Raw genomic sequence first — 114,784 nt, 5'->3', positions numbered from 1 at the left:
TTTTTTTTTTACTAGGCAAGCCAGTTAAGAACATATTCTTATTTTCAATGATGGCCTAGGAACAGTGGGCTAACTGCCTTGTTCAGGGGCAGGATGACAGATTTTTACCTTTACCTTCTTAGCTCATTGACTTTCATTGAAGCAAAAAAATGAACAACAAAAAACAGCAAGCGCAGTGTTTTGCGTCCTCTTCTGTCTCTGATAAAAATACCTGGGTATATGCCTGGTTCGTGTGCTAGTCGGAACAAAGGAAACTCTGACATTTCCGATTTGCTTACAGGTTGTAGTTAAACAAGTGCTCGCCTTGGGTGCTGCTATGGTGACCAGTGAGGTGAGATGAGGCGGGGCGGGGCATTACCTAGCAAAGACTTAGATGACCTGAAGACAGTGGGTTTGGAAACGAATATGAAGCGAGCCATTGAGAGCTGGCCCTCGCTTTGGTGACAAAACGGATGGCACTGTGAAAGACCGTATCCAATTTGCTGAATAGAGTTGGAGGCTATTTTGTAAATGACGTCGCTGAGGTCAAGGATTGGTAGGATTGTCAGTTTTATGAGGGTATGTTTGGCAGCATGAGTGAAGGATGCTTTGTTGCGAAATAGGAAGCCGATTCTAGATTTAATTTTGGATTGGAGAAGGTTAATGTGAGTCTGGAAGGAGAGTTTATAGTCTAACCAGACACCTAGGTATTTGTAATTGTCCACATATTCTAAGTCAGAACCGTCCAGAGTAGTGATGATGGACAGGCGGGCAGCGATCGGTTGAAGAGCATGCATTTAGTTATATTTGCATTTAAGACCAGTTGGAGGCCACGGAAGGAGAGTTGTATGGCATTGAAGCTCGTCTGGAGGTTAGTTAACATAGTGTCCAAAGAAGGGCCAGAGGTATACAGAACGGTGTTGTCTGCATAGAGGCGGATCAGAGAATCACCAGCAGCAAGACCAAAGTTTACATACACTTAGGTTGGAGTCATTAAAACTAATTTTTCAACCACTCCACAAATTCCTTGTTAACAAACTATAGTTTTTGCAAGTTGGTTAGGACATCTACTTTGTGCATGACACAAGTAATTTTTCCAACAATTGTTTACAGACAGATTATTTCACTGTATCACAATTCCAGTGGGTCAAAAGTTTACATACACTGAGCTGACTGTGGATTTAAACAGCTTGGAAAATTCCAGAAAATTATGTCATGGCTTTAGAAGCTTCTGATAGGCTAACTGACATCATTTGAGTCAATTGGAGGTGTACCTGTGGATGTATTTCAAGGCCTACCTTCAAACTCAGTGCCTATTTGCTTGACATCATGGGAAAATCCAAATAAATCAGCCAAGACCTTAGAAACACATTGTATACCTTCACAAGTCTGTTTCATCCATGGAAGCAATTTCCAAAAGCCTGAAGGTACCATGTTCAACTGTACAAACAATAGCACGCAAGTATAAACACCATGGGACCACGTAGCCGTCATACCGCTCAGGAAGGAGATGCGTTCTGTCTCCTAGAGATGAACATACTTTGGTGAGAAAAATGCAAATCAATCCCAGAACAACAGCACCAGTCCTTGTGAAGATGCTGGAGAAAACAGGTACAAAATTATCTATATCCACAGTAAAACGAGTCCAATATCGACATAACCTGAAAGTCCGCTCAGCAAGGAAGAAGCCACTGCTCCAAAAACACCATAAAAAAGCCAGACTACGGTTTGCAACGGCACATGGGGACAAAGATCGTACTTTTTGGAGAAATGTCCTCTGGTCTGATGAAACAAAAGTAGAACTGTTTGGCCATAATGACCCTTGTTATGTTTGGAGGAAAAAGGGGGAGGCTTGCAAGCCACAGAACATCATCCCAATCGTGAAGCACGGGGGTGGAAGCATCATGTTGTGGGGGTACTTTGCTGCAGGAGGGACTGGTGCACTTCACAAAATAGATGGCATCATGAGGCAGGACAATTATGTGGATATATTGAAGCAACATCTCAAGACATCCGTCAGGAAGTTAAAGCTTGGTTGCAATGGGTCTTCCAAATGGACAATGACCCCAAGCATACTTCCAAATTTGTGGCAAAATGGCTTAAGGACAACAAAGTCAAGGTATTGGAGTGGCCATCACAAAGCCCTGACCTCAGTTCTATAGAAGATTTGTGGGCAGAACTGAAAAAGCGTGTGCGAGCAAGGAGGCCTAGAAACTTGACTCAGTTACACCAGCTCTGTCAAGAGGAATGGGACAAAATTCACCCAACTTATTGTGGGAAGCTTGTGGAAGGCTACCCAAAATGTTTAACCCGATTTAAACAATTTAAAGGCAATGCTTCTGACCCACTGGGAATGTGATGAAAGAAATAAAAGCTGAAATAAATCACTCTACTATTATTCTGACATTTCACATTCTTAAAATAAAGTGGTGATCTAACTGACCTAAGACAGAGAGTTTTTACAAATATTAAATGTCAGGAATTGTGGAAAACTGAGTTTAAATGTATTTGGCTAAGGTGTATGTAAACTTCCGACTTCAACTGTATATACTATACAATATGTGCTCCCTATTGGCGCAGCGGTCTAAGGCACTGCATCGCAGTGCTAGAGGCATCACTACAGACCCTAGTTCAATTCTGAGGCTGTATCACAACCGGATGTGATCGGGAGTCCCATGGGGCGGCGCACAATTGCCCCAGCGTCAAATTTAACGTCTCTTTTCTTGATTTTGATCATTAGCAGGTAACGGCCTAATTCTGCTCTGCATGCATTATTTGGTGTTTTACTTCGTACACAGGGGATATTTTTGCAGAATTCGGCATGCAGAGTCTGAATTTGGCGTTTGTCCCATTTTGTGAATTGTTGGTTGGTGAGTGGACCCCAGACCTCACAACCATAAAGGGCAATGTGTTATATAACTGATTCAAGTATTGTTAGCCAGAACCTAATTGGTATGTCAAATGTTCTGTTCCTTTTGATGGCATAGAAGGCCTTTCTTGTCTTGTGTCTCAGCTTTATGGAAGTTGCCTGTGGTGCTTATGTTTAGGCTGAGGTATGTATAGTTTGTTTTGTGCTCTAGGGTAATGGTGTCTAGATGGAATTTGTATTTGTGGTCCTGGCCCTGTTTACTGTCTCTCTCTCTCTCTCCCTCCCTCCCTCCGCTGAGACTAATACCGTGTTCAAAACAACTGGGAACTCTTTCCTTAGCCATTGTATATTGACCATATACCACACCCCATCGGCCCAGAATATCATTGTGTTTGTCTGGTGTGGGCGCATGGTTAGTCAGCAGTTCCAGGATTGCCAGTTCGAATCTTAAGTCAGTGAGTGAACTGTCAACTGGAGGGTTGTTGCCAACATCTAGTATCAGTTGCAACCAATGACATACATTGTGTGTACAAAATATTGTATTTTCAGCTGTTTGAAGCTGGTGTACAAAACTGAAAGTAAAAGGTGCAAAAAACGAAACTGAAGAACAGGAAGCAAATAAATCACACATAGAACAAATCTATGCTTCTTAGACTTAATTTCAATGAGAATGAGAGATTTATAGCTCACATGTCTATGTGAATTTGATCAGGTCCCCCAAAGATTTAACAACTTCTTAGGGATAGCCCCCTTTTTTTCAATTTTTGCCTAAAATGACATATCCAAATCTAACTGCCTGTAGCAAGAATATGTATATTCTTGGTACCATTTGAAAGGAAACACTTTGAAGACTTTTGAACACTTTTTTTGTGGAAATGTGAATTGAATGTAGGAGAATATAACACAATAGATCTGGTAGAAGAAAATACAAAGAAAAACAACATTTCACCCGCCCCCTTTTTTCTACCACCATCTTTGAAATGCAACAGGAAAGTCCCAATTCTAGCTATCACTCTAATTCCGATGGTGTCCACAAGATGGCAGCATTGTATGTGCAAAGTTTCAGACGGAAAACTTGAAGTATGAGCGAACTACATGACATTTAATGTGAAGTCACCCAGGTACATTTGGGCAAATCGTGAAGGAGACATTTGCATTCATATTAAATTTTTCTGCAAGAATATCGCCAAATCTGTAAAATTGGACTTTGATTTAGCTTTTCCAATAGTAATAGCCATATTATAAGTTCAACATTTGCAAAACAACCAGTTTTCATAACTGTCGCACAGGGTTAGCAGCTACATTTTGCGACAGATACAGGGTTTCTGTATCTGATATTCCCGTAAAGCCCAGCTCATTGGCTATCTAGCTATCTTTGTTTGACCCCGATTGGTGCTTATTTGACAAAGTTAGAGTCGATCAAGTGAAGACAGCCCGCGTCATCGGCGTGCCATGAAGGTGTCGCTCTCTGACCAAATTTGGTGTCCTATAGGATATACGACACCCCTAATGATATAGTCAAGTCTGGTTATGTTCCTGGATCTCTGAGGAATACATACGGACATGATTTGACTGGTTGAAACAATGTTTAGCGTTAGATTTTCACAGATTCCTTCTTTGCAAATTGAACAAGTGGAAATACAAAATCAATGCATGCTATATGGACCTTTTTAGGATATGAAAAACGATTTTATCTAACAAAACAACACTTCATGTTATCTCTGGGATCCTTTGGATGATAAATCAGAGCAAGATTTCAGAATGCAAGTACGCATTTCACCTTCAGAGGTGAATTTATCAAACCTATCGTGGTGAAAAAAGTGTTGTGTTGTTAGGAGCTCTCCTCAAGCAATAGCATGGCATTATTTTGCAGTAATAGCTACTGTAAATTGGACAGTGCAGTTATATTAACAATAATTTAAGCTTTCAGCAGATATAAGACACTTATATGTACCGACATTTGTTGTTTCTCTAAAAATCTGTGATCGTGACACAAGGCGCTGCATGATTTACAACTGTCCATGGACGGGACGCAGATCCCTAAGATCTTGTACACTGCCAATGATGAAGTCTGTAAAAAGACTTAGATAAGTGCATGTGACATATGAAAAACATTAACGTTTCTCTGGTAAAATATATACACACACTAACTGTAAAAAAACATTAGGAACACCTGCTCTTTCCATGACATAGACTGACCAGGTGAATGCTATGATCCCTTATTGATGTATCCTGTTAAATCCACTCCAATCAGTGTAGATGAAGGGGAAGAGTCAGATTAAATAATGATTCACCTCGTCAGATTGAGTTTGTTTGCCATTCAGAGGGTGAATGGGCAAGACAAAATATGTAAGTGCCTTTGAAAGGGGTATGGTAGTAGGTGCCAGGCACACCGGTTTGAGTGTGTCAAGAATTGCAACACTGCTGTGTTTTTCACGCTCAGCAGTTTCCCATGTGTATCAAGAATGGTCCATCACCCAAAGGACATCCAGCCAACAGCATGGCCAGTAGTTGAAAATGGGTCATTGATGAAAGAGGACAAAGGAGGCTGACACGAATTGTGCAGAGCAAGTGACGGGCTACAGTTAGTCAACTGACAGTCCATGAAAACATTGGTGCCCAAAGACCAATAGAAGAATGCACAACTTGCCATACTTTTACACGAATTGGGTATGTCAACCGACGACCTTAAAGTGTTCCACTTCTTTCAGCAAAAAACAAGAAACTGAGGTTGCAAACTAAGGAACGAAAACACAGAATACTGGAGAATTGGAAACACATTGCCTGGTCTGATGAATCGCAGTTCCTGCTGTTTCATGCTGATGTGAGGACTAGGGTATGGAGAAAACCACGAGTACATGCATCAATCATGCCAACATTGCAGGGTAGTGGTGTTGGTGTGGGGTGAGTTTGCATAGCACACATTAGGCCCCTTGATAAAAGTGGAGCTACATTTGAATGCCACAGGATAGCTAAACATCATTACCAATTAGGTGCATCCCTTCATGGCAGCAGTGTATACATCTGTGAATAAAATTTTTCCCAGCAGGATAATGCCCCATGCCACAAGGCTAGGATTGTCCAGGAATGGTTCTCACGAACATGACAGTGAATTCAACTTACTGCAGTGGCCTGTCCAATCACCAGATCTCAATCCAATTGATTTGGAGTGGAGATCCACTACCAGCCAACTTGACACAACTGTGGGAAGCAATGGAGTCAACTAGGGCCAGCATCCCTGTGGAACGCTTTCGACACCTTGTAGAGTCCATGCCCTGACGAATTGAGACTGTTCTGAGGGCAAAATGGGGTGCAACTCAATATTAGGAAGGTGTTCCTGATCTGGGGTATGCGGATGTCTGGAGAACTTTTCATCCCTCCAACAGAGTTCACTTTTTTTCTCTGCACCTCATGGATGTCGTTCTGGTCCCTTTGCAGAAAAACAGCCCCAAAGCATGATGTTTCCACCCTCATGCTTCACAGTAGGTATGGTGTTCTTTGGATGAAACTCAGCATTCTTTGTCTTCCAAACACGACAAGTTGAGTTTTTACCAAAAAGTTATATTTTGGTTTCATCTGACCATATGACATTCTCCCAATCTTCTTCTGGATCATCCAAATGCTCTCTAGCAGACTTCAGACGGGCCTGGACATGTACTTGCTTAAGCAGGGGGACACGTCTGGCACTGCAGGATTTGAGTCCCTGGCGGTTACTGATGGTAGGCTTTGTTACTTTGGTCCCAGCTCTCTGCAGGTCATTCACTAGCCCCCCCCCCCCGTGTTGGTCTGGGATTTTTGCTCACCGTTCTTGTGATCATTTTTACGCCACGGGGTGAGATCTTCCGTAGAGCCCCAGATCGAGGGAGATTATCAGTGGTCTTGTATGTCTTCTATTTCCTAATAATTGCTCCCACAGTTGATTTCTTCAAACCAAGCTACTTACCTATTGCAGATTCAGTCTTCCCAGCCTGGTGCAGGTCTACAATTTTGTTTCTGGTGTCCTTTGACAGCTCTTTGGTCTTGGCCATAGTGGAGTTTGGAGTGTGACTGTTTGAGGTTGTGTACAGGTGTCTTTTATACTGATAACAAGTTCAAACAGGTGCCATTAATACAGGTAACGAGTGGAGGACAGAGGAGCCTCTTAAAGAAGAAGTTACAGGTCTGTGAGAGCCAGAAATCTTGCTTGTTTGTAGGTCACCAAATACTTATTTTCCACCATAATTTGCAAATAAATTCATAAAAAATCCTACAATGTGATTTTCTGGATTTTTTTTTCTCATTTTGTCTGTCATAGTTGAAGTGTACCTATGATGACAATTACAGGCCTCTCTCATCTTGGTGGCTGACTAAATACTTTTTTGCCCCACTGTATGTGCATTGCATTCTAAAACAGACCAGTTCTACAAAGTATGGGAACCTTATCTAAATTACCTAGAACCTGAGGTATCCACTATTATGCTGCAAGGATTCTCTTAGAATGGTGGGGATCTATGTATTTCAGAACTACACTGTACGTTCCATGTGTGGAACCTAACTTCTTGGTTTAAACTGAGCTTTTTTGTTTAATTTCTGTTTGTAAGTTTGTTTAAAATGTATGTATTGAGAAACGCAATGATGGGGATGGGGTGAGAGAAGCACCGAGCGGGAAGAGGAAAATGGTGTACGTATGTATGGGTATGTATGTATGTATATATATATATATATATATATATATATATATATATATATATATATATATATATACGCAGGTATGTGTAAGTGAATGCTGTTTTTTTATTTTATTTTTGCTTCGTCTCTGTTGTTGTATCTCTTAATATGGGTGAAAATCGCAAAATTCCAATTAAAACACTGTTACAAAAACCATCATATGTCTGCGCAGTTGAGAAATTCACATGTATGGAGTCCAAGGCGCATAAAGCACCTACAAAGAATACATGAATCTTTGTAAACTAAAGAACAAGTTTAAAGTTCCACATCAAGTTTAAAGTTCCACATCACGGCGTGCAAGTTGCATTGTACTGGCTTCCAATGGGAGGTCCATTCTACCTACTTAATTTCTATGCTTGTAAAAGGTCTACCTCAACACAGCACAGTCGTGTTGTTCCTTTCTGTCCGTGTGCCCGTAGGGTTAGCTTAGTGTCCACTCGAAGGGAAAGCAACCGAGGAAGATGCCATCAAAGATTATTTTTGAAACAGAAAACATCGGGATGGAAGGAGAACTGGACATTAGTGCGGGCAGTACGAAACCCAAAGTAAGTAAAATAGAACACAAATAGCTGGTTGTTTGCTAAAACAGCCGAAACTGCGTTAGCACCGCCTGCTAGCAGCTACCGTAGCTTGCTAGTTACATTCTACAGCCGCATGGTAACTAATTTAACGTTGTCATATTGCTAATATTATTGCCATTACGCTAGCTAGAGGTAAGGAAAATACAAGTAGTTCGAGATTGAAATAACTAGAAAGTAGCTAGCGCCGCACATGACATGTTCATTGCTACCAGTGTACGCAGCCTCGTGCCCATGACACGTGTTTAGCTCATCTTTATAACAGACGGATCAACGTGCCTCGGCATTCTCTGGTACAGTCACATCCTATCAATTTATGCTACGTCAATGTGTGCCACTTGATGACGTTGCTGGACATGTTGCATTCTAATGCCACGTTCAAGACAACTGGGAGCTCGGTAATCTCCAAATTCAGTGCGTTCAGACAACAGGAAACTTGGGCACAAAAACGGTCTCTGACTGGGAAATATCGATTTGAACGGTCATCCAATTCGGTATTCCAACTTGGGAACTCGGCCCTCTTTCTAGACCTCCGATCTGAAGATCACTGACGTCGTGATTTGACTTCGTGTTTTGAGTACTCAATTGTTTTGAACGCTGCATAATTCCACGTTCTCATGCTAGTCAGAACTAGGAAACTCTGACATGTCCGACGTTCTAAATGGTTGTAGTTAGACACACGTGCCGCGTTCATTCAGGTAGCAAGAGTCCCAGTTCCAACTATCACTTGAACGCAGCATACCTAGCTAGTCAGCATTGAACTTGCAACTATGTATACAATACAGTACGTCAATAGTGATCCATCTGTCATTCTACTAGGTTCAAGTTCACTAGCGCTGTGATGTGGTAAGAAATGTAGCTATACATTGATATAGCTTGCTACTATTCCTTCCCCTTAAACTAATGCATGGCACACTGTTTGGTTTGTAGAAAGTAAAGGAGAAGAAGACCATGGAGGGGAAGAAAATCAAGAAACATAAAACAGTTGTTGAAGAGGAACCTGACTGTGAACCTCCTGTTCCGAAGAAGAAGAAGAAAGAAAAGGTGGACAAAGCAAATGGGGATGTGAACAAATCCATTGATGTTAATGGTAATATTGAATCACATTTGAAGAACAACACATCTTATTCCAATGAGGAGTCTGCAGACAATGACAAAGCAACTGAGGTAACTTGTAGTGTTTTGTTAAAACATTCCTTCACTTAGTATTGCGTTACAACGGATGGGTATTGATTTATTTTGATATTTACATTTTATTCATTTAGCAGACACTCTTATCCAGAGCGACTCACTCAGTAGTGAGTGCATATATTTTCATACTGGTCCTCCATGGTAATCGAAACCCACAACCTTGGCGTTGCAAGTGTCATGCTCTACCAACTGAGCTACACGGGATATCTCTTATCAAATACATTATTTCTGCTTATCTTAAGATAGGAATTAATATAATAATTTTATAATCAAATGTTAATTAGTAATCACCATGGCAAGCATCTTTTTAACATGTTCCATTTTGTCATTACCAACAGAAAAAGAAGACGTCAGAAGAAGTAGTTGTCAACAGAGTGTTGCCTAAGACTCTCACGCTGATCGTACAAACTAATGGACATTCCACGACGACAACTCCAGCACATTCAAGCGAAGACTCCGGCAGTGACGGTGAAAAAGAAATTGTGAGTCTTTCCCAGTGACGTTCTCATTCATCAGTGAAGATGTAGCATGGTGGTTTGTGGAAAAACAATTTAAATGAGTTTAAGAACATTGTATTAGTGTGTTTTTCTTTTTCATGCCTTTAGGAGACACCAGAACAAAAAGAGGGAGCCTTTTCAAACTTCAGAATCTCCCCCAACACCATCAAACTACTTCAAGGTATTTTTCCTTGTTTGTCAATAAAAAAAAATGTAATCTATTATTTAATCAAATGTTAATGGTCTCGTACGTATGTTTAGCAGATGTTAATGCGAGTGTAGTGAAATGCTTGTGCTTCTAGTTCCAACAGGGCAGTAATAACTAACCATTTCCAACAACTACCTAATGCACACAAATCTAAAGGGGTGAATATGTACATATACAGTTGAAGTCAGAAGTTTACATGCACATTAGCCAAATGCATTTAAACACAGTTTTTCATAATAACTGACATTTAATCAGAGTAAAAATTCCCTGTCTTAGGTCAGTTAGGATCACCACTTTATTTTAAGAATGTGAAAATGTCTAATAATAGTAAAGAGTGATTTATCTCTGCTTTTATTTATTTCATCACATTCCCAGTGGGTCAGAAGTTTACACACACTCAATTAGTATTTGGTAGCATTGCCTTTAAATAGTTTAACTTTGGGTCAAACATTTCGGGTAGCCTTCCACAAGCTTCCCACAATAAGTTGGGTGAATTTTGGCCCATTCCTCCTGACAGAGCTGGTGTAACTGAGTCAGGTTTCTTGGCCTCCTTGCTTGCACAAGCTTTTTCAGTTCTGCCCACACATTTTCTATAGGATTGAGGTCAGGGCTTTGTGATGGCCACTCCAATACCTCGACTTTGTTGTCCTTAAGCCATTTTGCCACAACTTTGGAAGTATGTTTGGGGTCATTGTCCATTTGGAAGACCCATTTGCAGCCAAGCTTTACCTTCCTGACTGATGTCTTGAGATGTTGCTTCAATATATTCCCATCATTTTCCTGCCTCATGCTACCATCTATTTTGTGAAGTGCACCAGTCCCTCCTGCAGCAAAGCACCCCCACAACATGATGCTGCCACTCCTTCACGGTTCGGTTGGTGTTCTTTGGCTTTCAAGCATCCCCCTTTTTCCTCCAAACATAACGATGGTCACTAGACCAGAGGACATTTTTCCAGAAAGTATGATCTTTGTCCTAATGTGCAGTTGCAAACCGTAGTCTGGATTTTTTTATGGCTGTTTTGGAGCAATGGCTTCTTCCTTGCTGAGCGGCCTTTCAGGTTATGTCGATATTGGACTCGTTTTACTGTGGATATAGATACTTTTGTACCTGTTTCCTCCAGCATCTTCACAAGGTCCTTTGCTGTTGTTCTGGGATTGATTTGCAGTTTTTGCACCAAAGTACGTTAATCTCTAGGAGACAGAACGTGTCTCCTTCCTGAGTGGTATGATGGCTGCGTGGTCCCATTGTGTTTATACTTGCGTACTATTGTTTGTACAGATGAACGTGGTACCTTCAGGCATTTGGTAGTTGCACCCAATGATGAACCGGACTTGTGGAGGGCCACAATTTTTTTTCTGAGGTCTTGGCTGATTTCTTCGAATTATTTTTTTTCTCCCATGATGTCAAGCAAAGAGGCACAGAGTTTGAAGGTGGGCCTTGAAATACATCCACAGGTACACCTCCAATTGACTCATATTATGTCAAGTAGCATATCAGAAGCTTCTAAAGCCATTACATACTTTTCAGGAATTTTCCAGGCTGTTTAAAGGCACAGTCAGCTCAGTGTATGTAAACTTCTGACCCACTAGAATTGTGATACAGTGAAATAATCTGTCTGTAAACAATTGTTGGAAAAATTACTTGTGTCATGCACAAAGTAGATGTCCTAACCAACTTGCCAAAACTATAGTTTGTTAACAAGGAATTTGTGGAGTGGCTGAAAAAGGAGTTTTAATGACTCCAACCTAAGTGTATGTAAATGTCTGACTTCAACTGTAAATATATATATATATATTTTTTAACCTTTTATTTAACTAGGCAAGTCAGTTAAGAACAAATTCTTATTTGCAATGACGGCCTAGGAACAGTGGGTTAACTTCCTGTTCAGGGGCAGAACGACAGATTTGTACCGTGTCAGCTCGGGGATATGAACTTGCAACCTTTCAGTTACTAGTCCAACGCTCTAACCGCTAGGCTACCCTGACGATGAGCGATGGCCGAGCAGCATAGGCAAGGTGCATTAGATGGTATAAAATACAGTATAGACATGTGATATGAGTGGTGTAAGATATGTAAACCTTGTTTAAAGTGACTTGACACATTTATTAAGTGTCCAGTGATTGGGTCTCAATACAGTATGTGATATGAGTAATGTAAGTTATGTAGGCATTATTTAGAGTGACATTGTTTAAGGTGACTAGTTATCAATTTACTTAAAGGGATATTTCTGGATTTTCCAGTGAAGCCCATTTATCTACTTCCAATCAGACTCATGGATACAATTTTTTTTTCTCTTCATTCAGTATGAAGTAAGTTGAGGTAGTTTAGCACAATGACTGGAAGTATATTCTATATTTAGCGAATTTGTGCTAATGCTATTTAGCAACTTCCTTCAAACTGCACGCAGAGACACAAAAATCCATCGGACTCTGGGGATGTAGATAAAGTGATTAATTGCCAAAATCCTGAAATATCCCTTTAATTTCTGGTAAAACAACTTTAATCCACTAACCTACATTTTAACTTTATTTTCCCCCTAGCACGAGGCATATCTTTCCTCTTTGACATCCAAACCCAAACCTTCAATTCAGTGTATGAGGGAAAGGATGTAATTGGTCAGGCAAGAACAGGCACTGGCAAAACATTAGCTTTTGCTATTCCGCTGATCGAGAAAATCCAAAATGACCCGGATGACAAGAGGCGGGGCAGAGCCCCAAAGGTAGGTCTGCTGCAGTTTCTGCCATAAAATATTCTGCGTTTTCTGTTCGTGCGACGATGTTGTCAATTACATATTATCACTGAGTAGTTTGGGTCCTGGATGCTGATGGGCTGAAACAGCATGCCAGCAGTGTGTACAGTGCCTTACAAGTATTCACTCCCCTTGACTTTTTCCACATTTTGTTGTGTTACAGCCTGAATTTAAAATTGATTACATTAGGATTTTTCTTCTCACTGGCCTACACATAATACCCCATAATGTCAAAGTGGAATAACGTTTTAAATATTTTTTGACAAAATAATTAAATGAAAGGCCGAAATGTCTTGTCAATAAGTATTAAACTCTTTTGTTATGGCAAACCCAAAGTTAAGGAGTAAAAATGTGCTCAACAAGTTACATAAATTGTGCAATAATGGTGTTTGACATGAATTCTGTAACCCACACATACAATTATCTGTAAGGTCCCCTAGGCGATCAATGAATTTCAAACACAGATTCAACCACAATGACCAGGGAGGTTTTGAAATGCCTCCTACAAAAAGGCACCAGTTGAAAGATTTCTATCTCAGCAAAAAAAAAGAACCGTCCCTCTATCAGGACCCGGTCTTTCAAAGATAATTTGTAAAAATCCAGAACTTCAGATCTTCATTGTAAAGGGTTTAAACACTGTTTCCCATGCATGTCCTGTCTAGGACACATGTTCCGCTAGCGGAACCCCCCCCCACCCCCAACATTCCGCTGAGAAGGCAGCGCGGGATATTCAAAAATATTTTGGGGAAATATTTAACTTTTATACATTAATGCAACCAGTGTCAGATTTTCTTTTAAAACTTTACGGAAAAAGTATACCATGCAATAATCTGAGACGGCGCTCAGAGGTACACAACATTTCTCCGCCATGTTGGAGTCAACAGAAATTGGATCTTTCATCAGAATGCAGTGCCAGGAATCCTAGTTCCACTATAAATCGTTGTTTTCTTCGAAAATGTCCATTACTAGTGTTCAATTAGCTACTTTTGCTAGCGCGTTTGGTTCACGTCCAAACGCTGGCGCCAGTCCAGGCGAACTCGGACGAAAACTTCAAAAAGTGACCCAAATTAAGTAGAGAATCAATCTTCAGGATGTTGTTATCATGTATATCCAATAACGTTCCAACCGGAGCATTCGTTTTTGCCTACAGTGTAATGGAAAGCATGGCGATATCATGAGAAATGCGCCTGACCAGGAACTGGCATTCTGCCAGACCACTGACTCAAATAGCTGCCATCCGGTCCCACATCACACTAGAGGCTTCATTCTACTGACTGTTGACATCTAGTGGAAGGCGTATGAAGTGCGAACAGATCCATATCTTACTGGGATGTGAATAGGCGATGAGTTGAAAATCAGCCAGCCCCAGAATTTCCACTTCCTGTTTGGAAGTTTGCCTGCCATATGAGTTCACAGAGATGATTAATATGCATATATTAGCATCTGGGACAGAGTAGGAGGCAGTTCACTATGGGCAATCAATTCATCCAAAGTTAAAATGCTGCCCACAATCCCTAAAAAGTTAATGAACCATAAACATGCACCTGGCAATGGTCGTTAAGACACTAACAGCTTATAGACGGTAGGCAATTAAGGTCACAGTTATGAAAACTTAGGACACTAAAGAGGCCTTTCTACTTACTCTGAAAAACACCAGAAGAAAGATGCCCAGGGTCCCTGCTCATCTGTGTGAACGTGCCTTAGGATGAGGGCATGAGGACTGCAATGTGGCCAGGGCAATCAATTGCAATGTCCGTACTGTGAGACGCCTAAGACCGCGTTACAGGGAGACAGGATAGACAGCTGATTGTCCTCGCAGTGGCAGACCACGTCTAACAACACCTGCACAGGATCGGTGCATCCGAACATCACACCTGCGGGACAGGTTACAGGATGGCAGCAACAACTGCTCGAGTTACACCAGGAACGCACAATCCCGCCATCAGTGCTCAAGACTGTCCTGCAAGACAGGAGTGTCAGTGTTCTGCCATGGCCAGCGAATATCCCGGATCTCAATCCCATTGTGCACATCTGGGACCTGTTGGATCGGAGAGTGAGGGCTAGGGCCATTCCCCCCCAGATATGTCCGGGAACTTGCAGGTGCCTTGGTGGAAGAGTGAATTAACATCGCACAGCAATAACTGGCAAATCTGATGCAGTCCATGAGGAGAAGTAGCACTGCAGTACTTAATGCAGCTGGTGGCCACACCAGATACTGACTTATTTAAGATTTTGACCCCCCCCCCCCTTGTTCAGGGACACATTATTCCATTTCTGTTAGTCACACGTCTGTGGAACTTGTTCAGGTTGTTTCAGCCCCGTCACGGACCCGGATGTCTTGCTCCCAGGCAGACTAAATAACTTCTTTGCCCGCTTTGAGGACAATACAGTGTCACTGACACGGCCCGCAACCAAAACATGCGGCCTCTCCTTCACTGCAGCCGAGGTGAGTAAATCATTTAAACGTGTTAACCCTCGCAAGTCTGCATGCCTAGACGGCATCCCCAGCCGCGCCCTCCTAGCATGCGCAGACCAGCTGGCTGGTGTGTTTACGGACATATTCAATCAATCCCTATCCCAGTCTGCTGTTCCCACATGCTTCAAGAGGGCCACCATTGTTCCTGTTCCCAAGAAAGCTAAGGTAACTGAGCTAAACGACTACCCCGTAGCACTCACTTCCGTCATCATGAAGTGCTTTGAGAGACTAGTCAAGGACCATATCACCTCCACCCTACCTGACACCCTAGACCCACTCCAATTTGCTTACCACCCAAATAGGTCCACAGACGATGCAATCTCAACCACACTGCACACTGCCCTAACCCACCTGGACAAGAGGAATACCTATGTGAGAATGCTGTTCATCGACTACGGCTCGGCATTTAACACCATAGTACCTTCCAAGCTCGTCATCAAGCTCGAGACCCTGGGTCTCGACCCCGCCCTGTGCAGCTGGGTACTGGACTTCCTGACGGGCCGCCCCCAGGTGGTGAGGGTAGGCAACAACATCTCCACCCCGCTGATCCTCAACACTGGTGCCCCACAAGGGTGCGTTCTGAGCCCTCTCCTGTACTCCCTGTTCACCCAGACTGCGTGGCCACGCACGCCTCCAACTCAATCATCAAGTTTGCGGACGACACAACAGTGGTAGACTTGATTACCAACAACGACACAGGGAGGAGGTGAGGGCCCTCGGAGTGTGGTGTCAGGAAAATAACCTCACACTCAACAAAACTAAGGAGATGATTGTGGACTTCAGGAAACAGCAGAGGGAACACCCCCCCCCCCCCCCCCCCCTATCCACATCGATGGAACAGTAGTGGAGAGGGTAACAAGTTTTAAGTTCCTCGGCATACACATCACAGACCAACTGAATTGGTCCACCCAGACGGACAGCATCGTGAAGAAGGCGCAGCAGCGCCTCTTCAACCTCAGGAGGCTGAAGAAATTTGGCTTGTCACCAAAAGCACTCACAAACTTCTACAGATGCACAATCGAGAGCATCCTGGCAGGCTGTATCACTGCCTTGTACGGCAACTGCTCCGCCCACAACCATAAGGCTCTCCAGAGGGTAGTGAGGTCTGCACAACGCCTCACCGGGGGCAAACTACCTGCCCTCCAGGACACCTACATCACCCGATGTTACATGAAGGCCATAAAGATCATCAAGGACAACAACCACCCGAGCCACTGCCTGTTCACCCCGCTATCATCCAGAAGGCGAGGTCAGTACAGGTGCATCAAAGCTGGGACCGAGAGAAGCTGTTTTTCAGTCTATCTCAAGGCCATCAGACTGTTAAACAGCCACCACTAGCATTGAGTGGCTGCTGCCAACACACTGACTCAACTCCAGCCACTTTAATAATGGGAATTGATGGGAAATTATGTAAAATATATCACTAGCCACTTTAAACAATGCTACCTAATATAATGTTTACATCCCCTACATTATTCATCTCATATGTATATACTGTACTCTATCATCTACTGCATCTTTATGTAATACATGTATCACTAGCCACTTTAACTATGCCACTTTGTTTACATTCTCATATTTATATACTGTACTCGATACCATCTACTGTATCTTGCCTATGCCGCTCTGTACCATCACTCATTCATATATCTTTATGTACATATTCTTTATCCCCTTACACTTGTGTGTATAAGACAGTAGTTTTGGAATTGTTAGTTAGATTACTTGTTGGTTATTACTGCATTGTCGGAACTAGAAGCACAAGCATTTCGCTACACTCGCATTAACATCTGCTAACCATGTGCATGTGACAAATCAAATTTGATTTGAGTTGTTGAATCTTGTTATGTTCATGCAAATATTTACACATGTTAAGTTTGCTGAAAATAAACGCAGTTGACAGTGAGAGTACATTTCTTTTTTTGCAGAGTTAGATATTTTTTTTAATGTGTTTTAAAGCAGACATTGAATATCTCTTTGAGCATGGTGAAGTTATTAATTTGATGGTGTATCAATACACCCAGTCCCTACAAAGATGCAGGAAACCGCCCAGGGATTTCACCATGAGGCCAATGGTGACTTTAAAACGGTTACAGAGTATACATGGCTGTGATCGGAGAGAAAACTGAGGGTGGGTCAATGACATTGTAGTTACTGTACAATATTATCCTACTTTGATGGAGTGAAAAGGAAGCCTGTAGAGAGGAAAAATATTCAAAAACATGCATCCTGTTTGAACAAGCCATTAAGGTAATACTGGGAAAAATGAGGCAAAGTAAGCAAAAAAAAAATTCCTAAATATGAAGTGTTATGTTTGGGGCATTTCCAATACAACACATTTCTGAGTTCCACTCTCCATATTTTCAAGCATAGTAGTGGCTGCATGTCATGTTATGGGTATGCTTTTCATTGATAAGGACTGGGGAGTTTTGCGGGAAAGAAATAAACTGTATAGAGCTAAGCACAGAAAAAATCCTAGAGAAGAACCTGGTTCTGTCTGCTTTCCACCAGTCACTGGGAGAAGCAGGACAATGACCTGAAACGCAAGGCCAAATCTACACTGGAGTTGCTTACCAACATGACATTGAATGTTGCAGAGTTACTCTTTTGACTTATATCTGCTTGAAAATCTATTGCAAGACTAGCAATGATAAACAGCCAATTTGCCAGAGCTTGAAGAATTGTGTAAAGAATAATCCAGGTACGCAAAGCTCTTATACTTTCTCAGAAAGCCTCAGCTGTAATCTTTCCAACAACTGTTTACACACAGATTATTTCACTTATAATTCACTGTATCACAATTACAGGGGTCAGAAGTTTACATACACTCATTTGACTGTGCCTTTACAGCTTGGAAAATTCCAGAAAATGATGTCATGGCTCTAGAAGCTTCTGACAGGCTAATTGACATAATTTGAGTCAATTGGAGGTGTACCTGTGGATGTATTTCAAGGCCTACAAAGTGCCTCTTTGATTGACATCATGGGAAAATCAAAATAAATCAGCCAAGACCTGAAATAAATCAGCCAAGATTTTTTTGTATACCTCCACAAGGCTGGTTCATCCTTGGGAGCAACTTCCAAACACCTGAAGGTACCATGATCATCTGTACAAACAATAGTACTCCAGTATAAACACCATGGGACCACGCAGCCGTCATACCACTCAGGAAGGAGACGCGTTCTGTCTCCTAGAGATTAACATACTTTGGGACAAAAAGTGCAAATCAATCCGAGAACAACAGCAAAGGACCTTGTGAAGATGCTGGAGGAAACGGGTACAAAAGTATCTATATCCACAGTAAAACGAGTCCTATGTCGACATAACCTGAAAGGCCGCTCAGCAAGGAAGAAGTCACTGCTCCAAAACCGCATAATAAAGCCAGACTATGGTTTGCAACTGCACATGGGGACAAAGATCGTACTTTTTGGAGAAATGTTCTCTGGTCTGATGAATCAAAAAGATAACTGTTTGGCCATAGTGACTATCGTTATGTTTGGAGGAAAAAGGGGGACGCTTGCAAGCCGAAGAACACCATCCCAACCGTGAAGCACGGGTCTGGCCGCATCGTGTTGTAGGGGTGCTTTGCTGCAGGAGGGAGTGGTGGACATCACAGTATAGATGGCATCATGAGGGAGGAAAATTATGTGGATATGTTGAAGCAACATCTCAAGACATCGGTCAGAAAGTTAAAGCTTTGTTGCAAATGGGTCTTCCAAATGGACAATGACCCCAAACATACTTCCAAAGTTGTGGCAAAATGGCTTAATGACAACAAAGTCGAAGTATTGGAGTGGCCATCACAAAGCCCTGACCTCAATCCTATAGAAAATTTGTGGGCATAACTGACAAAGCGTGTGCGAGCAAGGAGGCCTACGTTCCTGACTCAGTTACACCAGCTCTGACAGGAGGAATGGGCCAAAATTCACCCAACTTATTGTGGGAAGGTTGTGGAAGGCTACCCAAAACATTTGACCCAAGTTAAACAATTTAAAGGCAATGCTACCTAATACTAATTGAGTGTGTGTAAATTTCTGACCCACTGGGAATGTGATGAAAGAAATAAAAGCTGAAAGAAATAATTCTCTCTACTATTATTCTGACATTTCACATTCTTAACATAAAGTGGTGATCCTAACTGACATAAGACAGGGAATTTTTACTAGGATTAAATGTCAGGAATTGTGAAAAACGGAGTTTAAATGTATTTGGTTACGGTGTATGTAAACTTCCAACTTCAACTGTATGTAAATTGTATTTATTTTTCAATAAAGTGAAAAAAATCAATTTAATCTATTTTGAATTTGGGCTGTAACACAACAAAATGTGGAATGTCAAGGAGAATTAATACTTTCTGAAGGCACTGTGTATCAGACAATATCCCATAGGTATGAAGCAAATCTACTTGTTTGCTGTTATATTCATGTTCGTAACCGATTTATAATTGCAGTAAGGCCGGTATCTGTTTTACATTTTTGGGGGTATATGGCCAATATACCTCACCCCCCCGTGCCTTATTTCTTAAGAATAGTTTTGTCGAGCGTATATAATATTTTGACCAGAAGGCTTCTGGAACGCTTTATGTTTATCATTAACCGTTTCTCTTTTTTTTCTTCTTAAAAAAAAAATATATATATATATAAGGTTTTGTGCCTTGCTCCAACGAGAGAATTGGCTATTCAAGTAGCCAAGGATTTCAAGGACATGACAAAGAAACTGTCTGTTACCTGTTTCTATGGTGGGAGTTCCTATAACCCTCAACGTGAGTAGTATTCCTGCAATTGATCTGGTACAAAAATTTGGCTTCATTGCAAAGTGCCTATTCTTTACGAGTGGCTGCGGATCCGACCTTTCAGAACATTTCTTCCCAACAGTTAAAGGTTCCGAAGTCCGCATGTGCCGGACCCTCACTCCACACACACTCGTAGAGATAACGCTACTCTGGCAGATATTTATTCTTTATTCAAGTTAGATCAAAGCTTAATAAAGATCACATAAGTATTCTAAATAATAGAACAGGATATAATACCACAGTATAATTTCTTATGAAATTTTAAGATGACTGTGTGAATGGTCGCATTTTTCTCATGTGGCCACAACAGTGAGTGAGGCAAAATATGTGCTTTGATTGAAACTTAACATTGGTAGGCTATGCTACAGTTTGTTAACACCATCAAAATCACTTCCTTCACATAATTAAAAACACCATTGTAGGCTACTTCGAATTTGTAGCTTATAGCTAAAGTAGATCTAAGTGCATATCCCCATGAAACTGCTTGAGATCAAATTATTGATATACAGATGCTGCGTGGATGTTTTACCGGTGAAATTTGAAGAATTATCATCCACGATTGACAATGAGAAACATGAAGTGAGGTTCTCTACGGGTAGAGCAAAGGTAGAGAATCCCACACATGCACATAAGCCACACGACCCCAGCTGCCGGGAAGCGGGGTCCAGAAAAGTCAGATCCTCAGCTTTATTTTTTGGGTGAAAAGTAATACTGTAAATTGCATATGGTGAAGTTGATCATATTTGTGTAAAATTGTTTTGTTTTTCCCTCAGTTGATGCAATCCGCAGTGGCATCGATGTCCTAGTGGGAACTCCAGGTCGTATCAAGGACCATCTACAGAATAACAAACTGGACCTGTCACAATTGAAGCACGTTGTATTAGATGAAGTGGACCAAATGCTTGATATGGGCTTTGCAGAACAGGTGGAGGAGATACTTTCTGCATCTTACCAAAAAGGTAATGAGACGTTTTCATATGGGATTGTTTGATTTAGGCCATATACTGTAGGTTTACCTTAGGTTGGATGGGAGGCCTTGATAGTATACCTCATCAGTAGTACTGAGTCAGACGATAGTAAATGCACACATCTGATCCAATGTTTTCTGTGTGCAGACTCTGAGAGCAATCCCCAGACCCTGCTCTTCTCTGCCACATGCCCACCATGGGTGTATGTTGTGGCAAAGAAGTACATGAGGCCAACTTATGAGCATGTGGACCTCATTGGCAAAAAGACCCAGAAAGCTGCCACCACAGTAGAGGTAACAAAGAAAAAATATGTTATGCTTTCAACAATTTATGTTTTATTTTGATTGACAAAGGTTTCCACTTTGGTTTAAACATTGGTCAGACTTCAGATTAATTCAGATGAAAATGTTGACCTTTGAAATTTACATTTTTGAAAACAAATGTATAATTTATGCCTTTTTCTATTGAGTAACGTGAAGCCACCAGGCTGCTATTAATACTTTTTTTCCTGGTCATGGAAATTTTGTTAATTTCTTAAGCATGATTCTTAAGAAATGTACAGCAAGTTTCTTAAATATCCTACTTGCTGAACCAGTTTCCTCTGGCTAAAGCTATGTGAGCCTTAAAGCTATGTGAGCCACATTTTTGCCACTTCTGACACTCACACGCAAACCAGTTTCCATATAGCAGAGATATTTAACCTGCCTACATGCCATCTACCTTATTCTGTGGTTCATGTCAATCTGGTAAAATACCACACAATACTGACTTGGCAGTCATTTAAAAATGTTTTTCATTTGTTATGTTTGGTTGTTATGTTTGGTTCAGTTTTGTCGTTATCAGCGCATTATTAAAAGTTCTCGGTCTCTTGCTCCCCACCCAGCACCTTGCCATTGCGTGTCACTGGTCTCAGAGGGCTGCAGTCATTGGGGATGTGGTCCAGGTGTACAGTGGCAGCCACGGCCGCACCATCGTCTTCTGTGAGACCAAGAAGGATGCCAACGAGCTGTCAATGAACACCTCCATAAAACAGGTACCAGAAACCTGCATAGCGTTTTTCTTTTATTTTGTTACACAGTGCATACAGAACATTTGTGAGGTATGACATTGATACCAGGATCAGAGCCAATCCTGACCTCCCAGGGGCCCTAAGCAAAATTCTGCTAAGGGGCCCTCCTGCCTGACCTGTGAGCCATGTAAGCCATGTAAACCATTTGCCATTGTCACACACATTGTCACCCCAGTGCTCCCACTACAATCCTCCCTCCTTTAAAACAGTTTGCTCCATCTGTCGGTCTAAGAATAAGTAGACCTATACAGAATGAGGAATAAACAAACAATATTTATTGAATATAATATTTCCTATAGAATCTTAAGATAAGTGAATATTAACATTAACATAAATAAGAAATTGTAGAAAATATAAAATGGAGAAAATAATCAAATATAACACTGAGCTTTGGCTCTGCTGCCTGGTAATTAGTCCAGTCCTCACAATATTATACAATTAGCTTTGTCTATACAATGTGAACATAAGCCTATAGACCATGGCTGCAGCTATAAGTATCAAAATAGTAAAATAAAAAATATACAGCTGTGTGATTAACTTTGGTTCCATCTACAGCCTGGGCATTTTCAGCATGGACACCAGTCTATCTGGACTGTCTGGAAGAAGTTAAGAAAGTATGTCACATAGTTAGTTAAGCAGTCGTTTACACAAATGCACTTCTGCCATACAATCTTAAATGTTACTAAGTGTGTAAACATTTGAATGTTTGAATTAAAATCTTACCATAAAAATAATCCTCTTCTGCACTTTATTGAGGCAAAATCATCAATGATGTCATCATCATGATGGCCAAATGACTCAAACGTTCCTGTGACATGGAAGACCTAGGGTAGCTTTTTGATGAGCTTTAATTTTGAAAAGATCAGGTGTGCTAGATCCATTCCACTGACGTCACAGTCATCTCTGAAGGTTATAGTGTTTTCAACTTCCATGCAGTGAGCCCTTAAAGATCAACGGGACATCTGAGAGGCAGTGCTGAAGTTCAGCAGCACTCCATATTTGGTTTTCACTTGGTTGAGTGTTTCAAATCTCAGCAGAGTCGTCCACAATGTTGAAGTAGTTGACTTCAAGGTTTTTCAGTGCATTAGTCACTGGTTCATCAGGAGCCTCATAGCTGAAATGCCCCTACCTGTTTCTCAGTCTACTCTCTTTCAGAATAGCCGCCATATTCATTTCTTCATAAATGCTTTTGGCTGTTGTCTGGGCCTCAGCGAATCCAGTTTCCCGGTATGTAGTGAGTGGGGCCTTTATTTTGAGATTAAATTCACTGCGAAATCCAACTGCATAGAGGCGGATTGGAGGAGCTTGTTCACCTTGTTTGTCATTCTCATTATCTCACCATACAAAACAGTAATTCAAGAAGCGGTAGGACCTAACTTACTCTGCAAGTGCTTCTGCCTCCACTTTGGCCACGGGATTGTTGATCGTCTGTCTGGCTTCCAGTAATGCCTCCCGAACCTCAGAAGCCTGATACCTGATTGCATGAACACTTTGGAGCCTACTCTCTCATCATGTCACTCCGTGACTTCACGGTTATGTTCACATGTTTCTTCAAAACACTCCCATCTTTGTGTGCCAGCTGAAAAGAACATGAAGAGCTTTTGCACGTGCCCAAAAAATCCAACACCATTTTTTAAAGATTTGGCAGCATCTGCAATGACAAGGTTTAGAGTATGTGCTCCACATGGGACGAACACGGCCCAGGTATATTTTTTGAGCAGTCTGGCTGGTACTCCTTGGTGCTTGCCCTTCATGTTGGCCCCATTATCATAAGCTTGCCCCCTGTAATCTTCAAATGGAATCTTCAGCTCGTTCAGCTTATCTAAGATGACAGTGGACAGATTCAAGCCTGTTGTAACCTCAACATTCACAAAGCAGAGGAAGTGCTCCTTGATCTCTGGCTTTCCCTTTAAAGCCACGCTTCTCAGAATAATGGACATTTGCTCCTGGTGACTGTCAGGTGTACAGTCCAAGAAAATGGAGAAGTTCTTTGAGTCTAAATTACTTGAGTCACTATTGCTTCCAGAATCTTGTCACTCACAATCTGTACCAGCTCATTCTATGCGCACTTCCCAAGGTAATGAGCATGTGTTTCTCCATCTTTAATTTTGCTGAGATGATTTTCAAATGTTGCCAGTAATTCAACCTCTTTTAGGAAGTTTCCATTATCTGGTTGGAAGAGTTTGTCTGATGAACCCCTGAATGCTAGGTTTCTTTCAGCAAGAGACTGGGTGATACTTATTAAACGTGTAAGGACATCCGGCCATCTCTTTCTTTCAGCCTCAAATGGTCATTTGTATCTGGTCAAGAGTCTGTTCCCGACAGGCGCAGATCAAGTTCTCTCCACTTAATCATATTATCTGTGTGTTCAGGACTACTCTCATGGTGTTTCAGAATGGCGTTGATATTTGACCAGACATTCAGGCCTTCCTGTATTTTGTAGTCTTTTAGAAAAGAGCTTACAGCAAAAACAATACACAGTGTAGTTTTTGAGTATGAAAGCCAGCTCCTGGTAATCTTTTCTCCATTTGACAGCTGTCTCTGTAATAAGCCTGAATGGAAACCTCTTCTGGACTTGTCTTTAGGGTAAGAAAAATTCAGTCCTGGTTTGAATGGACCTCTGCACACTAAGTATGTTAAGACTGGGGGCCAACTCTGCTGTGTAATTTGGTGGAGCAGCAACTGTTCTATTAGGGTCTGAGCAGCTTGTATCTGATACTGGCTGCACACCTCTGCTTGTGCTAGTACTTTCTGAAGCTGCCAGTACTGGGTCTGTGTTAGTATTTGCTGAAGCTGCCAGTACTGGGTCTGTGTTAGTATTTGCTGAAGCTGCCAATACTGGGTCTGTGTTAGTATTTGCTGAAGCTGCCAGTACTGGGTCTGTGTTAGTATTTGCTGAAGCCGGCTGTACTGGGTCTGTGTTAGTACTGACTGAGGCTGGATGTGGATCAACAGGATGGATGGACTGAGTCTGTGCTTGAACTGGCTGATGATCCAGCATCTCCTCTACTGACAAACTTAAGCATAGTACCTGTAAATGTATAGGTAAAATTAATAATAGTATTGTTATCAGCTGCATCTGTCACGAACCCCGCTTCCTGAGTCTGTGTTTGCCTGTGTTTCTGTCCTGGAGTGTGTTTCCGGTGTCCTGGAACGCACCCTGTCTGGTTGCCGGGCAGATTAGCTTGTTGGGAGATCGATGTTCACCCGCACCTGTATCCCATCAGTAATCTGCACACCTGTCCTGATCATCACCTCTCCCCTTCAAAAGCTCTGACCTGACATCCATTCCCTGCCGGATCGTTAGCCATGAACAGTATGTTGTGCCATAGTATCAGCCTCAAGTTGGATAGAATTTGTTTTGTTGTTTTGTACGTCTTGCTTGCCTTCAACTTACCTCCGTTTGTTCTGTCTTCAGTTACTCACCCGGATCATTTACCCCATTCCCGCCTGGTCATCGGAGGATTCCGCTTCCCCATTGGATCCACCTATTTACTCTCATCAACTCACCACCGCTGCCCGCTACGCCACCTGGATGTATCTACCCACTCACATTCACTTGTAAATAAATACTCACCTTCTTCCTACTCTCCTTGTCCTGGTCTGCTTCTGGGTTCGATTTTGAAGAAGCGTGACAGAACGATCCGGCCAAGGATGAACCCAGCGGACCTGGATTCCGTTTGCCATGCCATTACCCAGCAGGGGAAGACACTGGGACAACACAAGACGACGCTACAGGAGATAGCGGGTGCAATCCAGAATTTATCTGCTAGCTTGACACAAATCCAGGATCAGCTCAGTTTGCCGACGATTCATTCACCACCTGTTTCACCCATCTCACCTGCCGTGTCTGATGCGGTTTCCTTCCGTGAACCCAAGGTACCGACGCCTGATAAATATGAAGGGGATTTGGGAAGATGCCGTTCGTTTCTTATGCAGTGTGGGTTAGTTTTTGATCTGCAGCCCCATTCTTACGCCACTGACAAGGCTAGGATAGCCTTTGTTATTGAACTGCTGCGTGGAAGAGTTCTGGAATGGGCTTCAGCCGTTTGGGAACGACAGGAGACCTGCATGGCTTCATACCAGGAATTCACGGGAGAGATGAGAAGGCTTTTTGACCATCCAGTCCGAGGTAAGGACGCAGCTAAACGTTTGTTCACTCTTCGCCAAGGAGCTTGCAGTGTGGCAGACTTTGTGATAGAATTCAGGACATTGGCTGTGGAGAGTGGTTGGAATGAGGAATCACTACAAGCGGTTTTTTACCAGGGGTTGTCGGAGCAACTCAAGGACGAGCTGATCTCCTATCCAGAGCCTAGTGACCTAGATAGTTTGGTTACCTTAGCTATTCGGGTAGATAATAGAGTCCGAGAGAGAAGGAGGGAGAAGCAGTGGTGTCCATCTAATCAATCTGAGACTCGGTTACCATTCGGGTCAGGAAGTGGTAGCTCGGGACATTACATCTCCGTTTGTCCTCAGCGCCCGTTAAACTGCTCGGCTCGTTAAGTTTGGGAGGTTTGTTAGCGAGCCAGTTTCAACCTCTCAAGAGCCCTGTCAGACCTCGTTTTCCTGCTACCCTCATAAATAAGAATCAGAGTTTAGCGATTAACGCTTTCATCGATTCAGGTGCCGATGACAGCTTCATTGATGCCGACTTAGTGGAACAGCTGGGGCTTTCCAAGGAGCAACTACCGGAAGCCATTGAAGCAACCACTCTGAACGGCAGTAGTCTGGCACGGATCACTATGAGGACCGAACCGGTTAAGATGTTGTCGGGGAATCATTCAGAGGTTATTTCTTTTTTCATTTTGCCTTCCCCCCATGTTCCTCTGGTTCTTGGATACCCCTGGCTAAGAGAACACAATCCTTCGTTCGATTGGGTGATTGGTAAGGTGACTAGTTGGAGCATTGAGTGCCATGCTAACTGCCTCAGGACTGCCTGTTCTCATGCTGTCCCCAGTCGGGTCAGTGAGTCTGCTCCTCCTGATTTGTCCCTGGTTCCTGAAACATATCATGAGTTGGGTGAGGTGTTCAGTAAGCAGAAAGCTCAGTCACTTCCTCCCCACCGACCTTATGATTGTACAATTAAGCTGTTCCCTGGAGCTGCCTTTCCCAAGGGACGGTTATACAGTATTTCTCGACCTGAGCGGGAAGCCATGGAGACCTACATAAAGGAGTCTCTTGCTGCAGGTCTCATTCGTCCCTCATCATCACCCCTGGGAGCTGGATTTTTTTTTGTGAGTAAGAAGGATGGCTCTCTTCGACCGTGTATTGATTATCGGGGGTTGAATGATATTACGGTCAAAAACAAGTACCCCTTGCCCTTGATGAGCTCCGCTTTCGATTCTTTACAGGGTGCTACTGTGTTTACGAAGCTTGATCTACGCAATGCGTATCATCTGGTTCGGATCAAAGAGGGGGACGAGTGGTTGACTGGATTCAATACACCTATGGGACATTTCGAGTACCAGGTGATGCCGTTTGGACTTTCCAACGCTCCAGCAGTGTTCCAAAGTTTGGTGAATGACGTGCTGAGGGATATGATCGGTCTGTTTGTGTTCGTTTACCTGGATGACATCCTGATTTTCTCCAAGGAGCTTTCCAGCCACATCCAGCATGTTAAACAGGTTCTGCAGCGGTTATTGGAGAACCGTCTGTTTGTGAAGGCAGAGAAGTGTGATTTTCACGCCCACACTACATCCTTCCTCGGGTACATCATCTCCAGGGGTGAGATCAAGATGGACCAAGAGAAGGTTCGGGCGGTTCGGGATTGGGCCCGGCCCGGTACGAGATTGCAGCTCCAGAGATTCCTGGGATTTGCGAACTTCTATCTGAGGTTTATCCGTGATTACAGCCGGGTGGCCGCCCCTTTAACTGCTCTGACGTCTTGCACCAGAATATTCTGTTGGACTCCTGAGGCAGGCCGAGCATTTCTGAACTTGAAGAGCCGATTCACCAACGCGCCGATTCTATCTCAACCTGACACTTCCCGTCAGTTTGTTGTTGAGGTGGACGCGTCTGATGTGGGGGTGGGCGCCATCCTGTCCCAGCGTAGCTCCACTGACGGTAAACTCCATCCCTGCGCCTTCTACTCTTGTCGTCTTTCACCAGCTGAGAGAAACTACGATGTGGGTAACCGGGAGCTTCTCGCTGTGAAGCTTGCCTTGGAGGAGTGGCGTCACTGGTTGGAGGGAGCGGAGCAACCGTTTGTGGTCTGGACTGACCACAAGAATCTGGCTTACGTGCAATCGGCTAAACGTCTCAACTCCCGTCAGGCCAGGTGGGCTTTGTTTTTTGGACGCTTCAATTTTTCCCTGACGTTCCGACCTGGGTCGAAGAACGGCAAAGCGGACGCCTTGTCCCGGATGTTCTCCAAGACGGATGAGAGTGGGGCCAAGACTGAGACGATTCTTCCCCAGAACCTTGTCGTGGGAGCCGTTACATGGAAGATTGAGGAGGATGTGATGGCGGCCCTTCGGACGCAGCCCGGCCCCGGTAACGTTCCACCCGGTCGGTTGTTCTTGCCTGAGTCGGTCCGTTCTGCTGTTCTTCAGTGGTCCCACGCCAGCAAGATAGCTTGTCACCCTGGCGTTGCTCGGACTATGGCGCAACTGCGCAGACGATTTTGGTGGCCTGCCATGGGAGAAGATACCCGGAGGTTTGTTGCCGCATGTCCTGTTTGTGCTCAGAACAAAAGTACCAATCGGCCCAGCTTCTTCACCCCCTACCTATTCCTCGGCGACCTTGGTCGCATCTGGCCCTGGATTTTGTCACGGGATTGCCCCCTTCTGTTGGGAACACGGTCATTCTGACCATTGTGGACAGATTCTGCCACGGAGACGTCCGAGATCCTTGTTAGGGAGGTTTTCAGGGTCCACGGATTGCCCAGTGACATTGTTTCTGACCGTGGTCCTCAATTTACCTCTGCTGTCTGGAAATCCTTCTGTTTGGCCATTGGAGCTACAGTCAGTCTCACTTCTGGATTTCACCCACAATCTAATGGTCAGGCGGAGAGAGCCAACCAGAAGATGGAGTCCACGCTGCGTTGTCTTGTCTCCTCTGATCCCACCTCTTGGTCATCTCAATTACCCTGGGTCGAGTATGCCCATAATACCCTTCCTTCATCTGCCACTGGGATGTCCCCCTTCCAATGCCTGTACGGATACCAACCTCCCTTGTTTCCTTCTCAGGAGAGGGATCTTTCGGTTCCTTCTGTCCAGGTCCACATTCGTCGTTGCCACCGGACCTGGCATCGGGCCAGGAAGGTTCTCCTTAGAGTTTCTGACCGGTATCAGATCCAGGCGAATCGTCGCCGTATTCCTGCTCCCGCTTACACCATCGGAGATAAGGTTTGGTTGGCTACACGGGATCTTCCTCTACGGACTGAGTCGAGGAAACTGTCACCGAAGTTCATTGGTCCGTTTGTGGTGGAGAGAATCATTAACCCTGTTGTGGTTTGACTCAAATTGCCGGCAACGCTTCGAGTACACCCCACTTTTCATGTCTCCTGCCTCAAGCCGGTTCTCATCAGTCCTCTGTTGCCCCCTCCTCCTCGTCCTCCTCCTCCTCGGATGATCGGAGGTGGTCCTGCCTACACGGTGCGCCGCATAATGGATTCCAGACGGCGGGGTCGAGGGTTCCAATATCTCGTGGATTGGGAAGGATATGGTCCAGACGAGAGGAGTTGGATCCCTCGGCGTCAGATCCTTGATGACGACCTGCTTCGTGACTTCTACCGCCTCCACCCTGGTGCTCTAGGTAGTCCGCACGGTGGCGTTCGTCGGAGGGGGGGTACTGTCACGAACCCCGCTTCCTGAGTCTGTGTTTGCCTGTGTTTCTGTCCTGGAGTGTGTTTCCGGTGTCCTGGAACGCACCCTGTCTGGTTGCCGGGCAGATTAGCTTGTTGGGAGATCGATGTTCACCCGCACCTGTATCCCATCAGTAATCTGCACACCTGTCCTGATCATCACCTCTCCCCTTCAAAAGCTCTGACCTGACATCCATTCCCTGCCGGATCGTTAGCCATGAACAGTATGTTGTGCCATAGTATCAGCCTCAAGTTGGATAGAATTTGTTTTGTTGTTTTGTACGTCTTGCTTGCCTTCAACTTACCTCCGTTTGTTCTGTCTTCAGTTACTCACCCGGATCATTTACCCCATTCCCGCCTGGTCATCGGAGGATTCCGCTTCCCCATTGGATCCACCTATTTACTCTCATCAACTCACCACCGCTGCCCGCTACGCCACCTGGATGTATCTACCCACTCACATTCACTTGTAAATAAATACTCACCTTCTTCCTACTCTCCTTGTCCTGGTCTGCTTCTGGGTTCGATTTTGAAGAAGCGTGACAGCATCAGGCCCATTCAAACTGGCTCCCCCAGATTTCCTTTTATATCATTTCAAATATAAAATACTGGCTGAATACTTGATGGTTATTATTTACTGAGTGATGTGCATCCATATTGCTCAGTATGCCCAGCTAATCAACATTTTAAATTCAATATATAAATCAATGTCAATCCATTGCTTTCCGTCTTGCATTAGTCCAGAGTTGTAACTAAACCTTGACTGAGATACTAGATAATCATTGTCTTGTTTTTAAATGATGTGCACCTATGAGGAGTGCCATCACGCCCATATATTGTCTGGATGGGCCCCACAGAGGTTGCTGCTGGAAAGCGCGAGTTTCATTTTGTGCACGTGAATGGTTATCTTTTCCAAGCTGAAGTTTATAAACACCATTGCCCGTTGGCGTTTATCAAACGTAATAAATAGTTGTATTTCACTGTCACTTTTGTCAGGCACAAAGTCACAGGACACAGCCCTGGAAGTGGCTGGCAAGCAAGCAAGACAAAGACAGACCAAGAGATGCACTGCCCAGCGAGGTTAGCAAGACAGACAGACTAGAGAGAGATGCACTGTAAGCTAGCACATCAACTTAACATTCATGTTATTTGCTGACATCAATATTGGAGAGGAGAGAACACAAGTTTACCTGATTGCTGTTCCCTCAATTCACTCATTGTTTTTTTCCTTCTTTTTTCGTGACCAGAAAGATAGTTCCGCTTCATCCTCTCATTGAAGTTGTAAACATTGACACCCACTTTGACACGAGGGGGAGGCGGGGCCCTTGCGTAATTTGCAGGGTCCTACGCAAATTGCGTAGTGAGCATATAGGGCCACCCGGCTCTGAGCAGGATAAACATGGAAGGTTAGACCTTGAGATGTAAATGACATTGAAAATGAAGTGAGGTAGTTGACTTTATTTCTAATGGGTTCATTGGCTGATTTATTATCTGACTGTTTGTGATACATGTTGAATGTTACAGAGTTCCCAGTCACTTCATGGGGACATTCCTCAGAAGCAGAGGGAGATCACATTGAAAGGCTTCAGAAGTGGCACCTTTGAGGTCTTGGTGGCCACCAACGTTGCTGCTCGTGGGTTGGACATCCCAGAGGTAGACCTGGTCGTGCAGTGCTCACCCCCAAAGGTAGACAAATACTGTGATAACTGTTAGTTTGCTCTTATACCTGTGTAGTAACACTTTAATCGATCTAGTAAGAACAATGTATTAAAACATGAACGTTGCTTTGACCCTCTACCAGGATGTGGAGTCATACATTCACCGGTCAGGTCGCACTGGTAGGGCTGGCAGGGCAGGCGTCTGCATCTGTTTCTACCAACGCAAAGAGGAAGACCAGCTCCGATACGTAGAGCAGAAAGCAGGCATCACATTTAAGAGAGTTGGAGTGCCCACTCCCAGTGACATCATCAAATCCTCCAGTAAAGACGCCGTAAGGTTTTTAGACTCTGTGCCTCCCCAAGCCATTGAGTACTTCCGTGTGGCTGCTACCAAGCTGATTGAGGAGCGTGGGGCCGTGGATTCCCTGGCTGCCGCCCTGGCACACATATCAGGTGCCACTGCCCTGGAGCAGAGGTCCCTCCTCAACTCTGACGCTGTGAGTGTTCAGGCTCTACTAACTCACACATTCAGTGACATTTATATGTAGCAATTTAATAATGAATGGCATGTAAATGCCCTGAATGGTTTAAAATTCATCTTGAATGGTTTGAACTTATATTTCATCTTCATGTTTGTTGTTCAAACCTTCCAGGGCTACACCACAATGACAATGAACTGCTCCCAGGAGCTGCACAACATTGGCTGTGCTTGGCGTGGTCTAAAGGAGCAGCTGGGAGAGGAGATTGACGATGTGATCCGGGGGATGACCTTCCTCAAGGGAAAAATGGTAGGCTTGTCATTTAATGTCCCTCAGGTCGGGAGGGGACAGGTGACGTCTCTGTTTTCACCTTTGAAATAAAACCACCCTCATTCAATGTTGGTACTATAATGACAATACTATTGAGACTGTAATTGACTTGCCTAATGTTAAGTGAAAATATTTATATTATGAGTGAATTTTGTTTTGCAGGGAGTCTGTTTTGATGTTCCAGCTGACAAAGTAAAGGAGTACCAAGTAAGTAGAAAGCAGAGATACCTTTCCTCTTAACTGTGAGCAATTGGACACATGTAAAAGGCTTGGTGTAAAGTGATTCAAAGCTAAGAGGAGCAATTATCCAAGCCCTTTTTTCAAACTGAATTTTCATTGTGTGCAGTTTGGAGTATTATTTCCCCAGCCGTACTGTCAAGCTTTGTATGAGTGATGCTACTCCTCAAATTTCACAACAAAAGCAATCCCTCCTTCACAAAACAAAAAACGTAGATAATGGGGTTAGTAACACAGAGACACTATTGTACTTGTGGTGACCACTCCAGTTTTATTTTCCTCAGGATGCATGGCAGGATGGTAGGCGTTGGCAGCTGTCAATCGCCACAGAGCTCCCTGAGCTGGAGGAGAAACAGCGCATGGGTGGTGACCGTGGATACGGACGCTCGTTCAGTGGACGTGGTGGTGGAGGACGAGGGGGTGGCCATGGCTTCAGAAACGGCGGCGGTGGTGGTGGCAACTGGAGAGGAGGTGGAGGCAGTCATAAACGCAGCTTCAGCAGTGCATTTGATTATTAACCACAGACTTCCCGTTCTCTGGACTGATGACATGGCTGTCTGTTTCCTGCACAGCAAGCTGGTGGTTTTTACTGGTGTTTGAGACTGGCCATCCCTGGCTAACCCTGTGCCCGAAAGTATATCCCCAAAATATGTATGAGCTGATTGCTTTGCAATTATATATTTCACTATCTCTACTTGATAAACTCATTCATTGGAATGAGATGTTTTTTCATTAAAGGTGGTCTGAGGAATTAAATGGTTGTTCTGCTTTTTTTTTGTACCTGCTCCTTTTTATCCTAAAGAAAGAAATTCCTCCATGGACATTGCTTCATGCATCTCAAAGGGCATTTCCTGAGATACTGTGCTAATACTCTCAATTTAAGTTTATAGAAGAGTTTGTAGTTATAATGAAAACAACTTTAAACATATAGGCCTTTTGTCAATTTAAGTTTAATAAAAGGCAAACATTTTAAGAGAAAAACATGTATTCTACAATGACAGTTCAGCTTAATGTGATTAACTCAGTTTTTAATGTACTGTATGTGCTCTCAACTGCTTGGTCAGAGTCTTACAGTTCATCTGAATACAGCATTATAGAATTGGGCTTGGCTTGGAAGAAAAATGTCTCCACCTTTTTCAGGGATTTTAGCATGGCAGTCTGTTAGATGCATGTTGCTCCCACTCGTCTTATATAAGTGGTCTTTGCTGTGCACTGTGTGTGTAGCAATCGGTCTGTACGGGATACCCCAAGTAATCCATATCCTCACCTGTAGAGTGGAGGATAAACATATTGAGAAGAATTTCCCACCCAAAAAAGTTAACCATATCTGAGGAAATTATTTGAAAAAGTTGTCCGTTTAGAGAGTAAAGAGAAAGTAGACAGTAGCCAAGTGTCTTACAGTAACAGTCCACCCAGCCGGTGGCTGCTGCCCTCCAGCTTCTGTTTTCATTAGACTGGCTCCAGTGCTCTATGGTTTTTAGGTGATCAACTATCTGCAGGAGCACATACCACTGGTTTAAAATTGTAGATGCATGGAATGGCATTTTAATTTGTGTACATATATTAGCCATATTAACGAACTTACAAATGACAATTCTGAAATCACAGAAACTTCAACTGCTAGTTTACCTTGAATACAGCCTCTGCTTGCTCATTGTCATCAGTGGTAGTATCAGATATTTCTGTGTACGTAAAAATAAGGCCATGCATAAAGTTATTTCTAGAAAGAAAAAAAGTAATGCGCTTGAACTACTTTTGTATGTACATACATTGGCACTTTAGCTATATACATAGCAGCTCTTACCATGCACTTCAGGTGTTAAGGATGACTGGTGAGAGTAGGACTGTTCTGGTGACTGTTCATCCTTTATGGTGTTGTAGGGAGGGTAATTGTCATTGCCATGAAATATACCAGGGCTGTGACTGGCCTGCCCACCTCTATACTTCAGGAAAACCTCTATGGAAACAGAGGTGACTGATGCTTAATGAAACATTGAATTTGACAGACGGCTTGATACCAAGAGAACCCAATCCATTGATCAACACGCCATAAGAGAATGCAGGACAGTGACTTTCTGCCAATACACTGTAGTTAGTTGTCCCTACCTGCAAATCTATCCAGTGGCGCACAAGAACCTGTGTGAGTTTCTGAGAGGGAGATCAGACTTTGTTTTATGGCAACATCTGACTCCTTTAGTCCTAGACAGCAACAAAGTAAATGGCAGCAAATAACACGACTGTCATTATTATCACTGGGCTATATTCCGTCATTGAGATGTTTACTCTTGATAGCTTTCTATAGCTACTCACCTTTTCTTTGTTTGGTCATTTTAATAACAGGCAGCATCATGTAAACCCTGAAAGCATTACTGCCCTTCTTGATGCTCTTGTCTTGTAGCTCTTTCACATCGGGTAAAGAGTTCAGGGCACATCGGAAGTTGGCTTTCCATGTCTTCGGATCAGGCTTGTCTATTCCAGGTTTGTATCTGCCTTGAACCAAAGGGATAAAATGAATTAATCTAAGGAAAACTGTGTCATTTTAAATACAAGCAAAGATGAGCAAGTATTGTTTTAGCCCAAAGGTTCTCACTACTGACTTGGAAAACATGCACAAATAGGTCAATTTGTTGCCCTTGTCAGTACAGATTTTTTTTTCAGCAATTGATAAAATCATCCATATTTACAACAATGGAAATGGATTTTCCCATCCATAGATCTGAATACATCATAAAAATGTAGTTTGACTTGTGTGACGTGTTTACAGGCAGATGGCTTTTCAGTGTTTCAGTTGCTATGGCCATTGAACATTGAAGATGAGAATAAGGCTCAAATCTTTGATAAGGTTTAATCCACAAGGGTGATGTAAAAATGCAGAACTCTGTTCTTTAGGTCCATGAAGTGGATATTTAGTGCTGACCTGGATGTATTATAATTTATAATATCAAGTATCAGTGACAAATATTGGAGCAAGCAAACTGATACATTTGCTGCTATTCTAACTTGCTTTAGAGATGTGATAAATGCACTTTACCAGCAACGGACCATGAGAAACTTGGGTATACATAATACCTTCATACCGTGGTGGAAGAGAGCTTTTCATGGTGCAATCAGAGATCTTTGTCCATTGGTGTCTGAACTTGCTTCTTACCTGTGTGTATCGCCCAGTTTCGGAACAAAGTGGCGTCCTTGTCTATATTCCAACCATGTCGAGCCGCATGTTTCCAAGGAATCTGAAAAACTTGAGCTGTCTAAAGTTCAAAGCAGAGTAGTCCAAATGGTAAACCTTTTATCTTTTCATATCTGGACTGTGACAAAAGCAGTATAATCCCAAAAGAAAGAAGTGAGACTTCTATTAGAAATGGGACTTAAATTATATTGGTTATAACCAGAAAGATATTTCACTTGAGATATGAGACCTGTTGGATATGGACTTAAGCATTTTCTGGTGTGAGTGAAGTCTTACATAAAAATCTTGCTTATGTTAGATATTTTGTATCAGACCTAAATGCATTTAAGTGTACAGTATAATCATACTACAAATGTACAAGAACAAAAGCAATGACAATCTGGATTATGACATTTTTGTTGTAAAATTATTTAAACATCTGAAACAATGTTTTACCTCATCACGCCAGGTGACCCCTGGGTATTTCCCTGACTGTATCTGCTCCTCAAGCCAGGGTCGCAGTCTTAGACGACCTTGATGCATCTTCTAATGAATTTAGGATTGCAGTCTGCCTTACTTCACACCTGACATTCAATAAAACACATTTTGTACCTAAATGTATTTGTATTATGTTCAACTATATCAATGTCTTGTCCAGGGGATTCAGCATTCAGAACTGTGCTTTATAAGTGAGTATGTGTATGTTCTGGTGATTATAAAATTAGGTGAGGAATGACCCTAAATAGTCAGGTGAATCTCTCAAAGATTATAACAAATATAAATAAATACTGCATGACAGCTTTTTTCTTCAACGATCCCACTCAACTAGTTATACAACTGACTCAATTCTGCAATCACCACACTGTTTAGAACATGCACGATTTTGTCCAACTAGACTGCTTTTCAGAAATGAACCAGACCATGCTTAATAATGACTGATGTCTATGTTTTGTGATCCTTATCCTTTCATATTTGACTATAATTGATCCCCCATTGATCCCCCCACTGTTTAGAATAATCCTGATAATAGCTACTTCACTAACCTGCGCATGGAATCCTCAAACCTCCTGTGTGCTCACACTGACGGGTTTCCTTAAACTACCGGTGCACACACTGACAGGTAGCTAGGTTTCCTGAGAAGTGCATTGTAATTTCAAGGAAACTATATTACACCCACACAGCACCCTTTAAGGCCCCTCCTCTATGTACAGTGGAAAGAAAAAGTATGTGAACCCTTTGGAATTACCTGAATTTCTGCATAAATTGGTCATAAAATTAGATCTGATCTTCGTCTAAGTCACAACAATAGACAAACACAATGTGCTTAAACTAATAACACACAAATGATTGTATTTCTTCTTGTCTATATTGAATACATCATTTAAACTTTCACAGTGTAGGTTGGAAAACGTGTGTGAACCCCTAGGCTAATGACTTCTTCAAAAGCTCAGTCAGAAGTCAGCTAACCATGAGTCCAATCAATGAGACGAGATTGGAGATGTTGGTTAGAGCTGCCCTGCACTATAAAAAGCACTCACAAAATATGAGTTTGCTATTCACAAGAAGCATTTGCCTGATGTGAACCATGCCTTGAAGAAAAGAGATCTCAAAATACCTAAGATTAAGATTTGTTGACTTGCATAAAGCTGGAAATTGTTACAAAAGTATCTATAAAAGCCTTGATGTTGATCAATTCACGGTAAGACAAATTGTCTATAAATGCAGAAAGTTCAGCACTGTTGAAACTGGCCGTCTTACAAAGATGACTGCAAGAACACAGCACATAATGCTCAATGAGGTTGAGCAGAATCCCAGTATCAGCTAAAGACTTAAATCTCTGGGACATGCTAACATCTCTGTTGACGAGTCTACGATACGTAAAACACTTAACAAGAATGGTGTTCATGGGAGGACGTCACAGAAGAAGGCACTGCAGTCCAAAAAACCCATTGCTGCACGTCTGAGGTTCGCAAAAGAGCACCTGGATGTTCCACAGCACTACTGGCAAAATATTATGTGTCCAGATGAAACTACAGTTGAGTTGTTTGGAAGGAACATACAACACTATGTGCGGAGAAAAAAAGGCACAGCACTCCAACATCGAAACCTCACCCCCACTGTAAAGTATGGTGGAGGGAGTATCGTGGTTAGGGCTGCTTTGCTGCCTCAGGGCCTGGACAGCTTGTGTCCTGTCTTGTGTCCCCCCCCCCCCCCCCCAACATTCCGCTGAGAAGGCAGCGCGGGATATTCAAAAATATTTTGGGGAAATATTTAACTTTCACACATTAACAAGTCCAATACAGCAAATGAAAGATAAACATCTTGTTAATCTACCCATCGTGTCTGATTTAAAAAATGTTTTATAGCAAAAACACAACATATATTTATGTTAGATCACCACCAAATCCAAAAAAACACAGCCATTTTTCCAACAACATCTCCACCCCGCTGATCCTCAACACTGGGGCCCCACAAGGGTGCGTTCTGAGCCCTCTCCTGTACTCCCTGTTCACCCACGACTGCGTGGCCACGCACGCCTCCAACTCAATCATCAAGTTTGCGGACGACACAACAGTGGTAGACTTGATTACCAACAACGACGAGACGGCCTACAGGGAGGAGGTGAGGGCCCTCGGAGTGTGGTGTCAGGAAAATAACCTCACACTCAACGTCAACAAAACTAAGGAGATGATTGTGGACTTCAGGAAACAGCAGAGGGAACACCCCCCTATCCACATCGATGGAACAGTAGTGGAGAGGGTAGCAAGTTTTAAGTTCCTCGGCATACACATCACAGACCAACTGAATTGGTCCACCCAGACGGACAGCATCGTGAAGAAGGCGCAGCAGCGCCTCTTCAACCTCAGGAGGCTGAAGAAATTCGGCTTGTCACCAAAAGCACACAAACTTCTACAGATGCACAATCGAGAGCATCCTGGCAGGCTGTATCACCGCCTTGTACGGCAACTGCTCCGCCCACAACCGTAAGGCTCTCCAGAGGGTAGTGAGGTCTGCACAACGCCTCACCGGGGGCAAACTACCTGCCCTCCAGGACACCTACACCACCCGATGTTACAGGAAGGCCATAAAGATCATCAAGGACAACAACCACCCGAGCCACTGCCTGTTCACCCCGCTATCATCCAGAAGGCGAGGTCAGTACAGGTGCATCAAAGCTGGGACCGAGAGACTGAAAAACAGCTTCTATCTCAAGGCCATCAGACTGTTAAACAGCCACCACTAACATTGAGTGGCTGCTGCCAACACACTGACTCAACTCCAGCCACTTTAATAATGGGAATTGATGGGAAATGATGTAAAATATATCACTAGCCACTTTAAACAATGCTACCTAATATAATGTTTACATCCCCTACATTATTCATCTCATATGTATATGTATATACTGTACTCTATATCATCTACTGCATCTTTATGTAATACATGTATCACTAGCCACTTTAACTATGCCACTTTGTTTACATTCTCATATGTATATACTGTACTCGATACCATCTACTGTATCTTGCCTATGCCGCTCTGTACCATCACTCATTCATATATCTTTATGTACATATTCTTTATCCCCTTACACTTGTGTGTATAAGACAGTAGTTTTGGAATTGTTAGTTAGATTACTTGTTGGTTATTACTGCATTATCGGAACTAGAAGCACAAGCATTTCGCTACACTCGCATTAACATCTGCTAACCATGTGCATGTGACAAATCAAATTTGATTTGAGTTGTTGAATCTTGTTATGTTCATGCAAATATTTACACATGTTAAGTTTGCTGAAAATAAACGCAGTTGACAGTGAGAGTACATTTCTTTTTTTGCAGAGTTAGATATATTTTTTTATGTGTTTTAAAGCAGACATTGAATATCTCTTTGAGCATGGTGAAGTTATTAATTTGATGGTGTATCAATACACCCAGTCCCTACAAAGATGCAGGAAACCGCCCAGGGATTTCACCATGAGGCCAATGGTGACTTTAAAACGGTTACAGAGTATACATGGCTGTGATCGGAGAAAACTGAGGGTGGGTCAATGACATTGTAGTTACTGTACAATATTATCCTACTTTGATGGAGTGAAAAGGAAGCCTGTAGAGAGGAAAAATATTCAAAAACATGCATCCTGTTTGAACAAGCCATTAAGGTAAAAAATGTCCTAAATATGAAGTGTTATGTTTGGGGCATTTCCAATACAACACATTTCTGAGTTCCACTCTCCATATTTTCAAGCATAGTAGTGGCTGCATGTCATGTTATGGGTATGCTTTTCATTGATAAGGACTGGGGAGTTTTGCGGGAAAGAAATAAACTGTATAGAGCTAAGCACAGAAAAAATCCTAGAGAAGAACCTGGTTCCGTCTGCTTTCCACCAGTCACTGGGAGAAGCAGGACAATGACCTGAAACGCAAGGCCAAATCTACACTGGAGTTGCTTACCAAGATGACATTGAATGTTGCAGAGTTACTCTTTTGACTTATATCTGCTTGAAAATCTATTGCAAGACTAGCAATGATAAACAACCAATTTGCCAGAGCTTGAAGAATTGTGTAAAGAATAATCCAGGTACGCAAAGCTCTTATACTTTCTCAGAAAGCCTCAGCTGTAATCTTTCCAACAATTGTTTACAGACAGATTATTTCACTTATAATTCACTGTATCACAATTACAGGGGTCAGAAGTTTACATACACTAATTTGACTGTGCCTTTACAGCTTGGAAAATTCCAGAAAATGATGTATTTGCTCTAGAAGCTTCTGACAGGCTAATTGACATAATTTGAGTCAATTGGAGGTGTACCTGTGAATGTATTTCAAGGCCTACAAAGTGCCTCTTTGATTGACATCATGGGAAAATCAAAATAAATCAGCCAAGACCTGAAATAAATCAGCCAAGATTTTTTTGTATACCTCCACAAGTCTGGTTCATCCTTGGGAGCAACTTCCAAACGCCTGAAGGTACCATGATCATCTGTACAAACAATAGTACTCCAGTATAAACACCATGGGACCACGCAGCCGTCATACCACTCAGGAAGGAGACGCGTTCTGTCTCCTAGAGATTAACGTACTTTGGGACAAAAAGTGCAAATCAATCCCAGAACAACAGCAAAGGACCTTGTGAAGATGCTGGAGGAAACGGGTACAAAAGTATCTATATCCACAGTAAAACAAGTCCTATGTCGACATAACCTGAAAGGCCGCTCAGCAAGGAAGAAGCCACTGGTCCAAAACCGCATAATAAAGCCAGACTACGGTTTGCAACTGCACATGGGGACAAAGATCGTACTTTTTGGAGAAATGTTCTCTGGTCTGATGAATCAAAAAGATAACTGTTTGGCCATAGTGACTATCGTTATGTTTGGAGGAAAAAGGGGGACGCTTGCAAGCCGAAGAACACCATCCCAACCGTGAAGCACGGGGCTGGCCGCATCATGTTGTAGGGGTGCTTTGCTGCAGGAGGGAGTGGTGGACATCACAGTATAGATGGCATCATGAGGGAGGAAAATTATGTGGATATGTTGAAGCAACATCTCAAGCCATCGGTCAGGAAGTTAAAGCTTTGTTGCAAATGGGTCTTCCAAATGGACAATGACCCCAAACATACTTCCAAAGTTGTGGCAAAATGGCTTAATGACAACAAAGTCGAAGCATTGGAGTGGCCATCACAAAGCCCTGACCTCAATCCTATAGAAAATGTGTGGGCATAACTGACAAAGCGTGTGCGAGCAAGGAGGCCTACGTTCCTGACTCAGTTACACCAGCTCTGACAGGAGGAATGGGCCAAAATTCACCCAACTTATTGTGGGAAGGTTGTGGAAGGCTACCCAAAATACTTGACCCAAGTTAAACAATTTAAAGGGAATGCTACCTAATACTAATTGAGTGTATGTAAACTTCTGACCCACTGGGAATGTGATGAAATAAATAAAAGCTGAAATAAATAATTGTCTCTACTATTATTCTGACATTTCACATTCTTAAAATAAAGTGGTGATCCTAACTGACCTAAGACAGGGAATCTTTACTCTGATTAAATGTCAGGAAAAGTGAAAAACTGAGTTTTAATGTATTTAGCTGAGGTGTATGTAAACTTCTGACTTCAACTGTATATATGCCTTGTTAGGGAGATTAAGTATCATACATAAAGGTGTTATGTTGTCAGAAAAGTGTGTTATTGCTGACAATACTGTGTTTACATGATGACACATCTTCACTATTTACTTTAAAGTGGCAAAATAAGGGCCATAAATATTCAAGTGTATGTCATCAAAAACATTCAACTACAATTCCAGTTAACTACATAATGATATTACATGTCCTTAGACTTGGTTAGGTGCACATCTAATGTACATAGGTGCACATCTAATGTACACATCTTTCTTACTGTATGCATTTTTTTACAATTGTGATTAAAAAAATGCGTATTGTCATGTTATGACTAGTATTTATTACCTCACCCATAAGCATTTGTGGGGCTGCAGAGTTTTAAACTCTAAATGATGGAGAAGGAAAGAGGACTTTTTGTCTGTAGACCTCACAACAGCAACCACCACCTTGCAATTGTTTCTTCGCCCACAGAGCTGTGACCTGCAATATGCAAATGAAACACATTTAGAAGAGTTATTGTCCTCTTTAACGTGAACTGAAAACAAAATATCACAATCCTTTAGCATTTGGGGAAAAATACATTGTCACTTTGTGCTTGCATGTCATCTCTCTAGTCCTCTAGAGTCTCTGCCTCACCTTCTGTCCCTCTGCCTCTGGAGTAATGATCTATTTGGTGTTGACTGAATTTCTGGCCATCATCAATATTTCCCTTTCCATTGTCATCTTTATTTGCCAGTTTCATGACACGCTCTGTTTCTAATGTGTTGTTAACTCTGGCATTTTGTTGTTGTAGTATGTTTTCTGCAATGACAATAACAAGTTAATTAATCACTATGTCGATACCTTTACGTCATTCAGAAATACAAAAAGCTATCAAAATGTAAGTTAATCACTGCACAGGAAAACTCTTGTTTCAACATGTAGTTGTGGTTGGAATGTTATACATTTTGGTGTTACACAAAATACATAGGAATTTATTTTTCCAGTTAGAGATAGTAGGCCATGCATTAAATAACTATTTTCATCCGAAAAGGGAACCCTCAAATGCACTATAGCATTTTGTAAGTTGTCTGCAGGTGGCTTGCACTCAAATATCAAGTCATTATCAAGTTATGTAAACTGCATGCTAACACAGTAGAAGGATTTGTGTTAATGTGCAGTATATGAAAGTGAAGCTATGAAAATGATTTCACGTTATCAAGCTCACTCTGACTGACAAATCCCTGCCTATTACTGTGATTAAAAAGGGCATATGAAACATTGTTTTTCATGAGGCCTACCTGTGCGCCTTCCTTTAAGCACCTCTGCTCGAACACTGATAAGGGAATTTATATGTTTAAGGTAATGACTAAAGAATTCCACCCTGAAACATAATTATTAGATTATGTAACACGTATAAGAGTAATTCGAATAAAGTAATTATTAGACTATGTCAAATGTATTAAGAATAATTAGACTAAAGTCCTATAAGGTTTGGTCGAGACAAGTAAGGGAGAGAAATGTGTGTGTGACTAAAGAAAACACAGAGGACAATTAAACTATACATAACCTGACCCCGTTGGAACTTTGAAAAACTTACGATAGTAAAGAGACACTGTCAAGGTCCCTCTAATCTCGGGAGGGAGGGAACGGTATGGAACTGCCAGTTTGGTAGTGATAAACAAGGAATATGAACTGTGGGGAAAGATACATCCCAAACTTCGGGGATTGGTCAGAGCTTAAATAATTGTTTAGTTATCTTCATTGGGATTGAAAATTCTCGTGACAGCTTGGTCCTTCGAGCCGGATCTCAATACCTGCTTCTGTCGTCCCATGGGGACAACGAAACTGTGCACGGGCGGATGAGATATCCGTACATTAAAGACCTGGCCCCAGTCTGAGGGTTCTTTACGGGCTGGTGGCGAACTGGTGCACAACAGAAACGGTGACGAGATCCAACCAACATTGAAACCTCAGCTGGAAAAAATAAGGTCAGTCCTATTTATTCACGGATTCAGGGATAATATCTGTATGATTGCATTAAATGATGTAAAGGATTTTAATGTACTCTGGGTGTTAGACTCTGAAATATACGACGGAGTTTATATCTGGTGACCTGTCTTTAGAATTTTGTGTGGAGAAAAAGGTTTTAAAGGTAACTAAGTATTCTGTGCAAATGGAAGATAGGAATTCAGTATAAATTCAACCAGGAGGAAGGGGGTCCGTAATGACTCCAGGTATCTATGGCCACTACCAATATAAACTAGCTAAATGGTGAGACCTAAAACGTAAAATTGGTTAAAAGACATTGGCCGGAGAATGTAAATTGGAAGGCGAAATATAATAATAGAATTATGAGAGAGGAGGTCAGAGACATGATAATATTAATATAGGTCGCCTGTCTAAATACGCTTGCAAGGGGATAGTCAGATCTTTCGGAGACGCACATCTAGGTCTGATTATCCAGTCAAGAAGGGAAACCTAATATAGCGGTGTGAGATACGAGATATTAACCGAGTCAAAAGTCACAAGGAACAACGGAAAAATGGGCTGTTATCTAGGATCTTGCAACCCCTGGAAAATGGCTTATAGTTATATACATGTGAGGCCTAATGTAACAGCATTCCTCCTCCTCTTCTGAGGAGGAGTAGCGAGAAGGATCGGAGGACCAATGTGCAGCGTGGTAAGTGTCCATAACGTTTATTATAAGATATAAACTGAACACTATGAAATATAAAACAATAAACATGAACGAAAACGGAAACAGTACCATGTGGCAACAAACACTCACACGGAAACAAACACCCAAACTCAAAAGTGAAACCCAGGCTACCTAAGTATGATTCTCAATCAGAGACAACTAACGACACCTGCCTCTTATTGAGAACCATACTGGGCTGAACTCAAAACCCCAACATAGAAAAACACACATAGACTGCCCACCCCAACTCACGCCCTGACCATACAAAATATAGACAAAACAAAGGAAATAAAGGTCAGAACATGACACCTAATGTCCGATCGAAAGACACCTCTATAGATAAAGTTTCAAGAAAGGAAAAGCACACACATAAATTGTAGAGATACATACAGAAATAATTGAATCAGATTTTAAAAAGCCCACACATAGAAAGTTTTAAACAAGGGTAAGAAGATAATTATTTCTGTGTGAGATAAATATATTGATCAGTCAAAAGTCATAAGGAACAACAAATAAAAGTAAGAACTTATTGTTGAATACGTGTAGGAACTAAATAATATATCAAAAGTCATATCAATAATTATTCTGAAGATCCTAGAAGAAATTAACGGGAGTTATTTATAATCATAGAAAGTATACACACGTAGATGAAGGATTATAACAGATTATAGAAACACACACATAGATTGTGCAGAATAGTTACAACAATAGTTATTGAATAAGAATGGGTGGTAAATCCTCTAAGGAGATTAACCGGAGATGAGAGATATATAGAAGGAACATTTATTTTGGCCAAAAATGGAGAAAGAAGTACGAAATTGATGGACGTTTAAATATAGAAAAACTAGAATTAATGATCAAACAGGTACTTAAGGGATGTGGGGACAGGACAGAGAAGCAACAGGCAAAAGGGCTTGACACCGCTAGGGTGGGGCTGGCTGAAGCGAGAAAGAGAGCTGACGGGGCAAAGAAAAAGGTAGCTACTAAGGAGGAAGAGACACAGAGAGGAGGACAGGATTTTAGAAACCTTATTGAGAAAGTGGATAGAGGTAAAGAAAGGGGGAATAAACGTTACAACTGTGGCAAGCCAGGTCATTTTGCTAGAGATTGGGAGGCGCCCTGTAAACACTGCAATAAAGTAGGCCATAATCACAGAGACTGTAAAAAGAGGACAGAAAAGACAGGAGAGAGGGGCAAAGGAAAGAACAGTGAGAAAGGGTCAGGCGCCCACAGCCAGACTCAGAGGAGGAATAGAAAAGAAAGAACAGAAAGGAGCAGAGCATCTAATAGTAACTATCGGGGTAATTGTAGATAAGCATAAAGGAGGCTTTAAGGGAAAAATGGACAGGATCAGACAATAGAAAGTGTTTCAATTGCGATAAGACAGGACATTTCACCCGGGATTGTAAGGCTCTCTGTAAACATTGTGACCGAGTAGGACACAACCACCGAAACTGCAAACATAAGGGGAAGGATAGGCGCGACAAAAAGAGAGAAAGAGAGTAATGAGAATCATAGCTGGAGGAATGCTTGGACCTTTAAATTAGGGCTATTTTCCGGGAATTGTCTCAGTAGTATGTGCCTGATTTTACAACTACAGACAATTTGAAATAGGGTTATTTGCGGGGAGTCTTCATCATTTCATTAGTTTTTGTGGTTCAGTGGTAGAATTCTCGCTTGCCACATGGGAGGCTCGGTTCGTTTCCCAGCCTATGGACCAATGGACTAAAATCTGGGTTTCTGATTGTAATTCAACTATTGTTATATTTTGCCTAGAAAGATACGGTCGTTAGTATTTGTTTAAGATATAAACTGAACATTTTAATAGCTTGTTTAGTTTAAATTGAAAGACTACTTCATTCAAAATAATAGCGAGGCTATTCAATGTAATACGTTGTCTGTTGCCTCAATGGGCTGCTGAAATAACATTGAGAATGAAGTTGTATTTAAATAATTGAATCAAAGAAGAGACAGTTACCTGAATCTAATGAATTATAATAATAAGCGGATAGGTAATTGCGATAGAGTTGTACCCACCGAAATGTGTTGTTTATTCTAAAAGGGTTGACTGATGTATTTTATAAATTTGGTGATTTACATGTTATTTTTAAAAGCCTGGACATTTAGAATCTTGTATACAAGACATGCGTCAGTGTATTGCAAGAGATTTTTTTCCAACGCATGGGCTCATGCTTTCTGAGAATGTATCAGTGATTATAGCTATTGGCCTTCCTATTAAGCACTTTGAGAGCCTGTTCGCAGACAGACTGAATGTGTTTTAATGTTGTAAAGCAAGCCTAGGCCAAACTAGTCAGGTAGTATGTTAAGTGGGGGAGTATCATAGATTTGAAGTACAGTTTGTTACCTCTGTAGTCAAACAATTTCATATGTTTTAGAAATTAGCTAGGTTGAATTGGTTATTTGGGTTACCTTTTTCATTTGCGTTTTAAAAGAGAGTTTGGAATCAAGTATGAGGCCGTGGTACTTAAAATTGGACACCACCTGGGGCTCTTCCCCTGATACATAGACATCTGTCTCAGGGGCATCAGTTGTTTTCTTTGTAGTGAGTTCTTGTGTAGCTTGTTGTTTACTATTTGCATGCATTTATCACTGTATCATCTGCATACATTGGAACTTCAGACCCTGTAGAGACAGAAGGAAGATCATTAATGTACGAGCTGTACAGTATGGACTTTTGGGGCATGCAAACATTGTAGCTAAAAATGTTTTTTTAAGTTAGTCTTGACTCTTACGCTGATGAGACAGCACCAACTTTTTAAAGGTTTGAGATTTGTTAAACAACAGGATTCTTTCTTCCCAGGATAATTGTATCTAAGGGTAGCACATGTTCAATTAAGTACATATAACCATTGAGGAAGTTTAAAACTAATGATTTGAGAGAGTACAATGGAATTAACTTTTGGGTTTCTGAATCGGGGTAGTATAATGAATGCTGACCAAGTGTTTGTGGGGTTTTTTCTCTGGGAAAATGAGTGTTTCATTGTCTCTCTTTGGAATGTTTCCTGAGGATATAATCTTGGGGAGTGTGAGTGAGATAGAGGGTTTGGTGAGATTTCCATTTGTCTTAGTGCCTCGATATCTTAAAAAAGATTTCCATTTTTCGTAGAAAGTATTTGACGGTTTTTCTTTAATTTGTCTAATATAGTAAGAAACACTTATTTGAGGGATTAGTACGACCTATGACCTTGTCACGCCCTGACCTTAGAGAGCCGTTTAATTTCTCTATTTGGTTGGGTCAGGGTGTGATTTGGGGTGGGCATTCTATGTTGTCTATTGCTTTGGTTTTGGCCGAGTATGGTTCCCAATCAGAGGCAGCTGCCTATCGTTGTCTCCGATTGGGGATCATACTTAGGCAGCCCTTTCCCCCACTTTCTGTTGTGGGATCTTGTCTTTTTGTGTTACATGTGTTTGCACTACTAGCTTTATGTTCATTGAGTTGTTTCTTGTTTTTTGATAGAACATTTAAAATGAAAGGAAAATGTACGCCTACAACGCTGCACCTTGGTCTCATTCTAACGACGAACGTTACAGAAGATCCCAGCACCAACGGACCAAGCAGCGTGTTCAGGAGGACTGGACCTGGGAGGAAATCCTGAAGGGAGCAGGACCCTGGACAAGGGCTGGGGAGTATCGCCGTCCAAAGGAGGAGATGGAGGCAGCGAAAGCGGAACGGCAACATTGAGGAGTTATACCAACAAAGCAAGCACAAGAGGTAGCCCCCCTCTTGGGGGGGGCACGGGGAGATTGGTGGTGTCAGGGTTTAGACCTGAGCCAACTCCCCGTGCTTACCTTGGGGAGCGTGTGACTGGTCAGGCACCGTGTTATGCATTCACAGGCCGGTGTGCTCTGTGCCAGCTCCCCGCATTTGCCGGGCGGAAGTGGGCATCCAGCCAGGACGGGTTGTGCCAGCTCTACACTCGAGACCTCCAGTGCGCCTCCACGGCCCAGTGTATCCGGTGCCTGTTCCACGCACCAGGCTTCCAGTGCATCTACCCAGTCCGGTGAGACCTGTTCTGGTTACACGTACCACGCCTCCATTATGTCTCCCAAGCCTGGTAAGCCCTGTGGCAGCTCCACGCACCTCAGTCTGGTGAGACCTGTTCCGGTTCCATGTACTAGGCCTCCAGTATGTCTCCCCAGCTTGGTAAGCCCTGTGGCAGTCTCCAGCGACGGTCCGCAGTCCAGAGCCAACAGCTACGGTCCACAGTCCAAAGCCTCCAGCGACGGCCCGCAGTCCAAAACCTCCAGCAACGGTCTACAGTCCAGAGCCTCCAGCGACGGTCTGCAGTCCAGAGCCCCCAGCGACGAGCTGCAGTCCGGAGCCTCCAGCGGTGGTTCCCAGTTCAGAGCCTCCGGCGATGATCCACAGTCCAGTTCCTCCGGCAACTATTCACGGTCCGGAGTCTCTGGCGACGATCCACGGTCCGGTTCCACAGAAGCGAAGGGATCCGTGTAGGGAGCGGAGGCTACGTCCCAAACCGGAGCCGCCACCGAGGGTAGATGCCTACCCGGACCCTCCCCTATAGGTTCAGGTTTGCGGCCGGGAGTCCGCACCTTTGGGGGGGGGGGAGGTACTGTCACACCCTGACCTTAGAGAGCCATTTAATTTCTCTATTTGGTTAGGTCAGGGTGTGATTTGGGGTGGGCATTCCATGTTGTCTATTGCTTTGTTTTTGGCCGAGTATGGTTCCCAATCAGAGGCAGCTGTCTATCGTTGTCTCTGATTGGGGATCATACTTAGGCAGCCCTTTTTCCCACTTTCTGTTGAGGGATCATGTCTTTTTGTGTTGCATGTGTTTGCACTACTAGCTTCACGTTCGTTGAGTTGTTTCTTGTTTTTTGGTGGGACATTTAAAATTAAAGGAAAATGTAGGCCTACAACACTGCACCTTGGTCTCATTCTAACGATTAACGTTACAGACCTCTATCATGACTTTCCATTGTGGTTTGATCAGCCTCATTGGGGAGCCATTTGGTTAATGAATTTAAGGTAATTTGTAATACTGATTTGAAGGTCATTTGTGTAATTTATAATTATGATGGAGTTTAAAGTTCTAAGACATATTTGTAATTTGAACCAATGAGAAGAAAGGGCATAGCCTTTGACTAAGGGTAGGCTTCCTTAAGTCTATCTTCCTATGACCAGAAGGGCACAATCATTTTTCCGAGTAGTGATTTGATCCGACTATGTTATTTGAAATCTTTTGATCTGTAGTAGTATTTTTATAAATTACCTAGATACGTTTTATTTTCCCTTATGTAGTTAGCTGTTGTTGTACATAGGTAATATCTTTGTGTGAAATTTAACGCAACATTATATTTTTGTGTTAAATTTAACACAAGAAGGCGGTAAAATTGATATGATAATATTATCGTATATATTTTTTATTGAATAAGGTCATAAAGTTAGTAAGAATAAGTTTTAATTATGGTAGACTTATAATAAGTATTTAGGACATATTTTAAGCCTGAAGGAGTAAGAATAAATGGGGAAAAGATTTTGGTCGTTCAGCTTCCGCACATTAGACAGTGGAAAGACTGTCTGCTCCATTGGTTATAAAACATAAGATGTCGGGAAGGCAGTCATGCATTCCAGTCCTTAACTCCAGGTTATGTCCAGTTAATCTGTTGAGAAGAGATAGTTGAATGTGGCCATCACCCCCACAGAAAGCCTGAGGCCATAAAAGAGATTACTCCCACCTTTGAGGACTTGGTAGAGGGGGTGTAATTAGAGAAAGAGATGCACAGTGCAATTCTCCAAGGTTTTGGCAAAGAAAGCAGACCCAGTTGAGAATTCTGCCACAGAGGTATGGTAAATACCTCTGGGAAACCTATTACACATGCTCAGTTGATTTTTAATCTATTAGATGCTGTACTTTTGGCAGAAAAGTGAGCTATTTGTAAGTGTGAGGCTCATAATAAAGGAACAGTATCAGCCTACCTAAGTCACTGTTTAGATATGCAGCAATATTGACACATGGGCAGAGCCATGTGTCAACAGGGAGGAAGGATGGTGGAGCAGGGGGTAGAGCAGGTTAGGAAACACTGCAGGTTAGGAAAGACTTTGTGGCCTATGGGATAACGAACTACTTAAAAAACATTTTTTTTATAATAGATAAATATAGCAAATGGGTAGAAGCGTTCCCAACTTACTTGGCGGACACGATTATGGTGGCTAAAATATTAGGTCCAGATATTATCCCTAGAGTTGGTTTACTAGGATCTATTTCTCTAAACAATTGATTACATTTAAGCTAATCAGGTAGACCATATAGAATACCAGAGTTAGAGAGACCAGAACAGGTAGACATAGAAATAGAAAGATATACTAGCAGAACACATGAGAAGACTGTTTGTTAACCAAACCTGTATGTCCAAGATTTTGTGACCAACAGGTGAATTACAGGAGAAAGTGATTCACTCAATCCAACCAGGAGACTGGGTGTGGATCCAGTCCCTGAGGAGAAAAGACTGGAAGCAGCCCCGTTGGGTAGGCCCTTACCAGGTTCTGTTAACCACAGCCTTTGCCATTAGAATAGCTGAGAGAGTCACTTGGGTCCACGTTACCCACTGCAAGAAGGTATGTACACATACTGTATAAGCACTGCTGATCACACACAGAGTTAGCAGAAGAACCGAGAACCAACAGGGTCCGGGGGTTACCTCCTTAACGAAGATTCCCTATCCCGACCGTTCATCACTGTGTGTGCTCCTAGAAGTGTGAGTATGGGGTGGTACCTAGCAGACCGACTAAGGGCAGGAGAGGGTTGGTGGTTTTGGGGAATATTAGGGACTGCATCATAGTCTTGGTAATCTTTCTGATACATTCAGATCCACCACCTTCCGGTACTAATTATATGATTCTGTTGTCATTGATAAGAAGTAAAAGACAAAAAATATAAAATACTGACCATCAAGGATGAGTGACTTACAGAATAAGGAGGCAAAGAAGGTCAAGATGTAGGATCTAAGATAAACAGTAAACAATTTCCTCGGAAAGCAAATAACTTCACAGGGATTGGGTTGGCCTGATTGAAGTACTCGGCCAACCCACCTCGGTTCACTTTAACTCTTGATAAGTACCAGTGTTATAGATACAAGAAGGGCACCGAGAACTTAGGTGATTTTAATGGCTGTAAGGCAATTGTTAATGTGACTGACTTAGGTTTGGAAGTACAGGTGAAAATTCTTAACCTCATAGGACCTATAACTGATGTATGGTGGGCTTGTACCAGCAAAGGACGCATACGATAGACGCTACCAAAAGGGTGGTTAGGAACTGGTGGTATTGGTCCAACCAGTTCGAGTTAGTCATCAGAGGCCAGTTATAGGAGGCAAAAGTAGGCACAGGAGGAGTTTTTAATAACACAGCTCCAGATGGATCAGTGACCAAGGCCCTGGCTGGTTTAAGGCTCTTGAAGCTAGGGGGCACTATTTTTATGTTTGGAAAAATAACATTCCCAAAGTAAACGGCCTATTTCTCAGGACCAAATGTTAGAATATGCATATAATTTACAGATTAGGATAGAAAACACACTAAAGTTTCCAAAACTGTCAAAATATTGTCTGTGAGTATAACAGAACTGATATTGCAGGCGAAACCCTGAGAAAAATCAAACCAGGAAGTGGCTTATATTTTGAAAACTCCATGTTCCATAGCCTCCCATTGCTCCATTTAAAGGGATATCAGATACCAGATTCCTTTTCCCATCGCTTCCTCAAGGTGTCAACAGTCTTCAGACATAGTTTCAGGCTTTTATTTTGAAAAATGAGCCAGAGCGATAACATCGTGTCAAGTGGTCACATGAGTTTTGCTCGCGCAACAGAGTTTGGATAGGTATTGCTTTTCCCTCTCCTACTGTGAAAGACATTTGCGGTTGATATATTATTGATTATATATTTTAAAAACAACCTGAGGATTGATTATAAAAAAGGTTTGACATGTTTCTGTGGACATTACGGATATTATTTGGAATTTGTCTGCGTTGTCGTGACCACTCTTTCCTGTGGATTTCTGAACATAATGTGCCAAACAAACTGAGGTATTTTGGATATAAAAATAATCTTTATGGAACAAAAGGAACATTTGTTGTGTAATTGGGAGTCTCGTATGTGAAAACATCCGAAGATCATCAAGGTAAACGATTAATTTGATTGCTTTTCTGATTTTCAAGACCAAGCTACCTGATGCTAAGTGTACTTAATGTTTTGTAATGCGATCGATAAACTTACACAAACGCTTGGATTGCTTTCGCTGTAAAACATAATTTCAAAATCTGAAATGGCAGGTGGATTAACAAAAGGCTAAACTGTGTTTTGCAATATTGCACTTGTGATTTCATGAATATGAATATTTTTAGTAATATTATTTGACTGAAGCGCTATACTATTCAGAGGTTGCTGATGACAATTTTCCCGCGTAACCTCTTGAACCTCTGGGGGCAGTATTTCATTTTTGGATGAAAAACGTTCCCGTTTTAAACAAGATATTTTGTCACGAAAAGATGCTCGACTATGCATATAATTGACAGCTTTGGAAAGAAAACACTCTGACGTTTCCAAAACTGCAAAGATATTGTCTGTGAGTGCCACAGAACTAATGCTACAGGCGAAACCAAGATGAAATTTCATACAGGAAGTGAGCCAGATTTTTGAGGCACTGTGTTCCAATGTCTCCTTATATGGCTGTGAATGCGCAAGGAGAGAGCCTACACTTTCTGTCGTTTCCCCAAGGTGTTTGCAGCATTGTGACGTATTTGTAGGCATATCATTGGAAAATTGACCATAAGAGACTACATCTACCAGGTGTCCGCTCGGTGTCCTCCGTCGAAACTATTGCGTAATCTCCAGGTGCGTGCATGTTTCCATTTTGAACAGAGGAGAAATCAAACTGCCACGAGTGACTTATCATCGAATAGATATGTGAAAAACATCTTGAGGATTGATTGATTCTAAACAACGTTTGCCATGTTTCTGTCGATATTATGGAGTTAATTTGGAAAAAAGTTTGCATAGTAATGACTGAATTTTCGGGGGGTTTTCTCAGCCAAACCTGATGAACAAAACGGAGCGATTTCTCCTACACAAATAATCTTTTTGGAAAAATTGAACATTTGCTATCTATTTTTTTTAAATCTGAGATGACAGTGTTGTTCACAAAAGGCTAAGTTTGTGAGCCAATATATTTATTTCATTTCATTTGCGATTTTCATGAATAGTTATTAACGTTGCGTTATGGTAATGAGATTGAGGCTATATTTACGCTCCCGGATATGGGTTTTTTTCTTAGCCAAACGTGATGAACAAAATGGAGCGATTTCTCCTACACAAATAATATTTTGGGAAAAAGTAAACATTTGCTATCTAACTGACAGTCTCCTCATTGAAAACATCCGAAGTTCTTCAAAGGTAAATGATTTTATTTGAATGCTTTTCTTGTTTTTGTGAAAATGTTGCCTGCTGAATGCTAGGCTTAATGCTATGCTAGCTATCAATACTCTTACACAAATGCTTGTGTAGCTATGGTTGAAAAGCATTTTTTGAAAATCTGAGATGACAGTGTTGTTAACAAAAGGCTAAGCTTGTGAGCCAATATATTTATTTCATTCCATTTGCGATTTTCATGAATAGTTATAGTAATGAGCTTGAGGCTATAATTACGCTCCCGGATACGGGTTTGCTCGTCGCAACAGGTTAAGGGATGGGTAGCATCAAGAAGTTATCCACATTAGCTCATGAGTTAACAGAGAACTCTGGGGTGGATACCTCCCTGACTGGGTGGTTCGATAGTATGTTTGGAAAATGGAAAGATTTTGTAATTACCGTATTCTGGGCTGCTTTCACCTGTATGAGTGTGTTGGTGTTGTGTGGATGCTGTTTGATCCCATGTGTGAGAGGTTTCAATCACCAGGACTCTAGAGAGGTCGATGACGCAACAAATTATGAGGTATGGACCGATTCCGAGCTCCGACCAGTGGGATGACTACTTCATGCCTCCAGGCCTAGTAGATGGCTCCGTTTCTATCAACCACAAGGAGCCCATGTTGTATGACACTATCTTCAATGTTTAGACAGACTGTTCATTTAATGAAAATTATAATGAAAATCCTAAAAAGAAGAGTTATAATGGGATATAGGCATAGAACAGTCATTGATGAGAATCTGATGTAAATACATGTATTGGTTTTGTTTGCTTTTGTGTAACATTTATGATTCCATATGACGGTTGACGCATCTGTGTGTAATATTTAGTCAAAGGGTGGATTGATAAGGGAATTTATATGTTTACGGTAATGACTCAAGAATTCCACCCTGAAACGTAATTATTTTATTATGTAACACGTATAAGAATAATTGGGCTAACTTAATTATTCGCCTATGTAAAATGTATTAAGAATAATTAGACAAAAGTCCTATAAGATTTGGTTGAGACAAGTAAGGGAGAGAAATGTGTGTGTGACTAAAGAAAACACAGAGGACAGTTAAACTAATCTCGGGAGGGAGGGAACGGTATTATTATTATGCGATTAAACTGATTAATCATGTAACTGTAATTAACTAGGAAGTCGGGGCACCAAGTAAAATATTCCGATTACAAAGTTATAATTTTCCTAATATAACTTTTCAGATATTTTCATATCTGATCAATAGTCTTCTGATTAATGAATTCTTCTTTAGCTCACGTTAGTCTCATTCCAAACGTCGTAAATTGTTGGTTATCTGCACGAACCCAGTCTTCACTATGAGTCATCCATACATGAATTGTCTTAAATCATTTATTTATTAACTAAATAAACAATCACAGAAGTGCACACACAAACAAAATATGGTTACAAGAAATGATAGGGGAATGTGCCCTAGTGGGCTAAACTGGCATGGCGGCTTGTTAGACAAAAGGGGACACGAGAACGTCAATGATGAAGCAGACCAGCGCCCGACAGATCAGCCTGTTGACCGAGGAAGTGAGGAGAGCTTTGGGAGAGGCCACTGTGGAGACTCCCCAGACGGATCAAGAGCAGCTAAACTCGGGACGGTGGAGTATTATCTTGGTGTAAACCACGTTGAAACAGAAGAGCTGTCTGCTGGAGAGGAACATTTTATGAATTGCATGACATTGCAGGAAAAGTGGAGCATATTACCAGAGAACATGTCTTTGTTCAACCAAGTCAGGGTAATGACAGCTAAAACTTATGTTGGCCTTCATTAAGCATGCAACTAGCAGTCCAGTGCATAAAATTAGCCTAATCCATGCACACACATTGGCATTGGCTAAAGATAATGAATATAATGAAGTAGTCAAATGTTGTGGACTGACATATATATATATATATTTTTTTTTTGAATCAACTGGGCATTCTGTGGGCTGGTGGGGATGACATTGAGAGAACCCAAGGATTTTTGGAAACTGCAGAAACAATGTATATTTGTTACATGAAAGAGGTAGGCATGAGACTGTCTATGTGCAATTTGCCTACATTATCATTTTCTTTCTGGGGGAAGAGCAAGCAGCAGCATCATCAATATCATCATCAGGCCTTATCATCTGTCATCTGGATGGCCAGCTGCGGTGCATTCTATATGGTTTACTGTCTTGGCAGACTGAGTCCTATGGCATCTGTTTAAATGTGATCTTGACAATTCAGAGTGGATAATCTATTGTTTTTTTTTCACAACATCGGATGATGGGCAACCCCCAATGGACCTCACTGAGTTCTTTGTGGCAGAGGAAGATGCATTACCACAACAGGAGAGGATAAAGAGGTAGGGAAGTCATTCTTGTGTAGAGTCTTTCATAAATGACAGAGAGAAGTGACGTTGTTCTTTTAACTAACTTTACACTCTCTTCAAACAGATTTGAAATGGCCTACACCCATACACTGTACTATCTTGCACAAATGTACAATAACTTGGAGCTGTATGAGAAAGCTGGGGGCTACTGACACAGCACTCTTCAGAGACAGCTGGAATTCAACCAGTTCATTCCTCTGGAATGGGCCATGAACGCTGCCACGTTATCGCAATATTACATCACCAAGGTAAATTATAAACTGTATGTAATCTCTTCATCAAGATGAATTACTTATCATTTATTTACAGTGCGTAAATGACTTGATTTCTTTATAATGATATTTCTATAGATTAATCTAACACATCTTTCTCTTCCCTCTACTTTGTCTGCCAGACCCTCTACATGGAGGGCAGGCACTGTCTATCTGCTGCCATTGTCATAGCAGGCCTAGCTGGAGAGGTCCCCTCAGAAGCCGCTGCCCAGGTGAGTAAGTTCTCACTCTAAAGTCATATACTCAGCCTTGACTGTATATGTTCATTCTGAAATGTTTGTATGTTATCAATCATTCTGTACTCATTAACACACATCTCAAACCTTTGTGTTTAGGTGAAGATGAGGCTGAGAAATGAGACCAACCTAGACAGAAGAGAGCCGAAATTGCAAGGTGTTGGATAAAATACTGTCTTAATTTGTTGCAAGATGCGAAGAACTTCTCGAGACAATTTCAACATCTTCAAACAATATGTAATTTCGTAGATGATTAGCCTATATTGTGAGACAACATCTAATTTGTATGCCTGCTGCTCTGTACAGGACAACATTGGAGAGCTAAAGGTGGATTGACAGGCGGAGCTGAGAGCGACACAGCTACAAGAGGAGGAGGAGGAGGAGAAAGAGAGAGGAAGGAAGAGTGCTGTTCTGTTTGGTTCCATTGACACCTTTGACTCCATATTATGACTCCACACCTTTGACTCCACTCCGTCAACTTTGAGGATGCCTGCGCCATCTTTCTGGTTGGCCAGGCCTACGTAAACCAAGCTAAGGAGTACTTTGAGATGGACGGCCAGGTCACAGATCACATTGAGATTCTGCAGGACCACAGCACTCTCTTCAAGGCCCTGGCATTCTTTGAGGAGGACCTGGAGCGGCACTGCAAGATGCACAAGCTGCGGTGATGGAGCCCATCTGCAAAGACCTGAACGCCCAGTACTACCTCCTCATCTGCCGCCAGCTGCAGTTTGAGCTGGCCGAGGACCTACTACGAGATGATGGATCTGAAGCTGGCCATGGCCAACAAGCAAGACGACCTGGACGTGCACACGGTTAAGAAGTTTAACCACCTCTGCTCCTCCTCCACCAAGTTCTACCAGATGTTCCTCGACTGAGTCCGCTCACCAGAGGGCAAGTGGCCGGATAAATTGGAGGACGGGGTACTGAGGCCGGTCCTTGTGGTTAAGTTCCGGGTGGCTCATCTCCACAGCAGGCTGATCTCGACCAGCACAACCATTCAGCTGGAGAACCTGAACCGCTCCCTGGAGTGCTACAACTTTGTGGTCCAGTACTTCAAGGACAACCCAGAGGCCAAAATCGCCATCGAGACAGAGCTGGAACTGAGCGAAGAGATGGCCAGCCTTCTGCCCCTCAAGATCAACCGACTCAAGGCAAAGTTGGCCTCCTCTAACTGAATCTGAATGTGCCCTAAACTCCACACTACAAAGCCTGGTTAAACACCCCTATCATATATTAAATGTCATTCTCCTCAATCCCCATTTGATGTTCTACCATGAAATGCTTAAGAGCCCCTTTCCAATAATGCAGAGTTAAAAAGTAAATGTAGCTTAGCAAAAAAAGTAACACAATAAAATAATAACGATGCTATATACAGTGCCTTGCGAAAGTATTCGGCCCCCTTGAACTTCGCGACCTTTTGCCATGCTTCAAACATAAAGATACAAAACTGTATTTCTTGTGAAGAATCAACAACAAGTGGGACACAATCATGAAGTGGAACGACATTTATTGGATATTTCAAACTTTTTTAACAAATCAAAAACTGAAAAATTGGGCGTGCAAAATTATTCAGCCCCCTTAAGTTAATACTTTGTAGTGCCACCTTTTGCTGTGATTACAGCTGTAAGTCGCTTGGGGTATGTCTCTATCAGTTTTGCACATCGAGAGACTGACATTTTTTCCCATTCCTCCTTGCAAAACAGCTCGAGCTCAGTGAGGTTGGATGGAGAGCATTTGTGAACAGCAGTTTTCAGTTCTTTCCACAGATTCTCGATTGGATTCAGGTCTGGACTTTGACTTGGTCATTCTAACACCTGGATATGTTTATTTTTGTAGATTTTGCTTTATGTTTTGGATCATTGTCTTGTTGGAAGACCAATCTCCGTCCCAGTCTCAGGTCTTTTGCAGACTCCATCAGGTTTTCTTCCAGAATGGTCCTGTATTTGGCTCCATCCATCTTCCCATCAATTTTAACCATCTTCCCTGTCCCTGCTGAAGAAAAGCAGGCCCAAACCATGATGCTGCCACCACCATGTTTGACAGTGGGGAGGTGTGTTCAGGGTGATGAGCTGTGTTGCTTTTACGCCAAACATAATGTTTTGCATTGTTGCCAAAAGGTAAAATTTTGGTTTCATCTGACCAGAGCACCTTCTTCCACATGTTTGGTGTGTCTCCCAGGTGGCTTGTGGCAAACTTTAAATGACACTTTTTATGGATATCTTTAAGAAATGGCTTTCTTCTTGCCACTCTTCCATAAAGGCCAGATTTGTGCAATATACGACTGATTGTTGTCCTATGGACAGAGTCTCCCACCTCAGCTGTAGATCTCTGCAGTTCATCCAGAGTGATCATGGGCCTCTTGGCTGCATCTCTGATCAGTCTTCTCCTTGTATGAGCTGAAAGTTTAGAGGGACGGCCAGGTCTTGGTAGATTTGCAGTGGTCTGATACTCCTTCCATTTCAATATTATCGCTTGCACAGTGCTCCTTGGGATGTTTAAAGCTTGGGAAATCTTTTTGTATCCAAATCCGGCTTTAAACTTCTTCACAACAGTATCTCGGACCTGCCTGGTGTGTTCCTTGTTCTTCATGATGCTCTCTGCGCTTTTAACGGACCTCTGAGACTATCACAGTGCAGGTGCATTTATACGGAGACTTGATTACACACAGGTGGATTGTATTTATCATCATTAGTCATTTAGGTCAACATTGGATCATTCAGAGATCCTCACTGAACTTCTGGAAAGAGTTTGCTGCACTGAAAGTAAAGGGGCTGAATAATTTTGCACGCCCAATTTTTCAGTTTTTGATTTGTTAAAAAAGTTTGAAATATCCAATAAATGTCGTTCCACTTCATGATTGTGTCCCACTTGTTGTTGATTCTTCACAAAAAAATACAGTTTTATATCTTTATGTTTGAAGCCTGAAATGTGGCAAAAGGTCGCAAAGTTCAAGGGGGCCGAATACTTTCGCAAGGCACTGTACAAAGAGTAACTATACCAAGTCAATGTGCATGGGTATGAGGTAATATGCACATGTAGGTAGGGGTAAAAGTGACTAGGCAATCAGGATAAATAATAAACAGTAGCAGCAGTGTGTGTGAAAGTGTGTGTTGTGTGTGTGTGTGAGTGTGTTGGAGTGTCAGTGTAGTGTGTGTGGGTTGAGTCCAGTGAGTGTACATAGAGCCCAGTGCCAGAATGTCAGTGCAAATAGTCCCCAATTAGGTTGGTTATGACGATCTGTTTCTGTTCTTGACAGCAAGTGACAATTGTGTTTTTAATACAGTATCAAATCGTATCTATGTATTAAAGTTCCAAGCAGATTTGTTGCTGCAACAGAACGGTCAGTGTGGCCCACGAAACTGAAGAGGGTGCTGTTACTCATCAAATGGCTTCTAGGTCATAAAATCCATAGGCAGATAATAAAGTGGAAGTTATTTATTTCTCTAGCTACTTACTTATTTTAGTAGTTCTACAAGAACTTTACTTCATTGTCAGTACTATACTAATGAGAAACATAAATATATCCAATGCTCCCAGGCAAGTATAGCTATAGATGTTTTACCCTATCATAACCCCAAATCTAAGACTCTTCCGGTGTCTTGAGTGTTTGTAAACAAACAACATATATATTTAAAATGGATTCAAAACATATTATGGATGTCCTTGCGTCCATAGCTGTCGTTGCGTCCATGAATTTGAGTGTGGTTACATTTTCTAAGCCCCATCCCTCAGTTTACCAAACAAAGTGGTAGGGTCAGGCTGTTAAAATAACAGATTGTGCCTTCGTTGGAAATGACCCTTATGATATGTGTATTAGCAGATGTGACTATGACTAGTATGTATCACTTCATCTTTTCCTCTGATAACCCCCCCCCTCCTCCCCTTGTCATACACACACATCCTTAGCTCTCAGTTACAAAGTAGTAGATTATGTTTAGATGAACAAGCCTTCACTGTGTTGATAGTTGAAAATAAAAACATCTGATAAGCTTCATTTATTGATCTATCTACTAGTTCCTCACAGACAAGTTACCAGGATGACATTTTGTTTGGCAGGTCATTATGCAATGTCAGTCTATTGGTAATCAGTTTTTAAAAAATCCTAATCACTACAGGATACTGCAGAAACGTACCTTTATCTTAGTTCCCCTTTGAAAGGCTCACAAATGCTTCATGTAAATTATTATTTATTTTATTTTATAAAGGAAACATTTTATTGTAACATTCACACAAAAATGTAATACATTTCTTAAATAAGAAAATATTGCCATTGATAAATGGACCCTAAAACAGCTTAGACAGACTTAGATGTACATAATTGTAACTTTCAGGTCCTGTGAGTAGTTAATTACAGACCTTTATTGTTTCAATTTTAAGAGGCATATATGTGTATCTGTGCCAAGATGTATTACCACTTCAGCTCTAAATATACTTTGACTGCAAAACCATCCGAATGTGAATTCTCTAGAGTGACACGTAAACAGAGCTGTGGATAGCATTTAGCTCGTCTTGGTATGACTTGGCAGTAAGATGAAACCTCAGCCTGACAATGACAGTGCAGTCTTCAAAACCCCAATGAAGAGGTATTTTCCTTTCTCTGTGTGTGCTAAAGAGAGATTACAGACCGCAATGACAGCTGACGAGCCTGCCTGTTATTTTATAAACATTCCAAAATAGTAGCTAATACTTATTTTTATTAAAGCAAAAGCTGGTTTCAGTGGCAAGGTGGAGAATCATTATTTTTGTGGGTCAAAAATGTGAATTTCATATATTTTACTAAACAAAAATGGTGTCCACAATAACAACAATATTATAATTGAAACATACTTTCTCACTGCCCTAGAAAAAATTACTGGTTTAAGACATTTAATTTACTAGGTCATCAAACTGCAAATATAACACTTCCACTTTGGCTCAGCTAGGTTATTTTACTCCCACTGATATTTGAGACAGACCGGCAGCAAATAATTTAGATGACCTCATTCACTGCAGTTTTAATGGTATTATCGCTAGGAACTTGTCTAAGCAGAAAATAAAATGTCTCAAATATCTACCCTTTTCCAGAAAATCTTCTGTTTGCATAAGTGCTCATCATAATGGGATGGTTTCCTGCAGACACAGATTTAGCCTAGTCCTGGACAACTATTTTCTTTTAATGGATATTATCCATTGAGCTGGCTTTTTATTCCAGATGAGGATTGATCTGAAAAACGGCATGAGTTCAAGTAACATAAACAAACACTTGATGATCAGTCATAAAATGTATAGTGGTATTAGTAAAGTTAGTCCAATAGTTGAAATTTCCCAAGAAATGTGTTTTCATGGGATATGTGGTTGAAGGGTAAAGTATAATGGAACCCTAATGAAAATTGAGGAGATTCCCACATCTGGATGAATGTAACCTTTATTCTGATATTCAGGTAGCAACAGGAAGATGGAGATAAATATGAAGCAGACATAAGGGGGTGGAAGACCAGACAGCATACTCAACACAAGGAGGGGATGATGCATGGCATCTGCAGATGCAGTTGAAACAGTTCAGGAGAGAGAGAGAGTCTGGATTATCAGATGACTGCTTAGAAGAAATTAGAGGATTCTAATGTAAAGGTCTCCAGTGCAATCTTCTCTGAAGAGGACAGTTTGGCAGAGGTTTATGTTTAGACCCATAAGAACAGTTGCAGTCAAATATATTAGCACCTTAGCACAATTCACAAATTTTAAAATAAGTTGAAATTGAAAAATCTTTGTCTTAACACATTTATTTGTTTGATTTACAACTGCACAGGACCAAGAAAACAAATCTAATCTGAAATTGAGATTTTATAAAGTTATGAGTTGCAGTAGTGGCGTTGGATGTCTCAATGAAAGGATTGAAATGTAATTTTCTGAGAAAAGATCAAATCCTGTATCATCTCACAGATGTGCATCAGCTGAAAACAAGCGTTCATACACATCCACATCACCCTTTCAAAATAAGAATTTCAAGAGAACAATTAACATGAAAGAGATCAATCATACTTTACAGTACAATGTAAAAAGAAATCTAGCTGGTCCAGCTCAAGATCTTTTAGTAAGTAGTTCCACAGCCTTTTTTAGTTAACTAAACTTTTTGGAGGAGTGTTGCATAAACTTCACATGAGAGTAAAGGACTGTCTTGCTTAGCGAGCAGTACTGCTGCCTCCTGATTTGGCTCATACCAGGACCACTGCCTCACAAACACATGTGAAGTGTCTTTGTCACGTTCTGACCATAGTTCTTTTGTGTTTTCCTTGTTTTAGTGTTGGTCAGGACGTGAGCTGGGTGGGCATTCTATGGGCATTCTATGTTGTGTGTCTAGTTTGTCCGTTTCTATGTATGGCCTGATATGGTTCTCAATCAGAGGCAGGTGTTAGTCATCGTCTCTGATTGGGAACCTTATTTAGGTAGCTTGTTTTGTGTTGGGGTTTGTGGGTGGTTGTTTCCTGTCTTTGTGTTCACTGCACCAGATAGGACTGTTTTGTTTTTTTTGGCCACGTTTGTTGTTTTGTAATTGTGTTCATGTTTAGTTTCTCTTATTAAAAACCATGAACTCTAACCACGCTCTAACCCCCCCACCCTTGTATATTTTGAGTATGGCTTGAAATGCACCAAGTTGTTTGGTGTTTTCTACAGTTTTACATTCCAACAGTCATTTATTTTTCCGACTCAAACCACATCCAAGATGGTGACTAACCACACTTCAACATTTCACTTGTTACCAATAACATCTGTAAAATATAGTATCCATACAGTCACTTACAACAATATACACTATTGTTCAAAAGTTTGGTGTCACTTAGAAATGTCCTTGTTTTTGAAAGAAAAGTTTATTTTATTTTCCATTAAAATAATATCAAATTGATCAGAAATACATTGTAGACATTGTTAATGTTGTAAATGACTATTGTAGCTGGAAACGGCAGATTTTTTATGGAATATCTATGTAGGCATACAGAGGCCCATTATCAGCAACCATCACTCCTGGTGTCCAATGGCACGTTGTGTTAGCTAATCCAAGTTTATAATTTTTAAAGGCTAAATGATCATTAGAAAACCCTTTTGCACAGCTGTTAGCACAGCTGAAAACTGTTTTGCTGATTAAAGCAATAAAACTGGCCTTTAGACTAGTTGAGTATCTGGAGCATCAGCATTTGTGGGTTCGATTGCAGGCTCAAAATGGCCATAAAGACCTTTCTTCTGAAACCCATCAGTCTATTCTTGTTCTGAGAAATGAAGGCTATTCCATGAGAGAAATTGCCAAGAAACTGAAGATCTTGTACAACGCTGTGTACTACTCGCTTCACAGAACAGTACAAACTGGCCCTAACCAGAATAGAAAGAGGAGTGGGAGGCCCCGGTGCACAACTGAGCAAGAGGACAAGTACATTAGAGTGTCTAGTTTGAGAAACAGATGCCTCACAAGTCCTCAACTGGCAGCGTCATTAAATAGTACCCGCAAAACACCAGTCTCAACGTCAACATTGAAGAGGCGACTCCGGGATGCTGGCCTTCTAGGCAGAGTTGCAAAGAAAAAGCTATTTCTCAGACTGGCCAATAAAAAGAAACGCTTAAGATGGGCAAAAGAACACAGACACTGGACAGAGGAAGTTTGGAAAAAAGTGTCATGGTCAGACAAATCTAAGTTTGAGGTGTTCAGATCACAAAGAAGAACATTCGTGAGACGCATAAAACATGAAAAGATGCTGGAGGAGTTCTTGACGCCATCTGCCAAGCATGGTGGAGGCAATGTGATGGTCTGGGTGTGCTTTGGTGGTGGTAAAGTGGGAGATTTTACAGGGTAAAATGGATATTGAAGAAGGAAGGCAATCACTCCATTTTGCAATGCCATACCCTGTGGACATCTCTTATTTGGAGCCAATTTCCTCCTACAACAGGACAATGACCCAAAGCACAGCTCCAAACTATGCAATAATTATTTATGGAAGAAGCAGCCGGCTGGTATTCTGTCTATAATGGAGTGGCCAGCACAGTTACCGGATCTCAACCCTATTGAGCTGTTGTGGGAGCAGCTTGACCATATGGCATGTAAGAAGTACCTATCAATTCAATCCATTTTGTGGGAGGTGTTTCAGGAAGCACGGGGTGACAACTAGAATGCCACTGGTCTGCAAGGCTGTAATTGCTGCAAATGGAGAATTCTTTGATGAAAGCAAAGTTTGAAGGACACAATTATTATCTCAATTAAAAATCCTTATTTATGACCATTTCAACATCTTGACTATATTTCCTATTCATTGTGCACCTTATTTCATGTATGTTTTCATTTAAAACAAGGACATTTCTGAGTGACTACTATCAATTAATCTATTGGATTATCTGTTGGGTCAAAGAGAGAATTTTGATGATTCAAATGATGCTATGTGTCAACAGATTATGGTCTACTGCAGTTTTACAGTTTTACAGACCACAACTTTTTCTAGCCGTTGAATGTTCAGATATACTGTATTAATCATCTTTATTTAGGCTATATCTACGTTATTAACTCAATGTGGTGAACGTCGGCATGCTATATATTGAAGACAATAACTTTCCACTGCAGATGTTAAACTTCTTACGAAGACGTCTGGTTTCAGGAAATAATGACGCATAAATGGGCAGGGTTTGGAGACATTCAACAGCACGATTAAGTGTATTTAAGAATATTCACACAGAGGTTATTCTTTAAAGGATATATTGACGTCTCCTCATTACAAAGGAAATAATGAAGGTACTGAATTTGAAGATCTGTCTGACACTGGCTGTCATTTTCTTTCTCGCAGATAACGGATTTGGTATGTAGCCTATTCAAATAAATAATAGGCATTATCAAATGTTTGGATTAGCCACATGTTGGGTACTACAGTATTTAATTGTTGAGAAAAGTAAGTAGGTGTAGTTACGGATTTGTAACAATAACATTTATGTTGATTAATTCATGTTGAAAACGTATCTGCACTTCTGCTATCAATGTAATGTCTGCTTTTGGCACGCTTGACAAAATACCCTAGGTTGCTGACAAGATGTCACGAAACCGGGTCTGTGTATTTTGTCTACATTTGTCTGTATTTTCTGACTGGATGACTTCTTTTTTCACAACCAGAATAAAGTATGAGTGAGAGTATTAAAACATTTGAAGAACCACAAATGAGAACAATGCACATGTTGCTCATAACTTTAAATTGTCATTTATAAAAGGGGTGGTTGCATAAGTGAAAGTGTAATTTGATCGGTAACGCTTTATTTTAAGGGGTCGCATCATAATTCAGCTCATTGACATAATTGCAATAAAGGGCTCTAGGGTCTGATTTCCAGGCCAAATGTGAAAAACAGGTTCACATTCCCCAAAAAATCTTAGAATTGGTCATTATTTAAGGGTGCATTTTTCATCTGATTGTCAAACAATCACTTCAAAAAGGCGCTCCTGTAGCCACGCATTGTGCTCCTGCAATTTGATGAATGGAAAGAGACATCCGTTACAAAACACTTTGTGTATTGTAAACGGTGTGTATTGTAAACGTGTATTTTAATGACATTCTGCAATTGTCATTGGGCTTACACGGCCTGCATTGATGCAGCAACCACAGCTGTCCAAGCGCGTCTCGGTCGTTGCCACTCATCTCCGCTTGTCAAAATGTACAATTTGTAATGTGGCTGACATGCGGTAGTGTTAAATAATGGTGTAAAATAGCCTATATTTTTCATGTCATTTTGTGTTAATTATTGTGTTAGGCTCACGTTTTACCGGTACAGCATACCCCCAATATTTATTTTTGCCGGGATGCTGTACAAGACCATACCGGCTTACTTTCACCCCTGGTTATGGTTAAACTTGTGAAATAGTCAATCGTTAATTGCCAAATTGTAAGCCTATTAAGCTTGGTTGAATAATTGTTTATAAATGCACTTAAAATGATCATAAGAGCATTCTCACTTTTTAATGGGATGCATTGGTGCAATTATTTATTTATCCCAGGAATTAAGGCATCAGGTCAAGATCTGCCTATCTGTGCAACACGCTCTAAATAAGAATGACCTCGAACATGCCCACGTGTTGACACTGGCGTCATGTGACAGTGCGCAGAGAATATGGTCAAGTAGGTCAGTGTGCAAATGCCACTTTCAAAACAACTCGGAAATCTCCGGGAACTCGGGGAAAAATTATCTCCGACTGGGAAAATAGTTTTGAAAGGTCATCAAATTTAGAACTACAAGTCGGAAACTCTGGCATCTTTCTAGAACTCTGACTTTCCGACCTGACGTCATGATTTGATCTGTTTTTTTCCGAGTTCCCAGATGTCTTGAAAGCACCAAAAATCCAGACATGAAAGAAACAAAGTGTTGTAGGTGACAACAAAGTGTTTTTGGAAACATGAATTCTGCTGGATGATTTAGCATAGGTAGTTAGCTTGCTAGCCTAATGTTAGTTAGCTAACTGTAACTAGCTAGCAAACGTCAGCTCATGTTTTTGTTTGACCTACCAACTAGGCTAGCTAGCTATAGTTACCATCTAATATAGTTTTTTGGGGATTAGCTAGCATGCTAACCTTGACTAACTAACTAGCAAGCTAAAGCTGGCAATTATGCTATGGTCGCTCCTTGCTAGATAACTAACTAGCTAACGTTAGATTGTCTCGATGGTCTTCCCTGAACCTTGGGTAAAACGTGAGACTTAGAATTGGTCATTCATTGAGTAACGTTAGTGCCTTTTCAATGTAGCTAATAATTTAACACTAGATCATTTATCAGCACAGATAGAACAGTGAGACAGATATTTCACCGGATGTATAAATGTGAAGCATCCGGTTGGCGTATCCACTCACTACCAGTAGCCAGAAGTGGGAGAAGATTGATTTTGGCCGACATTCTGATAATTTTCACATCGATGAAACATTTGATCTCCATACAGTTTTCTGTTTCCAAAACTAGAATCTGTAACAAACAGATTGGACAGCGTTTTGTAGACTTTACCCTTGCCAATGTTTAACAAATTGCGTTTAGAATGAGTGCAAAGGTGAATTGAGTTATTGCACACGCGCACTTCAGAGTAGGCGTTCCCTAACGGAAATATGCAGATAAATGCTAGAATACGCCAATAGGATCTCACTAGCTTGTGCCTGTTCTGCCCTCTATGACTAATTTGCTCCAATTGGAAACGACAGGCTCTGATCTATCTCGGGATAGATAAACAAGTCTTTGTTATTAGTGTTAGCAAGCACTAATATGGCTAGCGGGATATCACAACAAACTAGCTAGGTAGTTATGTAGGCCAAGCTATGCCTAAATCATAATGAAGATAACCAGAGGTAATAGTGTCTATGCTAAATTGTCATATACATTCTTCTTCTCTACCACAGATACCTACAATTGATTTTTTCTTTATTTTATATCACCTTTATTTAACCAGGTAGGATAGTTGAGAACAAGTTCTCATTTGAAACCAAGATGGCATAGCAGTTCAGACGTCTTTTGTCCTCGTCTTGTCGTGTCCTGTATATATATATATATTTACAACTTTTTTCACGTACATTTTATTTTTATTTTCCATCAACTCATCTTCAAAACACTCTCCTGCAACCCGCCTCACCAATTTATATTTATAAAAATCTGTAATCCTCCAAGAAGCTAGCCAGAAACTCCAAGAAGCTAGCCAGAAGCTAGCCAGGAGCTAGCCAGAAGCGAGCCCAGAAGCTAATCCAGAAGCTAATCAGAAGCTAGTTCAGAAGCTAGTTAGCTTCTTTACTGGCAATTCGTTAGTATTCAGCTAACCACGGTTTGTGGTCATCAGCTATCCTTTAGCTCGAAAATCTATCGCCAGTTTTGTATGGCGCAGCACAGCTCGGAACGGAACATACCGGACCAATTTTTCTCTCCATGTCCCTGGATTTCAACTGCTCTCTGGACATTCATACCCGGATCTCACAACTAGCTAGCTGCTATCCGTGTGACTATCGGCTGTCGTCGATTCCGGAGCAAACATCAATTATTCCGGAGCTAGCCAGCTCCGTCAATCACTCCTGGGCTGCAGTCACCTATCCGGACCCGTTTTACTGCCTACGCGGAGCCCCACCGGGCCTTCACAACTGGACTACCGACGTTATCTACCCGAAGGAGATCCGGCTGGCTCCTCCGTCGCAACGTTACCTGAACGCCCATCTGCGGCCTGCTAACCGTTAGTTGTTTTACCGGCTGCTATCTGAATAGACAATCGGACAATTTATTTATTTTTATTATTATTATGTTTTCTTCTTGGGCCTCTATAACTATATCTATTGTTTTTATTTTAGTTGTTGTTGTGTGATTTGGATTAATCCCCTCTACCACACGGAACCCCACTAATCTACTGACGGAACGCAAGAGGTGGCTAACAACAGACCTCCATCCTATGCTAGCTTGCTACCGATGGCCTGGCTAGCTGTCTAAATCGCCGTGACCCCCAACCAACCTCTCCACTCACTGGACCCTATTGATCACTCGACTAAGCATGCCTCTCCTTAATGTCAATATGTCTTGTCCATTGCTGTTCTGGTTATTGTTTATTGGCTTATTTCACTGTAGAGCCTCTAGTCCTGCTCACTATACCTTATCCAACCTATTAGTTCCACCACCCACACATGCAATGACATCTCCTGGTTTCAATGATGTTTCTAGAGACAATATCTCTCTCTTCATCACTCAATACCTAGGTTTACCTCCACTGTATTCACATCCTACCATACCTTTGTCCGTACATTATACCTTGATGCTATTTTATCGCCCCCAGAAACCTCCTTCTACTCTCTGTTCCAGACGTTCTAGACGACCAATTCTTATTGCTTTTAGCCGCACCCTTATTCTACTCCTCCTATGTTCCTCTGGCGATGTAGAGGTGAATCCAGGCCCTGCAGTGCCTAGCTCCACTCCTATTCCCCAGGCGCTCTCTTTTGACGACTTCTGTAACCGTAATAGCCTTGGTTTCATGCATGTTAACATTAGAAGCCTCCTCCTTAAGTTTGTTCTATTCACTACTTTAGCACACTCTGCCAACCCGGATGTTCTAGCTGTGTCTGAATCCTGGCTTAGGAAGACCACCAAAAATTCAGAAATGTTAATTCCAAACTACAACATTTTCAGACAAGATAGAACTGCCAAAGGGGGCGGTGTTGCAATCTACTGCAAAGATAGCCTGCAGAGTTCTGTCCTACTATCCAGGTCTGTACCCAAACAATTTGAACTTCTACTTTTAAAAATCCACCTCTCTAAAAACAAGTCTCTCACCGTTGCCGCCTGCTTTAGACCACCCTCTGCCCCCAGCTGTGCTCTGGACACCATATGTGAACTGATTGCCCCCCATCTATCTTCAGAGCTTGTGCTGCTAGGCGACCTAAACTGGAACATGCTTAACACCCCAGCCATCCTACAATCTAAACTTGATGCCCTCAATCTCACACAAATTATCAATGAACCTACCAGGTACCTCCCCAAAGCCTTAAACACAGGCACCCTCATAGATATCATCCTAACCAACTTCCCCTCTAAATACACCTCTGCTGTCTTCAACCAAGATCTCAGCGATCACTGCCTCATTGCCTGCATCCGTAATGAGTCAGCGGTCAAACGACCTCCACTCATCACTGTAAAACGCTCCCTGAAACACTTCAGCGAGCAGGCCTTTCTAATCGACCTGGCCGGGGTATCCTGGAAGGATATTGATCTCATCCCGTCAGTAGAGGATGCCTGGATATTTTTTTAAATGCCTTCCTAACCATCTTAAATAAACATGCCCCATTCAAGAAATTTAGAACCAGGAACAGATATAGCCCTTGGTTCTCCCCAGACCTGACTGCCCTTAACCAACACAAAAACATCCTATGGCGTTCTGCATTAGCATCGAACAGCCCCCGTGATATGCAGCTGTTCAGGGAAGCTAGAAACCATTATACACAGGCAGTTAGAAAAGCCAAGGCTAGCTTTTTCAAGCAGAAATTTGCTCCCTGCAACACTAACTCAAAAAAGTTCTGGGACACTGTAAAGTCCATGGAGAATAAGAACACCTCCTCCCAGCTGCCCACTGCACTGAAGATAGGAAACACTGTCACCACTGATAAATCCACCATAATTGAGAATTTCAATAAGCATTTTTCTACGGCTGGCCATGCTTTCCACCTGGCTACTCCTACCCCGGTCAACAGCACTGCACCCCCAACAGCAACTCACCCAAGCCTTCCCCATTTCTCCTTCTACCAAATCCATTCAGCTGATGTTCTGAAAGAGCTGCAAAATCTGGACCCCTACAAATCAGCCGGGCTAGACAATCTGGACCCTTTCTTTCTAAAATTATCTGCCGAAAGTGTTGCCACCCCTATTACTAGCCTGTTCAACCTCTCTTTCGTGTTGTCTGAGATTCCCAAAGATTGGAAAGCAGCTGCGGTCATCCCCCTCTTCAAAGGGGGGGGACACTCTTGACCCAAACTGCTACAGACCTATATCTATCCTACCATGCCTTTCTAAGGTCTTCGAAAGCCAAGTCAACAAACAGATTACCGACCATTTCGAATCTCACCATACCTTCTCTGCTATGCAATCTGGTTTCAGAGCTGGTCATGGGTGCACCTCAGCCACGCTCAAGGTCCTAAACGATATCTTAACCGCCATCGATAAGAAACATTACTGTGCAGCCGTATTCATTGATCTGGCCAAGGCTTTCGACTCTGTCAATCACCACATCCTCATCGGCAGACTCGACAGCCTTGGTTTCTCAAATGATTGCCTCGCCTGGTTCACCAACTACTTCTCTGATAGAGTTCAGTGTGTCAAATCATCGGAGGGTCTGCTGTCCGGACCTCTGGCAGTCTCTATGGGGGTGCCACAGGGTTCAATTCTTGGACCGACTCTCTTCTCTGTATACATCAATGAGGTCGCTCTTGCTGCTGGTGAGTCTCTGATCGACCTCTACGCAGACGACACCATTCTGTATACTTCCGGCCCTTCTTTGGACACTGTGTTAACAACCCTCCAGGCAAGCTTCAATGCCATACAACTCTCCTTCTGTGGCCTCCAATTGCTCTTAAATACAAGTAAAACTAAATGCATGCTCTTCAACCGATCGCTACCTGCACCTACCCGCCTGTCCAACATCACTACTCTGGACGGCTCTGACTTAGAATACGTGGACAACTACAAATACTTAGGTGTCTGGTTAGACTGTAAACTCTCCTTCCAGACCCATATCAAACATCTCCAATCCAAAGTTAAATCTAGAATTGGCTTCCTATTTCGCAACAAAGCATCCTTCACTCATGCTGCCAAACATACCCTTGTAAAACTGACCATCCTACCAATCCTCGACTTTGGCGATGTCATTTACAAAATAGCCTCCAATACCCTACTCAACAAATTGGATGCAGTCTATCACAGTGCAATCCGTTTTGTCACCAAAGCCCCATATACTACCCACCATTGCGACCTATACGCTCTCGTTGGCTGGCCCTCGCTTCATACTCGTCGCCAAACCCACTGGCTCCATGTCATCTACAAGACCCTGCTAGGTAAAGTCCCCCCTTATCTCAGCTCGCTGGTCACCATAGCATCTCCCACCTGTAGCACACGCTCCAGCAGGTATATCTCTCTAGTCACCCCCAAAACCAATTCTTTCTTTGGCCGCCTCTCCTTCCAGTTCTCTGCTGCCAATGACTGGAACGAACTACAAAAATCTCTGAAACTGGAAACACTTATCTCCCTCACTAGCTTTAGGCACCAACAGTCAGAGCAGCTCACAGATTACTGCACCTGTACATAGCCCACCTATAATTTAGCCCAAACAACTACCTCTTTCCCAACTGTATTTAATTTATTTATTTATTTTGCTCCTTTGCACCCCATTATTTTTATTTCTACTTTGCACATTCTTCCATTGCAAAACTACCATTCCAGTGTTTTACTTGCTATATTGTATTTACTTTGCCACCATGGCCTTTTTTTGCCTTTACCTCCCTTCTCACCTCATTTGCTCACATTGTATATAGACTTGTTTATACTGTATTATTGACTGTATGTTTGTTTTACTCCATGTGTAACTCTGTGTCGTTGTATCTGTCGAACTGCTTTGCTTTATCTTGGCCAGGTCGCAATTGTAAATGAGAACTTGTTCTCAACTTGCCTACCTGGTTAAATAAAGGTCAACTAAAATTAAAAATTAAAAAATTAAAACTGAAACCAAGATAAAGCAAAGCAGTTCGACACATACAACAACACATGGAATAAACAAACATACAGTCAATAATACAGTAGAGAAAGAAAGTATATATACAGTGTGTGCAAATGAGGTAAGATAAGGGAGGTAAGGCAATACAATAGGCCATAGTGGCGAGGTAATTACGATATAGCAATTAAACACTGGAGTGATAGATGTGCAGAAGATGAATGTGCAAGTAGAGATACTGGGGTGCAAAGGAGCAAAATAAATAAATAAATACAGTATGGGGATGAGGTAGTTGGATGGGCTATTTACAGATGGGCTATGTACAGGTGCAATGATCTGTGAGCTGCTCTGACAGCTGGTGCTTGAAGTTAGTGAGGGAGATAAGAGTCTCCAGCTTCAGCGATTTTTTCAGATCCAACCATAATATCAAGGTCTCTGCTTACAAGAGATAAACAGATGAAGACAAAGACAGTTGTCAGTTTCCATTTTGTAATGTTAAAAAGGGAAGAAAGAGACAATCCGTTTTTTCTAAATTAGCTGTCTAGGCCAGTGTTTCCCAACTCCAGTCCTCGAGTACCCCCAACAGTATTTACATTTTTATTGAAGCCCCGGACAAATACACCTGATTCAACTTTTCAACTAATCATCGAGTCCTCTACCTCCCTTATCCTACCTCAGTTGCACACACTATATATACTTTCCTATTGTATTATTGACTATGTGTAAGGGGCCTCCAATTGTTTTAATGGACGGGATCTTCATAAGACAAGTACTGGAAGCAATAGAACACTATGAAAAATCTGGGAACCAGACCTGGTATTCATAGCTGACTTTGAAAAGGCTTTTGATAAAGTATGACTGGAATTTATATATAAATGCCTGGAATATTTCAATTTAAGAGAATCTCTTATACAAGGCGTTAAAGTTATGTATAGAAAAACTAGGTGTAAAATAGTATTTAATTGCTACTTCTCAGAAAGTTTTAAATTGTCAAGAGGAGTAAAACAAGGTTGCCCACTATCAGCATATCTATTTAATATGGCCATCGAAATGTTAGATGATTAAAATCAGATCCAACAATAATACCAAAGGCCTGGAAATCCAGGTCTTAAAAACAAAGGTGTCATTGTACGCTGAATATTCATGTTTTCTTTTAAATCCACAATTTGGATCCCTCCTCAGCCTCATAGAGTATCTAGATACTTTTTCTAACGTCTCTGGATTACAACAACATTTATGATATGTTTACAATATTAAGTATTGATTCACCAAAAATTACAACTTTTACATTACCTTGTTGTTTACCAATAAAATGATCTGACAGTGAAGTGGACATCCTCGGTATCCATATCCTGAAAGAAAGAAATATTCTCATTACAATACATTTTAATGGAAAGTTTGTAGAAATAGATAAGATCGTGCAACCGTAGAATGGAAAATACCTGTCTATTTGTTGAAAAATCACCCTGATTAACTCTTTAGTCATATCCCAGTTTACCTATTTGCTTATGGCCTTGCCTACACCTAGCGACTTGTTCATCTCCACCTCGCTGATCCTCAACACTGGGGCCCCACAAGGGTGCGTTCTGAGCCCTCTCCTGTACTCCCTGTTCACGCATGACTGCTTGGCCATGCACGCCTCAAACTCAATCATCAAGTTTGCGGACGACACTACAGTGGTAGACTTGATTACCAACAACGACGAGTCGGCCTACAGGGAGGAACAACGACGAGACGGCCTACAGGGAGGAGGTGAGGGCCCTCGGAGTGTGGTGTCAGGAAAATAACCTCACACTCAACGTCAACAAAACAAAGGAGATGATTGTGGACTTCAGGAAACAGCAGAGGGAGCACCCCCCTATCCACATCGACAGGACAGTAGTGGAGAGGGTAGTAAGTTTTAAGTTCCTCGGCGTACACATCACGGACAAACTGAATTGGTCCACCCACACAGACAGCTTTGTGAAGAAAGTGCAGCAGCACCTCTTAAACCTCAGGAGGCTGAAGAAATGTGTCTTGTCACCAAAAGCACTCACAAACATCTACAGATGCACAATCGAGAGCATCCTGTCGGGCTGTATCACCGCCTGGTACGGCAACTGCTCCGCCCACAACCGTAAGGCTCTCCAGAGGGTAGTGAGGTCTACACAACGCATCACCGGGGGCAAACTACCTGCCCTCCAGGACACCTACACCACCCGATGTCACAGGAAGGCCATAAAGATCATCAAGGACAACAACCACCTGAGCCACTGCCTGTTCACCCCACTATCATCCAGAAGGCGAGGTCAGTACAGGTGCATCAAAGCAGGGACCGAGAGACTGAAAAACTTCTATCTCAAGGCCATCAGACTGTTAAACAGCCACCACTAACATTGAGTGACTGCTGCCAACACACTGACTCAACTCCAGCTCACTTTAATAATGGAAATGGATGGAAATTGATGTAAAAAATGTATCACTAACCACTTTAAACAATGCCACTTAATATAATGTTTACATACCCTACATTACTCATCTCATTTGGATATGTATATACTGTACTCTCTGTCATCTACTGTATCTTGCCATCTTTATGTAATACATGTATCACTAGCCACTTTAAACTATGCCACTTTTATGTTTACATACCCTACATTACTCATCTCATATGTATATACTGTACTCGATACCATCTACTGCATTTTATCTATGCCGTTTGGTACCATCATTCATTCATATATCTTTATGTACATATTCTTTATCCCTTTACACTTGTGTGTATAAGGTAGTAGTTGTGGAATTGTTAGGTTAGATTACTTGTTGGTTATTAATGCATTTTCGGAACTAGAAGCACAAGCATTTCGCTACACTCGCATTAACATCTGCTAACCATGTGTATGTGACAAATAAAATTTGATTTGATTTTAAATGATATGTGCAAGAAATATTCCATTTTATTAGGAACGGCAAGCCAGACAAAATTAAACAGCCTATTTATATAATGAACATGAATTCAGAGGGCAGAAATGATTAAACATTTAAAAGAATGACTAACTAAAGGCAACAGTCATTCTGGTCGCAGGTTCAGGAATGGTTGAAGAATTGCCACATTTACTTGGAGCTAACTCTGCAAATAGCACTGCTGGGTTAAAAAGTCATAGTCAAGGGCCTCCCAAGTGACACAGCAATCTAAGACACTGCGTCACTACACATCCTGGTTCGATCCCAGGCTGTGTCGTGGCCGACCAAGAGACCCATGAGGCGGCGCACAATTGGCCCAGCGTTGTCCAGGTTAAGTGGGGGTTTGGCCGGCCGGGTTGTCCATTTGTTTGTAGGTATTTTCACTTGGTAATGAGTAATAAGTCATTACATACAACATTGAGTGGAGATTTTGAAGAGTGCGCATTCATGGGTTGGTAATTAGAGCCTATTTATCCTCCAGCCTTTGTAATCTCTGACACCCAGTGCAACTGCCAACAAGAGATTACAACCTTGGGACAGTTATTACTGAATCAGATGCAGCTGAGAAGAAACTTAACACGAAATTGGTGAATTTAGTGGAAACTTGCCCATTTGTAACAAGCATGGTAACAAGCATTTGCTTTTACACATCTGTAATTACAGACTCCAATTACCACCAGTTACATGTTGTTATAGCAGTGTAACTATGAGTTATTAGAATTAACTACAATACATGTTACAGTGTAATTACACTGTAATTAGGACCCCTTAAAATGAAGTTGTACCTTTTTGGTTTAAAAATCCAAATAAGTTGACCTATATCAATTGTCGAATGCAGTAATGTTCATGTCCAACAAAGACTTAAGCTGTAGGCTACCTAATATTTATATTTTTTCAAAAGCAATAATTTACTCACAGATTGCAAGAACAAGTATCCAAGCAAGAAATGGGCAAGCGTTTCAGAGTAGGAGTGCTGATCAGGTCCCCTCTGTCCACTGTGGTCTTAAAGGCAAAACTGATCCCAAATCAGAACTCCTAGTCTGCTTGGTACAGAAGGCCCTTGAACAGTTTAGATAGAGCACGTGTCAAACTCATTCCACTAAGGGTCGAGTGTCTGCGGGTTTTCGCTCCACGCTTGTACTTGATTGATGAATTAAGGTCACTAATTAGTAAGGAACCTCCCTCACCTGGTTGTCTATAGGTCTTAATTGAAAGGAAAAAACAAAAACCCACAGACACTCGGCCTGCCGTGGAATGAGTTTGACACCCCTGCCCTAAACCTTTTCAGGCCTATTGATTATGCACAGGCTGCAGGCATTATTTTGGGGCGGCAGCGTAGCCTAGCGGTTAGGGTGTTGCACTAGTAACCGAAAGGTTGCAAGTTTGAATCCCCGAGCTGACAAGGTACAAATCTGTCGTTCTGCCCCTGAACAAGGCAGTTAACCCACTGTTCCTAGGCTGTCTTTGAAAATAAAAATCACCAACAAACTAACATGGTCCAAGCACACCAAGACAGTCGTAAAGATGGCACGACAAAATCTATTCCCCCACAGGAGACTTAAAAGATTTGGCATGGGTCCTCGGATCCTCAAAAGGTTCTACAGCTGCACCATTGAAAGCATCCTGACAGGTTGCATCACTGCCTGGTATGGTAACTGCTCGGCCTCCGACCACAAGGCACTACAGAGAGTAGGGCGTACGGCCCAGTACATCACTTGGGCCAAGCTTCGTGCCATCCAGGACCTCTATACCAGGCGGTGTCAGAGGAAGGCCCTAAAAATTGTCAAAGACTCCAGCCACCCTAGTCATAGACTGTTCTCTCTGTTATCGCACGGCAAGTGGTACTGGAGCGCCAAGTCTAGGTCCAAAAGGCTTCTAAACAGCTTCTACCCCCAAGCCATAAGACTTCTGAACATCTAATCAAATGGCTACCCAAACTATTTGCACCCCCCCCCCCCCCTATTTTACGCTGCTGCTACTAAACTGTTATTATCTATGCATAGTCACTTTAATAACTCTACCTACATGTACATTTGACCTCAATTACCTCGACTAACTGACACTGACTCATTACCAGTTCCCCCTGTACAGTATATAGCCCCGCTATTGTTATTTGACTGTTGCTCTCAAATTATTTGTTACTTTTATTTATTTTTTGTAGGTATTTTTCATACAACTGCATTGTTGGTTAAGAGCTTGTAAGTAAGCATTTCACTGTAAGGTCTACACACCTGTTGTGACAAAGGCATCAAATAACATCAAATTTAATTTCATTTGATGTTACTCAGGAACCACACCTGGAAGCACCTGCTTTCAATATACTTTATATCCCTCATTTACTCAATATTCAATAGGAATATTGTCCATGAAGATTCTCTGTCACAAATTAGTTATGTTTATATGTTGTTATTCTCTTATGAAACACAGGTGCTCCAGAAAAAGGTAGATATATGTGGGTTAAGTGCAGGCCAGACGCCACGAATCCCAACTGTGAGATACAGAGGGGTCCATGGATGGACTTGCCTGGGCCTCCTGACAGACTCCCTCCATTTGCAGTAAAGGATATGTAAGTATACGTCATCGCAAATTAATTTATCCGGAGACCAAAGCTTGATGGGCTATTGAATGTCAGAATTGAGCATAATGTGACAGAATTGTCCTGACTAACTTCTTTGCTTCATTGTTTTTGATGAGATATGTCCCCATAAAGAATTGCAATAATAGACTTGATCAATAACTTTTCAGAATTTTCAAGAAACACTATACAATTTCCTGTAGTAGGAAATGTTTTTTTAATGATAGAATCAGTCTGGTAGTTGCGTACTGTGACTTGAATGGCCTCTGATATTCTTTCTCATTCCAAGAGTGATGGTAGCATACAAGAAGTAAGCACTTTATTGACTTACTAATATGAGTTTAAACTACACTCTATGGTTCTAGATTATCCTGCTGAAAGTTGAGTGTACTATGAATTAGGTGATCTAATTATACATGGGTGAAGGAGCACCCAAGCATTAATATCTGCATTCATTATATTACAGCAGACAGAAGAGAACAATATGTACTCAGCTCTGTTAAACATTTTCACTATTGAGGAAGCTAAACAATTGCTATCATAAGGAAATTTGCTCTCATATGGCCTAAGACACCGCTTCCCATTTAGTGGTTTAAGTCCTCAGCAAGACATTCTATCAGTTAGAAAACATCAGGACCTCAAAAGTGTTGTATCTCACGAAACCCTCTTCCCTATACTGTAGGTCGCACAGAAAGGGATTATCATTATAAATTCCCTCTAAGCATGTTAAAAAAAACATGGGCAAAAAGTCAGGAAATACTGTTTAATTATAAATGTTGTGTACTACGGTTGTTAAAAGTACCATGCAAACAGAAGCATTGGTAAGTTTACTAATACCTAATATCTGTACTTTACTTGACTATTTATATATTTGACAACTTTTACTTTTACTTCACTACATTCATAAATAAAATAATGTACTTTTTACTCCATAAATCCCTGACAACCAAAAGTACTCGTTACATTTGGAATGCTTAACAGGACAAGAAAATTGTAAAATTCACACACTTTTCAAGAGAACAACCCTGGTCATCCCTACCGCATCTGATCTGAAAGATTCACTAAACACATGCTTCGTTTGTAAATGATGTGTGAGTGTTGGAACGTGCCCCGGGCTACCTGTAAATTAAAATAAACAAGAAAATCTTTGCCATCTGGTTTGCTTAAAATAAGGAATTTGAAATTATTTATACTTTTACTTTTCATACTTAAGTATATTTTAGCGATTACATTTACTTTTGATACTTACGTATATTTCAAACCAAATACTTTTAGACTTTTACTCAAGTAGTATTTTACTAGGTGACATTCACTTTTACTTGAGTCATTTTCTATTAAGGTATCTTTACTTTTACTCAAGTATGACAATTGGGTACTTTTTCGACCACTGTTACTATGTAACAAATCCAATGTAGTGACTGGAGTAATAAGTGTTTCTTCACAGGTATTAGAGCAACTTTTTAATGTTTTACAACAGATTAATCTAAATGTGTTTATTTTCTAATTTACTTAGTTGATAATGTAAGCAAAGGAACACTATTTCAACAATATATTTTCTTCATAGAACAGTTTTAGAGTTATCACTCAGCCTTTCTTGTTAATCACTTTGTGAAATATTGTTGATTCAGTGCACAATTCAACTGAATACGACTTAAGGCTCCCAGACAAACGAAGCAGGGATGATGGGAGTGTAGAGACGCCTCAGCCTGTGCTGTAGTGAAAAATCATAGGAAGAGCTTAGAGGATGTAGACTGTAATGGCTTCTGTTTTTCTTCCAGAGTGCTGGAAGAGGATGGCTCAGAGCTAGAGCAGTCAGGCGAGGGTTCTGACACTGGAATCCTCTTCACTGAGCAGGGCTCTGGCGACCAGTTGGCCAGCGCAGATGTGGACGGGATTGACTACTCTAACTTTGTTTACCCACAGAAAATGACCATGGATCAGGCTCTGCCTCGTGCTCGGGAATTGAAAGAGGATCACCTGATCCTGTAGCCTGCTAGAATGCAAAATATTGAAATGTTGATGTTAATCTGTTTGTGTAAAAAAGAATTGGCTTTTGCAACCTCTCAAGATTAGAGTAGCACATGCTTTTTGACCCAGTTATTGATGCTTGGCTGTGTAAAATTGTATTTAATCTGATTTAGATAACTGAAGTTTAGTTATTTTCCCATGGAACCAGAGATTAAATTAGTCTTCCATGTGTTTTTTTCTGTATTTTTATTATTATTTCTAATACCAGCCAAGAATGTTAATAATTTTATTTTTAAACATGATTTTCAGGGGTTTATCATTTATTGTTTTACATTTTAGTCATTTAGCAGACGCTTTTATCCAGAGTGATTTACAGTAGTGAGTGCTTATATTTGTTTACATTTTAGCACTGGTCTCCTGTGGGAATCAAACCCACAACCCTTGCATTGCAAGCACCAAGGTCTACCAACTGAGCCACGATGAAAACTATAAGATATATTGTGAAACACTCTGTTTTCAAATATACTTTATTCAGAATTTCCACGATGGTCACATTCTAACATGATATCATTCCGCACTTGTATTTTCTCACCCGAGCAAAATGTTTTGACAATTTTAAGGATTAAATAAACATATGTTTTAATCATCCAATGATTTATAACTCAAATACTGTTTTAGAGAGGATTTGAGCTCCCTATGCTTCTGTAGCGTACATGAGTCGGGCTTATGGTCTTGTGATGACGTAGCCCTGCCTGTGGTATTCCCTGTTAGTCTAATGGTCAATACATTGGTTTCTCCTGTGGGAGACCATGGTTTAGATCCAGTACCAGTGGGTGCCGTTTAAGATGAGGGAGAACAATTATTTTTCTTATGAGCGTGGCCTTATTTCAATTACAGCATATTGGATGACTGTCATTCATATTCCATTCACCCAGCTCAAAGTAACATCGATAGGTTTAGGCTACTACATGAAACTCAAATTTTCTCTACACCGATCAGATGGATGCTACAAATGTTTCACTATTTAAATTTGAATGAAATTCACTGAGGATGGTCCTCCCCCTCCACTGTTCAGATCCCCACATGACACTTCCACCACACTGTGTCATTTCCTGAACTGCCCATAGTCTGTTATCACACCCTTGTGTTGAATATTTCCCGGAGCTTCGTCTGTAGAGTTTCTCATGACTTAGAAAACCTCCTGTTACAAAATATATTAGCCTGTCTTGAGTTAGTAAGTGGCAAACACACTTGCCTCTCTTTAGCAACACTTTCCAGATGAGAATGCAGGATTAAAACACTAGAGTGTATTGTTCTTTTTAGTACACACATAGTAGTGCTCAGGTTTCACTTGTGTTTTTGTATCTTTAGCTTATATGTCAAACTATAATTTTGATCTCACAGACTGTCAGTCTTTGCATTCATAGATCCATCTTTGAATTTGAGAGTGGTTACATTTCTCCAGGCTGAATAAAGAATTAAGGATTGTGCATTTAAAGGTGCAAGCCCGCTCCACCTATCCATGACTTTAGGTCACATGATAGCTCATGGATTTTAAAGTGTGATGTTTGCAACAAGAGGATTTACAGTGCACATTTTTCTGTCAAAATAAAAGTTTACTGAGTAACGCTGGATGGTCACACAGTGCTATATGTATCAGTCAAGTGATATGAATAGGGATAATCTAAACCTCTTCTAAGGAAAGTTACTGTAAACAATAGAGATATTGCCAAAACCTTCAGAAATGTATTGTCAGCCGCAAACAGTGCGTGTTAATTTACATATATTAATGTTCTTGAATGCTCCTTTCCAGGTGAAAGTGATTTTTAGCCTATGCAAGCTGCTTTGATAACATTATTTTCATACTCTGGTGACACTTCGAAAAAGAGATCTCATTCTCAATGTGATAACCTAAATAAACATCTGCTACCTTCACTTTTTCAAATCAAATCAAATGTTATTTGTCACATGCAGCGAATACAACAGGTGTAGACTTTACCGTGAAGTGCTTACTTACAAACCTGTTCCCAACAATGCAAAGTTAGCCTTGATACAAAATTTTGAACAGAAATTAAATGATTCATTGGATCAGTCTAAAACTTAAGTGCACACACTGCTGCCATCTAGTGGACAAAATCTATATTGCACCTGGGCTGGAATAATACATTTTTGCCTTTCTCTTGCATTTCAAAGATGGTACAAAAAAATACAAAAGAACAGTTGTTTTTTTCTTTGTATTATCTTTTACCAGATCTATTGTGTTATATTCTCCTACATTCCTTTCACAGTTCCATAAACTTCAAAGTGTTTCCTTTCAAATGGTACCAAGAATATGCATATTCTTGATTCAGGGCCTGAGCTACAGGCAGTTAGATTTGGTGTGTCATTTTAGGTGAACATTTAAAAAAAGGAGAAGATTCTTAAGAGGTTTTAAGATGCTGTCAATGTTGCAGCTGTAGAACATTTTGAGGACCTGAGGGCCCATGCCAAATCTTTTCAGCCTCCTGAGGGGGAAGAGGCGTTGTCGTGCCCTCTTCATGACTGTGTTGGTGTGTTTGGACCATGATAGATCCTTAGTGTTGTGGACACTAAGGATTGTCGAGGAACTTGAAGCTCTTGACCCGCTCCACCACAGCCCCATCGATGTGAATGGGGGCGTGCTCGGCCCTCCGTTTCCTGTAGTCCACGATCAGCTGCTTTGTTTTTACTGACATTGAGGGAGAGGTTGTTGTCCTGGTCCTGAGCAAAAAAAATAATATGACTAGACATGGGACTTTTATTTTGAAATTTCTGTGTTGCCACTATTACTGCTCCTCTCGTTTGTATCGTCACAGGAATTAGCAACACGGAGGCTAGATAGCTGTCTACAACTGTTTAAACAGCTGAAATGGTGAGTTCAAAATGAAAGAAGAAGTAGCACGTAACTATTTAACTTATACATAAATAGAGATGTACTAAAGCCAAGGTATTGTCATCCTCTGGCCCTTGCGTTATTTTTTCTTCTATTTCTTGGCTAACGGCTAGCTAGCCTAGTATAACGTTATCAGCACAGGTCGGAGGCCCTGGCTGGAACCCCACTGTTCTTCTTAGCTTGGTAGATAGTTTTGATTCGTGGCAATTAGCTAGAGTGGCGGTTATCTCGTTTCCCACTGACTATTATCCCCGCAAGCTGAACATTTAGTTACACATAAAGCATTAGCTAGATGGCGAATGTTAACTAGTTACTGGCTCATCGTCTTGTCTGGACGTCACGAGAAATGTTGACTGCTAAACGTTAGCTGTCAAGCGTGCGATTTGCCTTTAGCCCATGGCACTTCTAACGGAATGAATCTTCACTGTAGCATGTTCCATGACATTATGTAATTTAGCTAAAACACCCATCTGCTAGCTAGCTAAGTAATTATCAAAGTCCGATAACTTAACGTAGCCCCATGGGAAACATATCTGACTCGGTACCTACTGGGGTAGTTCTTGCAGAAACTATTTTTTAAAATAGCTCCGCCATTTCCTGGTTGCAAAAACATTCTAATAGTTCGCCTAATTTCAGTTTGTGACAAAACAAGTATAGTGTAGAGAGTAATTGTAAAACGTTGTGAAATATATTTTCCATATCCAAAAATATTGTATTTTCAGCTGTTTGAAGCTGGTGTACAAACCCGAAAGTAAAATACGCAAAAACAAAACTTGACGGGGAAGCATAGAAATAGCACACACAGAACAGATATACAGCTTCTTAAACTTGCTTTCAATGCGAATGACAGATCTATTACAGACGTTTGCTATGTGAATTTGGTTTTGTCGCCCCAAAGTTACATAGTGCAGTTAACACATCACTTGTGGTATGGTTTTGGAAGCATAAGGACCTTATCTTGCGGTACCAGAGCACCAAGTCTGGGACCAAAAGGCTCCTTAACAGCTTCTACCCCCCCAAGCCATAAGACCGCTGACCAGTAAATCAAATGGCTACCCAGGCTTATTTTCTTTGCACTGACTCTCTTGCACAGGCTCAATGTACACACTGGACTCTAACCGCACACTCACACATACTACACTGACATTCCAACACACACACAAAACGCACACATATGCATGCATATTTACGACACATACGTATACATTCACATTCCTTCACACTCTTCACATAAGCTGATGCTACTCTCAAATCAAATTTTATTGGTCACATACACGTGTATAGAAGATGTTATTGCACATGTAGTGAAATGCTTGTGTTTTTAGCTCCAACAGTGCAGTAATATCTAACAGTTTCTCAATACACACACTACATTAATCTAAAGTAAGGAATGGAATTAAGAATATATAAATTAGAGTTCGACCGATTATGATTTTAACACTGATACCGATTATTGGAGGACCAAAAAAAAGCTGATACCAATTAAATCGGCCAATTTATTTATTTATTTGTAATAATGATAATTACAACAATACTGAATGAACACTTATTTTAACTTAATGTAATACATCAATAAAATCAATTTAGCCTCAAATAAATAATGAAACATGTTCAATTTGGTTTAAATAATGCAAAAAAGTGTTGGAGAAGAAAGTAAAAGTGCAATATGTGCCATGTAAGAAAGCTAACGTTTAAGTTCCTTGCTCAGAACATGAGAACATATGAAAGCTGGTGGTTCCTTTTAACATGAGTCTTCAATATTCCCAGGTAAGAAGTTTTAGGTTGTAGTTATTATAGGACTATTTCTCTATACGATTTGTATTTCATATACCTTTGACTATTGGATGTTCTTGTAGGCACTTTAGTATTGCCAGTGTAACAGTATAGCTTCCACCCCTCTCCTCGCCGCTGACTCGGCTCGAATCAGGAACACATCGACAACAGCCAACCTCGAAGCAGCGTTACCCATGCAGAGCAAGGGGAACAACTACTTCAAGTCTCAGAGCGAGTGACGTTTGAAACGCTATTAGCGCTCACCACGCTAACTAGCTAGCCATTTCACATCGGTTACACCAGCCTAATCTCGGGAGTTGATAGGCTTGAAGTCATAAACAGCGCAATGCTTGAAGCATTGCGAAGAGCTGCTGGCGAAATGCACAAAAGTGCTGTTTGAATGAATGCTTACGAACCTGCTGGTGCCTATCATTGCTCAGTCAGACTGCTCTATCAAATCATAGACTTAATTATAACATAACACACAGAAATACGAGCCTTAGATGATTAATATGGTCGAATCCGGAAACTATCATTTAGAAAACAAAACGTTTATTCTTTCAGTGAAATACAGAACCGTTCTGTATTTTATCTAACGGATGGCATCCCTAAGTCTAAATATTCTGTTACATTGCACAACCTTCAATGTTATGTCACAATTACGTAAAATTCTGGCAAATTAGTTTGCAGTGAGCCAGGCGGCCCAAACTGTTGCATATACCCTGACCCTGCGTGCAATGAACGCAAGAGAAGTGACACAATTTCACCTGGTTAATATTGCCTGCTAACCTGGATTTATTTTAGCTAAATATGCAGGTTTAAAAATATATACTTCTGTGAATTGATTTTAAGAAAGGCATTGATGTCTATGGTTAGGTACACGTTGGAGCAACGACAGTCCTTTTTCGCCAATTCGCACCGCATCGATTATATGTAACGCAGGACATGCTAGATAAACTAGTAATATCATCAACCATGTGTAGTTATAACTAGTGATTATGATTGATTGATTGTTTTTTATAAGATAAGTTTAATGCTAGCTAGCAACTTACCTCGGCTTCTTACTGCATTCGCGTAACAGGCAGCCTCCTCGTGAGGCAGGTGGTTAGAGCGTTGGACTAGTTAACCGTAAGGTTGCAAGATTGAATCCCTGAGCTGACAATGTAAAAATCTATCGTTCTGCCCCTGAACAAGGCAGTTAACCCACCGTTCCTAGGCAGTCATTGAAAATAAGAATGTGTTCTTAACTGACTTGCCAAGTTAAATAAAGGTGTAAAAAAATATATATCAAAGTCGGCATCCAAAAATAACAATTACCGATTGTTATGAAAACTTGAAATCGGCCCTAATTAATCTGCATTTTTTTATTTTTTTATTTTACCTTTATTTTACTAGGCTTGTTGACCAAGATGGCGTAGCAGTAGGTCGTCCTGTCCTGTCGTGTCCCTGTATATATCGTTTATTTTTCGTTTTTACATATTTTCTCCACATATCTCTTTGAAAACATTTTGCTAAACCCTAAGCTTCCAAATACTCTCCTGCAACCCGACTCACCCAATGTAGCTATTTTTCCTAAAGTATTTATATTTACTTCGGGACCCCTCAACTGAAGCTAGCCAGCTAACCAGCGGGTATGCTAGCGGTCTCCAGCTAACCGGTCATCAGCTAACCTGTAGTTCGGAAAGCTCTCGCCTGTTCGTACAACGCGACTTTAACCAGAGCACAACGGACCTATTTATTTTTCATCCCCGGATTCCCACCGCAAACGGAACATCTTTCAGCTGGATTTTTCAGCAACTAGCTATCTAGCTAAACCGCAACCTCGGATTACTCCTGGCTAGCGTTTCCACCCACTTAGCTTGAAGCTAGCCCGGCCGTAGCACCTGTGCTACTCCTGAGCTACAATACCCGGGCCCACGACCGGTCTACCGATGTCATCGCATGAAGAGGAATAAACAGACTCACCCCATCGCGACGTCCCCCAAAGGCTAACTCTCTAGCCCTCGCTATCTCCCTGCTTGATAATTCGGCCTGCTAACTGCTAGCTTGTCCAGCTCCGGCCCGCTAACTGCTACCTTGTCTAGCCCTGGCCTACAAACTGTTAGCTTGTTAGCACAGGCCTGCTAACCGCCTGAATCGCCGCGTCTCAAACGCTCACCGGACCCATATTTACTTTCTATCTCTTTTGACTTTTAATTTGTTTATACCTTCCGGAAACCTGCCTCACCCAATGTGATACGGAATCGCTATTATTTTTTATTTATTTTTAGAACACACTCAAGAACCTCCAGAAGCTAACCAGCTAACTAGCTACAAGCTGTTGTCTCACCTACTGTTTTAGCTAGCTTTCCCAATTCAACACCTGTGATTACTGTATGCCTCGCTGTATGTCTCTCTCAAATGTCAATATGCCTTGTATACTGTTGTTCAGGTTAGTTATCATTGTTTTAGTTCACAATGGAGCCCCTAGTTCCACTCTTCACGCCCCTGATAACTCCTTTGTCCCACCTCCCACACATGCGGTGACCTCACCCATTACTACCAGCATGTCCAGAGATACAACCTCCCTCATCATCACCCAGTGCCTGGGCTTACCTCCGCTGTACCCGCACCCCACCATACCCCTGTCTGCGCATTATGCCCTGAATATATTCTACCATGCCCAGAAACCTGCTCCTCTTATTCTCTGTCCCCAACGCTCTAGGCGACCAGTTTTGATAGCCTTTAGCCGCACCCTCATACTACTCCTTCTCTGTTCCGCGGGTGATGTGGAGGTAAACCCAGGCCCTGCATGTCCCCAGGCACCCTCATTTGTTGACTTCTGTGATCGAAAAAGCCTTGGTTTCATGCATGTCAACATCAGAAGCCTCCTCCCTAAGTTTGTTTTACTCACTGCTTTAGCACACTCTGCTAACCCTGATGTCCTTGCTGTGTCTGAATCCTGGCTCAGGAAGGCCACCAAAAATTCAGAGATTTCCATACCCAACTATAACATCTTCCGTCAAGATAGAACTGCCAAAGGGGGCGGAGTTGCAGTTTACTGCAGAGATAGCCTGCAAAGTAATGTCATACTTTCCAGGTCCATACCCAAACAGTTCGAACTACTAATTTTGAAAATTACTCTCTCCAGAAATAAGTCTCTCACGGTTGCCGCCTGCTACCGCCCCCCCTCAGCTCCCAGCTGTGCCCTGGACACCATTTGTGAATTGATCGCCCCCCATCTAGCTTCAGAGTTTGTTCTGTTAGGTGACCTAAACTGGGATATGCTTAACACCTCGCCAGTCCTACAATCTAAGCTAGATGCCCTCAATCTCACACAAATCATCAAGGAACCCACCAGGTACAACCCTAACTCTGTAAACAAGGGCACCCTCATAGACGTCATCCTGACCAACTGGCCCTCCAAATACACCTCCGCTGTCTTCAACCAGGATCTCAGCGATCACTGCCTCATTGCCTGTATCCGCTACGGAGCCGCAGTCAAACGACCACCCCTCATCACTGTCAAACGCTCCCTAAAACACTTCTGTGAGCAGGCCTTTCTAATCGACCTGGCCCGGGTATCCTGGAAGGACATCGACCTCATCCCGTCAGTTGAGGATGCCTGGTCATTCTTTAAAAGTAACTTCCTCACCATTTTAGATAAGCATGCTCCGTTCAAAAAATGCAGAACTAAGAACAGATACAGCCCTTGGTTCACCCCAGACCTGACTACCCTCGACCAGCAAAAAAACATCCTGTGGCGGACTGCAATAGCATCGAATAGTTCAGGGAAGTCCGGAACCAATACACGCAGTCAGTCAGGAAAGCTAAGGCCAACTTCTTCAGGCAGAAGTTTGCATCCTGTAGCTCCAACTCCAAAAAGTTCTGGGACACCGTGAAGTCCATGGAGAACAAGAGCACCTCCTCCCAGCTGCCCACTGCACTGAGGCTAGGTAACACGGTCACCACTGATAAATCCATGATTATCGAAAACTTCAATAAGCATTTCTCAACGGCTGGCCATGCCTTCAGCCTGGCTACTTCAACCTCGGCCAACAGCTCCGCCCCCCCCGCAGCTCCTCGCCCAAGCCTCTCCAGGTTCTCCTTTAACCAAATCCAGATAGCAGATGTTCTGAAAGAGCTGCAAAACCTGGACCCGTACAAATCAGCTGGGCTTGACAATCTGGACCCTCTATTTCTGAAACTATCTGCCACCATTGTCGCAACCCCTATTACCAGCCTGTTCAACCTCTCTTTCATATCGTCTGAGATCCCCAAGGATTGGAAAGCTGCCGCAGTCATCCCCCTCTTCAAAGGGGGAGACACCCTGGACCCAAACTGTTACAGACCTATATCCATCCTGCCCTGCCTATCTAAGGTCTTCGAAAGCCAAGTCAACAAACAGGTCACTGACCATCTCGAATCCCACCGCACCTTCTCCGCTGTGCAATCTGGTTTCCGAGCCGGTCACGGGTGCACCTCAGCCACACTCAAGGTACTCAACGATATCATAACCGCCATCGATAAAAGACAGTACTGTGCAGCCGTCTTCATCGACCTTGCCAAGGCTTTCGACTCTGTCAATCACCATATTCTTATCGGCAGACTCAGGAGCCTCGGTTTTTCGGATGACTGCCTTGCCTGGTTCACCAATTACTTTGCAGACAGAGTTCAGTGCGTCAAATCGGAGGGCATGCTGTCTGGTCCTCTGGCAGTCTCTATGGGGGTGCCACAGGGTTCAATTCTCGGGCCGACTCTTTTCTCTGTGTATATCAATGATGTTGCTCTTGCTGCGGGCGATTCCCTGATCCACCTCTACGCAGACGACACCATTCTATATACCTTCGGCCCGTCTTTGGACACTGTGCTATCTAACCTCCAAACAAGCTTCAATGCCATACAACACTCCTTCCGTGGCCTCCAACTGCTCTTAAACGCTAGTAAAACCAAATGCATGCTCTTCAACCGGTCGCTGCCTGCACCCGCATGCCCGACTAGCATCACCACCCTGGATGGTTCCGACCTAGAATATGTGGACGTCTATAAGTACCTAGGTGTCTGGCTAGACTGCAAACTCTCCTTCCAGACTCATATCAAACATCTCCAATCGAAAATCAAATCAAGAGTCGGCTTTCTATTCCGCAACAAAGCCTCCTTCACTCACGCCGCCAAGCTTACCCTAGTAAAACTGACTATCCTACCGATCCTCGACTTCGGCGATGTCATCTACAAAATGGCTTCCAACACTCTACTCAGCAAACTGGATGCAGTCTATCACAGTGCCATCCGTTTCGTCACTAAAGCACCTTATACCACCCACCACTGCGACTTGTATGCTCTAGTCGGCTGGCCCTCGCTACATATTCGTCGCCAGACCCACTGGCTCCAGGTCATCTACAAGTCCATGCTAGGTAAAGCTCCGCCTTATCTCAGCTCACTGGTCACGATGGCAATACCCATCCGTAGCACGCGCTCCAGCAGGTGTATCTCACTGATCATCCCTAAAGCCAACACCTCATTTGGCCGCCTTTCGTTCCAGTACTCTGCTGCCTGTGACTGGAACGAATTGCAAAAATCGCTGAAGTTGGAGACTTTTATCTCCCTCACCAACTTTAAACATCAGCTATCTGAGCGGCTAACCGATCGCTGCAGCTGTACATAGTCTATTGGTAAATAGCCCACCCTTTCTCACCTACCTCATCCCCATACTGTTTTTATTTATTTACTTTTCTGCTCTTTTGCACACCAATATCTCTACCTGTACATGACCATCTGATCATTCATCACTCCAGTGTTAATCTGCAAAATTGTAATTATTTGCCTACCTCCTCATGCCTTTTGCACACATTGTATATAGACTCCCCCTTTGGTTTCTACTGTGTTATTGACTTGTTAATTGTTTACTCCATGTGTAACTCTTTGTTGTCTGCTCACACTGCTATGCTTTATCTTGGCCAGGTCGCAGTTGCAAATGAGAACTTGTTCTCAACTAGCCTACCTGGTTAAATAAAGGTGAAATAAAAATAAAATAAAAAAATAGGCAAGTTTTGTACAGATTTGTACCTTGTCAGCTCGGGGATTTGAACTTGCAACCTTTCGGTTACTAGTCCAACGCTCTAACCACTAGGCTACCCTGCCGCCCCAGCATTCCGATTAATCGGTCGACCTCTAATATAAATATTTGGATGAGAAATGTCAGAGCGGCATAGACTAAGATACAGCAGAATATAATACAGTATATACAGTTGAAGTTACATACACTTAAGTTGGAGTTATTAAAACTAATTTTTCAACCACTCCACAAATTTATTGTTAACAAACTATAGTTTTGGCAAGTCTGTTACGACATCTACTTTGTGCATGACACAAGTAATTTTTCCAACGATTGTTTACAGACAGATTATTTCACTTATAATTCACTGTATCACAATTCCAGTAGGTCAGAAGTTTACATACACTAAGTTGACTGTGCTTTTAACCAGCTTGGAAAATTCCAGAATATGATGTCATGGCATTGGAAGCTTCTGATAGGCTAATTGACATCATTTCAGTCAATTGGAGGTGTACCTGTGGATGTATTTCAAGGCCTACCTTCAAACTCAGTGCCTCTTCGCTTGACCATCGGAAAATGAAGCAAAGGGAAATTCTAAATTGATATGGGAGAATCTAAAAAAGTTAACAGGGAAAGACCATAGTAACACTGCAAAAAGACTAGAAATCATGGTGAATAACAATCTAACACAGGATGCAGTCGAAATAGCAATAGCCTTCAATTCCTACTTTATTGACTCTGTCAGGGTACTGACACAGAACCCCTCCACTTGTTTCTTGGGCTCAGTGCTAGTGAATGACACTCAACCTGTCTTCATCATAAGGGAGGTTTCTGAGTCAAAGGTGAACAAGGTGATTAGCTCACTAAAGAACTCTAAAGCCAAAGATGTGTTTGGGATGGACTCTACCTTTCTTAAAAACTACAAAGAGTCACTCATTGGCCCCATTACTAAGGTCACCAACACATCTATTGGTCTCGGTGTGTTTCCAAGGGTATGGAAGTCGGCCATAATAACGGCCATCTTTAAATCAGGAGACCCTGCTAACGTGAGTAACTACAGGCCCATTAGTATATTACCTGTGGTGTCAAAGGTTGTTGAAAAGTGTGTAGCAGAACAACTGATTGCCCACCTCAACAACAGCCCCTTCACATTACACTCCATGCAGTTTGGCTTCAGAGCGAAACACTCCACAGAAACGGCCAACTGCTTTCTTCTGGAAAATGTGAAGTCCAAGATGGACAAAGGGGGTGCTGTTGGGGCTGTGTTTCTGGACCTAAGGAAGGCTTTTGATACTGTTAACCATGAGATTCTCATCACAAAATTGTCCAAGTTCAACTTTTCCCCTGATGCCTTGAGATGGATGAAATCATACCTTGAAGGCAGAACTCAGTGTGTCAGAGTGAGCAATGAGCTGTCGCCCACTCGTAGCTATGATGTGGGCGTGCCCCAAGGGTCAATACTGGGGCCCCTCCTGTTCAGCCTGTACATTAATGATCTGCCTTCTGTCTGTACTGGGTCTGAAGTTCAAATGTATGCAGATGATACAGTGATATAGGTGCATGCAAAGAGCAAACAACAAGCTGCACAAGAACTCACTACTGTAATGGTCCAGGTTACAAAGTGGCTCAGTGACTCGTGTTTGCATCTCAATGTGAAAAAAACTGTTTGCATGTTCTTCACAAAGAGGGCAACAGATGCTACTGAGCCAGATGTCTATGTGTCAGGGGAGAAGCTCCAGGTGGTATCCGATTTTAAGTACCTTGGCATCATACTTGATTCCAACCTCTCTTTTAAAAAGCATGTGAAAAAGGTAATTCAAATAACCAAATTCAACCTAGCTAATTTCCGATTTATACGAAATTGTTTGACTACAGAGGTAGCAAAACTGTACTTCAAATCTATGATACTCCCCCACTTAACATACTGCTTGACTAGTTGGGCCCAAGCTTGCTGTACAACATTAAAACCTATTCAGTCTGTCTACAAACAGGCTCTCAAAGTGCTTGATAGGAAGCCCAATAGCCATCATCATTGTCACATCCTTAGAAAGCATGAGCTCTTGAGTTGGGAAAATCTTGTGCAATACACCGACGCATGTCTTGTATTCAAGATCCTCAATGGCCTGGCTCCCCCTCCACTCAATATTTTTGTTAAACAGAAAACCCAGACATATGGCAGCAGATCCACAAGGTCTGCCATGAGAGGTGACTGTATAGTTCCTCTAAGGAAAAGCACCTTTAGTAAATCTGCATTCTCTGTGAGAGCTTCCCATGTCTGGAATACACTGCCATCAGACACACATAACTGCACCACATATCACACTTTCACAAAATGCTTGAAGACATGGCTAAAGGTCAATCAGATTTGTGAACATGGTCCCTAGCTGTGTGTTGCCACTCCATGTTGTCTGTTGTCTGTAGCTTGTGAGGTGTGGAAACACTTTGTTGCTTTTATGAATTTTGTCTTGCTGCTTTTTGTTTTATGCTGCTCTGTCTGTATGCTATGTCTTGCTTGTTCTATGTTGCTATTGTCTATATTGTAATTGTTTTTAATAACCTGCCCAGGGACTGCGGTTGAAAATTTGCCGGTTGGCTAAAACCGGCACTTTTACTGAAATGTTGATTAATGTGCACTGTCCCTGTAAAAATAAAAATAAACTCAAACTCAAACTCAAATCAAAAGCCAAGACCTCAGAAAAAAATTTGTAGACCGCCACAAGTCTGGTTCATCCTTGGGAGCAATTTCCAAACGCCTGAAGGTACCACGTTCATCTGTACAAACAATAGTATGCAAGTATAAACATCATGGGACCACACAGCCGTCATACTGCTCAGAAAGGAGATGCGTTCTGTCTCCTAGAGATAAACGTACTTTGGTGCGAAAAGTGCAAATCAATCCCAGAACAACAGCAAAGGACTTTGTGAAGATGCTGGCGGAAACAAGTACAAAAGTATCTTTTTCCACAGTAAAACGAGTCCTATGTCGACATTAACTTAAAAGGCCGCTCAGCAAGGAAGAAGCCACTGCTCCAAAACCGCCATAAAAGAAGCCTGACTACCGTTTGCAACTGTACATGGGGACAAATATCATACTTTTTGGAGAAATATCCTCTGGTCTGATGAAACAAAAATAGAATTGTTTAGGCATAATGACCATCGTTATGTTTGGAGGAAAAAGGGGGAGGCTTGCAAGCCGAAGAACACCATTCCAACCGTGAAGCACAGCAGTGGCAGCTGTTGTGCTTCATGTTGTGGGGGTGCTTTGCTGCAGGAGGGACTGGTGCACTTCACAAAATAGATGGCATCATGAGGTAGGAAAAATATGTCTTGAGATGTTGCTTTAATATCCACATCAGTCAGGATGTTAAAGCTTGGTCGCAAATGAGTTTTCCAAATGGACAATGACCCCAAGCATACTTCCAAATTTGTGGCAAAAGGGCTTAAGGACAACAAAGTCAAGGTATTGGAGTGGCCATCACAAAGCCCTGACCTCAATCCTATAGCAAATTTGTGGGCGGAACTGAAAAAGCATGTGCGAGCAAGGAGCCCTACAAACCTGACTCAGTTACACCAGCTCTGTCAGGCGGAATGGGCCAAAATTCATCCAACTTATTGTGGGAAGCTTTTGGAAGGCTACCCAAAATGTTTGACCCAAGTTAAACAATTTAAAGGCATTGCTACCAAATACTAATTGAGTGTATGTAAACTTCTGACCCACCATGGAAATGTGATGAAATAAATATTTCTCTCTACTATTATTCTTACATGTCACATTCTTAAAATAAAGTGGTGATCCTAACTGACCTAAGATAGGGAATTTGTACTAGGATTAAATGTCAGGAATTGTGAAAAACTGAGTTTAAATGTATTTGGCAAGGTGTATGTAAACTTCCGACTTCAACTGTACATATGAGATGAGTAATGCAAAATATGTAAACATTATTACAGTGACTAGTGTTCCATTATTAAAGTGATTGCAAGTCTATGTATATAGGGCAGCAGCTTCTAGTTTGCTAGTGATGGCTATTTGGCCTTGAGATGGAAGCTGTTTTTCAGTCTCTCGTTCCCAGTTTTGATGCACCTGTACTGAACTTGCCTTCTGCATGATAGCAGGGTGAACAGGCAGTGGCTCAAGTGGTTGTTGTCCTTGATGGTCTTTTTGCTTTCCTGTGACATCGGGTGCTGTAGGTGTCCTGGAGGGCAGGTAGTTTGCCCCCGGTGATGCGTTTGGCAGACCGCACCACCAACCGGAGAGCCCTGCGGTTGCGGGTGTTGCAGTTGCCATACCAGGTGGTGATACAGCCAAACAGGTTGCTCTCAATTGTGCATCTGTAAAAGTTTGAGGGTTTTAGGTGTCAAGCTGTTTATTATCTATGTATAGCCACTTTACCCCTACCTTCATGTAAATATTACCTCAATTACCTTGACTAACCGGTACCCCTGCACATGGACTCTACCAGGACTGTGTTAAAACGGGTTTAAACAGTGTACAGTTAGTGTGTATTTTGCATTTGTGAAATTATTTTCATGTAGTATGAAAGTAGAAGGATTTATATTTCTAGAGAATTGAGAATTGATTCTCGTTTAGTTGGAGTATTTGGCTGTTTTGGCTTCCAAAGTCAATTCAACCTTCAAGTAGAACATGTTACGCCCTTGGACTAAGGAGTAATGTTTACGCTCCTTTATTCCATTATTGAGAGAGTTATTTCTGATTGTATTTGCCTTTGAGTTTATTGTAAATTCTTCCTGTTTTTCAGAGTTTCCTGGGTGGTTTATTTGGTCCTGTGTGTGAAATTGATGTCCTACTCAATGATGCAGAGACTAGGAAGACAGCAGAACTCAAGACAGAGGATGGAAAAGTGGGGAAGAACTATTTATTTTATGACGGAGAATCGGTCTCTGGGAAGGTGAGCATTGCACACAGACACACATTAGGGTTTCCGTTAGGACATTGTCAAACATTTGCCAAAATACGGAAATCTAGGAAATATATAGTCGGCTATGAATAATATGGATGAGAACTCTCTTGGTAGATAGTGTGGACAACAGATTATCATAAGGTACTCTACCTCAGGTAAGCAATACCTCAAGACTTCTTTAATATTAGACATCACGCACCAGCTATTATTGACAGATAGACCACCACGACCAGCCACGACTCGATGAAACATAAGATATTACAGTTTTTAATGTCCCTTTGGTAGGATAATCTTGATCGTAGGTCATCCATTTTGTTCTCCAATGATTGCACGTTGGCCAATAGAACGAATGGCAGTGGATGTTTACTCACTCGCCTACGAATTCTCAGAAGGCAGCCTGACCTCCGTCCCCTTTTTCTCCATCTTTTCTTAACGCAAATGACGGGGATTTGGGCCTGTTCCCGAGAAAGTAGTATATCCTTCGCGTTGGATTCTTTAAAGAAAAAATCTTTGTCCAGTTCGAGGTGAGTAATTGCTGTTCTGATATATAAAGTTATTTTCGGTCATAAGAGACGGTAGCAGCAACATTATGTACAAAAAGAAAAAGTTACAAACAACACGAAAAAACGAACAAAATAGCAAAGTTGGTTAGGAGCACATAAAGCGGCAGCCAACCCCTCCGGCACCAGTACGTAAGCCGTCTATTTACCACCAAAAACCGATGCTGGAACTGACTGTACTCAACAAGCTGTATAAGGCCATAAGCAAACAAGAAAAAGCTTATCAAGAAGCGGCGCTCCTAGTGGCCATGGACTTTAATGCCGGCAAACTTAAATCGATTTACCTAATTTCTACCAGCATGTCACGTGCAACCAGAGGAAAAGAAACTCTAGACCAGCTTTACTCCACACACAGAGATGCATACAAAGCTCTCCCTCACCCTCCATTTGTCAAATCTGACCATAATTCTATCCTCCTGATTCCTGCTTACAAGCAAAAGCTGAAGCAGGAAGTACCAGTGACTTGATCAATACGGAAGTGGTCAGATGATGCGGATGCTAAACTACAGGACTGTTTTGGTAGCAGACTGGAATATGTTCCACGATTCCTCCAATGGCATTGAGTATAATACCACCTCAGTCATCGGCTTCAACAGTAAGTGCATCGACGACGTCGTCCCCACAGTAACTGTACGCACATATCCCAACCAGAAGCCATGCATTGATTACAGGCAACATGCGCATTGAGCTAAAGGCTAGAGATGCTGCTTTCAAGGAGCAGAACACTAATCCAGACGCTTATAAGAAATCCCGCTATGCCCTCAGACGAACCATTAAATAGGCAAAGCGTCAATACAGGACTAAGATTGAATCCTTCTACATGGGCTCTGAGGCTCGTCGGATGTGGCAGGGCTTGAAAATTGTTACGGACTACAAAGGGAAACCCAGCCGCGAGCTGCCCAGTGCCTCACTTCAAGGCAAGCAACACTGAAGCATGCATGAAAGCACCAGCTGTTCTGGATGACTGTGATCACGCTCTCGGTTGCCGATGTGAGCAAGACCTTTTAAACAGGTCAACATTCACAAAGTTGTGGGGCCAGACGGATTACCAGGACGTGTACTCAAAGCATGACCAACTGGCAAGTGTCTTCACTGACATTTTCAACCTCTCCCTGAGTCTGTAATACCTACATGTTTCAAGCAGACCACCATAGTCCCTGTGCCCAAGGAGGCGAAGGTAACATGCCTAAATGATTACCGCCTCATAGCACTCACGTCGGTAGCCATGAAGTGCTTTGAAAGGCTGGCCATGGCTCTCATCAACAGCATCATCCCAGATACCCTAGACCAGCTATTCCCAAACTGGGGTACGTTCGCGCAATGCCGTCGGGCAATGCCGTACGTTCGCGCAATGCCGTACTCCAAATACGTTTTTTTCTCCATGTTTTCAAACAGTCCATTTATATTTTCCAACACGGCTATACATTTTGGGCAGTTTCTTTTCTTGCCTGGGTAGCCTCGTTTCACTGCCAAAAATAAATGTAACCATCTAGTGTTCAGCGAAGTAACAACACAATGGCAAATACAGGTATCCTTGTCAAATAATTAACATCCAATCACATTAACCGTTACTCTATCCCGGGAATTCCACTAATGGTCCGTATGTAGCCAAACGTGGCTGCTTCTCATTCCGTTTGCTCGAAAATGTATAAATGGTTAAAAAAAAGTAAGGCCCGCGTCCATAGACACACATACCAGCTCTATTGGTAGTACTGCTACTACCAGCAGTACTACACCTGCACCTGTCGACGACACAAGTTGTTCTGCTTCCACGAGCACATCCAATGCTAGCATCAGTAATTCTACATTTGTTGTTAGCCCAGCTAGCATGGACACTGACAGTTGTGAATCTGATGCAGTCTAAGAGCTACTGCCCCCTTACCCGGTAAAGAACCGAAAAACAGACAGGGACGTTGGACCATTGAAGAGGCGCAAATATGATGAGAACTACATTGATTTGGGGTTCACTTATATTGGGAGTAGTGCCTTTCCTCAGCCACAGTGTGTTATATGTGCAAAAGTACAACTCGATGAAATCTTCACTCTTGCACGGACATTTAGAAACAAAACAATTTACAGGAGTTTTTTGAGCAAGAAAAATACTTCCGAGTAGTAAGACATGTATAAAAGAAACAGATACCATTAATAAGAAGGGGCTGGAAGCGTCTTATATGGTGAGCTACCGAGTGGCTTAGACAGGCAAGCCCCATACTATTGTGGAGGACTTAATTCTTCTTCCTGCTGCTGCGGATATGGCTGGGGAAAAAGGCCCAAAAAACTATACAGACAATGCCTACATCAAACAACACTTTCACGACGCATCTGTGACATGGCAGGAGATGTTTTGAAACAATTACTGCTTCGCATACAAGCCAGTGAATTCTATACGTTACAGCTGGATGAGTCAACAGACGTGGTGGGCTTGGCTGAGCTCCTGGTATATGTCCATTATGTTTATGGGGGTTCAATTAAGGAAGACATCCTCTTCTGCAAGCCACTGGAAACCAGGACAACAGGAGAGGATATTTTTAAAATATTGGACAGCTTTGTGACATCAAATGGACTTTGGTGGTCAAGATGTGTTGGTATCTGTACTGATGGCGCAAAAGCCATGACAAGGAGAGGTAACGCGCGTGCAAGCAGTTGCTCCCTACGCCACTTGGGTACACTGCAGCATCCACCGAGAAGCTCTTGCTGCCAAAGGAATGCCTGACATCTTCAAAGACGTTTTGGACACTACAGTGAAAATGCTTAACTTTGTTAAAGCAAGGCCCTTGAACTCTGGTATTTTCTGCACTATGCAATGATATGGGCAGCGACCATGTAACACTTTACAACATACAGAAGTGCGCTGGTTATCAAGGGGCAAAGTATTGACACGTTTAAAAAAATTGAGAGACAAGCTTAAAGTTTTCTTTACTGACCATTATTTTCACTTGTCTGACCGCTTGCATGATGACGAGTTTCTCACACGACTGGCCTATCTGGGTGATGTTTTTTTCTCACCTGAATGATCTGAATCTAGGATTACAGGGACTCTGCGCAACTATATTCAATGTGCGGGACAAAATTGAGGCTATGATTTAAGAAGTTGTAAATCTCTGTCTGCATTAACAAGGACAACACACAGGTCTTTCCATCATTGTATGATTTGTTTTGTGTGCAAATTAACTCATGCTTAGGGACAATCTCAAATGTGATATAGCGAAGCACCTGAGTGAGTTGGGAGTGCAATTACTCAGTGCTTTCCTGAAACGGATGACACAAACAACTGGATTCGATATCCCTTTCATGCCCTGCCTCCTGTCCACTTACCGATATCTGAACAAAAGAGCCTCATCGAAATTGCAGCAAGCGGTTCTTAGAAAATTGAATTGAATCAGAAGCCACTGACATATTTCTGGATTGGGCTGCGCTCAGAGTATCCTTGTCTTGGCAAATCGCACTGTTAAGACACTGATGCCCTTTGCAACCACGTACCTACAGTGGGGAGAACAAGTATTTGATACACTGCCGATTTTGCAGGTTTTCCTACTTACAAATCATGTAGAGGTCTGTATTTTTTATCATAGGTACACTTCAACTGTGAGAGACGGAATCTAAAACAAAAATCCAGAAAATCACATTGTATGATTTTCTTTTAGTAATTAATTAGCATTTTATTGCATGGCATAAGTATTTGATCACTTACCAACCAGTAAGAATTCCATCTCTCACAGACCTGTTCGATTTTCTTTAAGAAGCCCTCCTGTTCTCCACTCATTACCTGTATTAACTGCACCTGTTTGAACTCGTTACCTGAATAAAAGACACCTGTCCACACACTCAATCAAACAGACTCCAACCTCTCCACAATGGCCAAGACCAGAGAGCTGTGTAAGGACATCAGGGATAAAATTGTAGATCTGCACAAGGCTGGGATGGGCTACAGGACAATAGGCAAGCAGCTTGGTGAGAAGGCAACAACTGTTGGTGCAATTATTAGAATATGGAAGTTCAAGATGACGGTCAATCACCCTCGGTCTGGGGCTCCATGCAAGATCTCACCTCGTGGGGCATCAATGATCATGAGGAAGGTGAGGGATCAGCCCAGAACTACGCGGCAGGGCCTGGTCAATAACCTGAAGAGAGCTGAGAGCTGGGACCACAGTCTCAAAGAAAACCATTAGTAACACACTACGCCCTCATGGATTAAAATCCTGCAGTGCACGCAAGGTCCCCCTGCTCAAGCCAGCGCATGTCCAGGCCCGTCTGAAGTTTGCCAATGACCATCTTGATGATCTTGAGGAGAAATGGGAGAAGGTCATGTGGTCTGATGAGACAAAAATAGAGCTTTTTGGTCTAAACTCCACTTGCCGTGTTTGGAGGAAGAAGAAGGATGAGTACAACCCCAAGAACACCATCCCAACCGTGAAGCATGGAGGTGGAAACATCATTCTTTGGGGTTGCTTTTCTGCAAAGGGGACAGGACGACTGCACCGTATTGAGGGGACAACCTCCTTCCCTCAGTAAGAGCATTGAAGATGGGTCGTGGCTGGGTCTTCCAGCATGACAACGACCCGAAACACACAGCCAGGGCAACTAAGGAGTGGCTCCGTAAGAAGTATCTGAAAGGTCCTAGCCAGTCTCCAGACCTGAACCTTTGGAGGGAGCTGAAAGTCCGTATTGCCCAGCGACAGCCCTGAAACCTGAAGGATATGGAGAAGGTCTGTATGGAGGAGTGGGCCAAAATCCCTGCTGCAGTGTGTGCAAACCTGGTAAAGAACTAGAGGAAACGTATGATCTCTGTAAATGTAAACAAAGGTTTCTGTACCAAATATTAAGTTCTGCTTTTCTGATGTATCCAATACTTATGTCATGCAATAAAATGCAAATGAATTACTTAAAAATCATACAATGTGATTTTCTGGATTTTTGTTTTAGATTCCGTCTCTCACAGTTGAAGTGTACCTATGATGGAAATTACTGACCTCTACATGCTTTGTAAGTGATGATTTAAGACTGAGACTCTCCAATACAACCCAACATTGCAGAGTTATGTGCATCCTTTCAAGCACACACTTCTCATTAACCTGTGGTGAGTTATTCACAATTTTTGATGAACAAATAAGGTTTTATATGTAAGATGGCAAAATAAAAGTCAAGATTATTATTATTATTTGCGCCCTGGTCCAATAAGAGCTCTTTGTCACAACCCGGCTCATGGGAAGTGACAATCTCTCACTCATTCTTATGCTTAATAAACTTATCGTATAGTGTGTGTGTGTGTGGCAGGCTTACATTGATGGCAAAAAACTATTGAGAGTGCCTTGACCCTGGCGGTAGAGGGGATACGCAGCTTTAGGTTGAATGTCTGAAGAGGTATGGGACTACAAAAAGTTTTGGAACCACTTCCCTAGACCCACTCCAAGACCCACTCCAACCGATCCACAGATGACTCAATCTCACGCCACATTCCTCTTTTCCACCTGGACAAAAGGAACGCCTACGTGAGAATGCTGTTCATTGACTACAGCTCAGCATTCAACACCGTAGTGCCCACAAATCTCATCACTAAGCTAAAGACCCTGGAACTAAACACCTCTCTCTGCAATTGGATCCTGGACTTCCTGACGGGCCGCACCCCAGGTGGTAAGGGTAGGCAACAACACGTCTGACACGCTGATCCTCAACACTGGGGCCCGTCAGGGGTACGTGCTTAGTCCCCTCCTGTACTCGTCCTTGTGGCCAAACACAACTCCAACACCATCATTAAGTTTGCTGATGACACAACATAGAGAGGACAACAACCTCCCTCAATGTGAGCACGACAACGGAACTCATTGTGGACTTCAGGAAAAGGCTGGCCGAATAGGCCCCCATTAACATCAACGGGGTTGGAGCGGGTCGAGAGTTTCAAGTTCCTTGATGTCTGTATCGCCAACAAACTATTATGGTCCAAACACACCCATTTTTTTTTATTTTACCTTTATTTAACTAGGCAAGTTGGTTAAGAACAAATTCTTATTTTCAATGATGGCCTAGGAATGGTGGGTTAACTGCCTCGTTCAGGGGGAGAATGACAGATTTTTACCTTTTTTACCTCAGCTCAGGGATTCGATCTTGCAGACTTTCGGTTACTAGTCTCACACTCTAACCACTAGGCAACCTGCCGCCCCACCAAGACAGTCGTGAAGAGGGCATGACAACACCTTTCCCCCTCAGGAGACTGAAAATATTTGGCATGGGTCCTCAGATCCTCAAAGTGCTACAGCTGCACCATCGAGAGCATCCTTACCGGTTGCGTCTCCGCCTGGTATGGCAACTTCTCGGCATCTGACCGTAAGGCGCTACAGAGGGTAGTGTGTACGGCACTGGGGCCAAGCTTCCTGCCATTCAGGACCTATATACTAGGCCATCAGAGGAAAGCCCAATAAATTGTCAAAGGCTCCAGTCACCCAAGTCATAGACTGCTCTTTCTTCTACCGCGTGGTAACGGAGTGCCAAGTCTAGGACCAAAAGGCTTCTTAACAGCTTCTACCCCAAAGCCATAAGACTTCTGATCAGTTAATCAAATGGCCACCCGGACTATTGACATTGACCCCCCCCCCCCCCCTTGTTTTTACACTGCTGCGACTTGTCGTTCATTATCTATGCATAGTCACTTCACCCCTACCTACATGTACAAATGACTTCGACAAACCTGTAGCCCCGCACATCGACTCTGTACCAGTACCCCCTGTATATAGCCTCGTTATTGTCACTTTATTGATACTCTTTATTTTTTACTTTTGTTTATTTGGTAAATCTTAACTCTTTCTTGAACTACACTGTAAGTAAGGTCTACACCTGTTGTATTTTGCGTTGGTGACAAAGTTTAATTTGTAGTGCTGATTTTGGGATGTTTGATTTCTGGTTGTCTTAGTCACCACGTCCACCACTAATAAGCTGAGCTTCTCATTACTTTTTTCTTCACCTCACACAAGTCAATGAAGTCTGTTTTTTTTTTACATCCATTGCGAATGACAGGCCTACTGTGAGGAACTATTTGGCTATTTGAAAAATCTTTCCAGCAATCAAATCAAACTTTATTTGTCACATGCGCCGAATACAACAGGTCTACTAGACCTTACCGTGAAATGCTTACGTACAAGCCCTTAACCAACAGTGCAGTTCAAGAAGAGTTAAGAAAATATTTACCAAATAAACTAAAGTTAAAAATAATAAAAAGTAACACAATAACATAATAACAGGGCTATATACAGGGGGTACCGGTACTGAGTTAGTGTGCGGGGGTACAGGTTAGAGGTAATTTGTACATGTAGGTTGAGGTGAAGTGACAGCAGTGTACAAAACAAATGGAGGGGGGGTCAATGTAATAGTCCAGTGGCCATTTGATTAATTGTTCAGCAGTCTTATGGCTTGGGGGTTAAATCTGTTAAGGAGCCTTTTGGTCCTAGACTTGGCACTCAGAAATCACTTGCCGTGCGGTAGCAGCGAGAACAGTCGATGACTTGGGTGACTGGAGTCTCTGACAATTTTATGGTCTTTCCTCTGACCGCCTATTACATAGGTCCTGGACGGCTGGAAGCTTGCCCCCCCCCCCCCCCCCCCCCCTCCTTACGTTGCCATATCAGGCAGTGATGCAACCGGTCAGGATGCTCTCGATGGTGTAGCCGTAGAACCTTTTGAGGATATGGGGACCCATGCCAAATCTTTTCAGTCTCCTGAGGGGGAAAAGGTTTTGTCGTGCCCTCTTAACTGTCTTGGTGTGTTTGATAGATTGTTGGTGATGTGGACACCAAGGAACTTGAAACTCTCGACCCGCCCCATTGATGTTAATGGGGGCCTGTTTGTCCTGTCTTTTCCTGTAGTACACGATCATCTCCTTTGTCTTGCTCATATTGAGGGAGAGGTTGTTGTCCTGGCACCACACTGCCATCTCCCCCTCAATAATCACCAAGCCTTGGTGTGAAAGGGCAAAATATCATCACCTGATGATCCCATATATCCAGTGGAAATGTCATAAAATACCTTTCCCTTGCGTAAAAAAAGCTGTCCCGAGCTCACTGTCATAGGAAACTGAGGGCCCAGAATAGGCTAGTTGATACAATGTTGCAAGTTTGCTAGAGACCGCTTCGGACCTGACCCAGTTCGTTGATTTGATACGTTGCACTTCACTAGCGACAGCTCAAGTGAAAACAGATCGTAATGGAGGCAGACCGGCTGAGTAGAAGGATGAATGTGATTGAAAGAACCAGAATTTATCAGTATATTTTCTGTTTTTATTTGTTGTCTTTTTGTATTTTTACTTAATTGGCAGTTATTGGCCATCTGAGTTCCATGCGCTTATTTAGGCTATTTAGCCGCAAGGGATCACAGTGTAGCCTATCAATGTGTCCATATGGTAGAGGCTGATGCTCTCGCAGTAGTTGACTTTTAAATGGTATATATTTCATTATTTATTTTGTATTTTACCCCCCTTTTTCTTCCCCATTTTGATCGTGTCTCATTGCTGCAGCTCCCCAACTGGCTAGAGAGGCGAAGGTTGAGTCATGCGTCTTCCGAAACATGACCCGCCTAACCACGCTTCTTAACACCCACCCGCTTAACCCGGAAGCCAGCTACACCGTTCAACTGATGACCGAGGTCAGCCGCCCAGCCTGCAACAAGGAGTTGCTATAATGTGATAAAGCACCCTCGGCCAAACCCTCCCCTAACCTGGATGACGGGTGGCCAATTGTGCGCCGCCCTGTGAGACTCCCGATCACGGCCGTTTGTGATACAGCCCGGGATCGAACCCGGGTCTGTAGTGAATCCTCTAGCATTGCAATGCGGTGCCTTAGACCGCTGTGCCACTCTGGAGGCCCATATTTTAATTACAATTTAACTAACCATGTGACAATGATTTTGAGAAACAAAAATGTTAATATTGAAATGAAACTTTTATAAGAAAATGCATATCTGAAAATCACAACTGACAAGCAGATTGGTAGAAATGGTTGGATAAATTGTATGCTTGTTCAATCTTGAAACTCACACGGCGCCTAAGAAGCCTTTAAAAAAGAAATGCCTCCACCTTTCTATGGTCAGATTTTCAAGCAAGGTAAGACATGCCTCATAATATGAAGTTAAACATTCAGGTTTCAAACAATTAAGTATGTTTTCAAAATGCATACTGCCTCCAGCTCACATTTTAAAGTGGTGGGTGACGCGTTGATAGTCTGCCTACCTTTTAGTTAATTTGGCCGGCAACAATTTAATTGATCTTTTTTTTTTTTTTGTCAAAAGCTGGCAATTACCGGCTAATGGAAACCGTGACAAACACACATGGTATGACATTATGATGGCGATCAAGGCTGTGCATCGGACTGCTTCCTATGTCAATATGTGCTATGCCAATTAATCATGTGCAGTTCGCGAATGATTCGTTATTTTTCAACAACTCTTTTTACTGACTTGAGTTATGATGTGTTTTTCTGAGTGACTTGTTTAATCTGCTGGCCACAATGAGTACTACACCAGGATTGATAAACTCAGCAAAAAAAAATGTCCTCTCACTGTCAACTGCAATTATTTTCAGCAAACTTAACATGTGTAAATATTTGTATGAACATAACAAGATTCAACAACTGAGACAAACTGAACAAGTTCCACAGACATGTGACTAACAGAAATTGAATAATGTGTCCCTGAACAAAGTGGGGGTCAAAATCAAAAGTAACAGTCAGAAACTGGTGTGGCCACCAGCTGCATTAAGTACTGCAGTGCATCTCCTCATGGACTGCACCAGATTTGCCAGTTCTTGCTCTGAGATGTTACCCCACTCTTCCACCAAGGCACCTGCAAGTTCCCGGACATTTCTGTGGGAATGGCCCTAGCCCTCAGCCTCCGATCCAACAGGTCCCAGACGTGCTCAATGGGATTGAGATCCGGGCTCTTCGCTGGCCATGGCAGAACATTGACATTCCTGTCTTGCAGGAAATCACACACAGAACGAGCAGTATCCAAATTCAAATGTATTTATATAGCCCTTCGTACATCAGCTGATATCTCAAAGTGCTGTACAGAAATGGCTGGTGGCATTGTCATGCTAGAGGGTCATGTCAGGATGAGCCTGCAGGAAAGGTACCACATGAGGGAGGAGGATGTTTTCCCTGTTTCGCACAGCTTTGAGGTTGCCTGCAATTACAACAAGCTCAGTCCGATGATGCTGTGACACACCGCGACGGACCCTCCACCTCCAAATCGATCAAGCCCCAGAGTACAGGCCTCGGTGTAACGCTCATTCCTTCGATGATAAACTCAAATCCAACCATCATCCCTGGTGAGACAAAACTGCGACTCGTCAGTGAAGAGCACTTTTTGCCAGTCCTGTCTGGTCCAGCAACGGTGGGGTTGGCCCCATAGGCGACGTTGTTGCTGGTGATGTCTGGTGAGGACCTGCCTTACAACAGGCCTACAAGCCCCCAGTCCAGCCTCTCTCAGCCTATTTGCGGACAGTCTGAGCACTGATGGAGAGATTGTGCGTTCCTGGTGTAACTCGGGATGTTATTGTTGCCATCCTGTACCTGTCCTGCAGGTGTGGTGTTTGGATGTACCGATCCTGCGCAGGTGTTGTTACCTGTGGTCTGCCACTGCGAGAACGATCAGCTGTCCGTCCTGTCTCCTTGTAGCGCTGTCTTAGGCATCTCACAGTACGCACATTGCAATTTATTGCCCTGGCCACATCTGCAGTCCTCATGCCTCCTTGCAGCATGCCTAAGGCACGTTCACCCAGATGAGCAGGGACCCTGGGCATCTTTCTTTTGGTGTTTTTCAGAGTCAGTAGAAAGGCCTCCTAAGTTTTCATAACTGTGACCAACATAACTGTGACCTACATAACTTAATTACCTACTGTCTGTAAGCTGTTAGTGTCTTAACGACCGTTCCACAGGTGCATGTTCATTAATTGTTTATGGTTCATTGAACAAGCATGGGAAACTGAAGTTATTTGTATTTTTACGAATTATCTTTGAAAGACTGGGTCCTGAAAAAGGGACGTTTCTTTTTTTGCTGAGTTTCCATGCTTTTACATGTTTAGAACTGATAATTCATTGCATGGTGCAAGAATTAATTCAATGAATTGATTTTTTAATGTTATGATGAACACAGCTTTATAGAACCAAAACATTCACAGCCTCTGCTCAACGAACTCGAACTCCAGAGCAAATCGTTTTGGGGGCTGCAGTTTGCAAACGATATTGTGCTTATCACCCTCACGGCAGTCAAGCAATGCATTCCGCCAAGAGTCGTACACAATCTTGCCTGGTTGCGGCCACAACTAGACCTTGTTTCAAATGTGTCAAGAAATAGTCTTATTTCTGTGCCTAGCAATCAACAAATGTATGCTTCTACACGCGTGCTTCTACACCTGCATTGCTTGCTGTTTGGGGTTTTAGGCTGGGTTTCTGTACAGCACTTTGAGATATCAGCTGATGTACGAAGGGCTATATAAATACATTTGATTTGATTTATGCTGAATAAATATGTAAACGCAACATGTAAAGTGTTGGTCCCATGTTTCATGAGCTGAAATAAAAATCCTGGAAATTTTCCATACGCACAAAAGCTTATTTCTCTCAAATTATATGCACACATTTGTTTACATCCCTGTTAGTGAGCATTTCTCCTTTGTCAAGATAATCCATCCACCTGACAGGTGTGACATATCAAGAAGCTGATTAAATGGCATGATCATTACACATGTGCACCTTGTGCTGGATAAAATAAAAGGTCACTCTGTTGCAAGAGAATTTGCTAATTTCTCTAGCATATGCCACCTCCAACGTCGTTTTAGAGAATTTGCCAGTATCTCCAATTGGCCTCAAAACGGCAGACCACGTGTAACCACGCCAGCCTAGGACCTCCGCATTTGTCACCTGCGGGATCGTCTGAGACCAGCCACCCAGACAGCTGATGAAACTGAGGAATATTTCTGTCTGTAATAAAGCCCTTTTGTGGGTAAAAAGTAATTCTGATTGGCTGGGCCTGGCTCCCAAGTTGGTGGGCCTGTGCCCACCCATGGCTGCGCTCCCGCCCAGTCATGTGAAATCCATAGATCATTAGGGCCTAATACATTTATTTAAATTGACTGATTTACTTTTATGAACTGTAAATCAGTAAAATCGTTAAATGTTGCATTTTTATATTTTTGTTCCGTATACATTGTTTAAAGCACGCTTTTACAAGCCTCAGTCACAAATTATATCTCCAATAAACACCCAATGGTGAACAACATGTGAAGGAGAGGCTTGTAGAAGTTTGACTTTAATGTTTTCAGTTCATTGTTAGCAGGTGTGGGGTCCTGCATGCTCTGACTCAAATGAACATAAATGAGTCAAAAGATTTGTTCTTTTGACTGAACGAGTCAAAGATCAGAGACTGTAAAAAGAGCCAACTTCCCATCACCTATGCCAATACCCGACAACTTGTTTGTTTTCTTTTAAGGTGAACCTCAATGTGAGGCAGACAGGCAAGAGACTAGAACACCAAGGGATTCGAATTGAGTTTGTTGGGCAGATTGGTGAGTTTATGTTAATTTATATTTTGATATTATAACCTTGCAGCAGCGCACCACCTCAAACACCAGCCATGCGTTGTTTATTGGTTCACAAACCAAGTGCACTGTCGGTCTCATTTAGGCTAAACGGCTTAGCAAACCATGTGCTTGTCATGTGAAAACTACAGTTGACTACACGCCACACCACAGACCCTGGCCGGGTGGCAAAGTGTTTCTGTGAAGACTCCTTGACCATTACTGAGGGTTCAATGTTGTCAAACCAACTGAGGAAGTTTAAGGGAAGCCTTCAAATAACACTATTTTCTCTGAACGTCTGATCATAGGACAAAAGTTTAAATCTGAATATAGGACAATCTAGGTTATTAGATTCAGGCCTACTTCCTTATTTATACATTTGTTCAAATTAATGCGTCCCTCAGTACAACAGATTTGCCTATTGGAAATATTAGGTTCCTGTGTGTGATGAACCTAACATAAATGTTTAAACTTGTGCTCTGTCTTTCAGAGCTTTTCAGTGATAAAAGCAACACTCATGAATTTGTGAACCTGGTAAAGGAGCTTGCCCTGCCAGGGGAGTTGACTCAGAATCGAAGCTACGACTTTGAGTTCATGCAGGTGGAGAAGCCATATGAGTCTTACGTTGGAGCCAACGTCCGACTGAGGTTAGCTCACAATATTATCTCATACATACCCAGATATTCTCTGCATTGTCCCTGAAACCAACCATTCTATTCACCCAGCTTGAGATGATCAGTGAAACTGCATTCGATGGCTTTTTGTCATTGCTACAGCCACCTTGTTATGAATATATGCACTGTCATTTTAAGTAAATTTGCATTGTAAGCCAGCCATAATTCCTATTGTTATTTCCTACAGATATTTCCTCAAAGTGACAATAGTGAGGAGACTGTCTGATCTGGTGAAAGAGTATGACCTCATTGTCCATCAGCTGGCCACTTACCCTGATGTGAACAATTCCATCAAGATGGAAGTTGGCATTGAAGACTGTCTACATATAGAGTTTGAATACAACAAGTCCAAGTAAGATGTATACCATGATGAGACATTAATGCATTCAAACACCTTTTAAAAAACATAGCATAGTAGCGCATTCGCTTGTCAAAATCTCTAATCAGATTCAGAATTATAAAAATTTAACTTAATTTCAACCTGACCCTAATCTGTCTTCTCAGATACCACTTGAAAGATGTCATTGTGGGTAAAATCTACTTCCTTCTTGTGAGAATCAAAATCCAGCACATGGAACTTCAGTTGATCAAGAAAGAGATGACTGGAATAGGTGAGATGAGGCTTACTTGGGGAGAGAGTTCACGGCATAAGGTGTTGCTTTTTTAAAAATATATATACTTTTTTATTTTAAATGTTTGAATTCCATAATTTTCTAATTTTTGTGAACCTAAAACTGTCCCTGTAATCTTGGCTTTTGTTTTAAGAACAGTGTGAAGTAGATGTATTTATATGAAATTCCTTTCCCAGGTCCTAGCACAACTACTGAGACGGAGACTGTTGCAAAGTATGAGATTATGGACGGAGCCCCTGTGAAAGGTGGGCACAATATGGTGTTGGTGTGAATGTCCCAATATTATGATTTTATCTATTTTATTTTATGTTATTTGACCCCACCAAAGCAGCATAATGTTTTCAGGACTTGTAGTGTACATGGAAATCTCTCTCTTCTGCCATTTACCATTTAACTTGTTTCAAAATCCTCTTTATGCCTGTTCTTTCCCTCTTAGGAGAGTCTATTCCCATCCGTCTGTTTTTAGCTGGCTACGACCTCACAGCCACCATGAGGGACGTCAACAAGAAGTTCTCTGTGCGGTACTTCCTCAACCTGGTGCTGGTAGATGAGGAGGACAGGAGATACTTCAAACAACAGGTACACAGGTGTTTTGTACACTCAATGTGTCTGGCAGAAACATTACAGCAGTTCATTATTACAGTAGTTTGAATTAGGCCATTATTATTGAAAGCAATCATCTTCTCTCAATATGAACATTTTATAATAACTTGAGAGGATCAATCTGACTCTGGTTGACTCTCTATTATCAGGAGATTGTTCTGTGGAGGAAAGCTCCTGAGAAAATAAGGAAACGGAACTTCCACCAACGCTATGAGTCTCCTGAGCCACGGCCGACCCTTACTGCTGAGCAACCCGAAATGTGAAGACCACTGTAAACAGAAAATGCTGAGAATGTTTCTGATTATGCTTAAAGCAAACAAGGGGGCGCAACTCGACACATGCAAGGTGAAATTAAAGCGCCAGACAGCCATTTAATTGAACTACCTTCTGCAAGGTTACAGTCTCTTGCTGCTACACCTGAATGGGCTGGGTCTACTCTGCTGGCCGCAGCAAGCACTCTTGTTAGCTTACTGTATGGACTCGTCTGACACACAATATAAAGCACTGGAATGGGAGCTACCATTTCTTTTATATTGCAAAAACGTTTGACCTACCCTTCCTGTAAAATATGCACTTGGTTAGGCTCAACACTGGGGACATGACGTACAATCATACACTACTAGATATTTCAAAGGACGTTCCAGTGCATGTAGGCAGGTCAAATTGAATATGATGGGTTAATGTTGTGTTCAACATGTTAAGGTCAAGCTGTAAGACAATAGGCATGCTTTGAGCTCAAAGGGTGCCGTATTCATAATTCACTGAAATACAGTGAGCTTCAAAAGTATTGGGACAGTGACATTTTTGTTGTTGTCTTGGCTCTGTGCTCCAGCACTTTGGAAATTAAATGATAGAGTGACTGCGAGGTTAGTGCAGGCTGTCAGTTTTAATTTGAGGGTATTTTCATCCATAGCAGGGGAACCGTTTAGAAATTACAACACGTTTTGTACATACTTATGTGTATTAAAGTAGTCAAGTTTAGTATTTTCTTATTCTTAGCAGATTATTTTGTGCCCAATAGAAATTAATGGTAAATAATGTATTGTATCATTTTGGAGTCACTTTTATTGCAAATAAGAACATAGTGTTTCTAAACACTTCTACATTAATGTGGATGCTACCATGATTACGGATAGTCCTGAATGAATCGTGAATAATGATGAATGAACAAGTTAGACACATCTTACCCCCCACAAATAAATGCTAAGAGGTTAGCATGTCTTGGGGGTATGATTTGTGCATCTAACTTTCTCATTCATAATTTTTAGATTAATTCAGGACTATCTGTAAACATGGTAGTATCCACATTCATGTAGTGTTCAGAAACATTCTATTCTTATTTACAATAATAGTGACTCCAAAATGGCACAATACATGATTTACCATTCATTTCTATTGGGTACAAAATCTGAAACGCAACCAAAACAAACAGCAAATGCATCCAGCAAGTTTGTAGAGTCACAAGCTTAATGTAATCATTGCATGCTAGGAATATGGGACCAAATACTAAACTTTTGACTACTTTTAATACATAAGTGAATTTGGCCCAATACTTTGTCCCCCCATTTAATGGGACCATGTACAAAAAGTGCTGTACTCTCTAAACGGTTCACCTGATATGGATAAAATGCCCTCATATTAAAACACTAACCTCATAGTCATTGTATAATTTCAGATCCAAAGTGATGGAGTACAGAGCCAAAACAGTGTGTCACTGTCCCAATACTTTTGGAGCTCACTGTATGTATAAAAATTCTATCTCCTAAGTTATTTAGTGTATAACCTGTAGTTTTGTTCTTTTTTTTTCTTTTTTATTTCACTTCTTGTATTTTGTGCTTTTCTATATTAATAAATGCTTTTGCTAGTGTCATTGGATTGAGGCACTACAAAATGCTGTTTAAATAAAATTATTTTGATCAACGGTTAGTTCCTACATGTATATCTGTATGTCCTGTTCGATGATGGTTGAATGGGTACTTACATTTTATTGTGGTTTTGTCTATATTTAGAGAAGTGCCACCTTACATTTGCATAAGGATACATATTTAAGCTCAGATGGGGCTGTGCTACAATCACGTAACAATGTTATGTCCTCATTTCTGAATACTATACAGGCAATATTATAATTTTTTTTAGTTAAGTGCCTGTAAGGTCATGAAGAAACTTATGCCAAATACTGGCCTGACTCACCATTGCATGTTCACCACATTTTATACTGTGTTCAATATGTATCTGACTTGTGTGGACGTTGAACATTTGTATATATCTAGCCTCAGTCTATATCCATCATCAATTAAATTAAATGCAAATTTATACTTATGTATTGGAGTGAGGTCTTTAATACTTTCTCTGATGACTTATTTCAAAGACGATATCATGCCATTTACCATTGAAAGAAATGGTCACAGTTCCAGTCTCGTTAAGGGGTTTAAGGGGTGGCTCTCCCATAGACACCAATGCAATAGCAGCTGGGTCTGGTCTACTTACATTGACACGTGATATACAGTCAAACTTCATTCCATGGAGGGCTGAGTGTCTGCGGGTTTTCACTCGGACCCTGTAATTGATTTATGAATTAAGGTCTCTAATTAGTAAGGAACTCCCCTCACCTGGTTGTCTAGGTCTTAATTGAAAGGAAAAACAAAAAAACCTGCAGATATTCGGCCCTCCGTGGAATGAGTTTGACGGCCCTACTTGTATATGAACTCGGGAAAAAAAGAGGGAAGTGGGATGTCTCGCTTCATGTTCTGTCTCTGCTTTTATTAGTATTTCCAATTGGTCCCTGCTATCTAGGATCATTAGGACATCTCCATTGATGTTTGAATGTAAAATGGTTGAGTTTAGTTATGGGTTATGGTTAGGGTAATCTCACGTTGACATACCTCCAAAATCAAGTCAGGTGAACCAGTATATGTGCGTTAGTAGTGATGGGCATTCCGAGTCTTTTGGGTGAGACGGCTCATTTGGCTTTGTTCATGGTAACAAGCCGGCTCATTTGTCCCGTAACGGCTCTTTGTTCAAAATCGATATACAACTATGAAAAAATGGCAAATCTCCAATGTAAAGCCCAAAAGGTAGGCTACCATTATCAGATGGTAAAATTCCAGTTCAAATAAATGTTTATCTGGCCAAGTTATTAGATTTTTTTCTTGCACACTTTCTTGCACAATGGATCAGATTGACACACTCTCCACTATTGTTTCTGCAGTGAGGATTCACACTTTAGAGAATTATTTGTGCATACTGCTACTACTATAGCCGTGGGAAGTAGGGGGTGCGGAGGGTGCTGGAAAGTATTTTTCTCCCTCATACAGGAGCACTAAAGGCCTAGTTTCATATTTTGTTTATCAGTGGGTGTTGCAGCACCCCTACTTCCCGCGGCTATGGTAGCAGCAGTATGCAAATCAGGGAGCCAAATGAAAGACTCTTTCACCGATGTGATTCAGTTCGATGTTCACCAAAAATATCTGTTCAAAAAGAGACTTTAGTTCGCGAACGACGCATCACTATGCGCTAGGTTTGAATGTATATGGTTAGAGATCTCTAACGCCCAGAAAGC

The 114,784-nt window shown here is 41.9% G+C and overlaps 5 protein-coding genes across 6 annotated transcripts; 4 read left to right on the top strand and 1 right to left on the bottom strand.

The window, feature by feature from the left end:
* The first annotated feature begins 7,907 nt into the window (after positions 1-7,907).
* On the top strand, positions 7,908-33,348 carry LOC109899882 (nucleolar RNA helicase 2-like). Of its 2 annotated transcripts, XM_020495500.2 has the most exons (14): positions 7,908-8,100; positions 9,064-9,300; positions 9,663-9,806; positions 9,930-10,002; positions 12,571-12,749; positions 19,900-20,017; positions 20,821-21,006; positions 21,163-21,308; positions 21,899-22,048; positions 31,413-31,574; positions 31,690-32,043; positions 32,200-32,334; positions 32,518-32,562; positions 32,877-33,343. In XM_020495500.2, exons 1-14 carry the CDS (start codon positions 8,017-8,019, stop codon positions 33,108-33,110), a joined length of 2,247 nt encoding a protein of 748 aa, XP_020351089.1. In that variant the 5' UTR covers positions 7,908-8,016; the 3' UTR covers positions 33,111-33,343. The 2 variants fall into 2 exon arrangements, with proteins under 2 accessions (XP_020351089.1, XP_020351090.1); XM_020495501.2 differs by lacking the exons at positions 12,571-12,749; positions 19,900-20,017 and having other exon boundaries at positions 7,939-8,100; positions 32,877-33,348.
* A 188-nt stretch (positions 33,349-33,536) lies between these two features.
* irf1a (interferon regulatory factor 1a) lies at positions 33,537-36,883 on the bottom strand. Its single transcript, XM_020494197.2, has 9 exons — positions 36,802-36,883; positions 36,215-36,342; positions 35,741-35,840; positions 34,903-35,082; positions 34,699-34,791; positions 34,397-34,549; positions 34,222-34,274; positions 33,992-34,085; positions 33,537-33,859 (listed from the first exon to the last, which is right to left on the bottom strand). Exons 2-9 carry the CDS (start codon positions 36,299-36,301, stop codon positions 33,780-33,782), a joined length of 840 nt encoding a protein of 279 aa, XP_020349786.1. The 5' UTR covers positions 36,302-36,342; positions 36,802-36,883; the 3' UTR covers positions 33,537-33,779.
* An 11,740-nt stretch (positions 36,884-48,623) lies between these two features.
* LOC109898912 (KIF-binding protein) lies at positions 48,624-58,057 on the top strand. Its single transcript, XM_074933829.1, is given in 12 exon segments — positions 48,624-48,639; positions 48,745-48,966; positions 55,474-55,753; positions 55,924-56,023; positions 56,265-56,344; positions 56,436-56,619; positions 56,766-56,859; positions 56,979-57,086; positions 57,181-57,348; positions 57,351-57,542; positions 57,545-57,624; positions 57,626-58,057. Coding segments are annotated over 12 exon segments (1,956 nt in total).
* A 7,454-nt stretch (positions 58,058-65,511) lies between these two features.
* srgn (serglycin) lies at positions 65,512-82,498 on the top strand. Its single transcript, XM_020495502.2, has 3 exons — positions 65,512-65,692; positions 78,448-78,586; positions 80,374-82,498. The coding sequence occupies exons 1-3, from the start codon at positions 65,623-65,625 to the stop codon at positions 80,582-80,584; spliced, it is 420 nt and encodes a 139-aa protein (XP_020351091.1). The 5' UTR covers positions 65,512-65,622; the 3' UTR covers positions 80,585-82,498.
* Positions 82,499-83,331: 833 nt separating this feature from the next.
* Positions 83,332-113,544, top strand: vps26a (VPS26, retromer complex component A). Its single transcript, XM_020495503.2, has 9 exons — positions 83,332-83,453; positions 96,039-96,188; positions 109,229-109,304; positions 109,807-109,963; positions 110,178-110,342; positions 110,495-110,601; positions 110,799-110,867; positions 111,059-111,201; positions 111,375-113,544. The coding sequence occupies exons 1-9, from the start codon at positions 83,451-83,453 to the stop codon at positions 111,486-111,488; spliced, it is 984 nt and encodes a 327-aa protein (XP_020351092.1). The 5' UTR covers positions 83,332-83,450; the 3' UTR covers positions 111,489-113,544.
* Positions 113,545-114,784: the final 1,240 nt, after the last annotated feature.

This window comes from Oncorhynchus kisutch, linkage group LG11 (assembly GCF_002021735.2).
Source record: "Oncorhynchus kisutch isolate 150728-3 linkage group LG11, Okis_V2, whole genome shotgun sequence".
In the NCBI taxonomy this organism is placed as follows: Eukaryota; Metazoa; Chordata; class Actinopteri; order Salmoniformes; family Salmonidae; genus Oncorhynchus; species Oncorhynchus kisutch.
Note: the sequence above shows the minus strand (reverse complement) of the source record. Positions and strands in the feature narration are given on the sequence as shown.

Excerpts from the sequence above, each read along its gene's own strand:
- LOC109899882 (XM_020495500.2), top strand. The coding sequence starts at position 8,017 with ATGCCATCAAAGATTATTTTTGAAACAGAAAACATCGGGATGGAAGGA. Across the intron at positions 8,101-9,063 it reads CGGGCAGTACGAAACCCAAA|AAAGTAAAGGAGAAGAAGAC; the intron begins GTAAGTAAAATA and ends TTTGGTTTGTAG. Across the intron at positions 21,309-21,898 it reads AAGCTGCCACCACAGTAGAG|CACCTTGCCATTGCGTGTCA; the intron begins GTAACAAAGAAA and ends CTCCCCACCCAG.
- irf1a (XM_020494197.2), bottom strand. The coding sequence starts at position 36,301 with ATGCATCAAGGTCGTCTAAGACTGCGACCCTGGCTTGAGGAGCAGATA. Across the intron at positions 35,841-36,214 it reads GGGTCACCTGGCGTGATGAG|ACAGCTCAAGTTTTTCAGAT; the intron begins GTAAAACATTGT and ends TTTGAACTTTAG. Across the intron at positions 34,792-34,902 it reads AATGACCAAACAAAGAAAAG|GACTAAAGGAGTCAGATGTT; the intron begins GTGAGTAGCTAT and ends GTTGCTGTCTAG.
- srgn (XM_020495502.2), top strand. The coding sequence starts at position 65,623 with ATGAAGGTACTGAATTTGAAGATCTGTCTGACACTGGCTGTCATTTTC. Across the intron at positions 65,693-78,447 it reads TCTCGCAGATAACGGATTTG|GTGCTCCAGAAAAAGGTAGA; the intron begins GTATGTAGCCTA and ends TATGAAACACAG. Across the intron at positions 78,587-80,373 it reads CCATTTGCAGTAAAGGATAT|AGTGCTGGAAGAGGATGGCT; the intron begins GTAAGTATACGT and ends TTTTTCTTCCAG.
- vps26a (XM_020495503.2), top strand. Across the intron at positions 110,868-111,058 it reads GGACGGAGCCCCTGTGAAAG|GAGAGTCTATTCCCATCCGT; the intron begins GTGGGCACAATA and ends TTTCCCTCTTAG. Across the intron at positions 111,202-111,374 it reads GGAGATACTTCAAACAACAG|GAGATTGTTCTGTGGAGGAA; the intron begins GTACACAGGTGT and ends CTCTATTATCAG.